At 42.4% G+C, this 144179-nt stretch overlaps 6 protein-coding genes and 2 long non-coding RNA genes across 12 annotated transcripts in view; 3 read left to right on the top strand and 5 right to left on the bottom strand.

Moving 5' to 3' along the window:
* Positions 1-6228: 6228 nt before the first annotated feature.
* Positions 6229-9631, bottom strand: tnfsf13b (TNF superfamily member 13b). 2 transcript variants are annotated; one of them, XM_035604509.2, is made up of 6 exons: positions 9102-9631; positions 8856-8970; positions 8330-8386; positions 7914-8014; positions 7567-7717; positions 6229-7388 (listed from the first exon to the last, which is right to left on the bottom strand). In XM_035604509.2, exons 1-6 carry the CDS (start codon positions 9333-9335, stop codon positions 7276-7278), a joined length of 771 nt encoding a protein of 256 aa, XP_035460402.1. In that variant the 5' UTR covers positions 9336-9631; the 3' UTR covers positions 6229-7275. The 2 variants fall into 2 exon arrangements, with proteins under 2 accessions (XP_035460402.1, XP_035460400.1); XM_035604507.2 differs by having other exon boundaries at positions 7914-8038; positions 9102-9623.
* A 348-nt stretch (positions 9632-9979) lies between these two features.
* On the bottom strand, positions 9980-15178 carry abhd13 (abhydrolase domain containing 13). Its single transcript, XM_035604188.2, has 2 exons — positions 14975-15178; positions 9980-13801 (listed from the first exon to the last, which is right to left on the bottom strand). The coding sequence occupies exon 2, from the start codon at positions 13765-13767 to the stop codon at positions 12712-12714; it is 1056 nt and encodes a 351-aa protein (XP_035460081.2). The 5' UTR covers positions 13768-13801; positions 14975-15178; the 3' UTR covers positions 9980-12711.
* A 14515-nt stretch (positions 15179-29693) lies between these two features.
* On the top strand, positions 29694-88037 carry LOC118282978 (NALCN channel auxiliary factor 1). Of its 2 annotated transcripts, XM_035604587.2 has the most exons (4): positions 29694-30870; positions 85048-85219; positions 85649-85833; positions 87722-87851. In XM_035604587.2, exons 1-3 carry the CDS (start codon positions 30139-30141, stop codon positions 85795-85797), a joined length of 1053 nt encoding a protein of 350 aa, XP_035460480.1. In that variant the 5' UTR covers positions 29694-30138; the 3' UTR covers positions 85798-85833; positions 87722-87851. The 2 variants fall into 2 exon arrangements, with proteins under 2 accessions (XP_035460480.1, XP_035460478.1); XM_035604585.2 differs by lacking the exon at positions 85649-85833 and having other exon boundaries at positions 87722-88037.
* Positions 41068-51199, bottom strand: LOC118282979. The gene is made up of 3 exons (XR_007032149.1): positions 51066-51199; positions 49111-49207; positions 41068-41659 (listed from the first exon to the last, which is right to left on the bottom strand). It is a non-coding gene; the product is annotated as an uncharacterized LOC118282979 (long non-coding RNA).
* Positions 88038-111873: 23836 nt separating the features above from the next.
* LOC118320606 (cholecystokinin receptor) lies at positions 111874-132664 on the bottom strand. The gene is made up of 5 exons (XM_035651576.2): positions 132118-132664; positions 123186-123437; positions 121956-122217; positions 120518-120645; positions 111874-118444 (listed from the first exon to the last, which is right to left on the bottom strand). The coding sequence occupies exons 1-5, from the start codon at positions 132269-132271 to the stop codon at positions 117903-117905; spliced, it is 1338 nt and encodes a 445-aa protein (XP_035507469.1). The 5' UTR covers positions 132272-132664; the 3' UTR covers positions 111874-117902.
* LOC118320609 lies at positions 125971-132662 on the top strand. The gene is made up of 3 exons (XR_004796364.2): positions 125971-126184; positions 130453-130544; positions 132524-132662. It is a non-coding gene; the product is annotated as an uncharacterized LOC118320609 (long non-coding RNA).
* A 3113-nt stretch (positions 132665-135777) lies between the features above and the next one.
* pdzk1 (PDZ domain containing 1) lies at positions 135778-140010 on the top strand. The gene is made up of 8 exons (XM_035651572.2): positions 135778-135934; positions 136902-137111; positions 137230-137443; positions 138120-138452; positions 138559-138755; positions 138836-139057; positions 139138-139461; positions 139638-140010. The coding sequence occupies exons 2-8, from the start codon at positions 136905-136907 to the stop codon at positions 139689-139691; spliced, it is 1551 nt and encodes a 516-aa protein (XP_035507465.1). The 5' UTR covers positions 135778-135934; positions 136902-136904; the 3' UTR covers positions 139692-140010.
* A 327-nt stretch (positions 140011-140337) lies between these two features.
* Positions 140338-144179, bottom strand: part of si:ch73-390b10.2 (Golgi pH regulator) — a 5277-nt gene continuing 1435 nt past the window's right edge. The window contains exons 3-14 of one of the 3 annotated variants that reach the window (XM_035651573.2): positions 144167-144179; positions 143972-144078; positions 143739-143840; positions 143339-143459; positions 143097-143177; positions 142882-142991; positions 142691-142779; positions 142123-142215; positions 141856-141951; positions 141455-141544; positions 140918-140983; positions 140338-140825 (exon numbers count right to left, since the gene is read on the bottom strand). The exon at positions 144167-144179 is cut by the window's right edge and continues 91 nt beyond it. In XM_035651573.2, the coding sequence (XP_035507466.1) occupies positions 140619-140825; positions 140918-140983; positions 141455-141544; positions 141856-141951; positions 142123-142215; positions 142691-142779; positions 142882-142991; positions 143097-143177; positions 143339-143459; positions 143739-143840; positions 143972-144078; positions 144167-144179 (1175 nt within the window). In that variant the 3' untranslated portion in view covers positions 140338-140618. Of the gene's footprint in view, positions 140826-140917; positions 140984-141026; positions 141109-141454; positions 141545-141855; positions 141952-142122; positions 142216-142690; positions 142780-142881; positions 142992-143096; positions 143178-143338; positions 143460-143738; positions 143841-143971; positions 144079-144166 lie in introns of those variants that run through there. The other 2 variants (XM_035651574.2, XM_035651575.2) reach the window with 2 other exon arrangements.

Below are 144179 nucleotides of genomic sequence, written 5' to 3' on the forward strand. Positions count from 1 at the left end.
AGGAAAAGAGACCCCCCTCCTCATCGTGCTCGTCGTCATCGTCCTCTCTTGCTCATAAATCAACCCATAATTATAAGGGAGGCTGGTGACTAAGTCTTGAGACCATGCGGCTCAACAGCTGACCGCAGCACAGGGGAGTGGGCTGCGTCCTGACACAGACCGACAGACTACAGATTTCAGATATCACTTTCTTGCCAGCTACATCCAAAGACCAGTGCAGCAGTCCCAGCCTCCATGACTTCAGAAGACATCACACTGACTTACATTCAATACCAGGAGACCACTACAAAAACTGTAACCACAACAAATCGGCCTAACCTTAACCCTAACCCGGACCTTAACCTACAGCCAACTTTACAGTAACACACACACACACACACACACACTCTATTAAGTGAATGAAATGGCAGGTCCTCCTTGTACATCAGTTTACCATGATTGATTTTTTTCCACATGATGTTCAACAGTCACCACTCTGCATCCTGTCATCCCAAGGGTTTAACACCAACACCCCCCCAACACACACACACACACACACACACACACACACACACAGGAGCATGCAGACTCATAGGCATCTGAATGAGCCCATCTGCGAGCTCCCATGAAACAAAAGAAGAGTTTTATGTTGTTGTGTGTTACTCAGCTACATTCTGTCACATCAGCCAGTGGAATCTGTTCTCCTCTCTGTCTCTTTGCTCTTTTCTCTATGTCCACGACTACGCTCTGTTCTCCGTCTCTAATTCCCTCCCTTACTTCTTTCTTCTGTCTCTACCTCTCCTGCCTTTCGACTCTTCTCTGTCTAAACACTGAGACACAGACAGGTACTGAACACATCTCACAACTACACCGCATTTGGGTGAAAGCTACCCAAGGTCCTCTGAAACTGGGACGATTCCCAACTGACACCCAGTCCCCCAAAAGCTTTTTGGAGGGCTGCATGTTTGTGTGTGTGTGTGTGCAGTGAACAAGCCAACAAACCTGTTTCCCTTTTCTGCGCTGCCAGCCGGCACACATGCAACATCACAGGGCAAACAACAGCATGCAGGAAGGGAAGAAAGGGAAAGAAACAATGGACCGTCTACAAGCAGTGAACAAAGATAATGCAAATTTAAGAGAAAGCGATTCCATTTTTCTTGGAAAATATATAAACCTGAATGGAAGTAGACAGATGCCGACATTTGATGGATATTGAGATATTTGTTCAGGTATAGAAACAAACACAGGTAAAGGATGAAGCATTTAAAAACAGTGTAAGAACAAATTGCCCGCGGTGTGCGATCAGGCCTTCTGCGACCGAAGCTCACAGGTGAACTCACTCAAAGCCAAAGAGAAAACTCGCAGACAAACAGGAGACAAGTGGCACCTTACCTCACTGCAACATCTCCCCGTAGCTCTCGGTGTGACGAAGAAGAGACGTTCTGGTCTCAGCTGCTTTGGAAGAGTTGAAAGACTTCCAGAGAGCACAGGGGAGGAATCAACTCCCAGCTCCCACTACATCGACACCCATAGGCTAGAATCCACCCCTGACATCCCATCAGAGAGAGAGAGGGGGGGGGGGGGGCAATTTGGCTGAATGAAGAGGGAGTATAGTTGAAAGAGAGAGAGAGCAGGAGTCAGGGAGAGAGAGATTCGAGAGTGAGTAAGGGTGTGTGTGTGTGTGCGTGTGCGTGTGTGTGTGTGTTTGTGTGCGGAAAGAAAATTAAAATCTCTAATTACTCCTGCTTATCAGAAGCCCACAAGCAGCTGGTGGGTATGATTGACACCAGGACTCCATGCACGCTCTCTGTTGCACTCGCATTGTGTGTGTGTGTGTGTGTGTGTGTGTGTGTGTGTTGGCGCTGTGCGTCTGTGTCAGGGGGAGGAGAATCCAACCCTCGCACAATTGACTAAAAAGTGAAACCGGAGTGAAAACAGAGGGACAAACAAAGCAGCACCGAGCAGATGTTGCTCCTCCCAACTACATGCCTTCTCACTGCTCTTCACTCATCCCCTTGAGTCCGTCCTCCACCCCACCTCGTCACAAACAGCGGACGATGGCTTATAATGGTCTTTTTTTTCCCCTCTCGTGGCCAAATTTCTATTTCTTTTTCATTTGTATTCATCCATGCTGCAGACGGCCGGAGTCGGAAGCATTAGGTTTTCAGGTTGTCCGTCCATCCCACCCTTGTGATTGTGATTTCTCAGGAACGCCGCAAGGTTTTCTTCAAATTGGCTATGAACGTTCACTTGAACTCAAAGATAAACTCATTGGATCTTGTTAGTCAAAGGTCGAAGTCGCTGTGATTTCGCAAAACACATTTTCACATTTTTTGGGCCTCTTGAATGTGATATCTCAAGACTGTTTATAGAAAACGTCTTCATATTTTGGCACAGACGCTCACTTAGTCTCCAAAATGAAAAACCAAGGTCACTGTGACCCCACATTTTATGACTGTGATTTACAAAGAATGCCAAGAGGAAATTTTATTATATCTGGAAGTAACATTCACTTAGACTCAGGGATGGCCTGATTAAAAGTTTGGTGCTCAAAAGTAACCTGACAAATCCCTTTTGTCACAAACCTTCACTTGGACTCAAGGATGATTAGAATTTTCGTGGTCCAAGGTGACAGGTCAAGATCACTACGACCACACACAACATACCAAGTGATGAGATCTTATATCAACTTCACTTTGATGTCATAATGATCTGCAACAAACCCTTTTCTGACCATTATTCAACACCGTTACACATTGTGAACTTGTTTCACTATTTGATTGGACGCTGAATTGCTGATGCACAAACGTTCACTTGGGCTAGAAGATTACCTCACAAAAATAATCTTAACCCAAGAACTGATGCGCTGATTATGAGAGATTGACAAACGTCTTTTGGGATAAAATGATGACAAAATGCCATTTAATATCCAAAAGGTCAAAAGTCAGCTCCTTTGAATTTCCATGAAATTTCGTGCAGACATTCACGGTCCCCAGTGGATGATTTAGTCTGATGATGCCCTATCTTTTCCTATTTAAATTATTTTTTATGAATTTAATAGCTTTTGGAGGGATTGCCATGAAAATTGGGGCAGACATTCTTGCTCCCCAGAGGATGCATCTGACTGATTTTTGGTGTGCCCTTGACTTCTCACCTTCATCCATCAGCAGGTTACATTATTCACTGATCCAGTGAAATGTCTCTACTTTGTGATTGGAACAACATTTTGTGCAGGTACCCTGATGATATATCCCAATGATAATCTCCTTAGATTTCCTTGTCATACAATGTGTTACAGGAACGCTAGTTACAGAGCATTAAGCTCAAAACACAGCGCTGCTAGTGCACCAGCATCTTGATTCCCCTTCAACGAAAAACTGCATTTATTCAAATATACATAATAAACAAGTAAATAATGTAGAACAAGAATAAACCCAGACGAAAACTGCTGCATCTGTGAGTGTGCCAAGAGAGAGTGGGAGCCTGGAGATGGAGAGAGATGTGTGTGTGTGTGTGTGTGTGTCTGTCTGATGTTTTTCCTCTCTTCATCTGTAATAGGCTGATGTCCTTGAGAGGAGGACCAGAAAAAAAGCCAGATTCATCAGACTCAGCTTTATAATCTGCTCTTACTTTTCTTGCACACGCGCAGATCGCACGAGTGCCTTTTCAATCTTGGTTTGATTGCGGCCAGAGGCAGAACCATATGAATAATAGATCAGCTCGTATTCCAACAGAACCTATGTAGTCCGAGAAGAGAAAAAAACTTGACACGTTCAAACGATGACGCCGTTAAAAACAAATAAAAACCTCTCATTCTGCTCGGTCAGTCACGTTTTTTTCAGATCAAAACCACTCTGCGTCTCCTCAAGCCGAATCGATTAAAAAATCTGCAGCGTGGCGCGCGCAGAGAGTGGTGTTTGGAGTTTAGAGTAACGGATGGCACAATCCTGTTTGTTGATAAATCAAATCCTCACTTGAATGAGAAATCCACGCAGTGCTGCTGCCAGTTCAGCTAGAGGGCTCTGGATCAGCCTGATTACTTTGGGCTGACTGCAGCAGATCAAAGTAATCCCTACATTTTCGGAGTATGTACATGGAACTGTGTAGTACACTGCAGTGTAATAAGATGATGTGAGTATACTGTATTTGTTAGTATCTAGTTCATATGCAGGTGCACGTGTGTGTGTCTATGTGCATGTACAAATGTGCAGCTCGTCTACAAATGCTGCGGCGCATGTCGGAGTGTGTTTGTGGAGATTTGCCGCTTAAACAGAGCATGCCGGCTTTCATAATCAGGATTCAGGGTTCACCTTTAGCCCCTGTCATCAGTCAGACCTGTCCCGACGCTCACAAACCGGGAGGGAGGGAGGAGGGAGGAGACGAAAAGGGCAGCTGAGGACAAGTGATGCAGCCTGAAAAATAAGAGAATGAAGGAGCCAGACTCTGAGACAGTGTGTTTCGCAACCAGGGGAACTCACACCCCGAGGGGGAACTCCGGCAGTTGCAATGAGATATGTGGAAAGATTTTGGAGTGGCTCAACTTATTTGAAATTGCGATTTTTGATATATCTACATATTGACTCAGCTGCAGGTAGGTTTAACACACCCAGCATCTGCCACTTGGGTTAGCACTGAAAATAATAAAAAATCTGGCCAAAACCCCAAACATTGACAGTTCAGTTATGCGAAGATCAATATCATAACGATATCCAATTTTTAATAAACAGCATCTGGTTTTTAAGTTGATCACTTGGATCTCGATGGGCGGCGTCAGTGCAGGGGTCGTTTGAGGTTGTGGTCCTGACAAAAAAGATTGGAAACCACTGATCTGAAGGACTGGAACGGATTATTCCATTACATTTACCGACCACACGAACAATCAACATATATACAGTATATCATTTGAAATTTACTAATATTCCAATGGAAAGTAAGACATAAGGTTATTCCACTTATATCTTGCAGATACAAATCGTTTTTGCAGTGGTGACTGTCTTAAATGGCTTTTTAAAAATAAACTACAACAACAATGAAAATAAAGTTTGCTTTGTGTTTTTTGAAAAACAGACAAGCCTTTACACATTACAGACCTATGTCATATATTGTAAGGATGGCAACCATTTTTTTTGTCAGGAGGTGATTTGTGTTAAGAAAAATACTTTATTAAAATAAATAGTGTGACTGTCTTTGCGTATAGTGTAAATGTCTGTGTTTTGTGTTTAATAATATGATTCTGTGTTTCAGTGTGTGTGAACTACACACAGTGTCAGCATGTGTACACAGCAGGTCCCATTTCCCGATTCTCCGGTCAGATGCTGGTTCTCTTTTGAGAGCCGAGCCCACAATGACATCAGCTTCCGCCAACACACCAGCCGTCTCTATGGCACCACACAAAGACATTTCTGACCCCGGGGGGGGGGGGGGGGGGGGGGGGGGGGGGGTGAGCATCATGCTTGACACATTTATAGGAGGGGTCTGTGCTCCGCTCCCCTCTTCTCTTAAGCCCTCCTCCTCCTCCTCTTCCTCCTTGATTTGTGTTTGTACAGCCGCCTGCTCTGTGTACCAGATCGTCAACGAGCTTCTCTGACTTCCATGCCTGTAGTACCCTGGCTCTGGCCTTCTCCCCTCTCGCTCTTCTCTGCCTGCTCACTCTTCCACTAATAGCTACTGCTATCCATTAAGTCCATTTGAAATCTTTCTTTCCCAGAATTCTACTCCAGACGTTATCCCCCCCCCCTTTCAGTCTCTCTTCTTGTCAAATGGAGCCATGACTCCGAGGGCAAAATGCCTGGTGAAGGAGTGACCACCCACTGGGCTTTGTCTAACTTTTTGCCCCAACAGACAGAAGGCTGTGTGAGTGAGTGTGTGTGTATAAGTGTGTGTGTGTGTGTGTGAGAGAGAGAGAGAGAGAGAGAGAGAGAGAGAGAGAGAGCATGGCAGGTGCTGGGAAATCTCAGTGCAAAAACATATTTTACATCAATCTCTTCAAAATGAGACGAGTTACAATAAACACTGAGTAGAATAGAGTCGCTTTGAGAGGTCAAGTAAACTAAGACAGGCTGATGAAACCAAACAAAATACCGAACAAATGTTTAATTATGACAGAATTTCTACACATTTCGTCACTGATCATTTTCATCTTAATATGAGTTGAAGTCGGCAGTTCGGCTTCATGCCCTGAGCAACAAGCCGGTAGCATTAGCGGAGAATGTGTTGATTTCATGTCCTTTCAATATTTAAGAAAAAAAGTCATGGTATTTGTGTCTTTTATTCATTTTTACTCATCAACAAGTACACAGAAACACGTGGTGGGCGAGTCATCCTCAGATGTGGAATTTTTGCATTCATGTAATCAATCATATCATCACAACCTTTGTCAGATTCATGCAAAATGATGTAAAGTAATCAAATAGACTTTGAATGCTGTTTGCTCTTTTTCTTCTTGTTATGCCTAAAGACAAAACTAAATTATTTTGTGGATAAGTTTTAAAAATGTAATTAGATGTTATGTTTAACTAATGCAGCAGATGTTTACGAAATATGACATGACAAAATGTTCATATGATGTCATCACAATATGATACTACTAAAGAGCAACGAAACATTATATTTAATTATGATCTTTCTACAGTATATGCTCTTTTACTTACTGTTGACTGTTCTTGCTCAGCTTGAATTTTATGAGTTTGTTTGGTGCCTTTTTTCCTCTTAGTGGCCACAACTGGAACAACAACCTGGACTCCAGATGATGTCATTGCTTCACCATATCTCTCACTTTAATGTGGAATTTTCATATAATTTTAGACAATTTAAACTAAAGATCAAATCTTGGTTTTCATATGAAAGCAAAAACAATGAAGCATATGAGAAAAAATATATTGCAATGGTACAGTAATGCTACAGATGGAACAAATAGTGATGTATGCATTTAAAAGTATAAGATTGAGTAAGTAACCGATGCTCTTCAAGTCAGACGATGCCATGTGTTTGTGAATATTAGAGGAAAAATTACTTAATTCAGGCAGTTTTTACAATATTTCGTCCTGATGTGTGGTAGAAAATAACATAATAGCGCTATAATATCAATCGTATGTATGTATAAAGTGGAACCACTATGCCGTCAACTCATCATGACCCTTCATGTGTACTCAGCCTGGGCCGGCAAACCGTCTGTCATTCAGCCAGTGCAGAAGTGGCCACTTCCTGAGTTCTTCTTCTCTCAAACATCCAAAGTCGAGCTTCCCGAGCTGCTGTTGTCTTCTCCTTGACAACAGCATCCGAAGTGAGGTGACACACCTAAGCGAGTTTGACAGCACCCAGGAAGGTGCCGTCTCCTTCCAGCGACACGTTGGCTGTGGAACGGGGGATCAGGAGCTCCAAGTTGTCGCCGACCTCCAGCTTCACAATGCCTGCGGGATGCACATGAGACCTTGAAGAGGCATTTTCTATCAATCACCAATACCCAACCACTGACCCACTAAAAGTGTGCAGCCATTACATAGGCACACACACACACATACACACACTTGAGCTTGACTCAAGAGGAAAGCACGCTGTTTGAGCTCCCACCAGCTGCCAACGGCTCACCTCCTGTGTAGCAGGTGTTGTAGGGGTCGACAGGGTTCATGTTCTGGATGCAGCGGAACAGGATCACATACTGAGGCTCGTCTCCCACCACGTTTCTCTTCCTCCGGATCACCACGTGGCCCATTGCAAAGGTGCTGTCCATGTAGTAGACCTGTGGAAACCAGAGACACTGGGTTCAATCCAGGGGGTGAGGAACCGGCATGGGTGGTAAAGCATCAGATGGAGCACACCCTTCCTTATGCACTATATGGGGACAAACGGCTCCCATGTCAAAATCAGTTGATTGGCTGACAGAGCAGCAGCACCTCCCTGTGGAAAAACTACAGAACGACAACAAGCAGTCTGACCTGACTGTACACGAAGAAGAATCCCTCCTCTCTGACTAATATGCTGTCGCCGTCTGTCTCCAGGGCGGAGCCCCTCCTCAGTCCGGCCTGCCACGGGATACCTGTGTGAGGCTCCGAGTCAAACTCTGATCAGAACAAAAAAGGAAAATCATTTTTTTTCAAAGTAGCACCTAAGGCTAAACATCCAAATCCGGCAGTCGACCTATGTGTGTTTTAGTCGTTGCTTGGGGTCGATTCATATGTGTTAACATCCTTTTTCAGTGTGAAATCACGTTTGACTGAATTGGATTTATTAGGCTGTGGGTGTATCCACTCACAAAGTCCAAACAGGAAACAGTTTTAAATAATAAAGTATAAATGATTACTGAATAAAATTCAAATAAAGCTATCAGGGACCAGGCCAGGCCATACTGTACCTTTCCTGAAGGGTTTCCTGCTGCTGTTTGCCAGCAGCTGTATGCACGGCTGAGAAACTGGAAGAAAAGAAGAAAAAGAAAGGAGAAACTTAGAAATGTTAAAACTTGTCATCTGTTGCCCTGCAGTCTGCATACTGCTTATTCCATGGATGTCTCTCCTTAAGGACAAACCGATAAGGACAAATTATAATACATAATGTGTATAATATATATATTTAATATATAATATATTACTGAAAAAATACGATAATTTGTGTATATTCTTTGTCTTTTATAGTTTTCACCCCTTTTCAATTACAGGAATGTGACAGCACAGGAAAGCCACTAAACTTGAGAGCTGAGATGCTAACTTCCTGACTTGCATTTTGTTATGGAACGGAGTTTAGCTGGCCGTCAGTTTACGTTCTACTACTGACAAACATGTACGGAGGACAGTTACAACCACGTTGAACTCGTCTCTTTCTAATTGAACCAAACAATTCATATCACAAATGTTTCCAGCTAACTGTCGGGTGCTTTGTCTTACCCGGCGTCTCTGCTCCGGTCGCCGTCCTCCTTCTCCGGGCAGGGCTGGAAGCACGTTGAGACTCGGGTTGGGGAATCGGCTCTTGGCTGCTTCTCCTACAACTGATATTCTCAGTCTGTGCACACATACACAACTCAGCTCTTAGCAACACAATAGCTGCAGGTAAAAAAAAGGTACAATATCTTCACAGCCCTGTGCCGATGGTTTTTTTTACTGTTCCGTCCCCGAGGATAGTTTGCCTCTCACCTGGCCTCCATGCTTGGCCTCTTGACCCTCTTCTCTCCTGCGGCTGACCTCGGATCGGAGTCCCTCCACCTCCGCCCTGAGAGCCATCAGTTGGTACATGGACAGAGCTGAGAGCGAGGAGGAGGTGACAGCGGCCAGTGTCAGGAGGAAAACTGGCCAGGACAGCCTCCCCTCACCTGCCCTTTGTCCAGTGCCAGGCTTCACACCTGCCAGAACTGCCATCGCGGGTCCCATGCAGTCTCCCGAGAGCTCACACTGGCAGCATGACGGGTCTCACGCCTGAACTACGAGGGGCTCTACTCTGACAGACTTGGCCCAGAAGTCCGTGGTCAAGGTTTCTCCTGGAGCCTCCTGCTTTACCTTTGTTCCTCTCTATATGCCCCACTGACTCGTTTTATTCTCGGGTTTCACTTTTGTCAGAACTACGCAGAACATATGCAGTGTATTAAAAAAAACAAAAACCAGCTTCCCCTCTATAGTTCCGCTCAGCTAACCACACTCAACTTCCTGCCTGACCAGCCACCACAACAAGTCTCTCTCTTCCCTCCTTTCTCTCCATCTGCCTCCTTCCAAATGATAAAACGCAACGCATCGTCGCCACATTCAGACAAGGGAACGTTGAGGACTGTTGAGCTGAGTGACAAGTGTAGTGGAGAAGGACTCGGAGTGGTGTCAGTCAGACTAGAAAGAGGAGACATTTCATTTGAATTAGACAACTACAAGTGTCAACACACACTGAGAAAAAAGGAAGTGCTGCTAAAAATTACTTCAACTCTGTAAGGCAACATAACAGAAATACAAACAAACCACGATTCTCAGAATATTAAAAAAGTCAGGTGACAAGATGTGACATTTAAAAAAACAAACAGACAACACAATCCCACAAGACGAGCGACTTTAATGTATCAATTTATTGCATGTTACAGTACAGAAAATAGAAAGTGAAAATGTGTGCTTACAAAAGAAGTTGTCAACATTGTTTTGGAAATAGAAAAGAAACAGAAATGGGAGAAAAAAAACTGACTGCTTCATACTAAAGGTAAAGATGAATCATTCAGATGTCTTAACTGTTCAGATCCCACATCAACGTGTCTCCAGTCGTGGCAGATGTACACAAAGTATGTCAACACTGTTCAGGTTCACTACATCGATTTGCCAAAACTTAACACAAACACCTTCCAGCTTGTGTGCAAAATTCCAAATTACGACAACACTTGTAAGAGCAATCATTCACAATCATATGGACATACAAAAAATATGTTCCATAGTGCATTCCTGCAGGAGTCGGCAAATTATTTTCAGAAATAAAAAATGAAAAGACATTCAGTTTACGTTCATTTCTTTTCTATCAACGGGGGGTTGTTGGACAACACGTTTGGCGAGGACAAGAACTCTTACAATCTTATTAATTATTGATTTGCTTTTTCGGACAGTTACCAAAACAATGAATCAAATAAATAAATGAATGACAGAAAGTTGCCACATATCTTCTTGAATGGAGAAATGGCACAAAGGCAAACTAACAGCAGAAGTGTGTAAAGCAAAGTGTGTGAGACGTAATGAGTATATATTGACGTGTTTGTGCTCCAGTTGCACAACGTTGAACTCAAAATATTTAATGGGATTAAAAGAAATCTTTAAACTGAAATCCGATTTTGGATTTGATATAATACAAAAATCGTTGGATACTGGCCAGTGTCGGAAAAGTGTCACACATAAAGGGAAAGAATACCATCCTTAAATTATTTCTCATAAAGCACAGCAGTTAATTTAAGACCACGATTTACATTCATAGTAGCCTAAAGTCCATTTTTTGGTGCCAACACAAGCAAATGTTGGCCCTTTTGGTGTAAAAATCTTTGTTAAGCATTTCTGTTGACAAACAGCATCAGATATGGCTCGAGAGATCTGTGGAGAGTAATCGATTGGCTTCGCCTGCATGTGGAACGCAGGAGCAGAAAACAGTGTTTTAACCGTCGAGCTCTTCGCTCTCGTCCCTGTGGAAGACATGCGAGGAAGGTTCGTCAACTCGTTTAAAGCCCTCCGAGTGAGTAAAGCCGTTTTGCCGTTGCATGGAGCGAGGTGATAATAACTAACGAATAGTTACATTATCTGATTTTTATTTTAAAAAAAGATCACATTTTACTTTTAAGTTCTTCAGACGGGTTCAGGGTTTTTCAAAACTAGCGTATTTCAACATTGGTCACTGAAATCATCCATTGTGTCCATACTCGCTGTTCGGAAGTTCCTTCCGAGTGTGACTAGTTTAAGGGGGCAGACAAAATCCGCAGTCCTCTTCCGGTGCTAAAATTTATTCTTAAGTTTAGCTTAAGTTATTATGAGGCTTCAGGAGTCTAATTTAGACAAACATAACGAGTATCTTTAAAGTTCATCTTATTTTCTTTTAACTTAGTTGGCATTTGCCAGTGTTTCTGGAGTAGTAGATTTTTTTCCTACTCATTAGACGTAACATTGGAAAAAATACCCATTTGGTTTATCTTAAGCTGCTTTCTGCTTTTGCATAGTATCTCTTCAAGGTCATTATCAACAGAATTCTCATCAACCCTTTCAGTGAACTTAAAGATACGTAATATTGTGCTGCGCTAGATTTGAACAAGGCTGAACCCATCATTAAATAACAAACCACATGTGGAGCAAACGCTCCTGATACAAGAGCCAAAACTTCTCAATAAGGGACTCGAGCCCGTTTGAGAGTAAACTCTTATGTTGTGTGCTATTTGTGTTTTAACAGAAGAGAACTTCTTGCAGCATCTTCACCAATCACACTGGAACAGACACAGTCTGAAAGGAAACAAGATGTGAAGAACTTATTTTTAAAGCCAGAAGTATCAAGCATGTCACCTTATCTTACTGACAAGTGACCACTTCATCTCAGTCGACACTTGACTGAAAACAGTTACTCGACATCACAATGTCTTTTCCAAACCTAATGTGCCAGATCAAATCTTTCAAGGGAATATATAAATATTAATCACTACAATGTCAAGCTGCTGCGAGAACTCAATATTAATGTTCCTGGCCCAAAGGGAAGGGGAGGAAACGTCCTTATGGTCTCCAAGTCTTGCTGTTGTTAGCTTACACTTGAGCAAAAAGGTCAAGAAGAACAAATTAACCATTGTATGTTTTTACTGTATATATATATATGTATATATATATATATATACAGTATAGGCCTACATATTATCAGTGTCTCATTTTATATATTATAATTTAATTTAATATCTCATAGTATTTTCATAAAACATGGTCCTTATAGGGTTTCACTGTGTGCAACAGTTATCTGTCATTTTCATTATTTTCAGCACTGTGACTTGTCTTGCAGTGTGGGTATGTGTGCTAGTCTGGAGTCATTCATAAAATGTCATAAATACATGCATTAATCGCTGCAACACAAAAGATCCCCTCGTGGGCTCCATTACCTGCTCTTAAATTACAAATATGTTAAATTTACAGAAAGAAGAAAGTAAAATAACCCAGAAAAGGAGAAGGATAGAAAATGTACATTCTTTCCAAAAATCAATAAAGACCCTCCAATCAATTTCCTACACTTCATCCCGCCCGTAACCTGCAGTCTGCAGTTCCTCCACCTTCAGATAATGGTGACACTAGCCGAGGGCTGGCTGCTCTCCTCGTGGGCGTGGCTCTTCAGCAGGTCTTTCACAAACTGCTCCAGAGCGGCGAAGTAGCCCTGACACTGCCACGTGTCATTGTGTGTCCCCTCTGGAAAGATCGCCAGGCGTTTAGTCCGTGCAGGCGCCAGCTCATACAGTTGTTTCATCATGACCGGCGGGATCAGCTGATCTGACAGACCAGACACGAACAGCGAGGGCATGCGGCACAGCGCCACCTGTCGGTAGGACAGGAACTGATTCCTGTAGCACCACAGGGGCAGGAGGCGCATGGGTAGGAAGGAGAAGAGTGTCGCTGCCATGTGGGGAATGCTGAGGAAGGTGTTTTCCACAATGATGGCTGCTACGCGGTGAGGGTTGACTGATGCCAAGCGCACAGCCACAGCGCCCCCTAATGAGCGGCCAAAGAGTACCACTTTTGTCTTGTCCAGATCTGGACGGGTCATGACGTAGTCCAATGTGGCCTCTGCATCCAGGTAAAGCCCATCCTCACTGGGCTCACCCTCACTCTTTCCATAGCCACGGTAGTCCACCAGCACAACGTTGGCTTTCAGATTGACGAGCATCAGCAGGGCGTTTGGCACCCTGTGACCAATGTTGCCCGCATTGCCATGGAAATAAAGGATGGTAGGCGGAGCAGAGGACGTTGGACTGCTCTGATTGCCTCGGGCAACTCCAGAGGGCGTGTCGCCTCCTGTGTAACGAAGCAGAATGAGGTTGAGCTTAACACCGTCCTTGGTGCGGATGTACACATTCTCATGTGGGATTCCCGTGGGCATGGGAACATAGAGGCGAGAGGAGGAGGGCTGGTCGGGGAAGTAGAGGAGCACGTCCTGAAATTTGTAGAGGATGCCTGCGACAGAGGCCAGGATGAGAGCGAGGAGGAAAAATCCCCCATACAGGTGGAAGGTGAGGATGAGGGCCAAAAGGGAGACCCGACAGGCGCCCCAGGACCAGGACACCAGTGCCAGGGTACAACGCTCCACTGCCCCCCACAGCCTCCAGGGCTTCTCCATGGTTACACACGAGCTGAGTCACAAAAGCACCACACTGTCAATCCAGAGGGACACACAGAGAAAGAATATTTAGATATTAAATACAGAAATATTTAGATGCTATGATTCACCCCCAAATTTTCTTTATGTAAACTAAAATGTCAATGTGTAACTTCATTAATTGAAAGAACAAATCAATACTCAAATTTGAGAATCTGGGAATATAGATATGGCATTTTATGCTGTTCATATTTTCCCTTTGCCACCTGTTAACTTTTATCTACTCATACAATGCTGCATGATTTAATCAAACCTCCATCAAACACTGTAGATAGATACAACAATAAAAGAAATCAATTGAATCGTAATGAAAGCCTCCCATCGAAGCAAAAGTAAGACCCATGACCTGAATGCCAACATAACCAAAAGTAATTTGTTTGTTGACTGATTCAATCACTCAGTTAAATTCAGGTACTGTACAACACATTTACATCCTTTGTTCAAGGTAACACACCACGAAACACCGTTTGACTAACGTGACTGGTAGTTTCAGAGGCAACCATCACTTCTGTCACACTAACAGATAGAAATCATACCCCTGTGCCTACCTACCTACCCCAGATGATCTAAATCAGACGGGTTCAGACAGTTCAGACCAAGTGGACTTCAAGTGTTGATGAAGTCCAAACTTAAGTTAATCAGGTGTTGGAAACAGGTGTTGGAAACAGATGTAGCGAGCACATATCAAGCAGTAGTGTTACTGTTTGACGCAAGGACGAAACACCACTGACTGGAAGACGCTAGGGCAGGTGGTATAAAGAAAGAAAGAAAGAGAAGAAGTGAGGATCCATTTATAAATATTATAAAAGAGATAACTGTCTGGACCCCACCCAGACTGAAGAGCTGGCGGCAGCAGCTGCCCAGCTGAGACAGCTAACATCTGGGGAGCTTTCACGTTAGCTAGCTAACTAGCTAGCTAACTAGCTAGCTAGCTAACGTTACCTAACGTCAACGTCCGTGTCAGAAGAATATCTTCAGGCTGTGAACACCAGCGGGGGCGACACGTTACCGTTCTTAGTAAGATCGACTCGAACGACACGAAACGTTGTCTCGCAGCGAGTTAGCTCAGTTAAAAGATAAAATAAAATGCTAGCTACATATCCTCGCTTATGGTTGTTGCTAGCAGCGCTGCTACTGCTAGCCACCCAGGGCAGCCTCACATACTCACCCTCCTCTCATTTTTAAGGGGCCTCGGCTGTATTTGTGCAATCTTTAGGAAATACAACGAAGACACGCAGACAACATAGTCACTGTCGTTCGGCTTCGTGGCAGTTAACTGGATCACAGAGAGTTCACGGGTGAAAAAACGCCAGGATGAGTGACTGGAGGCAGCAACCGGCAAAGCTAGCTGGCTGGTCCGTGCTGGTGTAGCTCTCAATGTGTTCCGTGTTCTGCTCGATACAAGAACAATGGTTCCGCGGAAAACCTGTGTTTTTAGTTTTTTTTGCAAAAGTAAATTTAAACAGTGCTGCAGACAGAGGCAACCATCACCAATATTCTTATAATATTTTGTAATACATATATAATACAAGACACGGGGTGTTAAAATAATAAAATATTATAAAATATAATATAATAAATGTGCTATTTGACTTTTGTCCACCAGATGCTGCTCTATGGAAGAGGCAGAAGATAATCCATAAAATTGATGGTTTATTTAACAGTTAAAAATCGAACTCATGAAATTGAAGTCTCTGGTATAGTGGATGCTCCGGATTAATAAACTGTTATGTGTTATATTATAAACAGGGAGCTGTAGCTATAAGCTGTCAACATGCATAACAAAGCAAATGTTGTGTTATAGTATTATCAATTAGTAAATATTACTAGTAGTATTACTGTATTCTTAATGCTGATAATTTGCTTAGTGGAGTCACAACAGACACTACAAAATCGAATTGTGGATGTTACAGCTGTAACGACCTCGGCTGCCGACAGGTAGGATGCCGAGACAAATGTCCCTCGATGAAAGAACAGCGAAGAGCAGAAATGTCAGCATGTCAAGCTGCACACAACGTTCACCTCAGTTCCTGTTTACCTGGGAGGATAACTAAGCCAGAGCTCCGACAAGTGCTTGCACAGCGTGAGCTCAGCAAAATAAACAAACGTGAATGGATTTGGATTAGGGTTTGGCTAGATTGATTGATGCGGCTAGATCTGAAACTGACTTCACCTGCAATCCTCTATGGAACGAATCAGAAAATAAAGACATGACACAGAAAATATGAAATATCAAAGGTTTGTCGAATACACGTTTGAATATCGTACTGTATGTTGATTTTTCCCCCCTTCTCTGTCATGTGTGGCCATTGGTTTTGCTGTATTTAAAATCTTGCTCTCAGCGTGACCTTGGAGGAGACAGACAGATTATGTGCAGGCTAGCGCAGCTGTTGGCCGTTCAGCTTTGTCCTTGAGGTTCGTTGATTTGATTCTGGGGCGTCTAAGTCAGCATCAAAACCCTGAGATGGAGCGTGTCATTCTATTCTCCTAGATAAAGCTTCCAAAATTAAGCCAGTATACATCTAAATTATAGTCTGTGTTAGAGCATATGGTTAATGTGTATCAATCATTCCTGAGGGAGAACTCCTGACAGTGCAATAATGAGCCTTACAGCATCTGTCGTTTAGGATAGGTCTGCTACTGTGGAGGAAGTGGTTCTGATCCATAAGATTAACATTGTATAACGTATGATAACCGCACGTATACTGTAGGTATGGAAACAAGTTTTTATCTCAGCAGAAAGATGTGAATAATCTATATACTGTGGTTGGCCTGCCAATAATCTACCAGTTAATTTGCAGACTTGATATTCAGGCGTATTTGACATCGATGAAAACCATTCAGAGCCCCTGCCTTTTCAGAATTACAGCTGATAACCTCCATCAGCCCGGGGGCGATGTAGCACTGTTGTTTGTGTCAGAACAAGAAAATACACAAAATGTTTTGGCATTTGTGCAAATGTTAAGTTCTGTTTATGTTGGTGAGAAAATGTTTTAAGTAAGATTTGTCTTGCAAAACAGCGTCTGAAGAGAAAATGGTTTCTTTGAACTAAACCATTGAAACTAAAGAAGGAAGAAGTGGTACAGAATTTCTTCTACTTGGACACAATGACTAGAAAATTATGTCCATCTTCATGAGCAATATCAGTATCCAGACTGTTTTAAAAAGGAGATGCAGCATTAGGGAGCAGTATATGGCTGGCACGTGCACCTGTGAGCATGCACACATGCATGCACTTACACACACACACACACACACACACACACAAACCTCTGTAGGTTAGGGAGTGGTGCATTCTGATGGATTCCGCTTACAAGACTGACAGCCGGCAAGTTCACTCTCTCTTACCTACCACTCAATTACCTTCGACATGTGAGTCAAAATCTATTGCACACACGCACACACACACACACACACACTCTGTTTCCTCCCTCTGCCTCTCCGTATATCTCACGACTCCATTACTTGATATATAGCACTCTAAACAGCTGGAAGGCCCGAGCTCAATAATACAGAGTCAGAGCTGCAATAGGACGACCAGTGACTTCGATGACCTGGCTGGGAATATCATATCATCAGGCCAAGGGACATGCTTATCATTCACCTCATGCCATGCACCCACTGGCCTCCCAGGGACACCAGAGCAGCAGCATGTGAAGCAACAAGACACCCACGGTTCCCACTGATAAAATGAGAAATTGCACTTTGCTTTCATACAGAACCCAAGCTATTGATACACATTGATTTTTGTCATTGTCAACCTGTGTTATGGCCGGTGCTGTGACATTATCTCTGCATGTGCAAGAGTTACTAAATTTGCATTTTTGCTGGGTTCGTCAGAGACATGGTTGAGCCTGCCTGACATCCTACTGAGTGATTCCTCTTTGATTTGCAAGTCACTGAAACGCCATGCACAAGGTGATAGATGTGGTGTCCATGGCTACAATGTAAATGTGTTGTCACCTTGGAGACGGAGCGTTGCTTTGAGTTAGCGTACAGCCACTGTACATAATGGCAACAGTAGGAGCTTGTCGACAAGGTGTAATGAGGCTGTACATTGTACAGTGATTGCCTTATCAGGAAAGTGAAATGAGAATTGTGGCAGGCAGGAAAGTGTTGTATTAGATTTTTATAGCACCAAATTATGACATAAGTATAATCTCAGGGCACGTTTCATGTAGTGCAAGTCTAAACCGTACTCTTTACATTATCTAAAAAACAAAAAAGCCAGCCCCCCCATGATCAAGTACTTGGTTACAGTGGCAAAGAACATTTCATCATTATTAAATTGTGTTATCCTTGATACTTTGGCAACATTGTTTACCTGACATTCATGTGCAAAGAGCATAGTGAATTGAATTGAAATTAATTGAAGTAATATTGAGGCAGAGAGAAAAGAGATGAAAGACAACAGCACAATACAATTTCCACACATAGATGTATAGTAAAAACAACAATGATAATAATAATAATGCTTATCATCATCATCATTATTGCATTGTAACAGGACCATGGGGGCAGTGTTAGTGGTTTAAAATCAGAGATGGACTCTACAGCTCCAGAGGCAGAAACACCTTCAAAAAAAACATGAGCAAAAAAAATCAAATAAAAAAAACCAAGAGTGGCCTCTACACTTTGTCTGCCAGGAATAAATTGGTTGAAAATTGCGGTACGTCTCAGACAATTAGGAGGCCTCCTGTGGTGAACAGGCAGAAATTTAAAAACAGGCTACATCTCCCTCATTTCCCTTGCAAATAAACCTTCTGTCACACCTATGATGATATCGATCAGTCTAATTAACCTGCAGAGTTTTTGTGCATACTTGAGTCTATGTGTGAAAGTGGAAGAAAGGGTTGAGGATTTTTAATGTTAGGAAAAGAACCATGCAAATCAAAGCCATTCAGTAAAGTAAAAAAGAAAAAAAAAGAAATAAGAAAGCATAATAGCAACACTGAGTGTAATTACACGTTGAAACTCCATAGTTTCTTAGTTGTGTTTGGAATTGAATGAATGCTGGGTTTTGTGCGATGATGGACCATCCTTCACCTGGTGGACTATCTAAACTACTCTCATCATATTCTTAGCATCTTCAGAGCGTGAATGATGTTATCTAAGCCATCATTAATCTCCTGCTCTTTGCTCAACCTCCCCCGATGGTAAAGATAGATGATTAGCACATTTGGCCATTGTGCCAAAAATAAAGATGAAACAATGACATTCAGAGAAGGCTTTCTTTGGCTCTCCCGACACTTGAGCAGCCTCCACAGTGGTAACATCCCTTGCCAGAGCTGCTAAATCAGGCAGTCTTCAAGTGGTTTATTAAAGCAATCCAAGTCCCCCCTCCACACACACGCCCATACAAACTACATACTTACAAGAATGTAATCAGAATACTGTTGGATTACTTTAAAATGAAACACTGAAAATACTGCACCCTAATATTGAAGAGGGACAAAGCCACTTAATTGTTACATGAATATTCTTTTTACGCATTTTGCAAATACATTAGCTAATGAGCTAAGCCATCTCTACTGCTGTGAAAATGGTTGAAACAAAGTAAAAAAAACAAAACCAGTTTCTTAATGCTAATGCTTCTTAAACCAAAACATGTCTTATCTCCGCGAAGGACGTCTTCTATTTGAAGGAGGTGCAACCATGACACAGTGTCAGCAGCCAGCGCTGTTTGAAAAAGTGCAATATCAAGGACATGCTGTAATTACAGTGTGTTCAATTTGGCCTGTGGAGACTTCCGTCGATGCGGAGGAATGGAACCCGGTGTCCTTGAAAAATGCAGCCACGTTGTCTGAGTGAAGTCGAGAGGTATGCAAAGGTGGGGTAAACCGCAGGAATTTGAGTTCACACACGGTCATGTTGCTAGCTGCCGTCCACTTAAAGAGCAAATTCACTCAAATTAGAGCACGCTCAGTCACTTTGTGAAGGTCAGTCAAACGAGTAATAAGTGATTGTTTGAGTTGTTTTGGGGAGATCACTCCTCACTGAGCTGATACCGGAGGACATGTGGACCCTGGTCGCCAATAGAAACAGACAGGGTTGTGGTCCAGATGAAAGGTTACCGTTTTATCCTGTGGGGATGGAAATGCCATCTTTCATTTCTCATTTAACTAGTGTGTTTGTGTGTGTGTGTGTGCGTGTGTTAGTGTGCGTGTGTTTACATGCAGGGGTGGGTTCTTGTTTTACAGGAATGTGAATGAGAAAAAAAAGTCTGTTTAAAAAGAGAGTAATCTTTTCTTAAATTTAGGATTTTGACCTTTGTTAACTGATATGCAAACCTAAACAGATAAATGAGGCTGGTCAGGTGAGTTTTCATAATCCTGATGTTGACTCCCAAGATCACAAAGATCAGATTGGACAGCCAAGTTCTTGGTAATATGCTGCCCCCTATTTGTTTGGCATATAACTTTTTTTTAAAATTATGCATTAGAAAAAAAGGTAAAACAGGCTCTACAAGAATGTATTGCAATGGAATATGATTTCTTGTAAGTACCCAGTGGACAAACTATTGCTTACAAAAATAAATATATGAAAGTAATGCTTCATGTGATGCACGTAGGAGAGGAGGGTTACTTGTTCATCAGAGTGTGTCAGCAGGTCATGCTCTTACACATCCTCCAGCAGTGTGTTACAAATCGAGACCAATAGTTCACGAACACCAAATATTGCTTCCTAAGAACTACAGGTACAACAATAATCCGCCAATTTAAGACTTTGTAGAAAACACACTGGCCTGATTGACCAATGCAACAATTCATACGTCCATCAAGGACACAGAAAGTCACATAAGGTGGCCGTTGACAGGGAGCAATTATAGCACAGCATGCAGTTTTCAAAATGGGACATATTTACCCACACACGCACACTTAGTCCTAGTCAAGATGGCTGCATGGGAACAGGGAACAGAAATAACAATGTGTGTGAGAAAAGGCAGTAGGAATAGAGACAAGGGAACAAGAGTGATTGAGGGGAAGGGCCAACATACAAATCCATGTAGTGATTTACTTATGTGGCATCCAGTATCACTGCCTTTTCATATGACCCTGTAGCAAGGCAGCGTAATGGCCATTGCGCAGGGAGTCGTGTGATTTAAAGACAAGAGGTTCGACCCGTGAATCTGGACAATATATCACTGCCTCCCCTCCTCTTCTCCCCATCTTTATCTCCACACTTGGTTCTTAGTTGTTGTCCGTTACAAGGTATTTCTCTTTCTCTCACACACACACGCACACACACACACACACACACACACACACACACACACACACACACACACACACACACACACACACACACACACACACACACACACACACACACATTCCCCGGCACCTCCCCTCCTCACCCCTGAGGCCCACACAATAAGAGCTTAATGAAAAGGTACTTTACACTGGCGGCTGTGCACTGGGGAGATATCTTTAAATGTCACTGTTAATGGGAGGAATTAGCAGAGAGCATGGTGTTCTGTATCTGTGAACAAGTGCAACCTGATGACAGTGTATGATACAGTACCTGGTTAAATGAGTTACAGTTTATCTGTCCTACCGTGCACTTGGGAGTGTGCATGTTAGCGTGTCAGTTCACCACCCCGCTGTATATACAGCTGCAGCCCATGTGCTTGATTTATTTTCCCCGGGCCTCGGCTCTCCGGACCCCTTCTTGATTACAGTGTATCACTGCGGATAAAGTACAGCCCTGACCCCACCGTGACCCCATAATTTAGCCCCCGCTGCATGATGGGAGCCCACAAAATCACATGATGCTGATCTTCTCGAGCTGATTGATATAGTTTTCGGCATATCGTTTATGATATCTCTTCGTTCAAATCGAGCATCTCAGTGGTGTAATGCACACAGCTCCAGCGAGCCTAGAGGACTACGGCGAGAGGGCTTAATGTTCTTCCATGGATCATTACTGCTGAGGGGACCCGTTTAATAGTTACAGTAACAGTCTACATGCTTGATAGGAAGGTGTTGAATGAAATGGATGAATTCATGAATGAATGGAAGTAGAAAATGAAGGCACGTCACGTCACTGCTTTCTTAGCTGATGAAATCATGATACACCGAGGCAGATTTATGAAGGTACTTTCTCAGGTTTTACACTGAGACACCGACACACCCAGTGCAGAATTTATCACTTTTGACCTTTTGTTTAACTTTGCTCTGTCTGTGGCAGATATTTACAGAGCCTTGCAGAGAAGATCATGGCTGCCAGAGAGAGAGGAATAAGTGTCCTGCAGAGAAAATGGGATGGTTGTTTAGGGAGGAAGGAGGTCATGAGTGTGAATTTCTGTGACTTGCTGCCTCCCTCATATCAATGCAGCTTTTAGGGAGCAGTTAGCAGAGCTGCAAATGGGCAAATAACACAATTTACCGGGACACAATCTTTACAATAAATATGGACCGAGGTTAACCGAATTTACAACGGCGCTTCCAAAAGGCAAATTGCGAACACCTGCTAATGAATGGCACTGCTCTGATTGTCTCGCTCAGGCATGGATTTTAGATTTCCAGCACAGATGTGTTGCTGTGATCAGAAGTAGAGCAAGCCACCACAGGGAGAAAAGGGAGAGAGATCCGCACGTGACTGGTAGACTGCAGAGTGTGTCTGCAAAGTCATCTGAGGTCGGCCAGTCTATGTGATGTGGTAGATGACGCAGAGTAGCAAAGGGTTTAGGCCGAGAATGGCACGGTGCCACACAGGCCCAGGCTCACACACACAGCAACCTTGCATACCAGATTAGATAGCGAACCTTGGATTTATTTGGAAACTAGAAAAAGCCACACAGGGAGTGTTAAGGGGAGAGCAAAGCTACATGCTAACAGGATTTTAGAGTCCACAGGCATACAGCGTCTCTCTGAGCATGGGTGAAACGCTGCTTTGATCTAAATTCAAATGTCAACATGTTAACACGCTCATGGTGGCAGTGCTGAAGTTAACTGCATGATGTTTAACTCAATTAGTGTGTAAGCATGCTAACGTGTGCCACAGCATCAATTTGCCGTTTTTTTTTTCCACCAAATAGTTACAATGATATATCTGTCTGGAATGAAGTTGTGGGCCGACCAACTGACTGACAGCATATATAGACCTTAGACTGTATGTAAAAATGGACGTAGTCAGTGAAAGCGAAGCCAATGTGTTTATGTGCCTATCATGTTGTGGCCGGTCGTAGGGTCACAACATGACAAAGAGATCGCGGCGTGATTGGTATAATATTGGTAAATTGGTATATGGTGGAAATACGAAAGAAGAGAGGTACCTATGTTGACGTTATAAAGATTTAGTGATGATTTGTTTTTTAAACTAATACATTTCTTCATTTTGATAGGTAATGACAACAAACCGTAACCCTAACCAGATTAAATTAAACGCAGCATTAATATAGTATATATATTAATTAGTAATATATATCATATGATTTTAGTATAAAACCATAGAAAATGCCTGGGATGTTGTGTCGATTGTCTTTCATCTTTAGCATTCTAGAAGAAATGTGACAATACGCTCGCGCACCCATGAAACAACCTCATTCTTATGGTGCTGTCGGCCTCAGACGTACCTCCACTGGGTGACGCCACAGTGGGCAGCCACTTGACACAGACAGACGACGCTACTATGGCTTTAAATTTGAACAAAGCTGGTAAAGTACCAAATAGGAAGCAATAAGGCTGCCAAAAATCAGCAACAACACATGTATTCTAAAATAAGTGACTTTAGCTGATGTTTTGTCGCCTGAAGCATTTTCCACAACAGGTCATTTTTGACAGCATGACAAGAGTCAGATGGAAGTGGAAGAGAAGAAACCGGTCTGGACCAGTGTGATTAGCCCAGTGCGCTGTGTGCTAACACAGTGGCAGCGGCTGCTCGGCGATGGACTGTGGCACAGCATACTAACGCTCCATGAAGAGAGGAGGGGAGGGAAGGAGAGATGGGGAAATAGGAGCAGAGGTACACTAGCCTTCCTCCAGCCTTATCCCAGGTGCAGTCTGGGTAATAGTCGCCTGTTGATTCCTGTGAACACTGGATGCAGCTCAGATTCCATGTTTGCCAGGATTTGACTTCACTGTCAGATATTCAAAGGCTGTAGCCTACTACAAGCCCCCCCCCCCCCCCAACACACACACACACAGTTTCCTGTTGGAACTATGGGCTGACATATCCCTTCCATCAGGAGGTATTTTTATCTGACAGCCCAGATTAGTGAGAGGCTAAAGAATTTAGAAACGCCAGGCTCATTTTCCTTGCTCACACACCCAGCCTCCAAAACGCTTTTCATTAATAGATGGTTCATCCAAGGTCTTCCTTATATTGTCTTATTTAATTCAGCACGTTTTGCATTGTATAAATTCAAATAACGAGGAACACTTTAGTTCAAGTTATATCAACTGCTTTGTGTGGGTGCAGAAGAGAAGCCACCTCAAAACGGCTAAATATCTACATTAAAGTTAACTGAATTCAATGTGAAGATGGAGGATTACTGTGGAGATGAGTGGAATGATGAGAAACGGGGAAAGGTACGGGTACTTTGGGTCCAGCTCAGATTGGTGTCGACATCAGGGACGCTTGGTGACAGAGTCTCTTGTGGTTTCAGCTCTCTGCTGCTGGAGTGAGGAGCCTCAGTGTCTGTCCCGGAGGTCCTGTAAATCCTGCCGTCTACTCTCGGGCTGAAGCTGATGTTACAGGGGAACTGCTCCCTCCATCTGGAGGAAGTCGGCTGCAGATCAAGACAGTCAGTTCCTGAATACAAGACTCAGATTTGATCAAACATGTCAACAGAACATTTAATCCCTTTGTTAAATTGCATTTTCTCAAAAACAATTACATGAACAGATTACCATCATAATCATGAAAAGTCATGATTATCTAAATTTTTTATGGTTTAAAAATACAAATTTGTGTGTATTTTCTACTTAAAAAGTCTTATGAAACCCTTATGCTTTTTGAACTAAAGTAAGAAGAGTCAAACCCCCTGTGTGATCTGTTCCCGGAGAGAGTTGTTCCCGATGCAAAAGAGTGTGTAGAGTGTGAGAGCATTAGGCCATCCATGATGTAACATCAGGGCAAGACAGGATGAAGACAAACATGCACACTAACGTGTATTTAATTATATTATGCATTCACCAAATTTGTATGCATCAATCTCTTATGAAATGCTGTGATATCAGAGGAAGATGTTCTCCGCACTGATGTTGTTTAATAATGAATTTTGTACAATGTACAAGTCAAAGATTTAAATCCAACACAAACGAGTATCCTCAGTCATGTATTTGTATTCTGTATGTTTCCTAACCACGGGAAAGGCTTCCCCCCAGAAAGGCACATTTCCTTTGAAGCTGGAGGCTTCAGTGAACGCAGAGACCCAGATTGTACGATGGGAACACAGGCCAGGAATCAGGGATCATGGATATGGGAATAGGCAGTGTCCTTGGGAAAGTGAGCTGTGTTGATAAGCCGACGAGGGATTCCTGGAATGGAAATGGGGTGAGCCAATCGATCAGGAGAGTAAAACCCTGAGGCGGAGCAGAGGTGGTGATGGGCGGGGTGGGAGGTTGAACTGAATGATGGTATCTCAATCATTGCTCTAATCCCCCTCTGTTCCAATGACCAATTGAACACTTTGGAAAATTAACATTTGTTTCAGCAATCGCTGCTCACACTTGCGCATGCAACCTGTAATTCTGAATACGAAATAAAATTTTGTGGTACATCATGAACACTTTAAATCATTTCTGACCATTGTTTTAGATTTTTGAGATTTTTGAAAAAAATGTAGATTTTTTTTTAACATCCAGGCTGCCATTAGATTCCACTCATTTGTCTACGTTTGAAATCAATTCGCTGACTCTTGAGAATATCTTTGGTTGTTCCATCAAACACAGCTTACAGCTCAAATGTATTTACGTCAAAGTTAAAGTATGGCACATGTACAGTTGTAGCTTAGACTATGCAAATGGACAAGTACTGATAATGGACAAAAGAACAATAATTGTAGAGTGATGACTTCATATGTTTTTAATATGAGTCATTGACTTATTCCTTGTGTGTTCCATTTAATGTAATTTTCACACTGTACAGACGTAAAAATCAATTTCTACCATAATGTGCATAGTTTATAAGAGGTAGAACTCACAAAAACAGTGGTCTTCTTCGATACAACAACAAACATGGTATTAAATACATGAATACCTGTTATCACATGACCCAAGTTCCACATTTGTGTTATGTGATGACATATGAGCAGTAGTTACTGCAGTTGACATTGATTTAATTGTGATTTTATCAAACTACTACTCCTGGCTTCAAGAATTGATTAAAAAAGTTTAATGATAATTCTATTTTGTAGCTCACACTCAAATAATTTGACTTACAATTAAAATGTTTTCGTCGGGCCAAACACTACACTTGTTTTGAGTGGAAGTTAACGCCGTCAATTCATAACATCCACTCACAACAGCTCAAGCCTGGGCTGAGGGTGTTGTCTTCTCCGACCAATCGGAGCGGTTGAGGCGGTCTCTATTTCCTCTCTGACGTAAGGCAGATGGAAGCAATGGGAGAGAGATAGAGATAGATAGAGAGAGAGAGTAAGGCAAGAGGAAGACTAAGGAAGGTTAATAAGAGGTTGAGGAAGGGTCAAAAAAGGAGCTGCACAGGGTCAGCTGAGAGGGAGAAGAAGGGAGGAAAGGACGGAGAGAGATGTGGCAGTAAAAATGGCAGACGACATGCAGACAGATCACTGACAAGAGGGGAAAAAGGAAAGAGAGTGAATATTGAAGAGGAGAGAATGTGAATGGAGAGAACGCATCTTAAAGCCAGTAGTAAAGCGAACAGGAGATGAAAGAGATAAAAGTGACAGAATAAGAAGAGGTCCTTCTCCACCCTGACACAGACGTGAAGGATTTGAGTCGGATAATTGTCCCCTGTCGGTCGGTCTTCTCTCACCACACTCTCCTCTGACTGTCACAAGGTACAGTCCTGCAAACACCTCTCTCCCTCCTCTGCCCTCTCTGCCTCCATCAGGGATCAACATCATCAGGGTGCAAAGAGGTCTCGACAGAAGTCAGGAAGTACTTAAAGTACCAATACCGTCATCATTAGTTAGAAGCTTCACATGCTACTATTTATAATTTGAACACAATGAGAATTAGAGAGCATCTGAACACACCGTTTGGTTATTTTTGATTTGTTTATGAAATATTAAAATGTTTTTTTCCTTATTAATATGAAAAACACAAATAACAACAACAACAACAACAATAATATGCTCCAAATATACTTTCAAGTGCCTTCGACAGCAACAATGTTGAAATAGATACACATACAAATATTAGTACAGCAAGACAATACAATACACATGTATGTCCAGTTGTTTCAGAGGACGGAGACACACACACACACACACACACACACACACACACACACACACATGCACGCACGCGTTCTTGTGGATGAGTCATGTCTGCCAGCCCTTACAGTTCCTGTGATGGCTCCAGATTTAAGGTCCAGCCATCTGCATTCATCACACAGACGTTCCTAACTCCCCGCTTGTCTCTGTCTCTCTGTTTCACTCTTGCCCTCACAGCACTTGTATCTCACACACACACACACACACACACACACACACACACACACACACACACAAACACACACACACACAGACACACACACACGCACACACACACACACACACACACACACACACACACACAGAGGAAGGAAAGATGGTGTGAAACTGACAACTCTGTTGAGCCAAACACACTCTCTCCGTGCGTTGCTGATTGGCCACCTCTCAGGTGCTGAACTAAGTCAGGCGTTCAGCTCCAACCAATGAAATTGCAGCTCTGGAAATTGTATTATGACACTCCTGGCCAGGTTCCTATATCCATATGTCTTCTAACAGCAAGAGCAGTGTGAGGCGCGCACATATACGCAGTCAGGGTCAAAGACTAAATGTGAAAACAGAGCAACTCCAGTTAGAGGCAAACTATACAATCCCATGCAGCAAAAGTAGGACGTCTTTCCCTGTGAGGCATGATCACAGCATCCCGCAGTCACATAATATGTAAGAGCAGTGAGTGATGAATGACGAGCGTTCGAGCACCCCCGGCAATGACACAACAGATGTTCGCCACCATCCACAGTTTCAATTCCAGTTAATGGTGCCATCAAAATCCAGACCCTGCGTGGTGAACGGTTGCCATCATGATCAGGGGTGATTCACAGAACAACTAAATCAAAAACACACCGAGCAAACTGAATCTCCTCGCGTTAGCGCCTGCTGTCATTTTTTTGTGATACATCAGCAAATTCTGTTAGTGACAAGACTCATTCCCTCCACTGAAACAAGACGCCCCCATCATTGACTTTGTCCTTGAAAAGCCGTTTTAACAAAGATTCAATTTGCTCGCTTTTTTATTTTTTAGATGAAATAAGTAAACTCAGCCGGAATGTGTTGTGTTATCAACAACAAAATAAGAGGGAATAAACACCTGTAGTGTCACAAAGCAAATCTACTACAAAAATGGTTAAACTGCACCTTCCACACACACACACACACACACACACACACACAGGACAGTGAGCGGTGAGCTGTCCATGGTGCTGAAATCCAGTGCTGAACGTTTTCCAAAAAAGTATTTCACATTTGGATTAAATTTCCTGCAACATTCAAAATGTGGTATTGTTATTTTTTTGGCAGAGGGTCAGCGGCTGCACTACAAAGCTAATTGGATTGGTGTTAGACGAGGGCTTTTCCCTCTCAACGACAAAGTGCAGAATGAGTTGCCTCTCAGCAACCTTAAGCGCAAATTAATCAGGTAATCATCTCCTGTCTTATCCCCAATATACAGCCAATTAACACTAAGCAGCACTTTCTTGTCTCTTTGGTAGCACCCCAAGCCGAGCATGCTGACAATGATTAGTAGCTTTAAGGACGAGAGAAAACACTGTAATTTACTTGCAGCACCCTAAGAGTAACTACCACCTATATGTTTCCTTCCCTGTCACTGTCTGTCTGTCTGACACACACACACACACACACACACACACACACACACACAGGAACATTGCATGCGAGGCCATACTGTAAGTCAGGTGTTTGTTTTAGACCCACTGACCAAACACAACACGACTGATAAGATGGGACCCACTTGCAGGAAACAGCTACATGATATTGTTAGACCCACAAGCACAAACCTTTTGCTCGTGCAGCCGCTTTCCACTTGCGCACACGCTTGAGCCTGAATACATTTCACTGGTGTGTTGCCAAGACCTCAATTTACATCTCTTTGATTTCCCCTGATTCCTGTCGGGTTAAGCAAAAAAAAAAAAAGCACACATTAAAAAAAAAAAAAGCAACGTCATCTGAAGATTGTACACAATGTACAGCCTGCACATTGTGTGTGTGTGAAACGAGTCAGATCATTGGACCTTAATGACAGTATGGAAACACTGAGCGTGATGCATTTAACTGCATTGTTGTTCGCATCTATCCTGCACCAAAAAAAAACAAGATGTCTCCATAAGTGTGCGTTGCCCCATTAAGACAATATTAGGCGACTATCCCTGATGAAGAGGAGCAGATAGCCAAAACACCCTTCACCACCTATATGTGCGCCTGTGCTCTCCCTCCCTTCCTTCCTCTGTGTGTGTGTGTGTGTGTGTGTGAGTGTGTGTGTGTGCGTGCGTGTGTGCATATAGGCAATAAGCTGCTCCGCCACTGCGCAACGATGGAGCTATCGCAACGATGGAGATGACGCAAACAGACCCAGCTCTCCAAAAAAGTGTTTCAAGACGAACATGGCGGCAACTTAACCGCGGTCCAAGATGACAATGGCCAGCGGCAGAAAGGATTCCAGGCTTTCCGCCCAGGTGCGGGACAGAGAAACCAGCCTGCGTGCATCGAAGGGGCTCGTTGCCCTCCTTTAAGTGAATCTGCAAAGCGAGCGGCGGCAGACGCGCAGCACCAGTAGCCTATCGAGAGGCTCGCAACAGCTGGTCTCCCTGCAGCCTCGACGAGAGAAACAAACCCGGGGAGGGACGGTAGGGAGAGGGGGGCATGCGGTCAAAGAGGACGCCGTTTCCCCCCGGAGAGCCATGGAGAACCGGGATGCGGCAGCGCGAAGTTTAATCTGTGCAGGCGCGCTAATTGGATCGGAATAGCACCAAGAGGAGCGCCCTGGACCGGCGGAGGCACGGCACCCCACCGTCACAGAGGAGAACCAGCCGGACCGCCCCCCCCCCCCCCCCCAAGTCAATGAGTATTGTGGCAGAGCAGCCCCCGCGGTGGAGTCGGCCAGGGCAGCACTTTTCTAAAATATGACCAGGGGTGCTTGGATGCGTCGGCAGCATGATGAAGGCTTAAAATACTGGTTTGCGCCCCGAGAGAACGAGAAGCCGTTTGCCGAGTCGGAGCGGGCCCAGAGATGGCGACTGTCGCTGGCCTCTCTGCTCTTCATCACCGTCCTGCTCTCTGATCACTTGTGGTTCTGCGCCGAGGCGAAACTGACGCGAACCCGGGACAAGCGGTCGGACGAGGGGCTTGCAATCACGGACACGGGCGAGTACCCAAACACCCCCCACCGCCACCGCATCCCCACATCTCCCGATCCCCACCGTCTCGCCAGAGAGCAAGATGCTATTTTTGTAGGGAATTCTACCAAATCTCTGTGGCGAATGGACGCCTGTCACCCCGACAGCCTGTCCAAAGACTGCTTTACCTTCACGGACGCGGAGACCGTGTGCCTGGGCCTCTCCGGCGGAGGGGGAGAGGGGACACAGTTGGCGTACGTGAATCTGAGCGATTTGTACCTTTCTTTTTGTAATTCCTACTCTCTTTTGGATTTGTTTCTCGGGTCTACGAGTCCGGTCGATTTGAATTGCACCCTGGATATGGCCATGGGGGTGGACCTGCCGGGATGCAGCGAGTGTGTGCGCGCTTATCAGCGTCTTGACCTGGAGGCGGAGGAGAACTACCGGGAGTTTGAACTGCTGGTTCAGAAATACGAGACGGATGTATACTCGGTCAGGACGTGCATGGAGGAATGCAAGGTAAGACTGACGAGGCCATGGGTCGCGCACGCGCACACGCACGCTGGTGCATTTTTCAGAGGGGTCGGTGCACAGTCGTCATGGAAACCGTTGGGCTTATCTACCAGTATATTGGTATTTATGTATTTTTTTTTTGTTAGTTCACACTGCCATCAGGATACCTGTGCCTCTACTGCACCATTCGGCCTGTCGTGGTTCGCACAAGACGCTGCACCTCATGACAGCAGCGTGGAGGGAACAGGGGACAGGTCCTCCACATAGTCCTCCAGCATGTCATCGTTGCCTCTCTCATTTTCTCCCTGTTTCTCTTTCTCGAGGTTCCCGAGTCTTTTCTAATAGGGACTGTGGAAGGGACATTTAACCTTTGGAGTAAGGTCCTGCAGGCTTGTGCCACAGTGAGATGAGGTGAGAGGGAGAGAGAGAGAGGGCTATTGAGCGGTGCTCATTTCAATACTGACAACAGCATGCAAGCAATTTCTGCACCTAATCCAGGATTTGTATTGTCCCCAGTTTGCTTGTTGCTCCAATAACATGGCAGCCTTGGGGCTTATATCTCCGGCTCTGGAGTACATGTGCTTGTCAATAGCATCGCATACCTTTGTCCACATCATCTACACACAAACACAGACAAACACACACAGACACAGACACACACACACACACACACACACACACACACACACACACACACACACACACACACACACACACAGACACACACGGTCTTGTGATTACTTAAGGCATTGAGGCCCACTCGGCTGTGCAAAAAAACAATGAAAACCTACCTGTGGAAACATTTGGGATACACTAGTTTAATTGCACTTCAATCACTTTCATTTGTTTTGTGCCGGACTGCTTCACAGGCTCCGTGTCCCTATACCTGATTAGCCAAACCAGGGGTGTTCATGAGCTCTCTTTGGCTAAACAGGCTCCAGAGATGTAAAATATGCAGTGTGGGGTTCTTTCATGAACAGGATTGAGAAATGTTGGCAACATCGCTGTTGACAGTAGGGAGTATATGCCTTACAAGGATTGCAGAGATGTGTGATGGGCCTAGCTTGTGCTGTATCCGGTAGTACATCATGCTGCATATACTGGGCCATATCTTAAGCTTGGCCATTCAACTTTTAACATTTGCTCGACCATGTTTTTTTACGTTTGATGTGCCATACCGTGACCAATTTCCTCATCTTTAACATTGAGGTTTTTTAAAAACTGTAATGGTGGGTTGTTATCGAATGCGTCTATGCGCCAGGAGGGCTGCATCATCACCATGACAACACAATAGCACAGGTCATGGGATTAACTTTCAAAAGTGGGAAGCCTTCTTAAAACAGCCCTAATAATGATTCTGAAGCCCAAAGTCATTTTCTACAAGATGGATGTTGTGCAAGGGCAGATGGTCAGGATGCAGGGCTGTGAGTACTGATAATCCATGTGTGTGTGTGTGTGTGTGTGTGTGTGTGTGTGTGTGATGACTGAGAGTTACTGGGAGGATATACTGTGGATGAAACTTCACATTGGAATCAAATGGTGCTCTTATGTTTGTCTATTGTGAGTCATACCTTATTGTTATGCTTGTTTGTGTGTGAGTGTGTACATGCATATATATATACTATTTGCTATATGTATGTGCATTGATCTATCCCCCCATAACATTTTATAGCTGCCTCCTTCTTATGCGATCTAGTCAGTAGTGTGCAATTGCACTCCTACTCTTTGCTAATGTAATAAGACTCAAGCAGGGCTACAGCAGCCTTTTAGCCCCTTTAGTCCAATCTGAATTGCTAATCTTCCTCAGTGTTCGTGTGACCTTTGTGAAAGCACAGCACCCCGGGCCTGCATCACAAACCGCTGCTCCTTGAAGAACCACTCTGTTGGACAATAACAAAAGACAGTGGACAGCTCAAAACTGTACTTATTCACTCTTAGGCCTGTAATTTCTCTAATATCAGGCCTCCACTTTATACAACCGCTTGAGGCTCTTTTCAATTGTTGTTCAAGTGAACTGAAACTGTAACATCATACACGGGGTTGCTGTCACAGGTGTTAGGTGACAGAGGAACAGAAAGGAGGGATGAGAAAAACGGAAGTAATATTAAGAGGTGAATATAAAGGAGGTAATCATGATTTGACAACAAATAAACAGTACACACGTGCACTAAAAGACAACAAGACTACAATTGACCAAGAGCAGATATAAACTTGTGATCGTCAAAACGTTAATTTCACCAGTATGGTGTATGGCACTGGGCCTGCCTTGTTTACTGTCCCAGAATGAAGTTTTACTCAAGTCCATCCTCTATGGCTAAGATAGAATAAGAAAACCACACACACACACACACACACACATATATATATATATATATATATATATATAAATATATATATATGAAGCAGACCAGCAAATGCCAGGTTCAATGTTAAATAAAAGAAAGAAATCATCTCACCTGATGTAATCGAGCAGGGATGTGTTCTTTTCTTACACCTTTCATCTCTGCGTGTACCTGTATGTACCACACAGACACACAGACACACAGACACACACACACACACACACACACACACAAACACAGACAGAGAGAGAGAGAGAGAGAGAGAGAGAGAGAGAGAGAGAGAGAGAGCCCCATGTGCAGTGTTTCCTGCAGGTCCAGACCTGACTGTCCCTTCCGGTGTAATTTAATTTGCACTCCCATAATTCTCTGCTTCTCTGGTGGCTGTGTCTCCAGGGCTCTGTCTCAACATGTTGATGTCCTCTCTCCCTCTATCCGTCACTGTTTCTCGCTTTCTTCCACATCCTCTGCCTCTTTGTCTCTCTCCCATCAGTGTCAGAGCTCTGAGGAACCAACATCACACTCACACACGTGGCCAGTATCTGTCTCTGCATCGCTCTCCACCTCTCGCTCCCCGTCCTCATGGACTGACTTCCCATTGGCGACCTTGTTTTCTCCCTGCCTCTCCCCTTTCTGGAAATATATGGGTGATGAGCTCTATTTTGCAGCTGGAGTGATAGATACTGATCTAGGTTAAGGTCCTTTCCTTCCCTTCAATTACAGGCCTGTCCACACAGATCACACTGTCATCTCCTTCACCCAGCCACTCTCGCAATAGCTCTGCGTATTCAATCAACTCTCCTCTGTCACTCTCTGTTTCTACAAGACTTTTCCATTGAGCCCCCATTCCTTCGAAGGTTTATGTGTTACAGTAGCACTGAACGCAGATATTTTAGATATTTGGTCATCATCCAAAGTATTGGGGACATGGTGGTGGCGCCATGTGAAAAATAAGAGTATCATTAAAGTGACAACAGTCTGTTGTATGTTTTTACCAAATGTCACGGAAATTCATGTAATAGTTGATATTGAAAGTTAATTCTTGATATTTCAAACAACAATCTCAGCACAAGGTCCATTTTGGAGCGTTTGATAGGCGACGATTCCCAATTTTCTATGATAGATTTTCCATTTTATGTTCTGGCATAATATTTGAGGGTTAAAGCATGTTCCTTATCCTTTGAGTAAAATCATGTGACATGAAAAAGCTTCACAACAGGGAAAGCCTGTGGAGATTTGTCATCTAACAGTTGAGGAAATATTCCACTGTGGTATGATGGTACTGCACAGTGAGGGGATCAGTCAATAGGCCACTATGATTGTCCGCGCAAAATCGTCCCAGTATTCATCAGGGTAATTTACCAATCACCCAACTGAGCCCCACTGCTCAATGTAAAATGTGAAAATGTATACAAATATAACAAGTCAGAACCAGAGTTGGTAAGATGTAAGTCTGACAGCACTTTCCAAAAATGGGAAACTTTTACTGTGTTTATATCTGCAGCATATTGTGCATTCACATGCTCCTCGGAATGTCCCATTTCCCAAGTTGTGAAGTCGCGGCTCCAACTTCAGTATGTTTTGAAGTCGGAATGTGGAAAAAACACGGACGCTGTAAACAAAATGCGTTGTATTTATGTTTGTAGAGCATTCAAACAGCACATTGACAACACTTTCCAATATTTGCATGAAAACGAAGAGCAATGAAAAAGCATCAGGTGTGATAGGCATATAAATAATCACGAGTCCCTTTTTGCACGTCCCTGCTTGAAAATGAAAAGAGTTTATCTCTGGAAGGTGTATAATGAATAATCTTTGTATCTATACACCCTTTATCAAAAGTTTATACCATCAACCAAACTCTCTCTTTCTCCTGCCATTACTCTGTCTGTTTGTCGTCAGCAACTTGCATACAAGATTTTTTTGCCGAGGTGCCGTTGGCGTGAACTGTTGACACGTTTTGTTTTAAAACAAATGCATATTGTGCTACACTAAACATGAACTAAAAAGGCTTCAACAAGGCACACAATCTACATATTGTTCTGCTATCAACACATATGCCATGGCCCCACTGCAAGTCCTGCCCTTTTCTCTCTCCTCCTCAAATTCAATTAGGGCTCTGTTGTTTCTCTGTGCAGCTCAAACAGATCCAGGGAAACTCCCCTTCGTATGAGCTGCCAGTGTTTGTTTCTCCCCAGGCAGGAGATAAGGGAATGCGTCTGTTCGAGAAGAACACGGCAGCACTCCCATGGAAACGCCTCCTCGTCGCCCTCTATTCCCCATCTACGCAGCACAATGAGACCGTGCAGCTCCCTCCTTCGCTGCCTTGGGCTTCGGCTCCTATCAACACATCGGCACCAATTTCTTTCTCTCCATATATTCCCTCTGTCTCTTCTGCAGGCCAGTAGACTGAGAAAAGTCCTTATCCTCACACAGTTATCATATGGAGGACTGAGTGATGACCTGTTTCTCGGACGTGTGGGGACTGGTTGGGTCTGCTAAAAAAAGTCAATGACTTCTGCTTGTGCTTGTCCACGTGTGAATGCGACTGTGTTTTGTGCCTGTGTGCAAGAACAAGCTGCATGCGCCTGGTGATTAATTGAACTCTGTAGCCCAGCTCCACTCATAAAGAGATAAAAGATAAACATTCTTTTAATGCCTCCTATTCAATCAGATCTATGACATAAACAAATTATCACTTTTCCAAAAGGACTCCTTTGCTTTCTGTTTTTTCTCTTTCTCGCCGTTATGCTCGCATGAATGATTTGTTGAGTGGGTGATGTGTTATGTTAAATTTTTATTTTTTATTTGTGGCTTGAGAGAGCGGAAATGGTTTGACTCCATATAGAACGTGCTACACAAAGTGGAGACATAAAATTGGTAGACATCAGGCATTTGTTTGTCCAAGATAATGATCATATGAAGTGTGTAACAGATCACACTTATGTAAAGTGGACACCATCCTCATAACTTTTTAGAACAATAACCGTCATGTGTCTGTGGAGCAGATTTTGCACTTGTGTCCCTGGAGCTAGAGAGATATATTTTGTGGCCCTAGCAGTTCCAGGTGGTATTATTGTTTGGTCACTGTCGTAATGATGCTGCAGTAGCAAGACACCCGTAAGGGCACAGGTACTTTTCCTCAGAGCTACTAGGGAAGTAGTCAACACCACTTTGGGGATAACGGAGGAGAAGAAAGAAATATGTACACTGAAGCTCCTGCTTTTTTCTGTCTCCTAGCGTTAACTAGCCGCTGCATTACGGCTGGGAGAATGGTATTCTCATCCTTGCTTTGGTGACACAATGTCTGACGCAGTTCTTTTGTGCCTTAAATCCAGTTGTTAATTTTTCCGCTGAAACCGCGTCCTGGTGGCCAAGAGAATAACAGGGTGAAAGCAAGACTTATAGGGAACAATATAAGTGCATATGGTGTCGCTTATCTAGCGCCATTACACTGTACAGTCAGTTTAAACCTCGTAATGACAAGTTTAAGCCAAAAAGTTGTCTATTTCCGCATTAACGCGCACACCATCACACAAGGGTGCTGCCATGACAGCCCAGCTCCGTTTTAAACATTTCGGTTCTGAAGTTCTCTTTTGTTTTGAAACGCAAATGTTAATTCAACACTCTCTGTGAGCATGACATTGATCTGTAGACTGAATTGTTTATTTGAAAGGGAGAAAAACTGGCTTTTCAGTGGGATGAGTCATTGATAAAGATGGGAATCCATTTAATCAGAACTCCATTGAAGCATCTCTGTGGCACCCATTTATAGAGCATCTCACTATTTTTAGAATAACGTCAGTAAGCTGTTTAATGATGTTGTACTCATCGGACAAGAATTGGAACCGAGGAGCCCTTCACATCTCATGTATATCTCTCTGCTGCAGGTAAAAGCATCTAAATTATGTATGATGCATGGGATAGACCGATAAATAACGATTCATTCAATCCGGTTCAGATAAATGTACATGTAACTTTCTGTACATACTGCTAATGCTGCCATGTGGTTTGGCTTGAGTGCAGCTCTCTTTTTTTCACCTCCCCCGGCTGCATCCACTGGCTCTCAACCTTTTTTCTTTTCTTTTTTTCATGCGAGAAGGGATTTATCTTAGACAAGCCTATTTTATTAAATCTCTAACCACTTCCTGCTTGCATATGGTGGATGAGTGGTTGGTTTCTGTGCTTAGACCGAAGGGTATTTTATTCCCCTGAGCTTGACTTATGAGGCACCACTTCCTTTCAAGTTGTTTACAAATCCTGGGGTTTGTCAAAATCCAACCTATACGTAAACCTATTTAAATCTAACTTAACCACCTGGAGGCTAAAAGACATTTTTTTTTTCTCACTTATAGATGTTCACAAAAATACGGACCATCACAGATTCTAGCAACAGTCCTATGGACTTAGCCACGTGTCCTAGACAGATTGTGCAGCTATATTATATGAGCTGCATCCACCCAGAAAGGCGTGTGTTGATGCAATATCCTTGAAAATAGCCATCACATTAAAAGCAACAGGAAGAAAATTGTGGAAGCAGTTGCTTCTTGTTTCTGGAAATGAAGTTAGCAATAGTTCCTGGTATGAAGTAAAACTCAGAGTGGGAAAGCACCAGAAGACAAACACCAGTCATAGGGTATAAATGTCATGTTCAACCATATGCAAACTGATCCCTCTTCGAGCTGTATTATGAGCTGTACTTCGAGATTAAAAAATCCTGTTGAAACTGCATTTATGAGTCTCTCTTCTGATTAACTCCTACCGCAATAAAAGTAGGATAGGAATTTCAACACGTAAGGCCACAGAGAAGACATAATGCAGCTGCGGCTTATCTGATCCCCGATCAGTACAACCACTGAATGATCTGTGTGGATGAGAGAGCTCTCAACCTAGCTAAGACGCTAATGTTGTGAGAAGGAAGTGCGCAAGTTATTCTTCGTCAGGCTTCAGGTGCATTACGTGGACTATCTGGACTAACTGGACTGATGTAGAGCCGACTCTGATCTTCATGTAGCCCTGGAAAGCCTCTAATCAGATTTGGGATCTGGCAAGTGGCAATGGATTTAAGTGTAACCAAAAGTGTATTAAATCGTAGCTGGATATTATCTGCAATTGAGACACTTGAAATAGGATTTGAGACAAGAGAGGAGCCGATAAGAACAAAAAGAAACTGACAGCAGCAGTGGTGAAGTGTGCTGAGAAAGCTACAGTGCGAGTATCTCTGGCAGAGAGACAGAAACCAGTCACATCTCCCAGACTCTGGTGACATTCTCACATTACTGAGTCATCATCATCATTGGCTGCTCACAACATGTCCTGATTCAGAGAGAGCAGAGCAGAACGAGGAGAGAAGAGAGACACATGCACACCCAATCTCATGTCTAAAAACTCACACTTATACTGCAAATACACGGCATTGAGCAGAGAAATACTATAGCACAACCAACACACACGCACGCACGCACGCACTCGCACACACACACACACGTGCACACACAGAAGAGAGGCTGACAGCGATTAGGTGACAGAAATAAATCGAAGGGGTAGGGAGAATGACAAATGTCTGGTTCGATTAGAGGAAATACTCGGTGGTGTGTGCAGCATGATGGGCTTGTGTTTGACATACTGTATTTTCTCTGGGTTTTGCACCAACAATTCATTTAGGCACCTGCTCCCACCTAATCCTTTCCATTTTAATCATACTAGTGTTTCTGTCAGTGTTTGTGTGTGTGTGTGTGTGTGTGTGTGTGTGTTGAGTAAGTACAAATGTGTGCATGCATGAGTGCATGTGGGCATGGTGGGATGTTGTGTTGTAATTGTCTCCATCGTCATGTGTCCTACGTTTAGAGTGAATAATGAAAGGAGCTTTAAAGGTTTTATGGTAGCTGTAACATATTTTCCCATCAGTGGAGAAAATGGAAACTAATGATAATTTTCATTTTCAATAAATCAGCCAATTATTTCTCTTATTAATGAATTGCCTATTCTATGTCATAAAATAATGAAAAGTGCCCTAATGATTTCCTAAATGAAATGATAAATCAGTTAGTTAATTAGTGGCTAATTAACTTTCTGCCATTGACTAATTAAAAAAACTAAACAAATTGTTTATAGCTTCGGCTGCAACGTTCTGAAATTCATTTGACCAGTGAGGACATTTAGGCATAAAAGGGGGATGGTGCAGCGCTGACAATGGGGGGTCCATTTCGGATTTTAACGTTCTATCGCACTTAGATTGTTCACTTTACAGCACTTAAAGCCCCAGTGTGTAATTTTTGTACTTTTCTGGCGGCATCTGGTGGTAAAGTTGCAAACCTCAACCAACTGAGCATCAGACAGGGGACACTTTATGGTGGTGCACAGCTAATTCCATTTTTTTCCGACCTCCCGAGTCGCAGTGGAACCGACTTTCCCCACTGGGAAAGAAATTATTCAGCAGAGGTGGGGATATATTGATCAAAAAGGGGGAAATCCTGTGCTCGCATCCCCAAGGCAAACCGCACCCTGGTGATACAGACATTTTTGTGTTATTTTGTCATTTGCCAATGCTGGTTTTTGTGCGATGGCCTGTATTTTACCTTAAAAAAGCCTTTTCCAGCTGGGGGTTGGAACAAGATCCAAAATAGCATTTAGACCATATCACACTGAACGCCTCCATTTATACTGATGCAAACGAGTTTGTGTTGTCCTCCTCACAGCTCTCATTATAAAGCCGAAGAGGCTGATTTTTCACATCATTACTCCATTGGCACCTAGCAACCACCTCACCACCGAGGAGCCTTTTCTGGTGTGTGTGATGTGGGCCTGCATGTAAATATGTCAGGCCCACGTTCGGTGGTCCAAACGAGGAACTATTTTTGTGAGTGGGCTGAAGCTAAGCAAGCGGTGTCCTCACCCCCCCCCCCCCCCCCCCCCCCCCCCCCCCCCCCCCCCCCCCCCACACACACCTCATCCAGTCTGACACAGTGATTTGATTGTGGACAGAGCAGTGAGGGGCAGAGAGAGAGAGAGAGACAGATGTTATTGATGGGTTCAGATACAACCTGGAAAAGGAACAAAGCAAGACAGGAGGGGGGGGCTTGACCTGATGATGAAGGTCTTGTGGGCTCTTCCTAATGGTTTTTTTGCTTGGTGTTTGTGTGTACGTGCTTGTGTAGTGGATGGATGGTGGAAGGGTCAGTGGGGGTTTTCATCTGCTGAAGTTTCCCCTCATTGTCTAAAAGTCCTTTATCCAATTGTTTTCAGCTCCACCTGCCACATGTCAACTGCAGCTGTGTCACTCTGACTTCCCCTTTTACTCCATCTTTCCTACTACTCTGATTCATTCTTCTTTTTATTCCCTTTCTTACACGTTCCCCCTATTTGGAAACAAGCTGTGCAACTTGGACGAAGATTTAGGCCTGTCCTGTTTTAGTTTTTTTCCCCCTTTTGTTGCAGTCTTGCCTTACAGTGGCACTGACAGCCCCTGACTGATTCTCTGTAAATTATTCATCTGTCATTGACTTTTCAAAAGCACGGAGGTAGAACTGGAGCACTCCTGTTCCTTGCTCTCACACCCTTGTGACACACCCCCATACCTCACTTTTTTTGTAAACATAAAGACAGACATGTATTCTTGTCAACTCAGGTTACGTCTGCAATACTGTTTGTAATTCACTGCTACAACACGTATAGTGTAGCATTATGGTGGTATCTAGTGCTCAGATGTACACAGATGCTCGCTTGGAAACAGACGTCTTTACCTTTTGATTTCTAAATCTCCCTTTCCATCGGTGTGCATCCTCTTTGCAGTTTGCTGTCACAACAAACATTACAGGCACACAACAGTAAATAAAAAGTACCCATGACCGATGTCTCTTTGCGTGCAAATATTACATCTCAATCTAGACTGATGCTTTTTTAATCTGTCTAATCGTTGTGGATCTAGTAATGTCATGGGATTTGAAAAGCATACATCTGCAGAAATATAATTTTAGCTCGTTATTTAGCTCCTGAAATTTCTTCCAGGGACCATTTTAATCAAAGAGGCCCGTTGACGTGAGCCAGCAGTCGCGTGGTGTGTTTTTGTCTAGTCATAAGCTTTACTGAAGATTTTCATGGCGTCCAGACTGGAATCGTGTGTGTGTGTTTGCCTCAAACTGGAGGGCTTTCATGTGTTTTGGTATAGATTTTGGTTCAACCCATTTCCATTTTGCATCCCTTCCATACCTCTTTTCCTTTTATCAAGGTGGATCCTCGTCGCACAGTCGCCGTCCAGTCTTGTCACCTCCTCTCACTATCTTGCTTCTTGTAGACCGGATCCACCGGTGCAGGCTCTTAGCTGGATAAATCCGTATCCCATCCTTTCTCTTTATGGCAGGATTTACGGCAGGACACCTTCATATCCTCCTTTTAGAACTCTTACGATAGCTTCCACTGTTACAGTGCTGTGGTCTTTGGAGGAAATCCATTAAGGTCTATAAAACAAAAATAACCACAGTTTGAAAGAGTTAAATATAAGACTGCAAAACAAAAAAAACTCAACCCAAACCCCCCAACTTACTGCATGGAACAGACACTAAAAATGGAAAGGTCAGAGAAGAACATTTTGAGAATGGGGACATTTTAATTCTTAACAAGCTTTTTGACACTGATAAACATTTGTGTTTTCACAAGCTGTCAATTCCCCTTTTCATCTTGATATAGTCTAAAGAACATTTTGAGAATGGGGACATTTTAATTCTTAACAAGCTTTTTGACACTGATAAACATTTGTGTTTTCACAAGCTGTCAATTCCTCTTTTCAACTTGATATAGTCTAAAGAACATTTTGTTTGAGGAAAATTGAGGAATTTGTGGCCTTGGGTCTTTGCTTCCACTGCGGTTCCCATTTAGCAAGCTTATTGGGGAGTTGAGTCTTTTCTTGTGTAAAGCCAAAAATATTACTGTTTGAAAACACGTTAAATAACGTATCAACTCCACCTTTGTGTCAATTGTCAAAAATAGACTCAGACAGGCCACAGAAAGGTTCAATTCATGCATTATTGGAGGTGTTTTCAAACAATGTTGTTGTTTTTTTTAATTCTACAACAAAAAAATACTTTAGAGATGAGGACTAAGTGGTTGGTTTGGGAAATGTACGTCTGTTTAACAGTCCCATCTCTGCTGAAGTGCAGCACACAGCTGCTTCCCTGAGCTTTTCTGTTCTTGGATGAGACAGCAATGATCAGGGGTGCTCAGATTTATTTTCATGTGTCACATTTTAACATATGATAGTTCTCATTTTCAGTTGGGTATGTTTCCTCAGTGTCCTCTTGTCCTTGGTGTCAGTTAGTGGTGGTATGCATTGCAGCACTTGAACATAATTCCCACAGAATAATCCTCAGTGTGTGATTTAATTTCCGCAGTGCAGTGTCTTTGAGATGTAATGAAAAGGTGATGTGACATATTTTTTTAACTTTCCGACATCCAGGATTTGTTTAGCTTCAGTAGCTGTGTTAGTGGACTATAAAAGGCATATTACGACACATGTGACTTTATTTGTATGTATGTGTGATTGTGTGAGGGAGTAAATGAAAAGAGTGAGTGAGAGAACGAGGGTGACTTTCACAAACTGACTTATTGATTCCCATTTGAAGGCGGGGATGTGGTTTTGCACGGGAGAGATTGGGAGGCGGAGTCGTCAAGAAAAAAAAGAATAAATGAGGGGGAAAGGAAAGACAAAAAGAGAGAAGAGGCGGTTCAGAGATTGACAGCAGAATAACAGTGATGATGATTCGAAATGTTGTGATGAGGAAGAGTGGAGAAACAGGGAAAGGACTGGTGGTGGAAAGTAAAGTAACTTGACCTCACAACCCCTCTCTACTTTAAGTCAAGGCACACAGATGCTGGTAGCACAACTCTGATTGATGAGGGATGATGATGAGGGTCACATCCTGTACAGAGGACAGCAGGACTGAATCACTTTGGTTCTCTTTTTCTTTCTTACATCTTTCAGTGCATCAACCCGCTGACAACAGAAGATACATTGTCGTGTTCTTGTCTAACTCACACAGTTCGTGACCCCTGTTGTGACAGACCTCTTGAATAGTCCGTCAAAATAACTAAATGCATCCTTTCACCACTTGTGCGTAGCTCTGTCATGCACAACATATCCGTTTCCAGGATTTGTTATTTCTAGTGTTTTATAAATACAATTATAATTTGATATATATAACCCTGTAATATAGTATGTACAATGATCAGCATCTGTGATGAAGATGCTCCCAGCATCGATTCCTCTGCAGTTTCTACCTGCTACATGTTGGCTTCGATACTTCCGCAGAAGCTAAAAGAAATAACCCAAGACAATTTATTTTCAAAGCTATCATTCCCAATCAGTTTTTGTTAAACCTGTGCTAAAATCTATTCAATCTATGCAAAGTTTCAAAATACCATTGAGGGAAAAGGAGTAGAAAATGACTTAAATGTCTGTTAAAATGTTGCAGACTGATGCAAAAGTCTGAATTGGGCCATCCCAATGCTTCTCTCTCTCTCTCTCACACACACGCACGCACGCACGCACGCACGCATGCACACACACCCACGCACGCACGCACACACACACACACACTTTCTTTTGCCTCTTGCTCCTGAAGCTTTATAAACCGTAGCAGAGTGCAGCAGTAGAGGAAGAAGATCGCAGGTGGTGCACATGATGCTTATAAGCCTTTGCTTGTGAATCCACTTATGTTTGTCTTTTGACATGTGTGAATGGGATTTGGGCACCCACGTGGAGCGTGTCTGTGTGTTTGTGTGTTTGTGTGTTTGTGTGTGTGTGTGTGTGTGTGTATGTATCATTGTGTTCCTGTGTTTTCTTGTAGTTCAGTGTAATCATGGCTCTAATCTGTCTGCTAGGAGTCTTTGTGGGTGACATTTAAGTTCTCATTAGCACTGTAACTTAGCACCAGTGTCACTGTGAAGACACGAACGACACATCTACTGCAGCAAAATGTACCCACAATGCATGTGTGCGCATGTGAGAAGGGGTAAAAGCTTCCTTAGTACACAGTACGAATGATTTCTTGCAGCCATTCTCCTAATTTTTTTGTTGATAATTTGCTGTTGATTGTATTCTACATGTTAAAAAAAGCAGATAAAACAGTGCACAAGGGCTACGTTTAACAGCATGCAATATTCAGAAGTTGAGGAATAATAATAAGTAGTGAGTGATTTGCCAGATGTGATGAATCATGTCTTGCTGCACCACATTCATTAAATATCTTCACAGTGCTGTTTATAGACACACTATTTGATGTAGCTCATGCTGAAGTGAGGCAGGAAGGAGAGGTGGAAAGAGAAAATAGTTGGGAAGAAGGAAGAGATAGGTTTCTATAGTAACAGGAAACGGGCTGGAATTGAGTGAAAGATGTGGCGTTGACCATTTTACTGAGTGGGAACCACAGTAAATGAGTTACTGTACAATATGAGGTCTGCCGCTAATGTAAACCAAGATTACAGCCTGTGGTGCTTTCTCCATCTTCTCTTTTTCACATCACCCAGCATCCTATTTCCATCGCCCTCTTTTGACCCACCTCTGGATGCTGTTTGAATAAGCCTGGCCATGAGTGCTCTGCACCAAGTCAGACTGAGTTGTTTGCAGCAAGCATATTAAGTAAAAAGAACCAGAGCGAGTGAGTTAAGTGGGTCAGAGGAGGATATGGGCGTCTGCACTCAGACTGGTTCTGTCTGATTTCACACATCCCAGCTAATCGGCCTCTCACACTTAGCTTTCCCTAGCATGCTAACGCACACAGGCAAGCTAATCGTTTTCTCCAGGGGAAGAGGACGGTGCTTACATGCCAATACAGAGATGAGCATCTCTGTTGCGTGCAGAAATTATATCCTGCCGAGGATATTATGCTTCGAGGCGGTCCGGCGTGGTCTTGCTGCTGTGTAAGATTGTCACACTGGGAGATTGATTCACAGCTGATCTGGACTGGCATGGATGTAGTGTTAGCATGCTAATGTGCAGAGCCAGTTTCCCCGTTGATAGCTGTGTGAAGCAGCTTTGATTTTGCTCTGAATGGTTTTACCTGAATGAATGTGTTTTTTTTCTTGCTTGCAAAAAGAAAGAAAGTGAAAGAAGCAGCAAAATAGTGAAAGCAATAAAAACGGTGCAGAGTGGAGTGATAGCAGATCCATCAGACTCGTCTCTTGTGTCCTCGGTGACGCAGATCTGCAGTTTTTCTGCAGTTGGAACAACAGAGAGCGAGAAAGAGAGGGACAGAGACGGGGGGGGGGGGGGGGGGGGGGGGGGAATAGGCCTAGCCTTCATATCGAGGGTCAGGGGCTGAGACAAACAGTGAAGCTCGGGGAGTGAACATTTGGCACCTGCAGAGGGACTTGGCTGCTACAGTAGTTCATTCTGGAAGAAATGGTGTCTCTGATTTGCATTATGCAGCATCCTGGGTACAATGCCAGCTCTACTGCAAGTACAAAGTTGACAAAAATCATCTTTATATTCAGCATCTGGCCTTGACTTGTTGGGTGTTGACATGGATTTGGCCTTTGGGCTGAGACCATATTATTTTCGTTGCTGACGGTGTGTATTTGTGCTGGTGTGTGTGCACGCGTTTCAAGAGATAGAAACAGGAAGTGAAGTAAAGGACCACTTTGTCAGTGTTATTGTATATATTAAAGGGGCAGTAAGCGATTTTGGAGGGAGCTCGTCTCTCCCTTTGTTGTTGTTGATGATAGTACTGCACTGGCCTGGCCGCGAACCCACAGCCTCGGGTCTATTTGAGACTGATGCGCTAACCACTAGGCCAAAACACCGAAGTCGTAGCGTTATTCTCTAGCATGTTTCTTAAGGTGCACCCACATCACTACAACTAGCTGACCGCGAGGAAATAATCACAGATTTTTACAAAACGTGTATTGATTTAAAATCGCTTACTGCTCCTTCAATATATCATCATATATTAACATTTATCTTCTTTTTGGACTGTGTTACACTACATTGGTCCCTCCATATAGTCACCAAATGGAATGATTTCTTACTATCAGCCAGCTTAGGGATATGAGGTGATAGTATTCTCTTCAGACACCCCTTGTGAACGAGTGTCAATTTTCTGCTCTGTATTTAAATAAACATGTACATCATTTCTGTTCACAGGGACCAAATAATCTTGTTTTTAGCCAGTAGACTATAAAGATTGGTCAGTGTGTGTGTGTGTGTGTGTGTGTGTGTGTGTCGTGTGAGAGGGAGTGCAACAGAGGGAGGGAGTGGGGGAGAAGCTGAGCAAATCAATGCAGCTCTACTATGAAACAAGATTTTACTCAAAAAAAGGAAAAAGAAAAGAAAATCAATATGTGGCAGTCAATGTTAATGTTGTGGTGGTGGCCACAAATAAATCAGTGTATGGGAAACACTGAAAAGTGGAGATATGCTTTTGGTTCATTATGAAACCGTTGAGGGTCAGAGGACATCAGCTGAGTAGGCGGTCCCTCAGATGTCGCTCAGAATGCATTTGCATTAGCGCAGCTAAAAGAATGTGGCCACATGCCTCCCAGACCACCTCCGAATCAGGAGATCACAGTGATTAGATCTCAAATGTGTCTTCGATGCATCTCGGGTGTATTCACGGCCGTACTTAAAGCCGCACACTTGTGATTGGATCACTCAGGAGGGATGTTACTAACAGGTCTGAACAGGGCCTTAGTCATGCAGAGTTGGCTTGATGGCAAACAGTGTTTTATCACGATGCTCACCTGCTAAGTGGAGCACTTGTTACAGCAGCATTTTACCACTTCAACTACAGTTTCACTGGAGCATGCACACACTCACTTTTACTGACAACACAGTTATCCCATACTTGTAATTTTCAGTCAAATTTACAAGTAATTTAACTTTGAAATGTTGACTACACAAAGGAAAACATTAGCTAAAATACACGATATACAGGATTTCTTTAATATAATGTTTTCTGAAATTGGGCGATACCACACATTTTAGCTTTGATCTAATGTCATGTCATAACCAGGGCAAGGATCAGTGATACCCACACTTTTATTCTTAAAAAAAGGCTAATGTCCTGTCATGTACAGTAAAGGAGAAAAACTCCCCTAACGCGTGGCATGATTTATGAGGCAAATGCATTATTAACTTCCTAATATATTTTAATGACCACTTAACATGAATTTGCGAATCAGGGGGACATTTCTTTTTTTCTTTGTTAATTACTTAATCCAGTGCACACAAGACCGTTTTTTATTGGTGATTTTTTTGTAACATGACAACAGCAGTGATGCAAATATTGCCGCACTAAGAAAAGTGTGATAAATCATATGAGCATTTGGTTTGGTAGTATTTAATGGGAATAGATGATTGGCCAGAAAGTGTCATAATGAAGAACCCATGCAGAGAGTGAGAGTGAGGTTGGGGGGGTATGCGTGGGTTCTCTCTGGGTTCTCCAGCTTCCTCCCACAGTCCAAAAACATGCAAATTGGGGTAAGGTTAATTGGAGAATCTAAATTGACCATAGGTGTGAATGTGAGAGTGAATGGTTGTTGTCTCTGTATGTCGGCCCTGTGTGTGTACCCCGCCGCTCGCCCAATGTCAGCTGGGACTTGCTGCTCCGACCCTTAAAGCAGTATAGATAATGGATGACTGCAGATCTGTCACTTCTTATAGAATTAACAGCAACATAGAGTAGCAGAAAAAGGCGGAGATGTCGGCAGACAAAAAGACAAACACTGCGCTAACTTTTGACGCTGCTCCGTGACAGTCACACACCTGTCTAAACATCATCCTGTGAACCTCACACACCGCAAAGTCCTCAGAAATCCGCTGTACTGTAAATCCCCCAACAGTCCTCCTGCTAGTTCATTCTCAGTGTAAAATATAACCTCTCATTTTAACCTCTCAGCCTCTCCGGTCTCACTGCGCTGCTCCACGTTTTTTCAAAGGCTGAGCTGACTGAGCGGTGCAGTCCCAACAGGGATTATCAAAAACAGCAGAAATGTGGTGCACTCCTCACTGATGGTAGAAGTTAACAAATACGTCCCAGCTGAAGGATCCACCATCAATATTTTATAGAATTTAGTGTTTAGTCAGACCCAGTGTAATGCATTAAATCAGCAGCTTCTTCTCTGCTGCAGCTGCAGATTTTGTTGTTGTTGTGTTGTGTCACTTCATTATGGGACTTTTGTTTTTACACTTTAACCATTTTGACTTTAACGGTAATGAAGTGAAATACTTGAGTAAAAAAAATACTTATGTAAGAGCCAAATTACTTGATTTAAAATATACTCAAGACAATCACCCAAATAACCCTGAAAACGTTGTCAAAGTAATTAGAGTAAACTCATGTCGACTATAGGCATGAGACATTTAAAATAAAGATAGACATGGAATTAGTTTTTACAGCTCAGTTAAAAAACTTAAATTAAAGAAAGAAGATGTTTAACATAAAGTGTGCACAGAGTTCGTTAAACGTGTTCTTTCTCTCTGCCTTCTTCAAATTTTAACCAGCCATCTTTAAAGTGATGCAGTCAGAGTGGTGCTATAAATGGACCATGGCAAACTTTTTCTTCATTAATAAAGGTTAATGCATCTGGGATGAAACACTTAATCCTGCAATACAAGGGCATTTGGCTGAACATTCACTGTCAGTACGTTCAAAATATCAGGTTTCTCAAACTCATTGTGGAAATGAAGTAAAACATTTTTTTTTTTTCTTTCTGGGCCTTTATAAAAGCTGTTCTTCCAAGATGAAAAAGATGATATAAGAGCAGCTGTACAGCACTACATATCACACCTGCAGCTTCTGTAAGCTTCCCCTCTTAGCTGTTGGAGGTTTGCCCATGTAAGTGCCTGCTTGTGTTTGTTGCTTTGTCCACTCACAAACAGAGACAGAGAGAGAGAGAGTCAGCGTCAGCTGCACACCTGTTCATGTTCTGTCCCGTGTCAGCGTGGCCTCTCTGAAGCCTGACGTTATCAACCTCTGGTGATGAAAGGTAGATTTCGTCCTCTCCAGGTGTCCCTGGTAGAGAGAGGGAGGGTGGATTGAACATGAGAGGTTCTCCATGGGCCCCTGCTGAATATTTATGGTTGGTTTGTTATAAGCAGTTTCAGGCAAATCTGTATCGAGTTTCAACTTTTGTCGTGGGTTTGAATCAATAGGACCCTGTATTCTTTATAATATCTCCCAGGAATAAGAGCCACTGACCGTCACAATGATAATGAAGAACCTTGTGGCAGAAGGTTGAATAAGGTATTCTTCATTGACGACATAGCATCTATTTGACTCTTTCAATTTTTTTTTTACAATGGCTGCCGAAATAGAGGTTGTGTAGTAGAACATGGGGAACACGTTGATCATGCACTCAGTTTATTAGGAACACCAGGATAAAACTAATGCAAACACAACAGCTCTGCAATAAATCCTCATTCAACAATTCAACTTTTTGGCTGTAGTTTGTGATGCTGACAAACTGTATTTTGTTATACTAAGAGGTGTAAATGTTTCCTCTAATCTCACTGTTATATGATTGGGATGGACAATATATTACACACCCCTCTGTATGAAGGACCAAAATTGGAATTGGTTAGACAGCAGGATAAATTAACAATAAAATGGGAACAAACAATATCATCAGGTAAAACAACAAAAAAAAGACAATGCAAGCACAAGGACATAAACAAAACATGCATAATATATCCAGTTGATTAAAGCTTTCAAATGAACCACTGATTAAAGAAAATGGAGGAAATGAGCATGTCTTGTTTTATGGGTGAATTTTTATGAACAACCATATTCATTGCTAATCACATTGACAAATGCATTGTTTTCCTGTTACTGACTTTTAATGTTAAACAGCAGCAGCAGAAAATGTTTGATTTGTATTAGCAGATATACCATCACATCAGCTCTGATACAGCTGGAAAGAGTGAACGATACAAGGTGAGGCCGTTATCAATGAGATAAAATTTTAAAGAGAAACACTGAATTACATTAGCGATGTTAATGGTCCTTGGGCTGAATCAATCACTTCAAACAGGGCAATGTAGCAGAATGCTGTTTCCTCCTCTTGTCCTCAAATGATTCATCCTCTTCTGCATCTTCATTTAAATTGTTATCCTCAGAAAGTCTCACATGCTTGTGTGTTTCATCTGCAGCACGCTGAAAACAACTCGGCAGGCGGGAGAATAACACAATAGTGGCTCTCTCTGCTACCTTTCCGGACACAGAGTTTGTATTTGTATTCAGTGATACTGCCTTGCTACTGCTGGGAAGGATATTTCTTGAAATGAGAATGCCATAAAGAGGAAAATGATGCTATGTCATTGTGTAGTACCTGAACATAATGTTTGTGAATAAACATAACAGGTTATTTCTGGGTAGAATAGTGGAACACTGCTGTTTATGGTTTTTCCTTTTCATTTCCTATTGAATGAGACTTATATATTTGGCTTCAATGTACTATTGATTACAGATCAATTTTAATACACACGCTGTGTAAAATTCAATTAGGCTGGTCAGTTTCTTTGCGAAGTTGCTTCTTCTTTTTTTAAACACATTTTTAAACCTCAAACCCAACAGTGTATAAAGCATGAGTGGGTAGCTAGCTAACATGGTTACAGTACACTTAGCATAATGTACATTGTGTATAATTGTAAATATAGTACAATAAAGTTAATCGCCACACACCAAGTCATGTCATACTTAACGATTCACTGATCATTTTCCATCTCTTCACCTTTTGTTTCATATTTGGCTTCTATCAGTGAAACTCAACTCGTGTTTCATATTAAAATCCAACCAAATAAAGAGCTACTGTTAAGACTTTTAATGTGAAAACCTCTTCCGGAAGTGCTGGGCTTCACGGACAATAGCTTACCGATATGAAAAGTAGAATACGGAAGTCTCGGTGTGTGTGGTCACGCTGGGTGTCGAGTAGGATTGGCCACCCGTCCCTTAAAACACGACATCGTCTCGTATTTAAAATTAAATGTTGCGGACTTCTTCCGTATTTTCAACCCAAACACAAAGCGCGAAGATCCGTCCTGCCCTCTGATTGGCTAATACGCGCTACCTTCGTCGGTTTGATTGGTTAGGTTTAGACACAGAGCCAATCAGAGGCAGAGTAGGGCGGGTCTTCTTCGCAAAGTTTGTCTATGTTCGGCTACAAACATTCCTCCACGAGCGAAGCGAAAGCGTTTACAGAAATACAAACGTGTGAAGGAAGAATTTAAACACATGGCTGGACAAAGCCAACTGCACGGTCTGTCGTCGAGTGTTTTCCGTGGCGCCTGGCAGACGTTAAACAACATGCCTCCGGAGACAGACAAGTACCATCCGGACCCGGAAGAGCCAAACATGCCGTGTCACAATTCTCTGTGTCCCGAGCATCCACCGAGACTGATACGGTAATAACAGCTTGTTAAGCCCTTTTTGACTAGAGTCCCATTCATGGGACATCATGAATCTACATGATCTTCATGAATCAAGAGTGTTTTTCTGTCAGCCAGCCTGCAGCAGTGGGGCGTGGCTTCAGGGTGCATGTGCCCCCATGTGCAGAAAACAACTGTGACATCAAGTCAATTCTCAGTGTTTGTGCACTGGATGTTTCATGTTCTACACAACATTTGTGAAAGTTGCACACTGGAGCATGATCTGTTTCCAAACTAGCTGTGTGATGTGTTTCATGACCACAATGACTTGCAGACTGAGAATGAGACTTTCAGAAGAGGATTGTGAAAACAGCCACAACAATGTTACGTGTGTGGGGGGGGCGACGACTAATTTTCCAATTATACAGTATGAGACTGTTTCATCTCTATTGTGAGGTAATAGTGACCTTGACCCTTGACCACCAAAATGCAATAAAATCATCTTTAAGTGCGAGTGGATGTTTTGTGCAGAACTTATAGAAATCCTCTCGAGGCGTTCCAGAGATATCGTTCACATTTCGGGACGGAGGGAAGATATAACTTGAAAAATAACCAGAAAAACATAATGCCTCTGGCCATGGCTGTCACCAGTGCAGAGGCATAAAAGTATTAGGAATAAGCCTGTCTCTAAAAATAAGGCTGATTCGAATGAAGGCCTTGCTCTCTCTCTGTGTTCGAGGAAAGAGAACCAGGAGCGTTGTCACCTGATATAAACTCAGTGTCCTGCAAGGTAGCCGAGAGCCGAAGTATTAGCTCTGTCCTGGTCTACACAGAGCTCCACATCACACATCGATGCAGCGAGAGGTTGAGGGAGACGTGGAGGTTTTCTGTGTATAAAAGAGTGAGGAAGAGACTGGTGAGGGCTTGACACTGCTTGAGAATTTAAGGTATATAAAGGAATTAGGCGTAGCTTTTTTTTTTTCTCATTGTAAACATATTTGACAGCAGGAGCTTATCAGCGATTTGTATCAAATTGACTAATTCCAAAGTGGAAACAGTGATTGGTATCAACTGTAAAAATCTGTAAAAGTCTGTCCCTACTCAAATAACTGAAATAATTGAATTACCTAAAAGATATGTGCTTGAAAAATACATTTGATAAAGCTTTTCATTCTAGCTAATTAACTTCACCCTGAAACAAACCAGTGAGACATTTTTATTTATTTTTCACACTTGCTTTTTTACTGCCTTAAATACTTTGCTGTCACAAGAAATTAAATTTTCTGACTACATGTGTTAACCTGCTCGTTCTCGTGTGTGTGTGGCTAATAAGTGCTTTCCTTTGTGTGAGCCGTGGCAGGAGGTAGCCAACTACTGTTCAGGCCGCACATTTCCCTTCACTGTGCACCCCCTGCTGGCTCAGCTGGTCTGGAAACCCACCTTAATATAGAATAGGCACCTGGGAGAACAGCATGCGGGCCTGGCCCCCCCTGGCCTGTTCCAGAGCTTTATTGATGGGCACTGAGCCAGGCTGCCAATATCACAGCAGCACATGAACCTAGTGGCTGTCCTTTAGCGTGTGTTTGTGTGTGGCTCATTTGTGTACCGTATGTGTGCATTCAAATTGTGGCTCTTAAAGCTTTTTTTTTTTTTAAACTTTTTTTTGTTTACTCCAATCTCTTTAAACAAACATTCACACCTATACAATGTGAATTTCAAATTGGATCGCAAAGAGGTGGTCATATGGTAATTGCATGGGTGTGTATGTCACTAAATTTGCTTTGCTGCATCTCCCATTAGTTTTTTTTTTCTTCTCCTGCCTCATTGTTTAAATGTCATGATTTATTACATCTAAATAATGACACAGTGGTGTCAAATCAATGTCTTTGAAAATGAGGCTCGGGAATACGTATGTGCGCCTTGGAGCTGTAGCTCATTTTACAGAACGTTGGCTTCATCTGTGGCATATGAGAACATGAAAGTCTCATGAAAAATGGGGGTAAAGAGGATAATAAGAGGGTAATAAGAACCAGAGAGGAAAGTGCAAAAGGAAGCAGACAGAATAGAATGAGAATGAAGAGGTGGTTAATATTTCATTAGTTAATTAGAAACTGTGCTACGTTCTGAGCGAGTGTGCTGTAGCTCTAGGCTCACGGGTGTCACTGTGGCCGGCACAGTCATCACTTACTGTACCAGCCTATTTCCGATGGCCTCCTCTTCACAACAAATACAGTACCAGGATTAGAGCAGCGCAGAAAAAAAAAGAAAAGCATCCCGACTGTGGCGTTTGGTATCTTTATGGTGCACTCAGTTAAACTTGTACAGTGTGCAATATAATGTAATCGACTATCAAACATTTCCAGAAGCCACGGTAGAGGTTAGTTACAGTCTGATATCAGTAAGAATCAGTTAAATTGGCTATTTTAAAAGCAGCATTCTCCCGCCATGATGGAGCAAAAGTTTGATAATTGTCATGAAAGTCCAGCACAACTTCTTCTGTAACAAAACAATATAATTCCAACAGTAATTATAATTTGAACAACAGGTCAACAATTGCATTAGTCTTGAGTGTACTCAAGTATAAAAAAGTATACTTTGCCGTTGAGAAGGTGATCATAAAAGGCAGGTAAACTTGACAGCTCAGGAGTTTTGCTATCACCGAAACATAATAACACATTAAGTAAAACGGCGCTATTTCTGTTCTCACGCTGGCTTTTATTTCCAAAATCATCTTCACCTAATACTACGTTTCAATCATGAGGATGAGGATATCTGAAAATTCACTCTGGATAAACGAGTAGGCTGGAACATGCAGGTAAAACCTAATATTTTGCTGTCCACAAGATCACATACGTTAGTACAAGATTTAATCAACCATCTTCCGTTAATCTTAAGTCTTCACAGGTGCCATACTCTGATTTCATTGATTTATAGTCCAAAGGTAAGACACGTACTATGCAGGGTGACTTTGATATAACCAAACATGTTTGTGTTCTGTCTAGTTCACTGTTGGCCTGGTTTGAGCAGGTGGGTGGCATGCAATGCAAAGCACAGTCATGCTTTCACACCAGAAATGCAGTGTCCTGCTTTGGCCTGCTAATGATACACCCCTACTGAAGCTGTTGTCCTAAAGTGGTGCATAACACAGCCTCCAACATAAAGCAATGGTATAAGGCAATATATATAGTTCAGCTTTGCCTGTCAAAGCTCCACTTTTTCTGCAAAAACCTCCCCACCAAAAACAGGGCTCAGAGACCTAAGAGGGGAGACGGTGAGGACATGAGGTAAGAATAATCAAGGAAAGAAGGGCAGGACTGAGGAAATCAGTGGGAGGTGATGGCTTCCTCAGAGAGAAACCACAGAAATGCCAGTTACCTTGTGGGGATGACTACTGACAGAGCCAAAACAGTCAACCTGTGTGTTGTCTTAGTGCAAGAGACAGACCGAGAGGACCGAGGACTGTGGACGGATTGTTGTCAAAAAAAAGAAGAACCTTTTTCCGCGTAGCATTTGCCAATTTTTTAAAAAGTCTGATTACTATTTCGGGCATAGTTTGAAGACAGAGGTGGGAAAGTGTCTTCTCTTTTTGACGAGCAAGTTGTGACGTGACAAAGTCACACAGTCCAAAAAAGATACAGATGTGTCAACAGTGAGTCATAGAGAGAGAGAGTGAAGTGTACGGCTTACAGAGGCTGTAAATCCTGATCAGCTCCCATTACTGTTTTGGTCTCTAAATTATAGCGAAATTCATATTATATACGAATAAACAGCCTTGTTTTCAGAGTCTTCTGTGCAGGAACGTATTGCATGAATGACGTTTTCCATAGACAGAGAGAGAGAGAGAGATGCACATGAGCTGTGATTGATGCTTTATTGAGCTTATCAACCCAGAGGGGAACAGAAAACCTCCCTCTCCAACTCTTGTCTTCTCACTCCAAGACCACAGGAAAAAGCAAAGCGAGCCGGGACCAAGGTCTGTGTGTGTGTTATAACACTTTTAAAGATCATATAGTTTATTTTCTGACTTTCTGTCTTCCTTTCTTTCTTCAGTTCTCACATTTCCTGAAAACCAATATTTGACTTCAGAGTCCTTTTACACCTAACATCGCAAACAGCTTGTAAAATGTATTTTGACAAGAATCTTTGTCCCTTTTTTTCTGAGATGTGACTGTCACATCACTGCGGCTCATTTCTTTAATCTTCCCTTTCACTTTGCATTTCATCGCATTGCGGGTTAATATTATCCATCCACAACATGCTGTAACACAAGAAAATAGACAGAAGAAAACATTCTTCCATTTCTAAATAGTCATTTACTATGATAGTATTGTAAGAAATTATTATCAAAGAATGTTTCCATCTTGAATATATGCCAAATAATATTCATTCAAATGAGCTTTTCTAGGTTTTTCTTAGAAAAGCTTCCTGATACGAAACAAAATAAATGTGCATTTAAATGTGATTATTCTCAGTGCAGACTCCATCCAGTAGGTTGGTTAGTTCACTGGACATGTGCTTAATCAAAACTTGCATTTAGTACTTTTATATTTCAGCCTGAAATTTGGTTAAAGGTTTGGGCAAGAAGTGTGGGACAGAGGAAATATAATAGTTTTAAAAATCATATTTAAGTAAGTTCAGGGTAAAAAATAGAACAATTTACATGCAATTTTGTGTTTTTCCAAATAAAAGTGTGTTCAAAAGTCTTTATTTCTTTCATGGTTATACATTGATAAAACAATTTGGTTAAAAATATAATTCTTGAGTTGTGTCTTCCACAATTATTAAGCATTAAATAGATATAAGTAAAATCTGTAGGGAATGGGTCCGAAACAGCCGTTGCAGAAAGGGTTAATATAATTTTGTCTTTTTATTTCGCCAGTTTAAACTGTTGTAAATGTGGCATCAATAATTTTTTGTACAAGGAATAATACAGATTTCTGTTCTTCTTCAAGTTTCCATTTTCAGAATGACTTTGTGTGTGCGGGATTTACATGCAGTTGATCAAATAAATGGGGCAGTCAAATAAAATGCATGGCACGGTTTCTGTGAGAAGTTTGAGGGCATTACGCAACCCAGCCACCGTACTGTTACAGTATCCGAGGCAGCACTTTCATGTGCGTCACACCTTCAACCTTTTTTGAACGGCTGCAGCCATATGAGCTTGAGCCTCGTTTACACTTCATCTGAAGAGCAACATCATACGATCTACCACTCGGATCTGGGCTGGCAAGTTTGCGGTCTCCACCTGCGATGTGTCACAGAGCAGAATTAGTTTCACGTTGGAAAATTAGCAGTCAACAGTAGCTTTCACCCTCACATCAGGGTATTGTTGCTGCTGTTTTTAGCAGCTTTCACTCCTACACTCCTCCTTCTAGCCAGCTATGAGTCAGGGTTACTAATTGTCTTCATGGCATGAAGGAACCCCCCAGGGGTATCAGAAAATAACCCTGAGTGATAACTCACGTTCATACTCTTTTTTTAGATACATCCTTTCCCTCCAGGTATATCATGCCCATCTACAGTATGTGTGTGTATACTGCTGTTGTTGTACAGGACAAATGTCTACTCGTCAAATGTTAGTGTTTCCTAATAGGACTGTGCACACCCCTACAGTATGTGTGTGGATTGTGTAACTGTGATAACCTGTGGCGTCATTTGGCTGAGAAAAGACTCTGGCCCTCTCCGACCCTTATGTTGTAGTGATTACTGACTCCTCACTCCTGGCACACATCACCCCGGCTATAGGCCCGGGCAGCTCCACCCCATAATCACTATTGATTACTGATAATCCAGTTAGGAGAAGAAAAACTGCCTCGGTTTTGGGGATGAGAAGAAGATGGCATTTGCTAGATGAGCTATCATGTTACAGCGCTGCCGAAGTAGGAGGGAAAGAGAGCAGTTTACGGCCCATTTACACAATCCCCCAGTCTCTCTCTGCTCCCTCACATTTGCTGTCCATTTTACATTCGTTTTCCACAACAGTAATAATGGCAATCTCAGGATCAGACCTATCCAGTAACACTCGGCATACATTTGATACAGAGCAGGTTTAATATGATATAAGTAAGTCTTTTTAAAGGCCACAATGAAAATGTCAACTATCTAAAATGGACAAATAGATCATAGAAAACGCAATACTGTCAGATCAGACATTTGCTAGTTCCTTCACAGACTTTGCTGATGTTTTATGTGTTTTTTTTTTGTGCTTTACAACCTTTAAGCCATCGACATAACCATTAACTCAACTGGCAAATAAGTTTGAAAATGTTCCTCCTTGTCATCAATGCTCCTTATGTCATTGCTGTTCTCCAGAAGCCACTACTACTCGTTCTACGGATGTCAAATATTGCATCAATTTGTGTGTTATCACGTAATCCCTCTACTGAATAAACCGCTAACCCCAAATAAGGTGAAATGATTCACAAGTCTATGAAAAAGCTTAAGATGCGTAGACATGTCATACAAAATGTTCCTGAAAGTGACGCACTATTTAGATGCAGTCCCATGTAAAAAACATTGGTTGAATTATTCCAGTACAAAACATTTAAGCTACAGCTTTTATCAGATAATAGATCAAACCAGCAATGTTACAAATTTATGTCTGAAAAGGGTTTTATTCTTTGTGAGAGGGCAACAGAGTCTGCATCGATGAAGGTCATCTAATTTTGCTTGAGCTGCCTTTGATAAAGAAGTATATGATCCATCAACAGTTTGTTACTATTTATTTTCTGAGTGATGTTTAAGAGAATCGGGGGGAGGAAAAAAAACAGAAAATAGATTTTGACAGTGGACAAATGAAAATGAAAAGAGAAACAGAAAAGGAGGCAAAGGAGAGAGGACGGATAGGTTAAGAAAAACAGCTTCAGTTAATCTGCAGTGTGGGAGATTAGGAGATTTGGAGAGACGAACTGTAGGTGTGTGAGGCTGAACTGAGGAAGGCATTAGTACACATTCTGTATGTTTTTGGCTGAAAAGTTTTTTGTATTATATCATACTGCAGGTGAGGAAATGATGCAAATGAAAACTCTTTGAATGAAACACTTAATTCAAGACAGAATTACATCTTGGTTGGAACACATTCTAAACAACAAAGCTCATTATTGTAAAAAAATGTTTTTCCACTGGATGCAACACAGTTAATTGGGTAATACTAATGCAATTACTGCATTCAAACATGATAAATACCTTTAAACCACCTTAAATATGAATTAGGTGTACAAAAACGAACTATTGAAAGAATGCACATTTTACTTCACACAGATTCTTGGAGACAGGTTTCCCGATAATGGTTAAATGCGATGAAGCAGGCATCTACTGCGCTGCGTGGCATAATCCTGGCCATCAACTCCCACGCTCTCTGCATCTCCACAGCATGCAGCATCCACTGTCTGTCAACACTCTAATGGGAGGCAAACCAAATAACACAGAGGGAAGGGGACGAGAATATACAACAATTCCGCAGATATAAAACAGATACGGAGCCATCGTTTAGCAGATTTTGCGTTATGCTGATGATGGATCCTGTTTCAGAGGCGTTGGACAGTGGTGGTGGACTCTTCTCTGTGTCACAATTCGGCGTTATTGCTTCAGTCAAAAGACGTTTCGTCTGTTGTAAAAGGCTGCGGCAGAGTCATCACAGCCGAACCTGTTAAAAACAAAGAATAATCCAAATGTCCTCATGACGTAAACCAACTTGCATGATGATTTAAGAAAAAAGCATTGTGACATACTGACAGCTTATAGCTTTTACCCTTGTCATGGCACAGTTGATTTAATAGAGCTTGCAAAAAAACGGAAGCGTAATTAAGGGACAAAATAATTGTATTTACTGCAAAACACACATGGGCCGTGTAATTTGAGTTAATAATGCTGTTGGATAGTGTAGCTAGTGGTGTGCGGTGGTGCAAGGCTGCCTCATGTCCCTCTTGTTCTCTGAACGCGGCGTGTCCCGTTGGAGTCTGAAGGCAGCGATGGCCGCTAAGTGGGCTCTGGATTGATGTTCTCCTACAGCAAAGCACTGCAGAGGCCTGACGCTTGCTCCCGTCTACCCCCCTGCTAAATCTCCTCTTCACTTACCTGCAATGCACCAGTTATTTCTCACCTCCACCTTAACATCTCCTCCTCCTGTCCTGTAGACTCAGTGCTCTGGAGTCCTCCCGCCTTCCTCCCTCAGCCCTTATATCTCTCTCCATCAGTAAACACTGCAGGGTTTCATTCACAAGTGCTCAGTGTGGGCTGGCTTCAGGGCAAATGAAGGCTGCAATACAGCCAAACAAGCTCATAATGTTTTAATAAAGGAGTCAGTTTGAAGGTGTGCAGCCTGTCACCTGCAGCTCTTCATCTTTAAGAGCTCACTGTAACTGCCCCCTCTTGTTATTTTACTCCATGAAATATTTAAAGCCAATCAGCCATTCCTGTTGTCCAGACATAATAATGAATGATGCAGTCAGCACTAATTACAGTGACAAAATTCCATAGTTTTCTGCAAATGCATGACATTAAATGCAGTAACCTAATGCAGCTCTATGACTGAGCAGCAAACAGTAAGGCAACAATCACTGAAATGAAATAATAAACAGTTTTGCAGGATTACATGAATCCCTCATGCATTGAGGCAATTTCAACCCAACCACTGAGAGGTCATGACAGATTGTAAATAAGTTGAATATCTATTGCTGGGGGAAAAAATGATGACCATAAATAGTATTATAAAAAAGGGTTCATGAAAATCTTTATTAGTATCTTTAACAGGACACACGTCATCATTTTGTATATGATTATAGGTGGGTGAGTGCAGGAAATAACTACCTAAATGTAGCATTCATGTTACATAACAGGTTGTTAAGTCTCCTCTGTGAAATTGGCCCTTAACGTAAAATAGGTGCAACACACTGCTTCGTTAAACTGGTCCTCACCAGCTACTGGACTGTGTCGGGCTCTGCCAAGGGGAACAGAACCCAGATTTACACCATCAACCCCAAGATTTAGTGGCAGAGGGGAGGAAAAAAAGTGTCTGTGTGTGTGTGAGAGAGAGAGAGAGAGAGAGAGAGAGAGAGAGTGTGATGATTGTGCTTGTCGGATGGATGTGTATAAAGCATTTACAGCGTTTGGTGGGGCCACTGTAAATCCCGTCTTCTCCCCCCGTCGCTATGGCAATGACTTCCTGATCCACTCTGGGCTGATTTAATAGCCCTGGGGGACCTCCAAACACACACCATGGATGATCTCTAGGCTCCGCTCACCAGGCCTAGGCTTCCGTAAATTCAATCAGTCACAAGTTAAAGCACCCCTGTGCTCCTCTGTGAATATGTATTTGTCTGTGTGAAGTTTACCTGTGTGTGTGTGTGTGTGTGTGTGTGTGTGTGTGTGTGTGTGTGTGTGTGTGTGTGTGTGTGTGTGTGTGTGTGTGTGTGTGTGTGTGTGTGTGTGTGTGTGTGTGTGTGTGTGTGTGTGTGTGTGTGTGTGTGTGTGTGTGTGTGTGTGTGTTCAACCAAGCAGTCAATCAGTGAATAAATAAATTCTGGAACATGGTAAGCTTTTGGGATTTTGGCCAAAAAAGTAGCCGCCAGCTGCTGCATCCAATATCAATGATATGAGAGTGGTCGAAACAAAAGCAAACAATGAGTCAAAAAAGCGGCAGCCGACCGCGACATCACACATTGATTTTTGCGTAATATAGCATTTTGACCAGCGCCATCTTGGGTTTTTGGACCGTAACGTAGAATTGGGGGCGGGTCTTACTGAGCCCACCTTCACCTGCAACCATGCACCGATTGGATGGTACTAGCTGTCAATCATGCTGTATCCACACTAAAATGCATATCGTGCTTCATCGTCTTTTTTAATAAGACCACAGTTTACAAAATGAACGTCATGCTGTATTGGAGGAGACTTGAAAGTGGCGATAGAGACCATAAATGATGTGTCTCACATCAAGTATGATGCATGTACATTTTGGCCACCGTTAGAATGACCATAGGTTTCCCAGGCTCATCAGTGTTGTTACCATTTCTCTTCTGAATTACATTCATATAAATCTCTAAACAGCTTTTTTCTAATTATGTTGTGGTGGCAGTTTAATCACTGGCGGGATTTCGTTCAGTTGCAGCTTTTTTTCTTTTTGAATTAATGGATGAATGAAGTGCTCCATTGATGAACAGCAGATGAGTCACCAGGAGGTGGTTCTGGTGGATTGCGGTGTACCAAGTACACAACTGTCATATCTGAGACTGGGGTTACGCGTTATCACCACTGGTACTGGTTTACAATAGAACAGAAAGATGACCTAACTCTGTAGAGGACATTTTTGTTTTTGTTGTTGTTTTGTTGAAGTCTTTAAACTTGCCTTCACCACAATCCTTTCAATTGTGAACTTGTGGGGATTTTAAGAGCCGTCCCATTAAAGGTACCCCGTCGCACAAACAATATGCTAACATTCAGTGTTTCAGATCAGAACAGACTGTGTATTTTTTAGGCCTTACAAATGTGTTGGATGCATTTAAATCATCAAAAACTACCCGTAAAGCCAGATATTAAACAATTTGAAACCTGTGTCGTGAACATCCACATTTACATTGGCTGAAGTATTATTACCTTTCTTGCCGGTTTCCTGACGTGAATGTGTGCGACATCAGATGACTCTCCCAGGCACATTGTCAGTGTTTATGGTTCAAATCATCAATTGTAATGTGGTCATTTGTTTTTGGGATTTGGCCAACCTTTTATTTTTTCCCTAATCCTTTCTGTTGATTATTTTTCCCACGTTTACCTTCTGGATATTCAAATGCTCTGTATTCAACTTGGCAGATGTAAACACCATATTCTGATGACGATATGTAGGAGAGTGTATGAAAAACCTGAATGCTAGCTCCGATATGTTGATAAATCAGACTTCTGATCAGAATTAAATTCAAACTTTCTTTTAAAAACTAATTCTCTTGTATTTAAGAGTCTTGGCTGAACAGTCCTGTAAAAAGTATTTCCCTGCGCCATGCCAATATTACATCCTTTTGACTGGATGAGTGAGCTGGAATGAATGACTGAATGAATGAATGACCTTAATTAAAAAATGGGTTTATCATGCACACTTTTTTAAACAATGCTTCATGAGCATAAAAAGTGTGATAAAAAGGATGAAAACATGGTTAAACTGTTCACCTAACAAGTGCTGCTGTTGGAACTAGGTCCGCGGTTGTCATGGAAACCGCCCTTTTAATGCCGGGTGATGTACGACTGCTTCCTGTTTGCTCTCCCATTGGACATTTACAGTTGAATCGCTTGGAAACAGGCCACATATGAAAATGTGGAGCAAATGCAGCAGCGTGGACTAAGCCACGCTGCCACAGATGTGATGTATCTACGCATGTATGACTCTCCCTCCTGTGACTGTGGAGGACATACATGTATGAATTCTGATGAGTTGTAGCCGTGAAGCTCAGCCTCTGACCGTGTTACCATAGAAATAATTTTTTGAGCTTCAGCTGACTCCCTTTCCCTCTATGGATGAAGATTGATGTCTTCCTCAGTGCATACAGCATCTGACCAGCAGCTGTCTGGCCTGTAGTTCTGAAGGATGAGAGTCCGTCTGTCCACACTTTCCACATGCTCCTGGTGCATCAATACTAGTCGCCTTTCAAACGAAATGTAAAAGATCTCTAAGAAATAGCCCAAGGACATTGCAAGGTGGCTAAAAAAAACCTTTTCAGCTCCTCTACAGCCCAACATGCCAGCATCTCGTATGAAAACATGAATGATTTAAAAGGACTAATTCACGCTCTATATTGACATACTGGCAAGCAAACGGCCTCTTGCCAAGAAAAAATGAGATCCATAGGACTGTTGTTTGCCTACTCCGACTCCTCAATCCTTGTCCCAACAAACAGCAGCCGTGGGCTCCTCCAAATAGCTGCCCAGCAGTCTGACAATTAAAATTATTGATACCCAGAACGCAGAAGAGCTGTTTTTTTCAGTTTGTAATGTTTTTAAGGTCAACTTGAGGTTTGGATGGGCCATGAAAACTCTCCAGTAGGACTACTCGTAGGAGGACAAATCCAAATCCCAGTTTGACCTGAAAAATTCTTTCAGGGAGATTTAGCAGACTCTGGAATGGTGGTACACTGTTCTTATGGTCGAGAAACACCTGCCAAAAGATGACCTTCATGGAAGAGTCATCATAGGAAATCCTTTTCTGCATCCTCACCACAAAATTCAGTGGCAGAAGGTTGCAAAGGAACATCCAAACAAGCCTGATTAATTGGAAACAAGTCTTGTGGACTGATGAATTCAAAAATAATGTTTTGGCTGTAATAAGCGAAGGAATGGGAAAAAAAATAAAAAGAACGCCTCTCCAGCTGTTAAGAATGGGGGTGTTTCGATCTCGCTTTGGACTTGCGTTGCAGCCCAGGGGAAAGTTTCACTGGTAGATGGAAGAATGGATTAAATGAAATATCAGCAACTTCAAGTAGCAATCATCACACTGAAAAATAGACTACCCTGAAAAGGCACAAGCGGAAGGTTTTCCCATGGCCCACACACTCCCCACACCTAAACATCTTTGTGGATATCTTTTATAAAAGCAGTGCATTCAAGACAGCCTTTTTGCGATGAAAGAATGTGCAAACCCCCCCCAAAACAATAACTGAGCGACTGTTAGCTGATACAAAAAGCATTTACCAAGCTGTGATAGTTGCCAAAGGGGGTGTTACTCAGTACAGACCATGCAGGGGGCCCAAACATTTGATTCAGGCCCGTTTTCCTCGGTTCTTTGAAACTGAAAAAGATATTGCCTAAAATATTGAATACATTTTTCATCTTTAACTTTTTGACTTTTAGAAATCAGGTAAACTTTATATTGCTAAGACGCAGGGGTGCCCAAACTTTTTTAATGCCACTGTATATATGCACACAGTATAGTACATACATCTTCATAATTTATTCAATCAAAGTTAGTTTCAAGCAAATATGAAACATATGCTGCTTTCTTTTTTTAGTTTGTGTCTTTGTAAATTAAATATGTTTGACTGTAAAAAAAAAAATACAATCACCTGAAGCTCTGGAAGACCATTGGGTTGATTTGGAATGAAATTAATCGCAGCCCAAATTATAATTATGACATTTATAAACTCCATTCGGCATCAAGGTTCAACAGGGACAAACCCGAGGAAGTAATACTAATGTGTCTGAGGGGGACAAGCTTCATTTGGTCTGCACTAGCAACTAGCTTTATTATTTACTCAATAAGAATCCCTGTGTAAAATTATTAAATACTTTTTAAACAAAACAGATAAATTCTGCAAAATGTAAGGGATACTAAAAAGCAGAGATCAGACTACCTAATTTGAAAATAACTTCTGGACCCCATTAAACATAACTGAAGATATTTGTGATCTTTCTCTGTGATGTATTGGTTGTGGTCACCCTCTCGTGCTTTGACATCTGACCTTCTCCCACGAGGCAGCACTCCAATCACAGAAAAACAGGAAGAACATTGCCTCTGACAGCAGGCGTTACGAGTGGCCTCATGGGAAATGTAGTGCTGGCAATCGAAAGTGGGGTATGAGTCACCATCTGTCTCCCTCACTCAGTCATTACACAAGCGCTCCGCATGCGTGTTTTGGTGAATGTGTGTCTGTGTGTGTTTGTTTATCAGTGTAAACCATTATTGTTTATAGTGGTTATTTGTCCCACTGCCTTCTTACAGTCTGAATCCATTACGTCTTTGATGGCATGGAAATTGTGGGCTGACCTTGTGAAATGTACCGGGGCAGTGTTAGATGTCACTCCGTCTGTTGCATGTGCATTTGATCTGTGTGTGTCTGGGAAGTGCTGTCGGTGGTGGTTGCTGGAGACTTACACACAAGAGTGGATTCACCACACACACACACACACACACACACACACACACACACACACACACACACACACACACACACACAGAGAACGAGAGAGACCACCTCAAGGCTGAGACTGTCCTACTGTGTCTCTACTTGGCAGCACGTTTTTGTATTTCAGGCTTCGCTCACAGGGTGTATTGACATTCTTGTCTCATCGCTTGCTCCATTGTACATTCTCTGTGAGCTAAATCCCCCGTCTCCCTCTCTCTACACCTCTCTCTCTCTCTCTCTCCCCCCCCCCCCCCCCCCTCTCCATTTCTCGTTCACTTTACGGAGCATCAGACTTATTATCCTCACTGACTCTCAGCTTTGGAGCACAGCAAGACATACGCATCTATCAAAACAGATGCAAACACACCCAAACAGTGATGCAGACAGTATTTGAAAGACTGATTTAATGACCCTATTTATGTGACCGTTTTACTGATTTGTCAGTTAATGATCATATCAGTCTCTCCTCCAGCAAAATTGCAAGCAAGACTTACACGTCTTATGGACTTCGAAAGACTTTCTGGTTTTTATCGTGGACTTTTGTTATATTTGAGACTTTTTGCTCCATCATTTGCTATTTTATTACTTTATGTTTGGATTGTGGTTTGTATTTGTTCCCCTTCATGTTACTTTCCCCCTGTCTCTTTAATTCAGTTACCTTTTGTTATCCTTTCTGTTTTGTACATCCTAAATTTGGTATTTTAATTTGAAAGGTTCTCCTCTCCAGTGCCATTTATTCCGGTTACTCCACTAGATTCGCCCTGCATGATTCACAGTTTTAAAAAAAAGTCATGCAGCCCCTCAGTTGAACCTCTGACTGAAACGGGCAATATCATCTCAGGCATTCCTAAGAGCCCACTTTCCTTTGATTGGCCAAACATTTAGAAGCCACCCAGAGGGCAGCCACCGCAGCACTTGTGGACTCTGCGTCATCCTCTTCACCGGCGCGGAGGCTCTGAAGGAAAACTGTAAAACTAAATAACAGAGCGTAACTGATTGGAAATTGCAACATCACAAATCTCTCTTAACAGTAACTTAAACAAAACCTTGGATTATGCATTATGAACCCAGAATAGAATCCACAAAATAATAAAAGCATGTCGCACACATTTAAACAGTCCTAGTTTGCCCACAACACACACATATGCACACCTTCAGGAGCTGGAAGCAGTGGAGCTTACTCGCATCATGCTGGCCTGTGATGTTGTTTGGTGTATGTGTGCTGAGGGAGTGATAACCTGCTACTGTAGCTAACAAAAGCAGCAACAACTCCAGTGGCAGCTCACACTAAGAAAATGAATGGGCATATTTCATCCGAGTTAGTGTTTGATGCAACTGCTTGTCTCCTTTGTGAGCTTAAAACACACATGGGTTTATTTACATTGACCATGCTGCATCCTTATCCAGTAAACTCCTGCATTACTTAAACAAGGCTGAAAAGTTTAACCACAGAAGGTCTGCAAAACCAAGATTTTCGGAAAGTGTCAAGTGCTGTATTGCTTCACAAAGGTTGTTTTTTTTAAGTATTTAAATTTTTTAGTTCAGTTTATTTATTCAAGATACTGTTTCAAAGCCAGGAATACAATTCTGATGGGAGAAAATTGAACTATTGAATTAATTAGTCCACAAAAATTGAATCTGCGTTTTGAATATATATTATTTATAAATGTAGAATGTAAGTAATCCCAGGCTGGTACAACTCCCAAATTCCGTGAAAGATACTGAGGACATGACCTTAGTTTTGTCAATGGTAGCTAAGGCCCTGGTGGTATATGTGCCTTCTATTTAAATATTTCATCACCAATTAATTAAAACTCGTCAGGCATACACTGTTTGCATGGCATTTAGAGCACTTATTTGCACTTATGTACAATGTGTAAATATTTATACTGCACTTCATTTTGTGTGTCACCTATTTAAGTCATATCAAGTTCATGTAAGAAGTAAACAAATAAACGTGAAATGTGTGTTTATATTTGCATGGTAATACATTCCCACACGCACACATGCACACACACACACACACACACACACACACACACACACACACACACACACACACACACAGGCCCACTGAACTACATTAAGCGATTCAGGATCGATCAGAACCCCAGAGTGTGGACCTCTTAACGGTTTCATTAATAAGTGATACAGTCCAGGAGAGCAGGGGTGCTCATCTTTACTTAACATATTAAGGCAGGGACCTTTTCCTTCAAGGCTTAGAGGCAAGATGCCACTTATGGGAGGTTAGTGGCTACTGCATTTGCATTCTGATGACATTTAGGTGAGCGGGGAGTCGGGGGACCTTATTTAAATGATGGAGACTCAAACACATGGTTATAAGCTGGTAGACCGGCTGGTAGACAACACATGCAGTTTTTCCGTGGTGAAAATTACAGTTATTCAGAGGATGAGAAGTGGTGTAATTGTGGAGTTAAGAGATAAGAAAAGTGATGCCTGCTGGTTTCATGCTGTTCAGCCTGGCTGCAGGTCAGAGCTTCCAGGCAGGCAGCGTGGGGGGGTGCAGGCACTTACAGATGACACAAAGTTGGACCAGCGGGTTCGCAGGCAATGCACATCCTGGCATTTCCATTTTGTTATGTAACAGCTTGTACACTGGAACATTTAAGGCCACGCTGCACCTCAGGCAGTAGATGCATGTGTTTCCAAACACCCCAAATGTCTCTGATGTCCCAATGAGCAAATGAAAAGCATCAGAGGGACGTTGCTCATCCTGCAGGCTCTTTGTATACAGAATTTCCTAAAGAAACCATTTAATTTACACAACATTTAGACTCACTAGGTCGCTAGTCTATCCCCAGGGTTGACATGTAGGGATTCTATTTCAAACAACCATTCACTAGCACATTCATGCCTTCACATTCAGTGACACCAAATAACCTATAGATGCTGAATGTTTTTGGACCTCGTGCTTACCATGCAGGGACAGAGAGAACATGCAAATTCCACATTTGGCCATCAGGTTCCAACCCAGAACACTTTTACTGTGAGGCGACAGTGCTAACTGTGTCACAGGTGGGGCAGTGGTTGGATTCCTTCCTTCCTTTGGATCATTTTCATAAATTCCAAATGTGCTTGTTAGTTCACAAACAACGCTCTCTGATGTCACTGATGACATCAACAAAGCATTGTGTCGCAATACAATGATTACCATGGTAAAATTGAGTGCAGTTTACAGTTAAAATTAATTGCTGTGTTTAGGTCTTGAAAACCACTTCTAAATCCATAAGTCAATGCTGCACTTCCTCGAGTCGTCAGCAACACACCTGACAAGTTTGTAGTCAATCTGATGAGCGGTCGTTGAAAATCGAAGGACAGATAGAAAGAAAGAGAGACAAACAAATATTCCGCCATTCTAGTTAGATGCAGTAGACAAAGGCTGTCCTCAGTCCTCAACCACTGGCCTCATCATGGAGTCATCACGAAGATAGAAAACAGCTCCAAGCAGTGCAGGAGTCATTGTGTCCCCCCTAATGACAACACAAATCCTCACGTCCTCTCCTGGTGTGGATATGGGTTTTTTGTGTGTGTGAGTGTATTCAGTCCGTTTGTGTTCATGCATGTGCACCCTTTTGTGCATAGTATGTGGGGGAGGAAGAGGAGGTGTCAAGCACGCAGTGGTATCCAGGAAAAAAAATGGTTCTGTTCTTGTAGATGTGTGTGGGAGGACACTGTGGAATGGGGTCATCCGGGACTGTGGACACTCAGGGAATTAAGGAATTATTTACTGTGTTTTCGATTTAAATGCAAATGTTGGGAATGTGAGCACCTAGAAGTGTGCATGGACAACAGGCGAGCAGAGTAGGGAGGGCTACGGAGTGTATACAGTACAGGGATGTTTAAAGGCCCGAGTATATTATCCATGATTGGCTGTTGTCAGTAAGCTCGCCAAGGGCAAGACCTGGTGGGATCATTACATCTTCTGGGGAATGACCTGAAGAAGCTCAGACACATACTCTTTGTGCCAAGAACAACATGTGCAGCTTTGTCACATGCATGCTGTTGGTTACTGTTCATTCATGATGTCATGGTAACTCTGTCAGCTGCAGGTCCAACCCTGCAGCCATCCCGGTGGTGGAATGCAACATATGTTGGTTTTTTGTAAATGTCTGCCCTGCTTTCATGAATTCTCAGCAGTAACTCGCACAGACTAATTTAAATAATGGAATAGAACAGACTCACTGAGAATTGTGACTATGCAGAAATGTGTTCCAAATTTTCAATTTCATAAAACACAGTGTTGAAACTCAGCAAACCATGTCCCCATACTCAAATACCTCGGTGCCACACAGAATCTATCATACTCGTGCCCACCTTCATTTGTATAATAGAGCAGAGCAGCAGATTATGGGAGTGAATGAGCAAAGGAAATACAGGAGAACATCAAGGAGAGGAGTAATTATAAAAAGGTTAGAAAAAATTTGATTCGATTTTGGTGGTCAAAGATCAAGGTCCCTGCGACCTGTACATATTTGTATATGTTACATATTTTTGGTTGAAGTATTTTCGTTATTGTCTTTGAAAACAATTAAGATATAGAATATCACCAGATAAAGCAACTCTAATTCTCACTGGATTCAGTTTTTTTTAGTAACTTGGCACCAACGCCTTTCCTTTAAAAGATTTATATGAAAGGGCCTTGAGCTCTAACGTCCAGCTGAGCAGACCCGGAACTGCAGGCAAGATATATAGTCGATCAATTATTGAAGTGAGATATGGGTTATCTATTATTTCTGTGCACAGAGAAGGGCATTGTACTTTAATCACAGCAGACATTTGGTGAGCATGTTCGTCATTAAGCAGGGCCTCTACCGAGTGGGTGACGGAGATTAGCGCTGAAGAGGACACATATACATGATGAGGCTGAAGTGTAGTATTAGCCTTTGTTACGTGGAGCGTGTTTGGAAGTGGAGCAGAGTGCACCAAGAGTTCCTGTGTTCTCTCCTCCTCACAATGGAGGCAACTGAGTGGAAAATCGCTGGATTATGACAAGCCTGACCTAGGGACACGCACACACACACACACACACACACACACACACACACACACACGATCCACCCACCCCATTTATGTAAAACTCTGCTACACCTGTGCTGCTGCGCTAAATGCACAACATAGTGATCATCGGTTTTTCAGGTATTGCTGTGTTACTATAACGGGAAACTGCTGCCGCCCCTGAACTGCTCTCCTCCTTCTGCTCGCCGCTCATCCTCTCATATATCATGTCCCCTAAGCAGTGGTGAGCTGGGCCCCGAGGGTTGCTCTCTTCTACCCAATGACGCTATATTAGATGGTCCATTTTGTCATCATCATTTGCCCAGTGGAATTACAGTCATGCTCCCGTTAGGACAAATATTGGATGTGCAGGTGGAAGCCTCGAAAGAAAACACGCTAGTGCACCTGCCTCTGCCACCCTCACCTAGTATCTCTGTGTTTCTACCGTGAGCCGTTAACACGAGCATACCATGTATTCTGTTATATGTTATAGTGTAGATCAATGATAAGAGGTGACAGGCGAGGTGGTTTGAGTGTGCCCTTGAGTTGTAATAAGCCAGCAGGGAAAGGAACACAACTGTGTTCCTACACAGCCTGATGTAATGGGATATATAGCTTTGATTAATGGACCTGTCATCTCTTGGGTTGAACATATGGTCCACATTTTACAAGTATCATCTATTGAATTTGAGCGCATATGCACTTCAAATCCTACCCCAAGCATCTGTGAGAGGATTTTGTAAATGTTGTTGTATTAAAAATTGCCTGCTTTAATTCCCTTGAATCAGTTAATCAGCACTTATTATCTTGTTTTATGTTGACTAATCTTTAAAGTTTTGTCTTTGGAAAATGAGGTCATGTCATGCTAAATGCTTGTTACGTCTTTGCCTGTTGATTCTTGCACCTCATCGTTACTGTTCTGCAGAGGCAGAACCACTGACAAGGGACCAACAGGTGAACTGGTCCCAGATAACAGTCAGCTGTAAGCACCCATCCTTACAATTCAGCTCTTGTTCTTTTGTTGTACAACAGCTGATTGAGAAAAGACAAAACGTTCCTAACTCTTTAAAATGCAAAGTATCTCCCCATCTGCACACACCTCTTTGGCACGATCACTGTAGAAGTTGCTGCCGTTTCGAAGCTATTATTGGACCATTGCTGTCTGGGGGAGGGTTTGGCAAAACAGTCAATTCATTTCTGTGATTCTAAAAGGTTAGCTTTTAATGACTGTGAGCAGAACTGTTAACCAAGGCAGACACATTGATGGAGTGCATGGATACACAGTATACTTGCGGGTGCATATCTTCTAGGACCTTGAATGCTTAACTCAATTGTGATAATATTCTCCGAGCTATCGTTGTAGTTCAGTGTAAACTTGATGCATCTCCCCGCAGTAGGCCTACCAGCAGTGTGGGGGCTGCGCTCCTCTGCCGTGCTCTGCTCGCACCAACTCTTTGTCTCTCCATGACACAGGCCTGTAGCTTGTTCTGCAAGCAGCAATCAGATTAATAGGTAAACAAGCGCGTAATTGGCCTCAATGAAATATTCAAATGATTTGGCTGTTTGCTAAAAGGATGCTCAGCCTGGCATTAACCACCCATGATGATATGATATGTCACAACAAGCACCATCAATCGCTGTCTCTGCCTCCCTCTCTCTCACCTCATTTGCCCTAAGCCAATGAGTTCACTCCAAGGCCAAGGGTAAATAATATGCATGTACCTACAGTTATGGTACATTTGAGAATAATGTACTGCAACATAATAAACCAATTCATGACTGAATTCTGACCATATTCTTTGCAAAATGTAGGTTAATCTCTGTGGATTTACTGAAAGTATGTACCAAATGTCTGTGACCACATTGAAAGCCTCTAATATATTCACATAAACTTGGAAATATTCTGAAAATTTAATGATTTAGAGATATTTACATACAATTACATACAACATAACATGTTATTAAATGTAAAATGAACAATAAATATTTACTAATCAAATTTAAGCATGTACAGGTCAGATTTCCGCATGCTTTCACACAAATTTTCTTTCTACTCAACAGATGCTTGTATGTATGCTTGTGTAAGTAACTCAACCTGCACCCCATGTTCACCTGTTATAAATAAAGCTGTGCGTCACGTTGCCAGCAGATGATTGCTAACCAAGAAGCAAAATAATAGGAGTTAAATTGTTATTCTAAGCAAAGAGGGACTTTCTCAGTGTCACATCATGACCAGACTAAAGGTGTCCAAGGGGCCAGTACATAGAACTCTAAAACGCTTTGCAGAAACTGAATCAGTTTATTCCAAGGCACGATCAGGCAGACCAAAAAAGTGACCACACCATCAGAAGATCAATACATCAAGCTTAGTTGCCTGAGATACAGAAAAGCAACTTCATCACAAATACAGAAATTTTTTAAATAAAGAAAGCAAGACTCCAATCAGCAAAAGTGTCGTCATCAGCAAAAAATCCCATTGGCTTTGCATCACTGCTATCTCTCCCGCTGCTGTCCATGACAACCCCCGAGAATATACCAAGCATATACTACCAAAATTGATTTACAGTTTTTTTTGAAGATTCAACTCTTCGCTTAAGATGGTTAAGCTGATGTTATCGCTTGTAATGAAAAAATAGTATTGGATTTCAAACAAATGTAAAATATAAGTATCTTGACTAGTGGTCTCAGACTGTTGGACCCCACTGTATATCTATGCAGCATATGTGCCAATGCATGTGTCAATCCCTTCATTTTGCTGTGTGTGTGTGTGCGTGTGCGTGTGCGTGTGCGCGTGCGTGCACGCACGCCCCGATGTATGCTGGTGTGCCTCTGTGATCTTGCTTCCTGTCTTAGCCCAGCATTGCAGAGCACAAGCTGCATACTAACCCAATCATTAAGACATAAATGAGAACATCAGAATCCATCTGCAGTCTCGCACAGCAGTCCTGAGAGAGAGGCAGAGGGAGGGAGAGAGGCGGAGGGAGGGCTGACCAATTTATCTTCGGTCTCTCCTTCCTCCTCTTCTGATGTTTGCATCTCCCCATTTCTCATTTGCTCTCCCACTTCCCTCTCTTTCTTCCTCCGACAGATAGAAGCACAGGGGTGGAATGTGGCCCGGTTGAATGTACCAGACTCAGACTTCCTGTAGTTTTTAGTCTAATTGGGAGCAGCAAAGCGACTGCATCTCGGGTTTGGCCCAGACGATGTGACCCCATCAGAGTCTGCCGTTGCTTTTCCAGTTTCTTTTTTCCCCCTTGCATTTCAAACACTCGCCGATGCTGGCCCACTTTCCCGTCAATGTGTGTGATAAAGAAAAAACATCAGAGACAACATGAAATGATGGAAGCTGGTTTAAAAAAAAAGAAGGAAAAGTTGGTTTAAATTGTCCAATCTTGACTTGTTCTCCCAAATTAAATATCCTCTCTACACACACTCATGATATTTGTTTACTCAAAACCTTTTCAGATCATGATGGAATCTTCAAAATAGCTAATTCACAACCTGCTCCAATCATTTTATCACCGTTACACATTGTGATCATCCAGAAGCAATGCCAGCTCTTAGCTTTACACATTTAAGAATGACAACACAAAACCAATTCTAACTGGTTTGATGTGCCAGGACTGTTTCTGCCTTCACCTCGGTTTTGACATGACATATTCTAAACAGAGTCTGTTTCAGTCTCCGCCATCAAACACAACCACTGTAATGCATATTCTGTGCACCAAAGTTCCCTATGATCTCATACGAGGGCTGGAGTTGATAGCTATCAAATTTTATTTTTGCAATCACTACCTCCTTTAATTATAAGGTGCTTTTAAGGTTACATTATTAACCCACCTCAACGGAAACCTCCATTATATTTCATTCAAATGTCTCTCCTGAAAACTATTGCAGATGAAAACGTTAGATCTGATAAATCATGTGTTGATGTGTTAATGGGTTTCCATGACACAACCCACATCGCACATGTGTTCAGTGAATTTACAGGACACCCCTTGGGTTTGTCTGCCGGCGTGTGCAACAGCGATAACATATAGGTTTTACTGAGACTTTTCATTGATTCCATTGTCTCAGTGAGGAGCCGTCACCAGCGAAGCCCTTTTCATGTGCATGTGTAAATCTGCATGTGCTCCATCCCACCGTCAGGACATCTTCAATGACGAAATGTCTTCATTATCAAATGCATGGATACATCACATTAATGGGTAAGATGTCACTTGACTGACACACATTTCAACTGACAGCGAATCAAGTGAGATGCTGTTGACAGCCGTGTTAGATTAAAGGGGCCGTAAGCGATTTTTGGTGAAAGCTAGTGTCTCTCTTTGTTGTTGTTGTTTTTGTTGAAGATTTTTCTGTAACCGAGTTTCCGAACCGGGGGTAAGGTTTACAAACTGCACACGGCGCACCAGAAATAATTTAGTGTCAGAGTTAATGAGGTTCAGAGTCAAACCTCTTGTCAGTGGATTTTCTCCCAGCACTGTGCGTGCGTGCGTGCGTGCAGCTTGGGTTTACACCTGACTGTTGCTGGACCAGCCCGGACAAGATCTCCATTATCAATACCTCCCCAGTTCTGGTGACTGCTCATCTGATAATTAATCAGTGGGCAGTGCTGATTTTCTTCTGTGTGCCAAGAGACTGTACATACATGTATCTGCATGTGTGTGTGTGTCTGGATGTACTTGTTTGGGGGGGAAATATCTATGTTCCAGCCATCTTGTTGATGGTGCCTCATTTTTGTCCACGTCAAACCACATCTCGGCCTCAGTGCATAACATCTTTCATCTCAATGTATAATACAGTGGTGTGTGTAAAAAAAAGAAAAAAGAAGAGCATTTTGGTTTAGCAAAGAATTGTGGTTAAGGTGTGGAGTCATCTTCTCTAGATTAAACCATCTTTCTCTCACCTTCACCAAGTGCGTCACTGCTTAAATATAACGATTAAAACATTTTACAATCCTCTATTCACTATGATGCACACTGTACTACAAGATCTGTGATTTATAAATATATTGTGAATAGCCTGCTGATACACGTTGTATCAATATATTGACTTTTATTCCTTATGTCAATCGAAAACCTTTGCAAATTAGCTGGACTTTCAATTAGCCTTTTCCTTTACCTGCCCCTCTAACTTCTAATCTTCTTTCCATAGATCGTACCTTTGCATCAGTTTCTAATTTGAAAATGAATAAATAATGTTTTCTCTCTGTTGCTTTGGAAAAAAGCATTCATTCCCCTCCCCCAACCAAATGAAGAGATACATTTCAGTGGCACCCTTTGAAGATCCCACTCACGCCTGTGCCAGATTAACATGGATTTCCTTTCTGTAAAGACGTGAAAAGCAAAACATCCGAGAGCAGTTATTAAAGGAGCAATTTTATCTATGTGCTCGTACATGTATTTGTGTCTTTAGATATGTCAACATAAAAATGCACTATATCTATTTGATTGATGAAAAGTAAAACAAAAAGCTATTAAACTGAAAACAAAAAAGAGGCCAATTTAGGACATGGGCTAAATCTTTGCTGCCCACCGTTAGGAGGCTCCACCAGGTCTGACATCACTGGTCTGGCTGGGTCAGTGAACCCATGGGGAAAAAAAAAAAACTTTGATAACAAGCTACTGTAAACTCTAAGTTATTAATTCTGGAAAGACCTTCTGACACCACCCGTCCCTTCTTGTCTAACTCTAACTCTCATTCCCTCTCATTCTCTGTGTGTGTGTGTGTGTGTGTGTGTGTGTGTGTGTGTGTGTGTGTGTGTGTGTGTGTGTGTGTGTGTGTGTGTGTGTGTGTGTGTGTGTGTGTGTGTGTGTGTGTCTTTGTGCATGCATGCTCTGGCTTTACCTGTGACATAGACAGAAAGAGAGCAAGCTGGAGTTATAGCACAGGCAAGCTAGAAAGAGAGCGTGTGTGTGTATGTGTGTGTGTGTGTGTGTGTGTGTGTGTGTGTGTGTGTGTGTGTCTGAAGGTGAGTGTGTGTATCAGTTATGTTTCCGCTGGCAACCCTGCGCCAGCCCCCACTCTCAGGCCATTTTTCATCCAACCGTTGCAGTACACACTGCAGTGGGGAGCCGAGGAAGCGGGTGCCGTGGGGGGTGAGGTGGGATCGGGGGTTGTCATGGACAGCAGCGGGAGAGATAGCAGTGATGCAAAGCCAATGGGATTTTTTGCTGATGTACTGCGCGGTTATGGGGAATAGTTGTCCGTTGCTGGGATTACTTACATTATTTAACAGGTTTTTGCGTGGCTGGGGGTGGGGAAACGGGAGCTCGCAAAGACAGAGAGGGTTTGATACCTGAGCTGCAGGTCAACACACACACACACACACACACACACACACACACACACACACACACATGCATACAAGCACAGCCTGGTGGAGCAAACAGAAGTTTTGGCTGAAGAGGGTGTTGATTCGTCACTCTCACAGTGGCCTCGTCTTGCTGATAATTATCTTTGCCACATTAATTATCAATGTAAGTGTCAGCATGACAGTGCGGAAGAATTACATCCAGATAACCTTGATTAATCAACACAATGGGGTTAAGGGGCAATTGTTTTGTGCGTATGGATGTGCTCATATGCAGAAAATGTCCTATCCCTTCTTCATCCATCTCCATCCTCGCGTCTGGAATTCCTCAATTGCCCTACCTCTGTGTCTCTCTGCTTCTCTGTATTCTCATTGAGAACTCTTTTTTTTAAAAAATCTTCTCAGTCTGAAAGCAAAGCTGTCTGCCGAGAGTACAGTGGGTAGAATCAGCGTGTAGTACAGTTGTGAGCTTCTGGATCGTTCGGTCCCGAGCAGCCGTGTTTCCATGTATTCATATTTTAGCGATGCTAGAAGCGTGGCTTTTGACTGTTTTATTTTTACAAACAGTAAAAAGGAACTTTATTAGAAGAGTCAATGTTTATGAATGTGATGAAAGCTTGGTGATTGTTTCATCGCTCGGCCTTGGACAGGACGACCTGAGACTGTCAGTCTGGCAGGCTCGTGGGGCAGCGCGGAGCAGAGCACCGCCTGGCACGCTCTCGGAGCAGTGAACATCACCAGCATGGATGTAATCCTTTTTTTTTTTTTCATTATTAATTCACACACTGCCATGACCGTATCATTCATTCATACATTTTTCATGCAACCCTGCTCTGCAGCTATTTTGCGATTCAGCGCTCATCACACTGTATTTCTTTTTCCCTTTCAACTGAGAGTCGCACGACACCGAACTGGGCCTGGCGAACGTCTCGACATAACCAGTCTGGTGAACTTTGTGCCGTCTGCGCTCAGAAGTCGAGCTGTGTTGCACACGTTCCGCTCTCTCTCTTTCTCTCTATGTTCTTGGATGTTTGTTATTTTGACGGAGGTCATTACAATGTAAAAACACTCTACAGTAAGTCCTTGGCGTGCGGTAAATGCATTAGCATGGCTTTGGTTTGCCAAATCAGCAGCTTATATTTAATGATATGAGGCAGTGTTTTGTCATCCAATGAGCACTGTGTGTGTGTTTGTGTGAGTGTGCGTTTGTGTATGTGACTGTGTGTACTCGTACCAGCGCTTTGGGTACATGAAAAGCGCTTTATAAATCAAATATATTATTATATCTTTGTGAGGACCACCGAGTGTAGACATTAAAGCTACAGTGTGTAATATTTAAAAGAAGGTATGCACAGAAAGTGAATATATTGTCCATAATTATGTGTTCATAAATGTATAATCACAAAGAACAATGAACCAATGTTTTTTGGTCAACTTTGAATGAGTTAAATATAGTAACATTTGGGGGACCCGACCTCCATGCAAGTCGCCATGTTTGCTACAACGCGTTGTGCTGCGTTCCAGTTCCACTGCGAGGTATAATGGAACGCAGCATTAAATACAGTTGCAGAAAACGGTCCAAAATACGTCGCATTCGCGTTGGATTTCCAGCGCTGCGGGAAACCGCAAATGGAATTAGCGGTGCGCCACCATTAGGTGTCCCCTGTCGGGTGCTCAGTTGGTTGCAGTTTTAGAATTAGGTTAGGGTAAGGGTTGGTGTTAGCCATTTATTTGTAATGGGTTAGGGTAAGGGGCACTCATAATGTCAATGAGTGTCCTCATTACGATAGAAGTACAAGATTGCCTGTGAGCGTGTGCGCGTGTGTGTTTGTCATTCATCCACCACAAGCAGCAGGTGGGTCATTATTGAGATATTGCCTTGTGTGTTTACACAGTCATTCAGATGTAACATTAATGTAATTGAATAGGTGCCTCTCAGGGAGTTGCATGAGTGCTTTCTGCTTCACTTCAGTTTCAATCAATGTATTGTGCTGCGGCTTCAGTCGGCCGGCTGCCTCGCTCGTCCCTTTTTGTTTTATTATTACGTTCTCATTGGCTCCTCTAACCATCTTGGCTAAACCTGCCTGTTTATTTCATGTCTGTGCTGTTGCTTAGATCATTAGTTACGTTACATTTTCTCTGTGTAACCGCTGCTGACAGGATTTGCATGCTTGCCAGCTGCTGCCCGCAGGCTAGTGAATATATTCACATGCATCAATTCACTGTACAGCGCGCACACACAAAATGCACATGCATACGTACATCATAGCCAATTAAATGTTATCTGCTCACGTTGGCGTGATAGTTCCCCGTCACTTTCCTCGCAGAGACCAATAGTTTGTTTTTTTTCCTTTGTGTTTGACTTCATGCTTGATTACATTCATTGACTTACCGACATGTTTGGCCGTGCACACTCGCTGGTTTGCATATGTGAATATGTATGTCTTTTTTTTCAGATTATATTTAGTGTAACCTTTGCTTTGCTTTAACCTCTTGTAGTGGAACAACCATGGGCATCACTGCTGCTGCTGCTGCTGCTGCTGCTTCCAGGGATTAAGGGGAAGTTTACATACTGGCTCCTACTAAAGAACAACCTCTATTTGACCCCATGTCAGGCTGCCTTCGTGTCACCGCTTGAATGGACTGCTCATTTCATCCAACACTGTGGAGAGCATGCAGAATGATAATCAGGGCTTCTGTGGACAGTGTATAGTTAATTACATTTTTTTCCCTTCAGTGGACAGTATGGAGTTCATAGGGCCCGTGCAGTTAATTCATTTCAATGTTAGAAAAGAGCATTTTAAAATGACTGTGTGGAGTGGAAATCTGGAGGATGCGGAGTTTCAAACTAATGTAAAAGTCAGAAACCCAAAAGGAAATCGGTGTGTTTTTCAGTGAAAAGTGAATCTTAATGAGAGTTCACTCAGTTGTCATTGTTGCCTTGTGTCATTTTAATCCCATTGACCCAGTCTGACACAACTTGAGAGTATTTTAATACCGGGCTATTGTGCCGCGCACTCGTCCTGGTCTTCTGTTTAAGCCGAGGATCGTTCAAACAAACAGAGCAGAAAAGAGGATAAAGGAAACGAGGGGAGCAGCAGCGGAGCAGTGAATGGCTGTGAGCTAATTGATGAGGTGGCTCGTGAGATTCTGTGTGTGTTCATGTGTCCGAGTCTCTCCGTGCTCTCCTGCTGTTTTTGTGCTGCATATTGAAGAGGAATGAGTTGCAGTAATCGGGTGGGTCCCTGTCAGCAGTTTAGCCACAAACACAATTCCAGATAAAGCATTACAGATGAGGCACTGACAAGGAAGGGCCATCCGGGGCTACTGAAAACCAATACTACGGGGCAGAGTAAGGCCTTTCATCAATTACTGCCCTAATAGCCTAATTGTAATGAACTAATCCAATCTGTGAGACAGCTCAGTCTCAACTCTGTGAATCACTGGAGGGCAAGAAAACCAGTGGAGAGCAGGGATGGGGAGGGTACTTAAACAAAGTACTGAGTAATTTTATTTGGGACTTTAAACAAGGTAATCACTGTTGTATGTATCCGATGAATCTTTTAAATTGGCTACAGGAGCTTCATCTCGCTTTGTCTGAAGCGGTTTGATCTTTTCACGATGAACAATGAAATTCCACTAAAGATTTTTTAACCTGACAACAAGCCACCAACGTTGTGTGTGACACCTGAAAGAGGACATATTGATTTTCAGGTTAGTTAGAAGCTTCAGTTTCCCAATATTTTTTCTTTAGGACCTTTCTGCTGATACATCTTTTCATACACTACGTGGTCTATGGATACTCGTGACATTTGCGTCTGTTCATCTCCGCTATCTTCTTAGCGTTGACTCTGGTTACATTCATTTTACCTCTAATGACGACAATATTTTACGACTCTTCATTCAAATGTATTACATTTACATTCATTCATTATTTTATCTTAATCAAAGAAAAATATATATAGACACAGGAAGCAATTTGGGATTTGGCCATATGGGCAGGAGAAATCAGGAGTTTACCAACCCTAAGATTAACAGCCATAGTGCATGAAAACCAAACAGAAAGTGAAGAATTTATGAAAAACAATGTGAATTTGCAGTGGAAGTTATACTTTAAAATGTCTTTCTGAAACAGAAATGAATGAGTTTTTTTGCACGGTTCCCTTTTTGGTGCTTATATTACCTCTAAACCTCATTGTTCATGTTTTGACCTTTGTCGAGATACATTTTCTTTAGAATTTGGATTTATGTACATTAATCCCATCACCGCATTGATCTGGGTTCCTAGCTGGTGGAACGTTTTTAAAAGTCAGTCTTAAGTAAATAAATTCTTTGAATGCTTTGCACATAAAAACCTTCCCTTGCTTCCTGGCAGGGTTTTAATCTCAAACATCTGCATGAACAGTTGACTGCCACTGGCACAGCGTATATTTCTAAAGATGAACAACGCGTTTCCACCTTCTCCCAAAAATATGAAGCCAAAAAGTATCCCATGCAGATACGCGTGCTGCCATCTTGTGCTGGTGACGTGTTTTGATTTTTTTAATTTGGCCCATGAACCATCCGCGAACATGGAGGTGGCGGGGAATGTGACCGACACCGCAGCCAGCCACCAGGCGACGCGGTCAAAATATTTTGACTGTTTTTCAGCTATAGTGTCACAGTGTTGGACAAGACTGCAAAGTAGAAAAGTGATTGTAATGAATTAGTGAATGAAAACCCTTTAACCTGCCCGCACTTGCCCCGTCTGGCAAATTGACCTCACACTGACTTGATTCTTGTGTCATGTCCCTGATGAATAGATAACTAAAATAGACTAATAAAGAATTATTGATCAGCCACACGTGTTATACATGGCTCCAAAAGTGATAATTGAAATATTTTTCATATATATAATATATAATTTTTCATATATGCGTGTGCATAATGAGCCTGTGTAACTACGAGGCCTTGGTGCCTTCTATGTCACAGCCTCAATGTGAGAGGAGTTACAGTTAATCAGCAAAAACAAAGGAGAGATGGAATTGAAAAAGACATTGCAAAAGGAGGACGGAGATTTGAGAGCCTGTTGAAAGACCACACCAGATTAGGGGAAAAGTTATATAAATGGGAGAAAGAGCGCTTCCCACTATCTCCATCACGACCCTCCCCCTCCCTGTCTCTCCCACTGCCATGCTGCCTTGTTCTCCCTCTCTCCGATTTGACAGCAGGGTGATGAATTGCCAGTCGTGGGTCTACAGTAGACTGACGGCTGAGGGAGGAGAGATCTGAGCGGCAGCAGCAGTGGGCTTCACTAACTGCTGCTGAGTGCAAAAGGACAGGAGTGTGTGGCAAAGGGCCAAGAAGAACTGTGTGTTTTCTTTTTACACCACATCTGTTGCACTTCAGACAGATGTTGTGTGCTGACCGCCAGGCTCACAGGATGCACTTGGCCTTTTTTTTTTTTTTGTTCTAGTTTCATGGTGTCACCTACTCCTGAAGTTCTTTGTCTTCGTAAACAAGCATTACTGGATACTGACTTTGTTGTAAGAGATGGTGGGTGAAATTGTTGCCACTCGTACCAGACCTTTTCTCTTTAGTCTCAAGCCCAAGCTGAGTTGTGGCAGTACAGGTGGCGTCAAAAGATAATCTCTCCAGTTGTGATGTTATTGATTAGTTCGCTTTTTATTCAATTTCCTTTTTTCGTTAGAGCCTGGCTGGACAGACCTTGACTTTTTTTTCTGCTGAGCAGGGGAAACACCGGAAGAATGCAGAGACAGACACCACTCGACAGTAATTGGCAATAACGTTGTTGGCATGGTGATTTGTTGCTGAATGAGAGAAAGGGGCAGCATCACGCCCAGTGTGTCTTCATCGCCCCTCGCTGACGGCTTCAGGGTGAGCAGTGGATCTAAACAGCGAGAACAGCGGGGCATGAAATGGGAACAGTGTTGCACAAGCAAAATATGGAAAATACAGAGGTGAAATCTCACACACACCTGGACAATCGTGTTCAAACACACACACAAACACAAATGTACACACGAGCTGCACAAGATGTGACAGAGGGTCACGTGACCACATTATTCTGTGACATTTACATAGTAATAACAGATTAGAGAGAAGGGCAGTGTGTGTGTGTGTGTGTGTGTTTGTGTGTGTGTGGGTGTGTGTGTGTGTGTGTGTGTGCGTGTGTGTGTGTGTGTGTGTGTGTGTGTGTCATCAGGAAGCAACTTTATCTTCTGCGGGAAATCTAATTATTAGCACACATCAATTTACTGTACAGTATCTATGAATGTGTGCATAATCTCAGAATCAGCACATGCTCAGTAATGCATATAGTATATGCCTGGATATTTGAGGACCCTACTAAAATTCTAAATCCTTTGGGAAAATCATCAAAGGCAGACAATAGTTAATTTTTTTGAAACAGATATTGCATTCTCTATTGCAGATAGAGTCAAGGAAAAAAATATTTTATTAATTATTTCTTTGGCATTCAATAGAACCTCAACATCATCATATCAGAGATAGAAACATGTCCTTTCTATCTCTCTTGTTCTCTTTCTGGCACCTACAGACACACACACACACAAACACACACACACACACACAAGGCTGGAGGCCACGACCACACACAAACGTGTCGTCACCTCCACACATCGACACGTTAAACTCGTCGACAGATCCTAAATTGTTCGTGGGTTCAAAACAGTTTGTACGAGTGTAAAACAGCCACGAAAAAAGAAAGTGCGTGTTCGAGAAGCATAATCCAGCCACAACGTGTAACACATGCACACACACACACACACACACACACACACGGGGGGAGGAGTGATACGATCGGTGTTTTGCTGCACTGTTCCTGAGCACGACGACCAGCTCTCAGCAGGTGCTACAGTAGGTTTCCCCACAGTCGCTGCAACGTTTCACAGGAAACACCGGCTAATTGCTGCAGGTGATACCACACAATGAGACCAACCACCTTGTCACGTCGGAGGGGGAAAACAAGGCGCTAAGTAAATAATCTGTCCCCACTCGTGCGCTTGCACAGTTGAGAAAATGAGTGAGAAAAGATTAACAAATGACAAACATCAACGTCACGTAACGGAGGGCCCTGTTTTGATCGTTTACCGGTGTCCGTGTTATTAAATGCTCGCGACCTGATGTTATTTCAAAATACAAGCAAGTTTTACGGCTGTGAAAGCAAAGAAACAACACTAATTACTGGAACTATCGATTTTGTGTTTAAAGAGCTGTCGATTTGGTAGAAATAGATTATCTAATTGTGTTCAGATCTTGGTGATGGGTGATGCTCTGACAGAACAGCATTCACTGTAATTGCGTATTATTCTTCATTCTTAATACGAGAATTTCCTATGCAGATTTTAAATTGCGTGCCCACACACAGGTCATTTGATTCATGCATGTGCTACACATGATGTGGGGCAGGTTGTATCAGATGAGTGAGTTCATGGCTTTATTTTTACCATGCAACACCAACTTTCTTCTTGGTTAGAAGAAGATGAGTTGTCTTTGTTTGAGTGCGCTATAAATAGACACAAAGCTTTTTTAATATTCTATCGCCTTTCTCGCACAAAAACACAATCTTCTTTTTGCTGTTCTTTTCCTATTAGACCCGTTGTCAATAAAATGAAAAGTCCCATGTATTTCTCAAACGCATACATTTGAAATGAACTAAAAAATACATCCCTGGCAACCATCAGCACCATGCACTCACTCTTCTTGGATCATATTCGAAGCCTTCAGAAAATATAAGTGCTATACATGTATTTTTATTTTTTTCTGAAAGGAGTCTAAAGTTGTTGGTTTGTATTAGGATTGGTGTATACTGTACATTGTGATTTCAAAGTTTGCAAACCAAGTTGCAGGTTCTCACGGTGCTTAACTGTGGTGATGTTGATTGACTTGTCATGCCTGCCTTCATTTGAGGATCACTGCATTTAAAAAAAAAAGTATACTTCTGAAAACAATAGAAATGCAGGCATGGTAATCAGTAATACTGATCTGAAGATGACATTTGGTGGACGAGCGCGCCGCAACAAACACATTGATTAAAGAGCATACAACAGGATCACCACGATATCTGCTCAGCCCCGTGTGGATCAATACTGTAGCATGTAGAGGTCATGGATGATACGCACATACTGTACATGGAAGAGTGTGCACATCTGTGTGTGTATCATCCAAAGCAACCGTCTGTAACTCATCAATATTCTCTCTCTCTCTCTCTCTTCCTCCCTCTCCTGCCCTCACCTCCCTGTCTCTTCGTAGATGGTTTATAAGCCCTGGCTGTGTTCTCAGTACTTCCAGACCACCCAGATGCACTGCAGCAAGCGAATCCCCTGTGGTCAGTACTGCCTGGAGGTGCAGCAGCGGTGCCCCTTCGTCCTGCCCGACAACGATGATCTCATCCATGGAGGCAGCCCCAGTTTTATATGCACAGGTACAAGAGGAAACATCTGACAGTTTTTGCAAATGTGTTTTAATCTTATTTTCCTGCTTGACATCTGCACAGGTCAAGCAGCTACAGTGTAACTTAAACACAGGAGTTGGGCTTTGTTGATCATTTAAGGGATAAAAGAGCATTACCTCCCCTAAATCCTGGAATCCAGAGCTAAGAATAACAAGATTCGCTCACCTCTACCTCCCCAGGGCCGACCCCGTGTACCGCCCTCGGCCTGAGTAACTTACTCTACGCCTAATGAGCATGTAGGGAGTACAGTGTCTCGCTCAATTATACTTTAGTGGGGACTGCTGATGGACACATAGAGGACATTTGTCACTTTACAGTTACAGGATGTTCTGTACAATTAGCAGTCTAACAGGGTGATACACCATGACAACTAGGCTAATTGTTGCCAATTACTCACAGCACCAGGAATCAGCCGCACACTGGAGGAACATGGTGACAGGAAGTCTGTTCGCTGTGACTGTACTGAACAGTGTTCAGTGGATTCACTGATACACAGTGTTAGTGCTTCGGCGACTTCTGGCCCAGGACACACACTGAATCCTGGATGAATGTTTGATCTTTTTTTGTCTCCACATACATGAGAGGTGAGTCCCACACAAAATGACTGCGTGAGCTGAATATGGTTGGAAACCCAAAGGTACACAATAGCATGTTGATGCTGCCCTCTGGTGGTCAAGTAGATCAGCAGGTCGCAGTCATGTTCAAAATGAGACGAGCAATTTACAGCATTTACTTGTGCTTACTTACTTTTGTCACTAAATTGGAGATACAGGGCTGTTGATTTTCCATATTTATTTATTTAGTTGTTTTTAAACTATTATTTTTTTCCATTTTAAACGAGTCCATCCAACAAAGTGTTCGTCAGTCTGTCGATAAATTAGGATTCCCTCAGCCTTTTAATTTAAAAAAAACAAACTAAAACATCTGGCCACATAAGCAGGACTTATGACGCATTTTGTGAAATACACACAGCTATTGAGTGAGAGGACGCCAACTATTTCATTTATTTAGATACTGTACATATGCGTGAGTGTACTTTTTTGTTTACCATGGAAACACATCTAAATGCAGATTTATTTTGTCAGAAACTCCCAATAATTACATGGTTCCTCTTGTCACAGCTTTTGACAGTCAAACTGTGCCGAGTGGGCACAGACGTCCTCACAGTTCACTCCCTCACAGAGCAGTGCACACTTTGCTTATGATGTCAGTGGAAAGTGTGAGTCTGCTGTTTGAAATTTCAGTCGTTGTGTCGTCGCAGTGAATGTAAAGTACAATGCCTTTTTTTTTAAAACGAAACACCAAATACTGTGTATTTTTATATTAGATTTATTATTCTGTCCATCAAAAGCACTTCTGTAGTGTATATTTAGGCCTCCTTGTAAAGGACAATGTTAATTGCAGTGATTCAGCTGGGACGCTCGGCAGAATAAAATCGAGATGTTAGGTGGTACAGGATGTTATATATCAGTAGCATTAAATTAAGACATTCATCACTACAGTGGCCGAGAGAGCTCTATGTACTGCAGCGTATAAAAACACATGCAAATGGGAAAAACACAAAAAAAAACAGCTTCAACACTTTGGAAATGGCCTTCATAATTTTCCAACGTCTCCTAACCTGCTTGTGTTGCAGTCCAAAACCTGGAAACACTCGGTCTACACAGAAAACAACAGGAGAAAACCATACTCATTAATATTTGTGGGGCTGAAACCGATAATTTCTTCTTTGCTTAACATTTGCTTTAACAATTTGATTGATTATGAAAATATGTGTTGATTAAATCTCTGGCAGGGGAGATTTACTGAACTAATTGTTTCAGCTCTGGCTGCAAAAGAATAAAACACATGCAATCTAGGAGGGCGCTCTGAGAACTCATATCTCACCATGTATAAGAGAGTGAAATGTTAGCGAACAACATTTGTTTAAGTTTTACAGCCATTGTAATGTTAGTCTTTTTCTTATAACTGTGATATTCATCATTTTAAGTGCAAAAAACAAACTCACTCTTTTGTGTTGATGAATTGTTCTTGCAGTGTTTGTTTGTGGTTAGTGTTTGAGTTGTCACATTTCTGAACTTTTTTCTTTATTTTCTTGCATTTTTTTCCATCTGCTGTACACCGACTTCTCATGGTCGACTGAGAAGAGGTCGAAGTCATAGTAATAATAATAGTGATAACAATAACAATGTCAAAATAATTCTTTCTACACAGCTCTACCAAGAAGGAATTATCTGCTTTGAGAATAATCAGGTTCATAGGAAATAATTCTCACCGTAGTTGTTGGTTGTTGTGTTTTATATCTTTTGGTTCTCAATATTTTTGCGGGGGCAGCTGGACAAGCGACATTACTCTATTTTATGACAGGAAGCGAGTACAAGATATGGAAGAAAAAAACTTCAGCATGCCACATCTTAAAGACAACGTGTGAGCTAATTGCTTATATGTCTATCACCAAAAAAACCAAAACAGGGCTGCTGGAGGACTATCCATCAGGTGTGGACCCAGATGCAGAGTGCTGTGATGTGCGGTGGGACTTAAAAGTGGACAACCGATCCCGGGGGACCCTGAAAAGAACTCACCCGCCATGCCAGCATCGCACCTCCCTCAGCTCCTCGGCAGCCTGCAGACTGTGTAACAGCCGGCTCAAACTCTGCCTGCTGGTCCTTGTTCTCCTACACACTGTTGCCAGCCTCACTGCATCCCACAATGCAACAGGACTGGGCCTCCCTGCCATCACACCTCTGGAGGAGAGCCCTGCCAATGAGGAGTGACAGAGCTGCCAGGGGGAGGGGGGGGGGGGGGGGGTGAGGTTGTCGGGGTTGGGGATTTCCTCACCATGGCAACCGATGGATGTGGAAAAATACAGCCACAGGAGCTGTGTGCTGCCTGTGGAAATTCTGCAACACTTTCTGGCAAATGGAAAATGTGGGACGCTTTGAGACGTAAGACACACAAATCAATCAAAACAAATAAATGAGTTAACAAACAGACAAATTGAGGGACACCACCAGTCCCTTTGCTAGGAAAAAGGGGACAATGCCACAGCCTTTGCTGAGTGGGAAGGTCGGCTTCCTCACGGCTGAGTTTCTCTCACTACGCTTTTTTACACTGTGTTCCAATTATTGGTTTCTGTTGCACTGGCTGACTATGGAATAACACAATCATATTCTCTTTCTAATGTCCATCCTTTGTGTTTGTTTCTGAGTCTCTCATACAGGAAGAAAATGTGTTCTCTTGAAAAAGTCTGATAATGTGTAAAAAAAACGAAGAAGAAAAGAAGTTATTAGCTGCACGTATGTGTGAGGATTTGTGAGCGTGAGCGTGTGTGTGCTCGTATGACTGTCTTTACACGTGTGGGCTTGCATGATTGTGTATGAGAGGATGGGCGTGTGTTGCTGACAACTCCCCTTAAAGTCTAACAGACTGAGGCAGCGATGAAGTCTTTATGGAGCCCCCGCCCCACCACTGCCTCGCCAGGTGTCACTTAGCTCTGCCATGCTGGTTTGTTGGCCACAATCCCATCGAAGCTAAACTGGCTTTTGAATGTGTTTCTGGTTTCCACGATAAGCCCCTGTGCTCGACACAGGTTCATGGTTTTCCCTCCTTTTGTTTTTGTGAGATAAAATTCACCCATTAACTCCGTTATTAAACCGTTTTTCTGCAATCCGCGTCAGTAGAAAGCTCACACCTGGCTTCACTGGGGGAAAACGTCAGGAAACAGAAGGGATGCGTTCCTCCTACGTCATCAGCGCTCAGAATGTCAAGGAACGCTCTTCCTGGGAATGATCACAGGAAGTCTGACATGAGAAGAAACACGAGCAGAAAATAAAATGAAACCCCAGGTGAGCCAAACCTGTTTTAGAAAAAGACTGTTAATAAGAAATGGAGGATTATTAGGGACATTTTGGTGCACTCACATATAGTTTTAATGTGCAAGAAAGTATCATAGATAAATAATAAATGCATCTTACTTATAATCTGATCTTCTGACCCCTCAACCTTTCTTGCCCCAGACCCCAGACTGCTGAGTTTATCACAGCCAATAGAATTAGTGGCCAAAACTGTGATCCTTAAATCTTCCGGTTCACACTAAACCAGGGCTTGGCCATTTGATCAAAAATGATTTTACATTGATAGTCAAAAATTCATAGTAATTCTTGAAAATGCTTATATGCTTATAATCAAAAATTCGAACTGCTAGCTGGATTCTACGGCCAAGTATTAGGGCCATATTAAGAAGAAAAAAACCTAGTAAATATGAGATGATAATGTGGTGCTGATGTGCCAAAAGATTAGGTATTTTATTACCTTGTTTCTGTAATACTGTTAATTTAAATCTGCATTGAAGTGGCCCTAATACTTGAAGTCTAGTTTTATGGATTATAGTGAATTCTGAGCTCTGCTGCGTTTTGAATGAAGACGAACAAATGACGAGACAGATGCATGTGGCTAGATTCCAAAGCACGGAGATCTGAAGTTCATTTCTTAGACAGTTACTTCCCACTTCACTCACGGTAATAAAAAACAGCACAGATGGGAGGATTTTGTCTCACAGAACAAAAATGTGAAACTCTCTTGAGGCTTGTCTTAACCAAAGATGTTATTTCAGGCATTTTGGGCCAAAAACCCATTCAGATTCTTGTCACTTTTTCCAGCTACATGGGTCAGCAGAGTTATGTGACATTGGAATTTTAGCACCGGCTCAATTTATTCATCACAGCTGCTCCAGACATAGAATCTTTTGTTGTTTTACATTTTAAAGGTATTATCCAGTCACAATATCTGCAACATAAAAAAACATGGCTAAGGAAAGTTTACTCTGCCTTGAGAGCTTTAATTATTTTCCTGCTGGGGATTAATAATCTAATCTGACGGAATAAAGGACAATATCCCATCACCACTACTTGAAAACAAAAACTCTCTTTTTTGAACTGCTGATTTACTGTTTGCCCCTGAACCAAACGTACATCAGTGTTTATATCGACCTCAGGCTTTTTTATTGTTAGGAAACATGCGGACTGGATGTTACCTTTAAATCATCTTTACGACTGGTAAACTGCAATTCCCATGCAGCTGTGATGAACATAAAAAGTCAGCGTGTCACTTAGACAGGTAGCATCCTAAAAAAGGAAAGGCCCCTAATCCAACACTAGGTATATGACATTGTAATCCCACTCCTTGGCCGTACAAAAAGGTTCAGAATGACATTCAACATCTCACCAACACGGAGACGATTTGTTCTTGTTTGTTTGTGTCGAGATCCAAAATGTGTAACCTGTTCTCATTTGACTGCATGTGGAGGCTTTTCTGCAAGGTCACGACCGCCTCTTTCTGTTGATCGTCCTCAGCCCCGCTCCCTGTGCAAAGCACCACACCTGATCCCCAATCCGCTCCTGTAGCATGCCCACTGTCTCGTCCTTCTCTCCTCCAAAACATCCAAGGAATTTCTCATTAAGAAAAAAGGGCTTATTAAGATAAAACAGTACATCGCCATCAACACGGTCAGACACACACACTCCAACTCTCAAGAATTGTGAGCAGACAGAGGCTTCAAGAAAACATATGCCCATATTCTGTTTTATTAACTCAGATGCATTCCAGTGGCAGTTACCGGAGAGCACGGACAGAGAGGAATACCGAGAGAGGAGCATGTCGTTGTTTGAGCATTATGGGAAAAAAAAACTGATAATCAGTCAATAAGTCAGCTGATCTTAATGTTTAGCTTTTAAATGTTGACCAGCTTGTTGAACGGGGAAAAAAGGAAAAGGGAAAAAAGAAAAGAAAAGGTGTGACCATAAGGGCTGACTTCCCCTCTGATGAACAGGTGTCTGACGTTGCCGAGTCTGTTGACTAAACTAAATGAGATGTCCAATCCAATATCTGATGTCAAGAAAATTTTGTTATACGGTTTACTGAGCATTTGACATTCATCTTCGTTCACGACATTTCTGTGTAACCAGTATGTCGGCTTCCTCCTGACTCTCAGACCCGGCCCCGCTCCACAACCCCTGCTTGCACGAGAATAAAACACAACTGCTCATTGTCATTCAGCACAGCGCCCCCATGCCCATCTCCGACGACCGCATTCAGTGACAGACCAATGCTGCTATATCGTTGGCCACCAGTAGATGGAGATATTTTTATTCTTTTTATATTGCTACCGCTGCTGAAGACCTACCACACAATGACTGTCAGACACAAAGGGAAGCTGAGCTCTGGAAGAAAAAAGTGGATGGACCTGTGAGTAAAAGTGTACTGTACTGCATGTGTGTGTGTGTGTGTGTGTGTGTGTGTGTGCGTGTGCGTCTGCGTCTGCGTACCTGCAGAGACGTGTGTCCATGCCTGTGGCTAATTGCCATGTGTTCTCTGGAAAGCTCATTAACGTTGCCATGACCTTGGTGCCTGCAGAACAGGTGTGGCAAACCTCCACTGTCCTTAGACCCCCAGGGATCTGCTACGCGAGTCGTCCCATTATTCACTTGCAGCCCTGAAGGTCGCACGGACTGTGGTATGAAACCATTGTACTGTACAATGTGTAATAACTTGTGTCACCGCCCCCCCCCCCCCCCCCCGGGACACAAAACAGACTAGAGTGAAAAATTTGTGTCTTCCCTAAATTGTCTAATGGAGTATTTAAACTAACCCTTGTCTGTACTGAGGTGAAGGATATCAGAGCCAGTGCAAAGAAGGCCCGTGTGAAGGAAGTAGACAATATAAATGTAAAACTGGTGCCAAAGCATACCTTGGGTTGAGGAAAATAGACCTATATCACGTCCGATATGACACGCTGCTTTTGGATGGGCATTAGGAAGGAAAACAGGGTTCAGTCAGCGTCCTGGAAAACGTGCCATGCAGCCCCTCGCCACGAGCCCATGTAAGGGATCTCTACAAGACACACGCGCGATTCCATTCTGCCTGTCGTGTCAGTGGTCCTGCCGTGATGTAACAGCCATCACCAGCCTACTGTTGGACGTGTCTTCATACAGTAGACCCGCGTTCAAAGTCATGCAGAGGCCGTGTCCGCTTTACATGCAGCAATGCGTCCTCGCTGCGCTCGCATGGGTGTGTGAATGCTGTGCATACGTGTTGTCCTTCGTTCCCCCCTTCAGACATGTTTGCATCGAGAATGGACTTCTTAGTTGTTTTTTTATTTGGCGCGCAAGATTTCTTCCAAACTATAGTAGAACGAGATTTGACTAGAGTTAATCTCTGATTTGACTTTTGTTAGTAATGCAGGGAACGCACGCAGCCGTTACTCTGCAGTGATAACTTTTATTTATTTATTTAATTTTTTTTACTGAGAGGAAATTGCGTATAGGCTCCTATCTAGTAGATTCAGTCTCGGTCCCCGATGATGGTCTGTAGCGGTCATAGGGTTTGGCCTGTCTCTCCGTAACACACCAACCTTAAAAAAAACGTTTTGTGTTTTACCCCCGCACATGTAGACTTATCTATGCCTCTTGCCCCGACCCCCTGTGCTCCCACCACCAAATAGTATGTACACAAATATTTCCCTATTTCACTCCTCCTCAGCCTCTCTGTTTTCACAATAGCTCCGTTCTCTATCCTGTGGATCTATGCAGAAGCCCATTCCTTTTTTGGTTGTAAATACGTTCCCTAGTACGCTGAAAAATGTATGTCCCTTCGTCCAGGTTTTTCTTGTGTATTTTGAGTTGATGTCATGCTGTTACTTTCTTCTTCTTCTCTAATTCTTTTTTCTTTCTTTTTTTTTTTTTTGTATTTTGAGTGTCTGAAATCATTGATGTTAAAAGAGAATGTGGTGAGAATTAACCAGTAGACTTGTCCTCAGCTTCGCGACCTTATTGTGGAAGGTTGTGGTTCTGTGTGTGCGAAAGATTTATGATTATAGAAATGAAAAAGGTTCACAGGCATATAGAAGTATCATTGCGATTATGATTATTATGATTACTATTATACTACCAGTATATTGTAATATTATAGATGCTTTAGTTCAAGTAACTTCTTTAATTTTTTTACAAACAAACTTTGATGAAATGATTTATAAAACAGTCTCACGAGTCATGATCTTTTCGAAAAGTATGAAAACTACAGCTACAATGATTAAAATTGTGTTCTGATGAAAATAAATACAGACATATAATCTGTTCTCCTGGTGTGTTCTTACATGATGTGACATCATTCGATGGTTGGGTTGCCAAAACAGTCTCAGGGGAAAATTAATATTTTTTAGATAGACCTGACTGATACTCAAACGTTCAACCCACTTTCATAAACTGATGATTACATTTGCTCTTTTTAGAAGTGGCTCAACTAGTGTGCAAGAGAACAGGGCAAGCCTCAAAACAGTGAAAGAACAGTCTGAGGAGCCGTGTCCACTCTCCACACCATGATGATGACAGAAAGTGCAATCACATCATCGTCTGAGCTGCTGTCAGCACCTCTGACGACTCCTGATGAAGGGCTCCGCTGATGTATAACAACGATGTCACACTCAGTCTCAAAGTCTCAAGGCTCCAGGTTGAGGTAAACCTGGCTACAACATGGATTCTTTTCTTCCACAGACTTCAGAAAACACCCTCAACTGCAACTGATCAGGTGATGCACATGCTCTTCATGTTAAAGAAAAGTACAGCTTAACTTTTTGATGAGTAAATCAACTCACTGATGACCATTATATATTCTATAAAAGCAATTGACTGTCATACAACAACAGATATGAAGTCACTTTACAAAGCCATCTGTAACAATTATTTCATAATTTTGAAAACCTTTTTCCCACTGTCTAGATACTGTAAGTTGTGAGCGACAACATGTTGTTCCACTTACAACCAAGAGATGGCAGCATTACCAAATTAGAGTGAGTGAGTATATGACTTTATTTCTCCGGTGGGGGTTTTTGGGGGCTAAAATTCAACATATGTTCACATCAGCACAGGGATTCATTTACACAATAACCACTGGCTGTTTGTCATTATGAAATATATACCACGCTACCCTATATACATTCAATCTGAGCTGATAGACCGGATAATGTATTTTCCTAAATGTGCTGACCAAGTTGGGTCTATTGCCCACACACTTTTAATATTTAATATCACGGCATATGCATTTATTCAGCCGTTTATCGAGGATCAATGACCTTATGGAGTGACTCAGTGACTCTCCTAGGTTTGAGAAGTGAAGCAGCCATGACAGTCCCTCCGCCATGTCTCCCCGAATGGATTAAGCTACTGTGGGTCAGTGAGATGCTCTGCCTATAAGCTTCTCTATGTCAGGCTCCAAAACCCAGAGCTATTGTAATGTTGGCTCTGTGACAGTGGCTCTTCCGACTCGGATTAAATCCTCATTTCATTGCAGCAACTCATTTGACTAATCCTTAGCTATAACCTGGCAATAGTCGGCATCCAATATTCCACCTGTCATTCAGATCCCATACTGTGCGCGCAGGCGTGTGTGTGTGTGTGTGTGTGTGTGTGTGTGTGTGTGTGTGTGGGTGCGTGGGTGCGTGGGTGCGTGCGTGCGCGTGCGTGCGTGTGTGTGTGAGGTAGGTTAGGAGGTCTGTGACGACAATTTTGAAATCCAGTGGTTTTGGGGTAGCCTATAGAACTGTATGTCAGGAGATCTTGAATGAAGTGGATCCACACTGTGCTGCCTCATACACACCAACAGAGGTCAACAGTTCGCAGGCACGCAGACAAAGATAATAGAATTGTAGTATTTATTAAAATGTGGCTCTGAGAGACAAACACGTTCCACAGAATGACCTTGCATAGCCTACACGTGTTTGGTTTTTGTGTGCAGTCCCATGCAATCCTTGAATCAAAAGGCTGAAACTTAGCTGTGTGACAACAAGCCAAACCACTGAACCAAGCTGGTTCATCTGGACCATGTTTTTTCTCTTTTTTCTCTTTCCACCAGCCTGCCTGCTGCTGATTGTCTGCTTGCTAATCCTCGGTGAATGGGGCACTTGCCGACTCTGCTAGGAGCTTTGCAGGTGTAACAGAAACTGCAGGAATCACAGAAATTAATAAAAATCGGACACGGCTTCAAATTGCTCTGTCGCCACCCCCCAGTTTTAATTAAGAATCCGTTACCTCTGATGAAGGTGACGCTTCTGATATGTTTCCATGTGAGGAGAGTTGGAAACTGTCTGTCTTTAAAGTTAAAGCTTCTGAAGTCCTTATTTAAGGGTCCCTAGTAACAGCGTTAAAGCCAAGTCTTTGGCACATCCTCCTGTTTTTTTTTTTTTTCTTCTTCCTGTTTGCAGCAGAGTGTGTGTACTGTGTGTGTTTGGGTTTTATAACAAGAGGGAGGGGTGGAAAACAACATTTGGACTACAGGGATTTAGGGAGATGATCTGCCTCAGTGAAAATTCAAAACATCACACACACACACACACGTCAGACAGACCAATATCATTAACATCATTGCTGACACAGGGACAAAAAGATTGAAGCTATTTGTTGTGCCGCGCCGGTTGTTTACCATCCGCGAGTGTCAGTGTGGTCACTTTTAAGGGATGATGATGGACGAGGCATAATTAAACAGAGGCTTGATGAGCAAAGTTGATTAGATGAGAGGAGTTGGGCACTGTGTTGTAAATGTTGCAGCGGCAGTGACAGACAGAGAAGCCTACGCACTCCTTGTTTATTATCGTCACTCAGTCACTGATGCGGCACATATGATCGGTATAGATCTTGAAACCACCACTGGCAGCTAAATGTGACAAGTTAAACAAGTTTACTTTAAGGAGCCACTGTACCTCTCAGAATAGTTGTATGATTATGTGTTAGAAAATGGACATAGTCTGGGTCCGGAATATGAAGCCAATGAGGAAGTGCCTGTAAACTGTATTCTCTGGAATGACCAGCAGAGGGCGACTCCACTGGTTGCAAAAAGAAGTCAGTTTCTATAGAAGTCTATGAGAAAAATGACTCTACTTCTCACTTGATTTATAACATCATAAAGATTTAATAATAATAATAATGATAATAATAATACATTTTATTTATATAGCGCTTTTCATAATTCTCAAAGACACATGAAAAACAACACACTAAAAACAAAAATTGCATAGTGATAATCATACAATAAAATAACACATTAAAAGAGGTGAGTTTTGATTAAGGATGTGAACAGTTTCTTTCTGGGGAAGAAATATGTAAAAAAACAAAAAAACAAATCCAGTCGATTCATACTGAGAGGGACAAAATTGTGAAAATGTTCCTTTCTGACTGACAGAGGGCAAATTACAGCACATGAATCACGGCGCATGTGGTTGTCTGGCAGAGGCTTCATGCAACCTTCTCTGTCGGCTGAACATAATCTGCGTATATTCCTCACACCTCACATGTGCCTGCTGCATTCACACCCCCCACTCAACCCAAATCTTTTGGCATATAGGGGAAGAAATAATAGTAAGACTCCAACTGAAAGCTTTTAATTTGATCTAATTTGACTTTTATGCACATAAACATCTTATTCATGCATAGGATTATTGACATGAAATCACACAGGTTTACGTGTCTTCTCTGGAAAAAAGACAATTTTGCCTCATAGTACAAAACAGACAACACATAACAAAAAACAATAAATACAGTATATATGGTGAAGTCATATCAGCCGTTTGACCGGGGAAAGTTTTTATCGGTGAAAACAATGGTTTTACAAATTGATGTGACCTCAGAACGCAGTTCAGACTATTAAATTAATTACAGTAACTGCGTGCTTGTTTGGAATACCTAATGTCGACGTCGTCCAATAGAATAACACCAGCTTCATGAATATACACTGTTCATCAGAGCAACCTGATTTTACAATAATAATAATGTATCTCCTTGTAATCAATGTAGTTACAAAACTAAAGGAATTTTAGTAATGTTCGAGCTAGATGAATGTAGTGAGGACATGTAATTCTACATCCCTAACAATTCCACTAACAGAGTTATGGTGCCCATTCAGATGTTGACAAAACATGTCACACACACACACACACACACACACACACACGCACACATGCACGCACACACACGCTTCAAAGGGCTGGTCTGAAGCTCTAATGTGCAATAAGAGCTTCTTATAGACATGCCTTGAAGATGGTTCACACAAACACTGACACACTGAGTACATACAGAATATTTTTGCATTTTTGGGTCATTTCAGATCAGAAATTGTACCCTCTTTTTTTCTTCTTCTTTTTTTTTTTTTTTACCAGAGAATAGACTATGAGTAAAATACCACAGCTTCCACATTATATTCTTACACCCTGCTCCATTAGCAAAAAAGACATATCAAAGGTATAGTGGAAGGATGTGTAATTTAAAGAGCCGGAGAAGGGAGCACAACATGTTTCCATGCAGGGGCATTAGAACAGTGTAGGTGAAGAAGGCATGCCAGGGGTCCCCTAGCTGAGAAGGAGCCCCACAAGAAGGGCTAATTACATTAGTCCACGACAAGGCTCATTTTGTGAGAACCCCCTGAACTTCTATGATTGGCTATGTACAGGTGACTGCAAAGACACCATGGTCGGAACCCTCCTGACAAGGCCCCGGCTCGATGTTGGGACCCCCATGTCCCCAAAGTGCCTTGAAACGCCCCTGTTTCCACGAAGCGAGATTAGGTGGCTAAAGAAGGGATGGAATGGTGGACATTACACAACTCCACGAACAAATCAGCTTTTTGGTATGATTGTGCATGACAATATGCTTTCCAACTGAATACAGTTCAGAAACTACTCTTTATTTGCGACATTAACCCCAAATGTCGTACTTCAATTTTAGCAGCAGAGAGTTGAGTTTTGATGAGAACGTGCATGTCATGGAGAGTGGAGCCACATACTATTAAGTTCTTCTTTCCGATAAGGCTGTGTGCCTCCTGACAGTTAAAATCTTCAACGCTTGGATGAAAAAAAAACGAAGCTTTGTCCAATTACTGAGATGCTGAAGAGCTCTGTATTTCTGTCTGTCACTTTTGGGCGACAAACAGCGAGACGACTGAATCCAATTTCATCCACTCTTGACTTTTGTCTTACAACAGTGCTTTTTAACAGGACGTTTTAAGACGGACGTCGAGCTGCAGTAAACGTTGTTATTGCTGCTGTTGTGCTGTAGCTGAATGGACGCGCATGCTGCATCATTCTCATCGCAGAGGTCACGGGCCACGCAGATGGGACGCTGATATAAGAGTTAGTGTGTAATGGGGTAAAATATTGTCATCTGTCTAGCTCTCTGCTTTGGGATGGCTACTTTTAAGACTCACTAATCCTGGACACACACACACACACACACACACACACACGCACACACACACACACACACACACGCACACACACACACACACGCACACACACACACACACACGCATGCACAAATGTACGAAGGTCACTATAGAACATCAGTGGTTAGACCTAAATGGAGTTGAACCCTGACTGATAGCATCTGTTTCTAATGCCATCTGCCGCAGACATCGGCCACTGGCTGTGTCTCCAATAAGTGAACAAGGGACTTGCATAACATTGTTCCGGCAGTGCAGAAAAAAACATGAAGGTTGTTTTTGTCGCATTGAGATACAAATATCACCCTACATAAAGGTGTTTTGTGTAGATGTTTGCACAGGTCATGGCACGAAATAAACTGAAAACAGGATTTGTGATGTAAAACGTCAGAAATGTCGAGAAAAAAGATGAAATGTCGAGAATGAACAAGATTTTATTTTTGAATTTTGCATATCTGCGTGGTGTAGAGAACATACAACAGACATGTGAGTGCATTCTGCATCTTTTTTTCCCTTCTTCAAATGTTTCCTCACTCTAGGACAGAAGATGTCGCACCTTGAACAAAGTGTTAAGCCCGATGAGGCAAATTGTGATTTGTGAAAATACGAATAGATTTTGATTTGATCGATGGATTGATATGGAGAGCAAAGTCCAAATTGTCGAGATTAAACTTGACATTTCTAGATTAAAGTCGCAGAATATGTCAAAGCACTATCTTTAGTGCATATGACAAAATGCCTCCAGATGAATTGGTGACATTTTGTTCTGCAGATCCAGTTTTAGTAACAAGGAAATGGTCTTTTAGCACATAAACACAGTGTGTTGTGATCGGTGTTACTGGAGGTCTTTTAAGACATTGTTGCCGAAAAAAAATGTCTGTTCAAAAGGGGAAAACCACCCAAGCTGGGAAAGACAGAACACTGGCAGCTATCACAGCCGGAAGGACCAGAGAGGTCAACTTCATTCTCGACAGTTTGACTTTATTCTCAAAATATGTATTCTTATGTCTGGCCCTACAAATCACCAAAGTCATGGCTTGAAAAGATCCAGAGTGCATACGATTAGATATTTGCAACCAGCACTGCCGTCCGAGCGGACAGAGCCTCATCAGGAGTTGATGCAAAACGGTTCTAATTGACAAGCCTCCGCTTGTCCCACAGCAGCTGTTCCCAGCCAGTTTCCTTCATCTGCAACAGCGACGTAGTGATTCACTCCGTATTCCGAGGGGCTGTGACGGACGTATCTTGCGCTTATCTAGCGACGTAGACGGTGACTGTCTTTCCCTCACAGGGCATTTCACGCAAATTCAGATGACAAATCTGAAGGGAGGCTGAAAAGTGGATTTGTTTGAATGTAGGGGTCAGTGTGTGTGTGACTCACCGATAGCAGGGAGATCGACGGCGTGCCTGGGGTTCATCAGACAGGTCTCATACTGTGGAGGCTTTACGCCGTGTCTGGCCCAAAAAAACAAAACACCTAAGGGACAGCTGCCTCCGAAGTAATCAGTCTCAGTGGCCTCGGGGGGGAAAAGCATCTGACTATGAATCACATACTGTAAATAACACACCACAGCAAGGGTATGAGTAGCTGTCATAATAGGAAATGAAACACTCCGTCATGAATCTAATGGTTGTTCTGTCGTGAATGTTAGCGATGGGGATGTTTCTCTCTCACCTGTCATGGGACAAACCCTCCCCCAACAAAACCATTCGCTTCGACAAATCTATGCTTTCTTTCAGACGTAAAGACTTTGCATTGTAAATAAGAGGATATTTATCTATTGGCGGGTTGGCTGACTGATCTGAAAGTTTAAAACTTCTCTTTAAATGAAAGGTGGGCACAAAAGACAAGGTCACACGACAGGGAATATGATATTTATCCTATAGGCTGGACATAATCCATAATGATTATGGTGCTCAAAAATGTAATATTATGTTATTGATGAAGAGAGGTCTAAATAAGGGCTGGGGCTTTTTGGTACTGTTAACATTTTCTGTCTTGTATAAGCTCAATGCAACATCTGCTTGCAAAGACCCCCCACAACTCAGCTGAAAATAACCGTGAGTGACAGAATAATGCAAGGACGAACAAATGAAATGACATCACACGGAGGGTTCAATGCCATAAACCTAGTTATTCTGCTTCGCTTGCGTCCCTGAAGTCAAGAGGGATGGCTGTGACGCATTAGAGTTTTCTTAATGCAAAGGAAATCTAATATGGATAAAGCAGAGCATCTCTTGAATTGGGCTGGATACACAAAGCTCTTGTGTTTTTTTTGTTGTTTTTTTTGCTTTTCATCTCATACATCACCCTGGCAGGCAGCAATCATTATGTTTTCTGATATTGTTATTGTACTGGCATTACCTAATGGCAATTACAGTGGCAATCGGTAGAGTGATATTATCCGATTCCACCAGGTCTGGTATCTTCAATGTTAGTTTGCCATTATCCTTTATATATGTGGAAATCCCCCCCCCCCCCCCCAAACAAAAAAGAACAGGTTGTAATTCCAGACTTTTAAAAAGCCCTCTCCATGTTGAGGCACTGGTTACTTAAGAATAGCTCCATGATTTCGCTCACTACTTTTTTTTTTTATTGCTTGATTGTTTAAACTTTTTTGAGTCTGTGATATTCAATAGTTCATATTTGGAATATACTGGCGGTTTAAGGTCCTGTTCACCTGCAGTGCGTCCCAACCCCCACAGGTGGTTTCACGTCAGGGGTTAGAGCTCTCCTGAAGATTGTGCCGTCGTTGGTCGACATCTCCCTGACCTTCTTGTCAGTTGTGTTGTCACCTGTTTCATTCTCATTAGTTCACTGGTTTTGTTGATCTTACATTAATACAGCTCAGCTCGGCCCAACATCAGCGTGAGCAGAGGTCTACTCTGATCCGCCAGAGTAACTGAAGTGTGTTAATCAGCTTTACGTAACTGATCCCAAACATGTTTCAAACCTATGCAGGGTACCGCATATAGCATCGGACACTTGACATGTGACCGATGACATACACATGTACAACACGTTTTTTTTCGCACTTTGCAAAGCTGCCGTCAGAATTCGGTTGTAATTGTTTGAGCAGAGTCTGGGAGAATCTACAGCCGCTTGCTCCGACTCAGACTGAGCTTCCATGTAGGTGTGTAAAAACACGACGTGGTGTAGCGCGGCCAGTCGCGGGCATCTCCCCGCGTGACGGCCAAGTTTGGCAGTGCGGTGACAGCAATGGGAACACGCGATGATGGAGAAATGACTAAAGTGGATCCCATCTGAAGATGACACCTTTAGGCAGATGTTAAGTCTCTCCCAGAAGTCTGATTTTCTCACATATTGACACTGAGAAGAGGCATTTCTTCTTCTGGATGGGAGAATTAATAGAGAAGAGCTCTCATCAAAGAATATTTGCGATTTCCACACCCAATTATAGCGATCTTTTAAAACTGGATCAGCATTGAGAGTTCATACATCCAAATTCCAAGAGCATTAAACACAGCCATGTCTGGAATCAGTGCTTAATTAACAATGGCAGCATTACTCCACAACAATCTATTGGATCACTGAATCTAGCGTAACACACAGGAGCCTACGCGCAGGGCGAAGGGTAGGGTTCACATTAGATATTTAACAAGCCTCTAGTTGCTTCAGCTGCGGCCTGCCCTGCTGAATTGGCTGATGTGTTTGTAGCAGAGGATTTTGGAGGCTTTCAGGCTGAAATACCAGAATGGCAGAGCGGGGATTAATTTGGTGTTTTCATCAGCGCAGCAGTGCAGATGGCCTCGCAGGAACAGACTCAGTGTGCCAGAGAGCATCCATCTAGGTTTTAATTCTGATTATTATACCCCAATAAGTGAAAGATTATGGTAAAAATGCATCTGCATCAGACAGCGGCTGTTTTCAGATATGGACTGAAGTCCGGACATTTTCCTCAACTTTTCCAGTTGTCCGCAAGTGTTGCTCTGGACGTTTTTTCTGAACTTTTCCTGCAGACCCCTCCGAAACATATCCGAGCAAGCCCCTGTGACGATACAGCAGGAAAATCTCCAGAACATTCACGGATGAAGCTTTCATTACTGAAAACAAAAACTCTGTTCTTGTTGGCGTGAACGGGTCGGACGCGGACGGCCTCCTGCCACGTCCGTCATGTGGCAAAAACATTTCGGACATTTTCCGGCGTGATATCTGAAAACATCTGGTGTCTTTGGTCTTTTAAACAATATACGTTGACTGAGGAGTTGGTCCTCGGCGTTGAATAAGGGACTTATACCTTTGTTGCTCTGTATATGGTACAGGTAGCTTGATACACAAATATTGTTGACTTGTTTAAAACCACATGATATTAATAACATTGTTGAATTCTCATCTCATCTCACAAACTCTGACAGCTCTGATTAATTCCCCAGAGGAAGTCAAAGTGAGAGACACATTTTGGTCGCGACGTGATCCTTTAGCCTAGACAGCTCATCCTTAGATCAGGAAACGGATGATTGCTCGGTGATGTAAAAATATGAACGGATGTTATAAAATACTTCTAAGCAGCTTGGAGGGTAAAAATAGCAGCGACTGTTTTTGCTTTGACCCCTGCTGTGCTCAACGTGTACAGTAGTTCTCTCGGACCCAGACCTTCCAAATATCCGTGCTGGCAACGCAGTCTGGCTCTCTCCTCGCTGTTTACAACATTCAAAACCGTAGAGCTTTGCCCGTAGACTCAAAACACCCAGTTCATTACACCAATGCTAAGTTTTAGGTTTTTTATTTGATGCACAAACCACTTGCATTACGGGCTCCCTGCTGCTGAAGTGAAGAACGCTTCAAAAACACTTTTACATTAATTTAATCTAAATGAAAATTAACCTCCTTAAATACTGTGGCTTAATACATTTATTTATTCATTTATTTGTCTTGAAAGAGACACCAAAATACTATCTGCATGGCACATTTACTGTGCATCTGTTTGAACTATCACAACTGCTTTTGTTTACCAGTCAATTAAATCTAATCAAAACTCATGGGGAATCCAAGAACTTGGCCTGGCGTCATCTGCAAGATATAGCTTATCATTTTTCTTTTAATTTTAAGAATCTCTCTTTCTCTTTCTGGCCCAATAAGATTATTAACTCTTGCTCAATCATTTTTTGTGCGTATTTCAAATAGATGCACATCCTTTTTTTTTTTCTTCCTCTCGGCACTCGTTGTCTTTCTGCCAGTTCGTTGACATCTTCTTCGTATATTGCATATGTATGAGCACATACTGTATGCACACGCGAAGTGCATAATTATAGACCTTTTGATGTGCGTGTGTGATTGTGAGCGTATTGCAGAGGGCACAGTGGGTAAAGCCCCCTGGACATGTTCCTCGCTGTATTGAGCCACCAGTTAAGCCCCGCCAGATCAGTGCATCAACAGGGGATTCCAGTCGGTTAAGCTGCTGTGGGCGGACGCCTTCCCGTCAAGGCTGAGCATTGTCTGTGTCACGCACCCTTCCACGCAGAAGAGGAAACTGTATCACCTCTCCAGTCCTTATCAAATGCAGCGGTGTTACCACCACTGTTTTCCACCAGAGAGGCTGATGAGAGGTCCCAAGGCCAGGCTATATTCTTATCAGCTGCGTGGAAGACAGACGTCCTTAAGTCTCCATGACAGGCGTCTGCATCTCCCGGGACACCTCCAGTTACCGTTGTCCTTGAACATTGAACAACTGTGAAAACATCCATCCACCATTTACCTAAATTTAATTTTTACATGCATAATTTCTCGAGATTAAGGCTTTTTCCCCCAGACACAGTGACACATAACATCATATCATATCAAACATCATATTTAAACACTTTTACCTTTATAATAACCTCTAAACCAGCTGTATTTACAGCTGATGTGGGCACAACTTCAATTAATAATGACCCAAAATGAAAGAAATAAAATACATTGCATGTTTCTTGTTTACTAGCTGTTTTTTTCCCCCTTTTTTAATTTCCTACATGCCGGCGAGCAGGAGCCTCCAGAGTAATTATTTTTTTCGCGCTGCATCTCTGACGTGCCTTCCCTCTGATGCTCAGATTAAATTGAGTGTGCAGCCTCTACGTTGGATCAGTTTTTAGCCTGATCTGTGTATGACACCAGGCCAGATGAGTGGCTGCATGCATCCAGATATGTCATCATCCATTATGAAACCTGGCCCGCTGTCTGTGGTTGTGTTAAGGTAACAAGAATAAATGCCTAAAATGGGATGTGCATTACAGGAACCTCAGGCTCTCTGCTTTACTTCCAGCAAAAAACCCAAAACCCTGTCCCAAATAACAACCACCTGTCCACCTCATCGCACTTTTTAAAATCATTATTGCATCTAATCGTCTTATCTGATGACCAGTACCATTCAACACCTTTTTCCTCAAAGAGAGCCAAATATATTTGTTGCAGTTTGACACAAATAACCAGGTAAGTTGGCCAAATTAATTTTTTACTTACAGACGGCGCAAGCTTTCAAGAAAAACAATGGCACAAAGTGTATGAAAGCGTGAACCAGAAGCAGACAAACAATATCAGGAAGAGGAAGTGAGGTCAAATGGGTTAGAAATGAGAAGAATAAGAATCTGACTGAAGGGTGGTAGGCGGATGAAAAAAACAAGGACCTTTGCCTTAACGGGTTTACTGCTTCACCATCGTCCCTGCCACTGCTTTCTGCAGGGTTCTGTGTCATGCGAGCGCTGATTCCACCCCAAGCAATCAGCGCTGATAGATTTGATTACCTGAGTCGTCGACCCCGCAGTGTGACTATGAAAGCCACCGTCGGTCGTCCGCACCACTTATCGCGGGGGGGCGGGGGCAGCAGATATGAGGAGCTGCAAGGTTAATTGAAGGTTGATGAGATCTTTCATGGCTGAGGCGGAAAGCACATATTAATGTTTAATAAAACACGACACATTGGCTCAGTCATCCCGGCGGCCGACATTCACGGCCGCTCTTCGACGTATGGCGACAGTGATGGTCCACGACGCATTATGAGCCAGAGTATTTGGACTGACACATTGTGTTTTGGTTATGTTTCTGTCACCAGGTACTGTACAGGACAAATTTCCGTGTGTATCACCTGAGTCTACGGAGACTGTGCATGTTCTGCTCAGAGCTAAATTAACTCCTGATTTCCCTTTGGTAGGAACTGTCTCCCTCTTTGATTAGCATGTTAGAATTCAGCTCTGCTGTCGCAATTTACCAACATCCCACCGGCAGACAGGAAGGATGTTAAACACTTGCATCACCGTTCCACTTTGTATTCATTCCTCCCTCCTCTTTTTCCTTCCCTCCCTCCACAAGCACTCATTAGGGAATGTGGTGCAGGTGACATCACTAATGATCTTTACCTGTTTTGATGAGATGAATTTCTTCCTGAGATGACAATCTTAGATGGGATGTCAGTGTGTGTTTGTATGTTAACGCGCCATTTTGGATGTTTGGGCATTTCTGCCGCTCTGGACACTAACTTATTGAGTGTCCATTCAACAGGCTGATGTTTGCTTCTCATGATCAAATAATCCGGATGAAGGGTCAACTTCATTGTTTAAACTTCAGCATGTGGACTGGACGAGCCAGGAATAGAAGCGCTTATTGGACGACGCACTCCAACTGCTCAGCCACAGACATGCACGATGAAGTAACTGAATGTGACTGCACTTTGGTTTTATCAAGTGATGTTAAACCACCTTATTCACTCTCTTTTGTTTTACTGTTAACTTCGTGTGTCTTTTTGAAATGTGAAAAAAATTAGACAGTGACTTGAATGCGTGGAAACCTCGGTATCGCCTGACCGACGGCTCGGCTCCATGACGACCATCCATGGACCTAGTGACCTCGAAGTGGCTTAAAACTATTGATTGTCCCGGTAATCAGCCTCTCTGTCACATCGTGTCTCTGATAATGACAGAGGTGACTCTGATGCACCTGTTCCTTGTGCCCATGGAGACACCCTGTTAGCATGATAAAATGACCTAAAGGTCACCTGTCTGTTCGACTTGAAGGTTGTCGTACAGCCCGCCTGTCCTTCAGCCTTCTTAAAACCAATTTACCCAATGAGACCACAGCCTCTGCTAAAATAAGGCAATTTAAGCATTTGCCTTGGAATTTAGAGAGGGAGTCGTATTGTGGTCTCTTTGGCCGACGTCATCATTTCATCTGGAAACCTGGCATTCATACATTCAAACACACGGACTCGCCCACCACTCAGCACCATTTTGCTGAGTTGTGCCAACTTCCCTACAAAGATAGACTACATATCACAATTTGTTTGCTTGACCCTCGCTGTCCTGGTCACAGCAGCTCGACAGAGAGATGCGACAGTGTCCTTTCTGACAGCAGGGAACGGTCCCAAGCAACGCTAATCACTGAGAGAGCCGGCAAGTGTGTGGCAGCACCGAGGCAGCAAAAAAATCAATCCAACCATATTGATCATCTAATCCAACACTCAGTTTACGTGAGGGGTGACGAAACACCTGTCCTCTCGCTCTCTTAGGTCCGAGCTGGATTAGTTTAGCCCTTATCCCGGCTCTCTTCCCTTTGAGTCACTATTATACTGCTACCTGATCTTATCTACACACTTCATGGCCGACTAAAGTAATGTGACTACTGCTAATGGCATGCACTTTCCTGTGGCCACAGCACAATGCTGCCACTGCTCTCACACACCGGGAGAGACTCACTTCCCACAAACAAACTGGCTAAATTAGACAGTTGCATTTAAGCTGTTGAGCATAGCCAACGAAATGGGTGAACTGATAACTAGCCAATATTAATTATAGTGTATAAGTGTAGGTTCTGTTTGTGTCAACAGACCGAGAGGGAATCTATATCAGGGAATGAAGATAGAGCTCAGGGAGGCACAGATGAGCAGAGAGAACACAGGAAGTCTGGATGGGTCCCAGATTGGCCTAATATTCAAAGATTTACATCTTGCATTGTACCACAAATTTCAAATACAAAATGCTGTGTAAAATGCATAAATTGTAATATTCTCCATGATTCTCTCCTTGTACTCTTCTCAACTCCCGAGGCCACATTGTCCCCACAACAAATCATTCACTGACTGTCCTATGGACCATGAAGATCTGCACTCGACTTCTTAGTTTTGTTTTTTAACTTATACCTCTAGTCCCCTCTTAGCTCTCAAGGCGTTTTGTAATACCCCCCATAATGAATTCTGTGTTTCGGGGCTCCTCTATCTTTATGATGCTGTCAACATCACCATCCTCTCCATTTAGGGGAATGTTAAAAATGTGTTTTTTTTTAAATCATAAAATTAGTATTGTAAAAATGTAGCACAACTCAGAGATCAATCCGACGTTTCCAAGATATAGCAGCTCTTCGCCTTGTTTCTGTTCTGCGTGCCTTGTCATTGAGGATGTTTTATCTGCCTTTCAAAGATAAACCTTAACTGTAATTTAGAGCCCATATCCGCGCAGTAGTGATCTAGGAGTGGAGCCTAGTATTGGTGTCAAGGTCCCGCAGCGCCCAACCAATCATGACTCAGTCTTAGCGGTCAATCATGATGTCTCACCCTGTTTTCATAGGTTCAAATAACTAATTAAAACTCAACTCATCAGAAATATCAACACTTCAACACTTCAAGAAAATCCTAAAATGGCAAAAAACATCCTGAGAAAATTCCATTTGACGTCACTGGAGTACAACCATGTTCTAGCAGGAAATGCACTGCCTCCTTGATGGATTGTAAAGTGGTAGGATTGGAAAATAAGAGACCTCCGTCTTCTCTGAAGCAGGCTTTTAGCTATTTGGCAGTAATTCATATTTGGAGCTCCATCCTGTCTGTGGAACTGCCTCGCTATGCATTAAAACTCACTCATGTCTCTTTTTCCATGGCCCTCGTCGCTCTGTCCATTTTTTCCACCCTGTCTTTCAACGTGGGACTAGTACGAGCAGATGGAAGAGTCGCTCTCCGATCACCCCATATGCCCCCCTTGTTTTGTTCTTTTCCCAGCTCTACTGTCCCCTTGTTGTGGATTTTACATTGTCATATCGTTCCCTCAATCTGTCCTTTTCCCCAGCCCTTCTTTTCTGAGTGTGCTGAATGTGTGAGCCCATTTGTCAAACATCCGAGTACAGTGAAGGTTAAAACCATGTAAAAAAAACCTCCCTCAAAATTAAGCCAATGGGCCTCATGCAAGAACCAAGCGAGCAGATTCATTTTTAGTACATATGAGCGATTTGAGAGAATTTGTGGCCTTCAATAATTTTCTTTTAATTTTCTCTTAGGTTTGAGCACCATCTTTACATACATATACTTTATATATATATATATATACCTTATGTGCTGTCACTTTGACATAATAGATGTTCTTGTACTGTATGTGTCCAAGCTGCCAAATAATGTTACACGCATCTCACCACAGTGACACAAACTGTGTCATTTCCATTTTTTTTTATCCCAGAGTTAGTTGCTAAGCTACTGAAATCAACTAAGGAAATGTTCCATTCAAAAACAAGTCTATTGAGAGAAAGCAGTTGCTTTGTGTTTCTTTCTTCTTATTCGTTTTTCGGGAAGTGGGGTGCTTGTTGTGCTTACTTCTGACTGCAGATACAAGTCATTATGCTGCCGACTTTCTGCATGCCTGCCTGTTACTGTCTCCGTCAGCACGACCACCTGCCTAAATTTTCAGTTTATCAGACTCCAAGACACTCAGAACACAGTTCTGTTGCTAACCAATGCCAGTACTACAGCAGAAGCATGGATCTCATGCGGCTGCTACTTCATGGTAAACAAAGACATTGCTTGTTGATTGTCACTGATGGCATTTAAAGTACATTGTCGTTCTGTTCATATATTACTGTGGATTCATTCAATTCCTTCTCATAAGCATATGTCATTACCCGATGAAAATCATCCGGTCCCTAATGAGATTGTGCAGACGCCATTAGTGATTCATCCTGGCACCTCAGTCCACGGAGCAGACGTTCCTGGGAGGAAATAGCCCCAACAATTAGCCAGAACATTCTCAAAGGATCTCAAGTGGTCGTTGAGCTAAAATGTCACCTCACAGCAGGTATAAGAGGGCTGGAAGCATTTTCCTCCACTGCTTAGAAGTTTTATCGATTTTGTACACAATGGTGCTGACGTTTTTCTCAGAACACAACCTCTTAACCTCATTCTCTGATGTTCTTTCACAGAACTGTGTTTAGGGGGAAAGTCTTTTATTCATTACGGGTGAAAGCTCTTCAATGGAGAACTACTTGTTCCTGACCTTTAACAGACAAAGTTCATACTGTCACAATGTCAAATGTATAAATCCTCAGGAGCAGCAATTCTTCTAATGGCTATAGCCTTCATGCTAATTTTGCCGAGGCACTGGTGAAAACCACAACGAAACCCAATGGGAGATGTTTACGGTGGCATGAGAGGAAAAGTCAGGAGATCACCGCGGCGATTAAGATTGATTTTGCGGGAACCATAAATATCTGTACAGCTTTTCATGGCAGTCCATTTAAAGAGTGTGGAGCCATTTCAGCCAGGACCAAAGTTGTGGCATGACTGCAGGACAAAATTGCGATACAAATCTGAGCTGTACAGCCTTTACAACAGGCTTTTACTGTATGTAGGCAACAGTTAACTATTCATTTTAGCGCATTGCAGCGTGCCAATCATTTCGGATCTTCTTTCGGATTTTGGATCACTCCTGTAATACTGTATTTGTCTTACTGAAACTCAATCCATGTGTGCATAGTCAGATTTGTGAATATTTACAGGAATCTACAAATCAAGATACAATATTTGGCTTCCTTAAGGTTTGAGGTTTGAGGCCTGACCTCTAGAAAACCAGTACATTACAGATGCAAATTGTGGGTCTCTCCATTACAATCCCCTCCCCACCCTCGTGAAAGGTGACAATCAGCGGAGATAGTTTATGCATGAAACAATGCAACTTGCACTCGATCACTGCTCTGCTATGACATGTCATTTGGGCGTATTGTTGATACAACAGGTCATTCATGAGACGTCCAGTATCCGATGGTGTGACAAAGCTACACAGCTGCGATAAATGAATCTCTCTCCGAAATAATCTGAAGGCACAATGACCTCAAAATAGTGTGTTTGAAGGTAATGTGTTTGGCTGAATGATGAAACAGGGAAGGGCTAGTCCAGTGTTACACGGGTCTTCGAATGACATTGATGTTTTTTTGTTGTTGTTTTTTTTGTGCAACAATACCTGAATGCATGTGCTAGTAAGACTGTACCTGTTTTCCCATTAAATTAATTTCTACGCATATTGTTTAAGGATCGCATTAGAAAAGGAAGTAACTGGTTGGCTATTGTTGGTAATTGCTCACTGGATTTTTGTCTTGAAAGGGATATTTTTAGGCTGATAAACTCAATGATAGAATGAAAATCATTCTATCGGACTTGACATTATTTTTAAAAAAAAAGTCATTATTCAAAGTTTGAGAAATCCCTCTGACACCACATTGATTCTGGGGTTGAGTGCTTGTCCATTCATGAAAAGCCAGGCAGCGCTAATCCTCATTCGAGCCACAGTATCGATATGAAGTACTCACCTGATCAATAGTCATTCATTACACAGAACCTATACCGTCTTAATTATATTCTGTTCGCATTAGTTATCCCTGCGTACACACTGTTATCTATAACTATTACTGCGCTGTCAACAGATGTCAGTCGATAAGTGGAAGGGAATTGTGTCTTGAAGATCGAACTGACAATCAGCATGTCTGTTCATACATGAAGACTTTCATCACTGCGGACAATGGAATGTTTTGTATGTTTTATTATCCATTGAGGCTTAGTGATTATTTCAAAGGACAAGATATAGATATATTTACATTTGTATGCGCTGCTGGTGTTTTGAGGTGAGTATACAGGAGCCATGTGAAGTGTCTATAAAGCCACGTTCAGTTTACTTTTGATTCCATTAGGAAAGGATTCCATTTAGCAGAACGTCCATGTCAGCAAAAGATTTGGATCTGTGGAAACGCCTGTGCACTTTACTTTATCGAATTTCCGCATTGACTTGTACTCAACCCTCAATACCTTACATAGACAAAGAAACTCTTGGACATAGTTTTGTAATTTTATGGTTTCTTATTCTTTCAGTCAGTATCAAGTGTTAAAGATCAGCAGAAAGGTAAATGTGCTTAGAGGAGCTGAGGCCAACTTAGATGATGGCTGGATTTGTTGCCCCCTTTGCTCTCAGTGACATGGTATTAATATATATATATATATATATATATATATATATATATATATATATATATATATATATATATATATATATATATATATAGTTTTCCCATCAATTTTTAATTCATTTTTATAACTAGCATCGTATAAAAGCTCAATGAGGAGATACAGCAGGTAAAATTTGACATAGAGACTTTATTAGAATTATACAACATTACACACAAAAACAAAAGCAAACCACTACCAGCTGAATGATCACCAAGTTGTACATACACATTTAAAACCGTGTGTGTGTATGTGTGTGTGTATGTGTGTGAGAGAGAGAAAGAGAGATAATTTAATAAGACACATTAGCCAGCAGCCACCAACCTCAAACACATACAACAAATGCCACAAAATCTGCCTATACTCTATATTCTTTACTATACTTCATGATCCTGGCCCTTTCTCCTCCACACACACACACGCACATGCACACGCACGCACGCACGCACGCACACACACACACACACACACACACACACACACACACACACACACACACACACACACACACACAATCACGTACATTTCCCATATATAGAATATACAAATGCAGCGACAGATAGCACATCTCTCCTGTCTGCCAAGTCAGTAAACAGTGACTGTGAAAACAATCATAATAGCAATGAATCTGCGCCGTCATTAGGGAGGTAGACCTGTTGAACCTCACTCCATCTCCAGCATAAGCCAGAACGGAAAGCTGCACATTCTGCACATTCCCAAACACGAGTAAACACCTAAGGCCTTTCATCGTCGTAGCAGCACAAATTCAATCGTCAAGACACACGGAAAGCAGCCAGGAAAATCACATTGAATATTTTTCCACAGATTACCCCCCCCCTCAAAGTTCTAACTGTTTTCAGAAAGTGCAGAAGCTGTAGTAAGCCCCATTTCATTTCTATTTACCCACAGACATTTGACAATGTCAAGCCAACCCCGGATACGTCAGAATAGATTGCTTGCCGATGCCCATATTCTTTTCCATGGATGGAGGAACAGCGCTGCCAAATGCTTTCATCTCCAGCTTTGCCTCAAACAAAAGTGACTCATGTATACATACAGTGAACGTATGAAGAACACATACTGTACACACGCACATACACTCACTGTACACTCAAAGCACACTTAAGGCAATGGTGGCCTGTCAACTGTGACCATTTGAGTAATACATTTGCCCTTGTATGCTTCTGTAACTCTTCATTGGATCATCCCTGTTCATCGACTATGAGCCTACGGCCTGGACAAGCTGCTTGAAAACATGGCACACTGCTATATGTCACTGAGAAGCAGGATTGTCTCTTTCTTTTGTCACTAGCAAAAATATTACAACAGAATACTTAATTTTCTATCACCTGATTTCAGTACAATTCAGATTAATGTGTACTCAGTATATTAACAATGATACAGATGAGCAGGTACGTGCGCACAGGTATGGAGCAGATACAATTTCCAGTCGCCTCTTGCTCAAGAAGGCTTTTGTGTCTCCACATACTTCCGCTGATCTTCACAAGAGGGCTGCACTAATCCCAGGTCCACCCCAGAGAGACGGTGAACAACAGCACTAATACGACAATACCCAGATGTTTAACTTTCAAACAACACGGCCTTTAATCCTCATCATTAAACTCCACAATATGACTTCTACAGTCCACATGGATCATATTGATATGACGGCTGGCGTGACTGATCCACACTCATTATATTACAACCCTGAAGACTTTATTAAAACATAACTCGTGCTGCGCATGTGCCGGACAACTGCCAGTGCTGTTCATCTCGACGACTCAACAGCGAAAAAGGTGTAAAAAAAAGGCTCATTGTATTCTGTTTTTTCCATGTTCTTTCAAGGGACAATGAAACCTTTGTTGTGCGAGAAATGAGCTTCTCCTTTTATAAGCAAATGTGTACAAGTCATTAAAGGGGCAAGGCTGGCAACTATCCCGAGGCTCCAGACCTCCAGGGATCCCGAAAGCCTCAATTTCACTGTGTATCTTTGGTCGTGTGATTAATTGCAAATTTGTCGACATTTGTTGTGAATTTACAACACAGTACAAAAGTGCAATCAACAAAGAAAGCTCCTACATTATCAGCCAGTGTGTCTTGTAGTGAGGCCCCGTGTTGCTCGCACAACCCCGTCTCCTAAAAATTGTTCCTATGCAACACATTTGCGTGTGAAACTTAGTGCTGTGGATCATGTCTTCTATTAACATTATGAGAAAATGTCGTTACATCTGGTACGTTGCAAAAATGGTCTCTGACAACGTTTTTAATCTGATTTCCACCAAAATATCCAATTTGGCCAAACAATATCAGCTCGTAGAGAGTCGGACTATGGCAGTATTGAACTAGTACATGGTGACATCAAGACACAGGTAGCACTTGGTTAAGGTTAGGGAATATTATGGAAAAATATGGAAAATATCCACATTTACTTGACAAAACCATATGCTTATTGACATTTCACCGAAAGCACATTTGTGTGCTTTCATTACCTAACCACAGACATGGAGTTTGGATGAGAGTCCTGATCTTTCACCCTCTGCCCTATCTCACATTGCCAGGACAGGCAAGCAAGGATATTTATTTGTCAGAGTTTGCTTTTGAATTATCATACTAGAGCTCAAAAGATTTGCGACGAATGCACCAGGAAGTGCTGCCCAGTAAAGCAAATTTGCTCCTCAAACATCAGCTTGGCTCATATTAAACAGTTATGACCCCACTCCAACTGCCAACCCCTTCTTTTGTCTTCCTTTGCAACACTTGGGGACGGCGTCCTTATCGTTCAGCGGCAGCTCTCCCCCTGAGCACAGCCACGCTTTTTGTCACCGACACTTGTGTACTGTAACAAACGGTTACACTTTTTATTCAGAGGCATGGGCTCTGCTCACGAGGGGGCTCCTCAGTACGAGCAACGGTAAGAGAAACCAATTAAGCCCCCCAAGAGCCCTACAAACATTTCACTGAGATATGGGCAGACGTAATTCTAAAACAAAGAGATGTCATTGCAAATCGTCATACTGAGAAGTTAGAACAGGGGGAGGTGAAGGTGGAAGCGGAGAAATTACTCAGCGGAGCCAGTGACAACTTTGTGTAGTCTTTGCGGAGAGGACAGGGTAGAATAACCACGGTAAAATAATTTTAAAAGGATAAATGACGTCTTGTGTGTTGCCAGTCGTGTGGTTTGAACTCGCAACGACCGCAAGACTTACTCTAAAAGTCATGTAGTCTGAACTCGGCTTCATTAAATACGATGAAAAACTCTACCATCTACTGAGAATTTAGTCAGTATTACTTTTGTGAAAAAGGAAAATAACTAATCACGGGCATCTGTCTGTTATTGGTTGTGAGTAAGTGCAATATCACCACTTTAAACTGCAGTACTCGTGTTGTGTTCCGAGCGATTGGATGAGGTGAGGTGCGGAGCAAATCATCCCATCAAACAGCCTCTCACAGTCATCCATAAGGAAAAAAAAAAAAAGTCACAACTGTACTTATAAACAACAACAAGAACATTTTCATTATACAGTAGTATTTCTCAATCCGTGAAACACTCTCACTTACTGCAGGAGAACTTCATCCACAGGAAGAAATGTCTGCTTTTCCACAATTTTAAAATCGGGACTGAGAGATTAGGCAGGCCTTTTCAATTTCAAAAACAATCGAGCACGATCTCACTTTGGTTTTATTCTATTTGCATATTTACAAATGCCATGCATTTAAAAAAGGTCTGATCCCGCCGCATTAATCAGCACCGAGGCCATACGGCCCCGAGACAACACCAGCAGCAGGACGAGTGTGTTGTTTCTCGTGTTTCACAGACGATTGGGCTTTATTCTCCTCGGTCGCACCATTGTATTGGAGATATGGGAGCAGGAGAAGCGGATACTTAATCTAAAGTATGGGATTTTAGTCATGTCATCAAGACTGTCACTTGCTAGATTTTCGACAGCCCAGACTGAGGACTTCGCCGATGAAATTGCCCTGCAGTAATGCATCAGCATGATTTATACACAAAGGAAAAATCCTGTACACAATGAACCACCAAAGCTGCCCAAGAGTGCAGGTCATACATCTATAGCTGAGAGACTGACAGCATTGTGCTTTGGTGCACTCAGAGAAATATGCTCATTCTCTCAGCCCCGGCAGGGTTGAGGTCCTAACACAATTACTGCGAGGTGAGTGGGGAGAGCCGGAGTCAGGCGTGTTAGCCAAACAGAGACCTCTGAAATCTGTGGCTGCCTTTCTCTCACCTGCAGGTGAGTTCAACACCAAAGAGCAAGACGTTGAATTTATTCATCATGCTGCAGGTAGTTGGGCCTCGTTTTACTCCTTTAAAACGTACCATAAGGCAGCAGTGAACTTCCTGTTCTCAAAAATCTTTGATGTTGTCTTACAGTACACTTAACAAATATAACATTTAACACATGTATATGTTTCAGTACAACAGAATGAACATGTAAATGTGACTTCTTGTTTTAGATCATGTATTGTGTAATTATGAGTCAAATGAGTTGCTTGGTCCAGTATATTATAATAATAAGTACGTTATGTCTTCACCAAGCACTAAATACAAACACAAAAAAAATCATAATAGTCTTTCAGTCTTTGAAATGCCACCGATTAAAAGCCAACTACATTAGAATAAACAGGGTTAATTGTAAACATTATTTGGTAACATGCTTCCTGAAAAAAGAGCTGAAATTGTTTCTTAACATAATATAGGTTTGCTTGAATTTAGTGTCACGAAAAAAAATGGGTTCATTGATTTAACTAAGACAATAGAGGCAATAGCTGGAGCTGTTGGAGCTGTGGTGGGGTTTCTGTGTACTGGTCAGCTTTAAGCTCCAGTCTACCAATACCATAAACAACCCTGTGGCAAAAATATACTGAATAATTATCTGCAATAAATTACATCAGATTAATCAACTCATCATTTTTCCCTGAGGAAATTGAATCTGGTCCTTGTAACTCCATCAAACATCAATCTATTTTCTGTCCTTGCTGCCCTAGTCAGGGGAGTTAATGGAGTCTTTCTCATGGTGTCAGGAATATAATAATGTAGGGGCCATTAAATAATATATCATAATCACACATGTTCTCCATGATGTGATGAGTAGTTATCAACTGCCTTTATGAGACCCTAATCTGAGAAAAAATTGCAGTTCACAGTAGCTGCAAGGACACGATACAAAAAAAAACATTGCAGCACAAAGCCGTCTCCAAAAACTTAGATAATGTGACTAACATTACAGTATACGACCCCAACACAAGGCATCAACACAGCCTATGTACTGTAAACAGTTTATACCTGTGAAGTTTGTTTTCTGTGAACCATGCAGCAGTGTAGGACAGACAAACCTTCTAATACATCACAGGGAATTCCCAGCTGCGGAGAAGGATTTTTGATTTTGTTTTAACTCCACTTCCAAGCCCCTCTGGTAACATCTTGCCTGTATTCACGGTGCCCTGTAACGAATGAGGCAAATCAACAGCAGACAAATATACTGTAACATAGTATTTAGTGGCAGGCACTTAGTCTACAAGGCAACCGCATTACCATCATTAACACAGATAAACATTAACATCTGACAGCAAACCATAAAAAATGTTTTTATAGCTACATAATGACTACTGAGTTGTCAAGACTGCGTCCTTCATATATCGTACAGCTCACCACTATTCACCACTATTTATGTCCTCTTCACTAGCGCGCCGCACGACACACACACACACACACACACACACACGCACGCACACACACACACACACACACACACACACACACACACACACACACACACACACACACACACACACACACACACACACACACACACACACACACACACACACACACACACACACACACACACACACACAATCTAAGCAAATATTTTGCCTTGGTCCTCCGTGACAAGAGACAGCAATCTGTTTCTGTGCTTTTTTAAAATATAGCTATGGAGGTCTTTACACTGTAAGACGGCTTTAAATAAACCCTTCATGATTTCACCCATATGAGAAACGTGTGTACTGCTACATTATATGGCCTGTTTTTCTTTTCACTCCACATTAAAGTCAATATGAGCAGAGTTGGCCTAAAGAAAATAGGATGCTGTGTTGGCGTAGTAACTGTCGCTCCTGGATTGTGTCTGCATCCAACTGCCTCAGCAGGTTCCCATGGTGCTGACTGTAGTGTAACTGAACTTGGACATGGACGCCCCAGTTGCCATAACATCCTCCTCATTGTCCCGTAGCCCGCGACGGCGGCGACGGTGGCAAGGTGCAGCGCAGCATGAAAATGTGGCAAGCAGAGCTTTGCGGAAGCGCGTGTTCATAAAGCAGTAAATAATTGGGTTGACGCAGGCAGAGGTGTAGCACAATAAGTGGATGAAAGCGATCGGGGCCCCTGAGAGGGCATGTGTGGCAGACAAGTTGTCAAAAGCCCGCCATGTGTTGGCACAGTAGAGCGGCATCCAGCAGAGAAAGAAAAGGACAACAATGACCACCAGCATGCGGATGACTCGCTTCTTGGCCTCCAGTTTGGCCTCAGACGTGTTGCTGCGTAGCCGCTCTGCCTTGACTGCCCTGCCTGACGCAGCCATGGTTGACATCTCCATGGAGTGTGGCCGCTGGACGACGTTAACGTAGCAGCCGTCTCCATCATCACTCCCACAGGACACAGTGGAGGTCAGGCCATTCTTAACATCTGTGTGGGAGAGCAGAGTGAAAGAGGATGGACTGTATTATATCTTATAGTTTATATATTCTAGTCTTATCGACCACCCAAAGCACTTCACAGTACAGAGCCGGCTTTTGCTCTAATGTGCCATGATAACTTTCCAGGCAATGCTAACATGGAAAATAAACTCCACATCCAGATGAACCTACACCAGGTTCTCCGACGGCCTCCGTCTCCTTTCTCTGGGCTCATTCTGTCGTGTAATGTCAGACAGGACTTTATTGATTCGATTTGATTGGCCAGCGCCAATTTGCTTGCATTTGATCTGATTGAATGGGGCCTGCGCTGCCGCTTGAAAAGTTTGGCATGGTAAGACGTCTCCCCGTTCAAAGTGAATGATAGGAGCTAAATCCAAGACAGAGGCTGAAAAGTGGAGCTGCAGGAAGGGACAGTATGAGAAAACTGGTGTGTTTTCTGAACATTTGAGCATGTTAACCTTCTCAAGTAATAACCCAAATTAAAATCATGAATATCAGCTTAATATGTCTCCTTTGATCGACCCTTCATTGTCCCAGAGTTCACAAACCCTCAGATCCTGAGATACACAGTGAAACTTCTATTTAAAAGAAACCTTCACTTTATTAGTCCACTTTTGTGGAGACTTTTAAAGCTCACTATAAAATGAATGCTAATAAAAGAAGAGGCTGGAGAGGCAGAACGATTTGAATTGCTGAAAGCAGGCAGTTTTGAAGTAGAGGGGATTTAGAGCTCAGTGTTTGAGTATGCAGATAGAGTGAGTGCTCAATGTTTACACAAACTGCCTTGTGGTACATGGACCTACTGTGCATGAGGATGGTGCTGTGTGTGGAACGTGACCATGCAAAGACTTTCATGCCTACCTGACTAATTGGCTCCAGTTTTTTTGTCCTTATCTTAAAGAATCCACTTCTAGTGTACTTGCAGCACAGCTCTGGGATCATGATGTATGCACCTATTTGTGAAGTTCATTTTGAGTGAATCATACTGGGGTGATGGAAAGCGCAGCTGCTCAGCTTAATGGGCAGAAAATTGACAAGCAGTTCTCACTGACCCACAGTAATTATACATCTGAGGATATTGCAGTTCATTGATAAAATGTTGTAATCCCGCTCTCCTTCCACAAAGGACAATGTACACAAAACTTTAATCAGAGCGAATTAAAGCAAACACATAATAACTGGAAGTGTATTTTCTAGCCATTCCGGTATTTAATAAAACATGTTATCTTTATCTTCCTTTCCTTCTTAACTACCTGTTTTATTTTTATTTTTACCCCATGCCTTTGTCTTTTAAGCTCTTTTTTTAAATAGACAACCTATTTCTCTCTCTTAGACCGAACAGATGGTGATGTCCAGGCCAGCAGCTGCCGGCCAATTCCATCCTCTAATGGATCACCAGCAAACACAGTCCCTGCTGCTGTCATCCCAGGGCACACACCCTCATATGGCCACAAAAGGTTATGTTTGATCTAACCTGGACACATTACAGTGATGTGGGGCTAATGAAAATCCTCATTCAAATGAAATTCCTCATCATTCACTTAAATCATGCACCAAAAAATCTAACAAAATGCTCATGCTAACATTAGAGTGTGGTTTCTAGTTGACTGGGTGGTGTGATGACATTTGTTTGTTGTTATTAATTTGACTCTACAATCAAATGACATCATATGGGGTTGATCAGAGAGTTGATCAGAGAGATTTTTGGCAGTATATTTTCCGTATTTCTACATTATCAAAATAACAAGTTCTTATTTTTCAGTATTGAACTGGTGAGAAACTGCAAATGTGTTTATAAAGTAAACTTCTACACAGTGAGTCTTTCTTCCATCAAGAAAATTTTACCTAAGTAGACGTGGCAATAACAAATATATGATGTATATTTCTGAAAAATTGATATGGACAAAACAGAGTTTTGCTATCTGATTTTGTGCTATCCTGTTGTTTTTTTTGCATTCATTGTTGTTTTTACTCCTCACTATATTTGTCTGTTTTCCTGAGGTCTTGTTAGCCAAATTTCCCCCCAGAGATTGTTTTTTTCTCATGTTGTGTATGGCCTCACCAGTGGAGTCTTTTTTGTGGCCCATCTCAAACTGGATACCCCGATAAAGTTCCCTGGAGATCAGTCCATACGCCACAATCATCACCACTCCCGGGATCGCGAACAGCACCAGCAGAAGCAGAATGTACCTAAAAGAGAAATGAATACTGTATACCATACTGTAATCAAGCCTATAGTCGGACACAGACATAGGATCAAAGACAAAGGCAGTACAATACACACATACACATGCCAAATCATAATTTTGAAGTGTGCAAAAATACACAAGGATATACACTGGGGTTAAATGAAATTACCATAAAGCTTGTTTCATTCTAAGTACAAAAACAAAAACACACTGAAACATCCGTCTGCTCTATTCATCTGCCATTTCCATGCAAAAACCCAACGGAAAAAAAGTAAAGGCCTCAGGTCCAAAGATGGAAGTAAATGAGATGGTTCAGTGTAGCGTACCGAACACACACACACACACACACCTCAGAAGCAGATGCAGTTCATCTAAGGTTTATTTGACATAAGACAGCACATTGTCCACACAGAGAGCTCTGGGACATTTAACAAGATGGATGATATGACTGCAGGTTTCATGATAAGTTGCATTTTATGTGCTGCTGTCAGCTGCGTTACAATGGAAACTTAACTGAAGAAGGTGGAGCGACGAGACTAAAAACAGCTACAGTTTATTGTTTATGAAGTTTGTCGTACTTTAGTAGCTAAAACTGGCAACATATTGATAAATTACAACATTAAGTAATAATATCAGGTAAATCAACTAATATGTTGATTAATATTACAATCTGAGAGGAGTATCTCTGCATTATGAATAGTTTTACTTTTCAGACTTGAAATATCTTTACTTCTATTTGAAAAACATTTTGACTGCAGGACTTTTATTTTGTAATGGGATACTTATACAGCAAAGTACTTCTACTTTCAATTTGTGTGAAAGATCTGACTACTTCTTCTACCACTGTTGCATTCAAATGTTAGAATGTTTCACATGATCTTAATAGTTTGAGATAATCATTCATTTCCACAGTAATCATAAAGGCTGGTTCAGTGCATAAGAGAGTGTTAAGAGAGATGGTAATCCATCAATCTTTAACTCACTGAATTTTGGTTAGTTTACAATAAAGTTTTGTGGCTACACCCTTATTCGGCCTGTAGCTTATGGCAGCTGATGTTAGTTAAGGTATGCAAACCTTAGATAGATGCTGTGTAACTGATATTGCAGTAAGGCAGTTTCTGTTCAAGCAAAAGTTATACAGTCTTGCCTAAATGGTATTAAAAAAATTATACCATTTATCCTTCATGATAGCCAACTGAGCACATTAATTGTTCTCATTGTTTCCGATGAACACATCCTGAACGCAGAAGTGAAACTGTGTGAAACAAAAACAGAAAATAATCAAACACCATTTTAAATCCAAACACTCACCAGGTCTGCTCTTCCATTGGAAGGGGCCACTTGTTGCGACACTGGTGCGCGGTGGTGTTGTCGGGGCGCTGAAACGATTCCAGGTGACTGATGATCGGATAGGGAATCATGATGACAAAGGCCACCACCCATGTGGCAGCAATCACCCGATAGGCATGGGAACGGGTCTGCCAAACTCGTGACTTCAGGGGGTTGCAGATTGCGCTGTAGCGCTCAATCGCTATGGCAACCAGGCTAAATGTTGAGATGCTCACTGATATACCTGAAGTAAACCAAAAACAGATTGTTAAGCGAGTAGGTAAACAAACATGCCTCTGTCTGTTCTCAGATGTCTTTTATTCTGATGAATGAAAAGTTATTTCCACTCTGTGCTCAAAGTTTGGACCAATCATAAAAAGTGACAAAAACATGTTTGTTGATGTGTGATTAATATCGGCAATCATAACTGGGAAAAAAATGGGGGGAGAAGTGCTTACAAATGAATATGATGCGAGGCGGGTGGTGGGGATAGTTATCTGAGTCTTGTGGTAGAGGAAATCATGTTTGCCCAGACCATTGATGCAATCTGTCATTTCCCTCCTGACAGGGTGCGACGGGAAATTACTCTTTACCTCTCTTACCATGTCCTCAGCAAGAACACAAACTGTGTATGTGCTCGTGTGTTTGTGTATGTGTGTGAGTCAGGACCCAGTGGTGGACTATGTTGTCTGTACCTATCAGGGGCAAGCTTAAGAACAGACCACACTGAAGCCAAGACCAATCAGCCCACAGACTCTTTTCTTTCACTGCATCCTACTGATGACTCTCCATCATTCACATGTCCTGTACTTTACTTCATCCATCTCTTCTGTTCACTCCTCAGTTGGCTTTTCTTTCAGCGGCTGGCTGAAACTGAACTGGTTAACTGAATGGCCTTTATATTTTGGATGCACTCTACATTGATGTTGAAGGGTTTCATGCCTGAGTCTCTCGATCTCTGTAGACAAGACAGTCAGCTTCTCTGTTCCACGGAATCGGATTATGGTATTCAACAAATCAATGTGAAGCATTTGATGAATTCCATATAACAGTTAACAGGGCTATCATTGACATCATTTGTATTTATGACATGCCCTGCATTCATCCACTGCCATTTTCTTATCTCCTTTTGTTGCCTTTCTATCACTTTTCAACTTGGTTCTTCACCTCCTCTAACTCCCCCCTTTCCATCAGCACGCCTCCCTCTCTCACCCATGAGGTAGGACACTATCTTGCACATGGCCGCTCCAAAGATGAAGTCCTTTAGGATGCTAGGGATGAGGGTGAAGGGCATGCAGAAGACCGCCAGCATCAGGTCACTGAGGGCGAGCGACAGCAGGAACGTGTTGGTCACGGTGCGCATGCGCTTGTTGACTGTCAACACCACAATGATCAGCAGATTGCCGAATACACTCAGGAAGAAGATGAGCGAGTAGAGCAGGATCCGCAGCGTGTGGTCATCATCTGGTGCAGAAAAAGACAGCAGGAGAGGGGGTGTTAGAGTGTGAACGTCTTTGTCCGAACAACCTGGAGCAAACGATGCAGTGAATGTATATCTCCCATTGCTGTGTCTTTGTGTGCGTGTGCATGTGTGGTTAGTTTACTGCACAAGCTGAATGTATTAACTGATAAGTATTCTTAAAAAGCAAACGCACTTTTTCTTCTGTCTGACTGCACTGCTTCGTGTGATTCTGCAGTAACAGAACAGAACAACGTGACACCAGAGAGGGAACATTGAGGCTTTAAAACTTAAGTACCCATTTTTTCAGTTGACATTTAGGATTTCCTGCTTGAAAATATTACAAAATCATTTGCACAGAATTACTTTTGAACCACAATTTACATTATTACCTTGCGAACAGTTGACTGATTTTAATAGACAGGACAGATGCTGAACTCCTAGAGCCTAACAACGCTTTACATTTCCACAAATTCACTATTCCCTGTGTCAGATGAACAGTTGCACATACTGAAAGAAATAATAACTCTATAGAAGCCAGGAGAACATGCTGTCAACATACCCACATTAATAGATGCCCATTCACCAAAGCACTGTGTACTGATACCATGTTAGAGAATCTTTACAAGATGGAAAAAAAACCCACACTTGCTTAAAACAGAAACTATGATAATTTTTTAAAGTTTCTAAATGCTACTGGGAATTAATTCAATATTAGATGATAAACAAGACATAATATCTTAAGCAAAGATTTTCAAAAATAATCTTTCTTTAGGGTTCGGGTTAGTTTTTTTCTTCTTTCTTTGTTTGCACATTTAGTCATGTATTTAGTCATGTAGGGACTTGTTCTGTTATGAAGTGGCTGGATCTGAATAACTTATCATGTATACCTGTTATAACAGCTAAAATCAGTAGCTTATAGCTTTTAGCTCTATAAAAGCAGACCATCATATCCAGTTACAATTGAATAGCTGAAAGTTTTCAGTCCTGCATCACCGATTCTTCCTGATGTGTATCAAAGAAAAAGTACAAACATTGATGTTTTCCACCCTCGAAGCAGAGCCCCCTGCCTCCGGTGCAGAATACTGTAAAGTACAGTAGCCTGCAACTCAAAGCCGGTCTGAGCCTTCAGCCATTTAGCGGCTTCACTGGATCATATCTTATTAAGTCCATGTTATCTGCTTCCTCTGTTATCTTCACCTAACCCCCTGCTTACACACAACACTTTTTACTGCGTTACCTACTGTGCCTGAATCCTGGGGATTACAGGCACACGTGTGCTTCATCCGTGGAAAACCAATCAATCAATCACACACACAAGCTCAAACTTCATTGACACAGCTGTAGAGGAAGGACCAACCAAACAAACATTGCTATAATATTTACAAAATCTACTATTCCTTTTTCTATATTTTCACTCATGGCAGTGCCATTTCTCTTGGGCTATTTTCACAACATATTTTCCTCTTCCAGGCATCTTATCCGAACCGTTACCCTTTTCCGTCTTGGGCAGTTTGCCTTTTTTTTGGCACGATTCCTCTGTCAATTTCCTTTCCATTCACTCTGGACAAGAAAAAATGGGAACGAAACTGTAAAATCAGATACACAGTGATTACTCCGTGACTCATTTGTGATGACAACTTTGCAACAAAAAAAAAAGTATTTTGCAAGCAAGTAAAAGTAGTTGTTGTTTTTACCACAGGCCATCTGAATCTTTTGTTAAGAAACAGTTGGTAATCATACCATCATCGATTAATGTTTTCAAGTTGATCAATATCTTCAAGGCTGTTCTTAAAGGACCACTGACTAACAACATCTGAAGTGCAAACCACAACAGCAATTCACACAACACAACAAACAATACACCACAACCCCACAGCATTGGTGGGAGTGAAACGGAAAGGGCAGGTACCTCTTCCTGATTGGTTGCACTGTCTGTCATTTACAATGCTTAACGTTCGCAGTTTCTCCATCGCCGGGCAGGGGGTTACAGTGTAAAGAGACACATGTAAAGATAGGAGCTACAATATGTATTGCCCCCACTATGTACCCTCACCGGCCCGGGACGTCTGGCATGCTAACAAGCTAGCAACCTAGCGGTTGTTCCCGACCGCGGTGAAGTTAGTTTTAAGTTGGATATAAAACTAACTTCACCGCGGTGACGTTAGTAGATGTGCACATCTGCCGACTATTGGACCCACACTGTAACTTTATGTATGGAGATCTATGAATGAAATTTTTTTTTTACCAGCTCCTACTTTGGATCGCTTTGGCTCGACAGCAGCAGAACTCGTCACAACACCGGCCCGGTACGTCACCGCGGTGAAGTTCGTTTTTGCAGGTCCCTGCTTTTTGTAAGTGAGTATTACATCTAATAGAACTGTTTAAATGAGGACGGGTGAGCATCGGTTTCTGCATAAACGATCTTTGTAGTGCGACGTAATGTCGTCAGACCTTCGAACAGACTCAACGTAAAGCACAACGGCGTGTATCTCAGCAGCGCATTGGTCAAGCGGGGTGATTGACACGTGTATAGAACCGTCAGAGCCAGTAGAATCGACGGACAGCCTTGAAATCCCATTCGCTATCTGCGAATGGGATTTGGCCATTTGGTAAGCGACTTCCGCCTGTATAGTCGAAGTAGGACGAACAAGGCGGATTAATATCTTGGTATGACGAACGGTCTTTGTGCTAAGTTAACGGAATCGGATTTATGGATCAAAACACAACTTTTCCTGCAAATACTTCGACGGTAAGACATGATTCATGTATTGTCGCTGTGTTGATACGAACATTGGTCGGCGGCTGATAAGCTGAATGTTTGTCTGAGAGTCAGAGGGAGGACAGTGTTGGAATCTGCATAGGCTGGGCGTTAGCATGATATGTAGCTTGTGTTGGTAGCATGTTGGTAGCAGCAGCTATCAAGTCTGACATCGGTAATATATTATCATATACAGTTGTCGTGTTTATGCCATATGCTGACTTAGTTGCTTGGTGTTTTAATTGTGTTTCGTGTATGTGAAGAGGGTTGACACTGGCATGTAGCCGAGCATTTCCCCGTTCTGTGCGGATGCCGTGTGGCTTCATAGCTTCATGTTTAGCATGTAGCATATGTGATTCCAAATATCATTTTCATGTCACTTTTTGATATGAACATTTTGCTCTTCTTCTGCTGCTTATTCGATGACAGTTGGTCGGAGAGTTATAACGAACACACTATTGGAATCAGTGATCTCGGAGCTTTCAATTGATATGTACCTTGTGTTGTTACCTTGGAATGTCACGACTGTGACATGTGGACATTTCGGACATTTACAATTTTCATGTTCATGCTGATTTAGTTGCTTGTTGTTTCAATTGTGTTTCATAAATGTGTAAATGGTTGATATTGAGGTGTAAGCCGAGTTTCTAACCGTTGTGTGAATATGCTATATGGCTATATTGCTTAATGCTGAGAAAAATGATGAGTGATTTGGTCCAATTTTGTCGGAACCAAGGCCCGATTAGGTCCCAATGGAGACGGTTGAGTGGTTAAAAATTTGCTGAAAGAGGAACATCAAGTCCAAGATTTGGGATTTACCCAAACCATATGGACAGTTGGCTTGTTGCTTAACTGATTAATGCAATTCCCTCCGCTCAGCCACTCTGCTTGTTTCTGTATCACTTTCAGGCTTAATGTTGGATTCAGGTTCAGCTCGGTCTGCAAAAGCCAGTAAGTATAAGTCTGTCCCCTCCGTCTCTCTCTCTCTCTCTCTCTTTCTCAGACACTCATACCAATCGCTCCTCACATCTAATGACATGTGGCTTCTCCATCTGGCTCACATACTCCTATGCAAATGAAAAGCAGCAGCCTCTAATATGGCGGGTAATGTTCTGCGGGCGGAACATTGGCGTTTCTTCACGGGAACAGGCTTGCAAAATGGCAGCCACAGAAAGTGTTTAATTTTGCTGCTTGTACACGAGGGTGCACATACATCAGCATGAGTGTAATGAAAATGTGCAGACTGATGATTGGTAAGAGAGGAGAACCAATGCTCTCTCCTTTATTACTGCCTCAGCCTCTCTCTCTCTCTTGACAAATTAAATATGTTACAATGGCGTCTGCCCAATCAAAGCCAATGAGTCTTCCTTGTGTGCACACTGGCTGCGAGGGAAACTCTGATAACTCGTCGGCACATTTACTTTTTCCTTCAGGCCAGAATTTTCAATAGCAGCTAATGCTCATGTGTATGGGGCCGAACCATTTGTGTTAATTACCTTACATACCAATGCTTAACCTGGCCAACACGTGGGACAGATAAAAGAAATGATAACATTTTCCCCAATGTAAATAGAGCACTCTGCAGTCTTCTGTTCCACGGCCTCGTTTGATGGATTCATTTGATACATAAAACTACAACAATAAGACAGTTAAAATCCAGAAATGTAATGGTATCATACACACAGACAGGTCTGCAGTTTCTCTGCAACCCTTAATACTGAACTGTTTGTGACTGTGAGGCATTGTTACAGAGAGGGATGTTTCTTAAACCTGCCATAAATGAGGTTTTTGTCAACTTCTGAACAATCCTGATATTGACTGATATTATCGTCACCTTTTAACTATGATATGCTAAAGGGGACAAGCTTTTTAAGTTGTCCCCTTTCCTCTAGTCACTAGTGTGTTATATACTGTAGTATTTTTTGTGTATGTAAAAGGTCTGAAGTTAAAAAGCTGAAAGTTCGCAAAAAAAGGGAGCTCCTCTCCCCGACAGAAAATCTGCTCCTGAAACACCTCGCCAGTAGGTTGGCCGTTACGTCTGTGAATCACCCTTTTCTTCCGAAAGCGCATAAAGCATGTCTAATGGCTCGTCTGCCCCCCGCCCCCCCCCCCCCAAAAAAAACCCACATATCTGAACCACACTGCAATGACACCCGAGGCTCAGTGCAATTTTAAAAAGCAGAATAGTTGTGCTGCAGTGAAATAGCCCTGTTCTACAGATGCATTGTGAAACACTGCTAATTCAACTTTATACATCATTTTACGTTACTACAGAAATCAACGCTGACCATTTGGTGAGGTTTATTTGCTCTCAGCTCCACCAGTGAAGTGCTATTTTCAGTTCAAAGAGCCGAGCGACAGAAGGGAAGCCTGCAGCACTGGAGGTGTGGGGAGCTCGTTTCATGAGCGTGTGTGCAGTGCTCATCGGCCATGTCTGACCACTGGCTCTGGATCACAGTCTGCTCTCTGTTTACAGACCAGAGGAAGCTCTGGTCTGTAAACAGAGGAGCAGGTTGGGGGGGAACAAAATACTTTGATGCAAATTCCAGAGGTTTTTCTTCTTGCAAGACAGTAGACTGCTGCCAAGTGTACCCCATTTATGGGGGTTATCTTGAAATCCATATCAAAAACTATTATCTGTGCGTCTGCATGTGGTTAAATCACATACATACAGTCGACTGTATGTATGTGATATAACTTTTACACAGTTTAGTTAAACTTTTAAGCAAACTCCAAAACTTGTCCACCTCTTGTGTAACACATCATCGCCGTTATGTTGCCAGTAAACTGTCGCATGTGAACAGGTTCCTTCACAATATTTAAAGTGATTCAACTGAAAAGTTTACTGGAGTGGCAGAGGCTATTATTAGATACGCAGCAGAAATAGGGAATGAATTATTAATGGGGTTCGTATTCCCTCTATGAATATTTAAGGTCTCATCTGTTTCTTTCGCTCAGTATATCAGACATCATATTGACTATAAATTACATTTCCCCGCTCTGTTTAATTCACAGGCAGTGAATGTCACGTTCTATCTGAGCTGGCCCCTCGTGCCGCTGCACCTATCAGAGAAAAGACGGCTCTGTTCCTATAAGACCGAGGTATTGGTAAATGTCACAGCCAGTGGCTAATCCAGCATGGTACAGTAAATGTCATCGAAACCTCGCCACTAAGCCAAGTGCACGCTAGAAACAGTTGATGGAGGCACCGAAGGAAAACACTCGCTGTTGACTGACAGATTACAACAGGCCACCCGCAGTGGCTCTGCGGTCACGGAATACGGAACACCATGTTGCTTTGCTTGGCGCACGGGCGCAGGTGTATTAAACACCTCAACTCTCGACAGGCAGTCCGAGTGACTGAGAGTGTGAGCGATGGTGGTGAAATACACACAAACAGGAGAGGTGGAGCACTGAGAGAAGTGGTGGGAGAGAAGGGGGATATGAAAAGCAGGTGAGGGGTGGTTCTTTTTTTTCTCTAAATGCCATTTGTCATGAATAAACTGCTTTGCGTTCAGGGAATGAAAATGGTGCTTTGTCTCACGCAGTGTCTGAAACCCCCTCTGTTGTTTCATCACCTCCAAAGTAATGATCTCCCACTGGTGCATGATGAATTGCACAGCCACCATCCCAGATAACTTCTAAACCATCATTTCACCTGGGTTTTGTGCAGTGAACAAGGTGTGGTCAAACCATGTGGCGTGAAGTAGCAAGAGTCTGCAGGGGCGGGGGTTTTGTTGCTCCAAATCAGGGACACCATCTGCGGTGCATTGAACGGGAAAGCATTTTGTTGTTTTCTGCTTGAGCGATATGATTTTCCTCACTTGCATTTGCTTCTGTTTTGTATGTACAGTAGGTGTAACGGGCTAATGCCAGTATCCATGGTGAAAATCTCACCCAGCAGTGAGTGACATATTCAAATTCTGAAATATTTCACAGAGGTATCAATAACACGTTTGGTGCATTTTGCGCCACTAAGAGGGAGCTCAAATAAATTCAGAGCTTGCTTACAAATGTGGAACATGCGCAAGACGTAATGAAATAAGACGCCATGGACATTAAACATGCTGTTTACAGCTTGATGAAGACTTAATTTGCAACAATATTTCATAAAACCGATATGTTTTGGAAATTCTCAACGCGCTATTCGACTGATTAGAAAAAACATGTGACGTGACAGAGTCATATTATCTGATGTCCCTGGTGTTGTGAAAAGTTAATGGGGATCTGACTGTGACACAACTCAATCTCCTCCGTAGACGGCGAGCGGCGGCGTGATGGACAGAAGGGGTAGAAGGGAAGAACGAGCAAACGTGGTGGAGAAGAAGGGATCGATTTCTGGAGTGACGCAGTGAGTAATGATGGTGACAGCAGCAACGAAGGGTCACACACACGCACACACACACACACACACACACACACACACACACACATTTTTCTCGCGATGTTGATCTCAGGCGGGTGTGAGGTCCTGTTTAAAGATACAGTGGGGATGCAAAATAGAGAGATGTGAGGCAGTGAAAAGCCAGACTGGAAAGAAGTGATAATCTTTGAGTATGTGAGAAATATAACTTAATAGTGCGGCATTAAAATGGATCAAGCTCCCACCTTAACTCTGCTGCTGTAATTCTCACCAGACATCTGTCCGCGTCAGCTGCGTCCTTGCTGGGTTTTATAATTTACCTCAGTATGACGAGTCATTATCATGCCTGACTGCTGAAAAATTTCAAATCACCGCCACACGACGAAGACGTCGGATAAACGTGGGGATAAGAAAAACGTTGAATGACATTGTCGAGAACAGGGTTTTCCAACACTGTAATAAATCACTGGAACACTTTAAAGTGCAATATTCATTTAATTTCAATTGTGTGCAATTCCAAATAGTATCTAAATCTATATCTATATTTAGGCTTGTATTCTTTTCTATATAGATCTCTATTTTCGGCTATCCACTTTTGCTTTAACACTCAAATTTCCCCGTTGTGGGAGGAATAAAGGAATATCTTATCTTATCTTATCAACCTGTCAGCCCCCACCGGAACAATGAAGGTGCTCATTCTCTCTCTCTCTGTGGTGTCTTTTGTGCACGTGGCCCCCACACACACACATGCATGCACCTCATCAACTAACAATTGTTCGGATTAAAATAGAACGTGTTGATTGATAATGTAGCAGGTGCAAAAAAAGGACTGAGAGGAAATTGCAAGAGCGATGACGCGATTGAGGGATCTTTCTTGTTCACAAGCGTTTGTGTGTGCGTGTGCGTGTGTGTGTGTGTGCGTGTGTGCGTGTGCGTGTGTGTGTGTGTGTGTGTGTGTGTGCGTGTGTGCGTGTGCGTGTGTGTGTGTGTGTGTGTGTGTGTGTGTGTGTGTGTGTGTGTGTGTCTGTGTGTTGTGTCTCCCTCTCTGTAGAGAGAGAGGCTGGAACATCAGCATACCATAACCCTGTCACAGTGAATTACTAAAAAACCCATTCTGCAGAAGCTGTAAGGATATGTCAAGTTTTTTTTTCTTTTTATCAGTTATGTCATGGCCCTCATTCGCTTTTAGCCATGTAGTTTTCAATAATAGATACAATGCAAATGTTATACAGTAAAGAAGAGAAGTACCACAAAGTCCTCTCTTTAGTATTTGAGGAAAGTGAAAACCATAGATAACCTCCTTTGACTTTAAAGATCATCTCATCAGTCTAAACACCCTAACGTTAAGCTGAATTAGACTTTTAAAGGGAAACTCCAATTGACTTTTATTGCAGTTTTTCCTTCCTTTTCATCTCCAGCAGTTCGGTCGACCCATGACACTTTCCCTTGGCAAATGATTCACAATAAAACGCAGCAAAAATACAGGAAACAAAACGAGGTTGCGCCATAATTCATCTTTAGGTTCAAAAGTAAATATTGCGTTATCAGCGTAGTCGCTCACCTCTCTGCCTCACACGCCGAGGTATGTGCAGTGTGACGGCGTTGTCGCAGGTGATGTTCGATGCCCCAAAGCTCCCGTTGCCGTGGAGCAAGTCGGTCTGCGCTCCGACGCACTCTGGGGAAGTAGAGCTCTCATTTTGCGCACGAAGATCCATATTTTTATTTTTTTTTGATTTATAGTTACAAACGGTTCCAATCGCAGCCTCTGTCAATTTTCGTCTGAGCCTCTAAGCTGGTTTAAAAACAACAACAAACGGACTCTACATCTGGATCACATCTCACTTGGCCACCTGGCCTGCAGAATGAGGCAAGTTGGTGCGTCTCTAGGTCCGAAACGACAAAAAGGGGAAAAGAAAACAAAGACAACAGTTTACTTTGTTCGATTCTTTCCCCCGCCTCTGTTGTAGATGCGTCTCACTTGGCACCACGCGCGTAAATCAAGGATCGGTGCGCACCAGGACAGAGGAGGAGCGCAGCGCACTGGCTGCGCCTTTGCCAAGTGATGCGCATGGAGCGAGCGAGTGACGGCAGCGCCGAGTGGAGGACTAATGTCATATAGGGCGGGGGTGGGTGGGTGTGTGTGTGTGTGTGTGTGTGTGAAGGGTGGACAGCAAAAAAAAAATAAAAAAATGGGGGGACAGAACTGACTGTGGTCTACACTGATACCTCTTGTCTTGTGTGATCAGGCTGCCACACTATTGTTCACCAGTCACCAGTCACCAGTCTCAGAAAACCCGGTTTATTCAAAGCAATTCACCAATGAATGAGTTAACACTTTAACGAGTAATATGTAAATACCTTGGTTTTCTGATAATTCCTACACAACTGCCATACCTCATCATATCATGAGCCCAGAATTATTCTAAATTGTGACATATTTTTTAGATTAACATAATTTCTGTTATTCAATCAACTCGAAAATTCCAGAGCATTTTATATGGATGAGACAGAGCGGGAAAAGAAATCATGCACTGTGAGCGGGCATTGAGATCGCCTCCATTCACTCTCCTACTTGTCCACATTGTATCGGTTTGTAAGGTTTGGCAGATAAAAAAACGACACAAATCCAAAATAATGGTCCGTAAACGAATTGAGATGCGGGGACGCTGCCACTTGGTTGGAGCTCCTGTTGGGGGTTCAGGTGCACACTACCGCCCCCGTCTGGCGTGAGAGTGCACCTGCCTCTGACAGTGAAGTTGTTGACGCTTGTCTCCTTTTCATTCGACTGTTGCCTGTGTAATGTGTTTTGTGTTTGTTTTTAAATGTGACCTGCGACCTGATCTGTGGAGTACGGAATCTCGCTCCCATGTATAATGCTGTAACGCGTCTAACGGAAGTGACAAATAAATACAATCTGAATCTGAATGTTACAGTCTTGTCTCATTCCTTTGCAAATGCAGATACATCATCATTTCCCCACGAAGCCCTCATCCAAAAAAAAAAAACGTATTATATCCACTGATATTAAAATGCCCCACGTTGTTTTGTGTCTTTAACAGTCGCATTTCGGAGGTGTTTAATGTCTCTGCCTTCTGAGGCATGTTATTGCTGTGGAGAGACGGGGCCGGGTGTTTGGCCCCTGTTTGCTCAAATGACTCGTAGCAAATGGCTCCCATTATTTCAAGCAACCGCCACCTCTAATCTTTCTCCTGGTCTAATTAGCTGACTCTGGCAGGTCCTGTCCTGAGCCTCTTACCCCATATGAACAAGCCATGTGAGGACCCCAATCGAGATGGAGAGAGAGACTAGTGCTCCCCGTGGAGAGTCGTAATCACAAACTGGCATGACTTGTTGATTACTGATGCTTCACTGCTGATGAGGGCAGGTTGGAGATGAACACTCCTGGTGGGGCATTTTACATGCTCATGCCTGCAGTGTCCTTTGGTGCCAGGGTATATATATAGCATGTACAGCAGGAAATGGAAGATTCCGTGCAGGCAAAGCATGTATATATATATATATATATATATATATGTACATGCTTTGCTGGTGGCTGTGGGAAACGTCAATGAGAGTATGTTCCAGTTCAAATAAACAACAGGAGGCGCAGGAGGATTCATCAGTCCAGGCAGGCGGCGTCACGGAAATACTTTTCTTCTGGCAAACACAAGGCGGAGAGGACAGAGGGTAATGGATAGTGAATCCATCGGTGCTAAGCCGAGCTGAAGGAGATTCCTGTCTCCTTCCACTCGCTCCATCTATCCTCTGGTTGTGGCTCCTGGTCCCCTGTCATCAGTTGTTCAAACATAGCTCTGGGCTGAAGTGAGTGTGTGTAGCTGCAGGGGTAGAAGGTGTTTGTGTGCGTTTCAATGGGGGAGTCCAGAGCACCAAAACATCGGCAGTCATACAGAACGAGCCTGGTCTGACTGAGAGGTACATACACCTGTTTTTTTGATTGTCTGTGTCCACACGCAGGGAGACCGGTGCCCCCGAGCCTGCACGGAATCTTCCATTTCCTGCTGTTGTTCACTATTTCTAGCAGACCGAGGCCCCTTGTGGATTTTTCCTACCCGAATGCTTTGTAAAGAAAAACAAAGTGTCGGAGAGTAAAGAAGTATATTTACTGTTCCGGACTTTTTTTTAAGTATGTATAGGAAAGTGTTTACAAAAGAAGTCTTGACAATCACAGGGACACGTACTGTACACGGCCAAAACGAAACATACCAAGCAAGAAAACTGACAAAAACAGAAGGGACAAAAACAAACAGAGGAGAACACCATATTCTTTCCACAGAGGGATGTGTGTCTATGTAGGATGGATGTTGAATGATGCTGGTGGATACACGGCTTTAGAACGAGTAAAATATATTTGATAGTGTGGTATATTTACACCTGTGCATGCAGTTTAACCAGAATAATGTAAATTGACGTCAGAGAAAAGTGTTGCTACAGTAGCATCTACGGTATTCATGATGCTGCGGTGCGTCTGTTGCTTTAGCTCATCAGCACAGTGATGAATTAACCCTTTACCATTTGCTGACTTGTGCCTCTTGGCTTTGGTCGTGTTGTTGTCACCTTTGTCCCATGCCGAGGACAGCGCTATCATGATAGGTCTTTTATAACCAAAGGACTCTCCAATAGTTACAGAGCACAGGAACAATAAAAGTGGAAGAACTGAACTACACCCATCTTACCCTGAACCTTGTGAATTTTGCACTTCCCCAGTCTAGTCGACCACTCAAAGTGTTTTACACCATGCATTTCAACGCACACATCGACTCAGTGATGGTACAAGCATCAGGGCACTCTGACATGCGGACGGGACCTTCTGGTTTGTGGGCGGCCCGCTCTACTGCCTGAGCCTCAGCTACCATAAAATGTATCTTGCAACAATTCGTAGCCAGTGAAACCCTAACCTATGATAATGCTATTGTGTAGTATCTAAGTAGATGAACGCACTGACTATCTCTGTGAATTTGTTGCTTTATCGTGAAACATATTTTCATGCACAACAGTGCGCAAAAGGATGTAAATTAGTATGTACGCACACGGCGCATTTCCCACAATGTAGTGCCGAGTGCAGTGTCTTCCTTACATTGCCGATTGCCGCCTACGTCATCTACGTTTGACCCCTTACTGCTTCATGGTTACACCTTTCTTTCTGACGACAGATTTCACTGCAGCATCGCCTCCTGAGACATTCCTTTACGAAAAGCTCTGTTAAATAACTCATCCTTTAGATTCACCTTTGGCCCGTCAAAGTCCCCGGAGAGAGGGAGAGAGGGAGGAGGACAGGTTGAAGCTATACAGGAGGTAACAACTAAGCAGTGACAGGTGAGCGGCTCCTTTGGACTGAGTCACCGAGCAGAGACAAACTGGTGAGTTTGATTTCAAGCACTCAACAATACCACGTAGTTCTACATGAGCTTTATGTTTTAATATCGTAGAATTATTTAACATGTAGAGCAAAAAAAGCATTAAAAGACCAATTTCAAATTACAGTGGTTCCTGAACTAGGGGCCCTGACAGGCACAAGAGATTGCAAGATAAATCTGAAGGGTTGTGAAATGATGAACTGGAGAGGAAACGGGTGGAAGAAAAAAAAATGTAAACAGGTTTTAATCGTTGCCATTTTTATAATCAACTTTCTTCTTATATAAACTTTTATGAGGCTGATCTAGTTAATTTGAGGTACCATTATGTTCTATCAAGTGTCTTGTGATTCTCATACGGAATCAATTAAGTCTATTACCTCTGATGTGCCCCCTTGCAAATTGTGTTTGCAGAAGTACAGAACTTTATTTTTGATCATAGTGCATATTAGAAAGTTTTTGGGATTGGGATGATGCTAGCTAGCGTTCAAAAGGAGGGATATTCCTAACTGTAGAATTCAAAGTCCAAGCTGCCTTTTAAAAGCGAGTCATCGCCACAGTCAGCTGTGCCTGCTATTAACCATTAACAGCCACTGCAGTGCCGACATGGAAGATTAACTTTTCATCCGAAGCTATCAGCAATTCTATGGCGTCTGCAGGTCCAGGGCTGTTCAATGAATGTGTAACAGTGGTGGAGAGACAGAGGACAGATCTTGAAAGTTTTAAATAAATCCAATAACTGCAGCTGCTCCTTTACTGAAGCACAGCACTTATTTAGGTCTCTTGTTCATCTGTGTAAACAGGCTCAAAGCACCAAGACCCCAATATCATACATGTTGGACAATTGTCTGTATTCATCTAAAAATGTATCTAACAAATATGACAACATTTGACTAGAGAGGTCTCAGGATTTATCATATTTTAACTTCTGATTGTTGTCTGTCTGTGTGAACAAAACTCTCATCCTCCTCAGGCCATGGCTGGTTACAAGCCGAAGGTGATTTCTCTAACCAAGAGGCCGGGTCAGACGTTTGGCTTCTTTCTGAGGGTGGAACATGGCGAGGAGGGTCACCTGGTTCGCTGCCTCGAAATGGGAGGTCCAGCAGAACTAGCTGGCATTAAAGACGGAGACCGCATCATCCGGGTCAATGGGACATTTACTGATGAACTGTCCCATTCGGTGGTGAGTGTAGAATGTGGATTAACTGCAGTGCATCAATCAAATCGATAACGACTCCGACCAGTGGAGTAAATCCTGTGACAAGCATCTTGCCTCAGACACTTGTGTTGTTTCCCTGCAGGTGGTGGACCTGGTGAGAAACAGCGGAGCATCCGTTACGTTCCACATCCTGGACGAAGCATCCTACAAGCAAGCAAAAGCACAGGGAGTTAACCTGTCCAAGCCTCAGAGTGCACCAGTCGCCAACGGTGTGACCAAACAGGCTCCAAAACCCAAACTCTGCTACCTGGTCAAGTCCAGCTCAGAATATGGGTTTTCACTTCGTTCAGTCAAAGGTGAGCTCGGGAGGCAGGCTTTGAAGAATCATGATGTTGATAAAACTACAAAACACAAACTAAGTAACACAAATACACCTACCTATAATGAAAGAGTAGAATTTGCAGGACTTGCTAACAGGGCTCCTTTTATAAAGGTTTATAAGTTAGAAATAATTGCTTAAATGATGGTAAGTAGAACATTTACTTCTGTTTTACTGATGAGCTAAATATTAACACAATCACCTTTTGGGTTTCAAGAGAGTGAAAAAGCTCTTCTGTTGGTTTATCCTCCTCCAGAACAAGTTTGTCCGATTGTATTATTTAATTACAACAGGACAGGCACTTCAATAGATGTTTGATCATTTGTCCTCAGGAAATACCCTGCAGATGATCAGTTTATCGAAGGAAGCCATGTCACAGAAGCTGATATTAGAATTTTTATTTGACACAATATTATTGCGTCAAACTTCAAACTTATCGTCTACAGTCCCAACCAAAGCTGACTGTAGTGGCATCACTTGAGGACACATATGCTGATTTTCACAAGATGTTCTTAGTCATGGCTTATAACTTGATCTGGTCAAATCTGAAAAGTGTAAAGCTTTTGTAAGGGTGCATAGTCATAAAGTGGCATTACTATTATTTAATTTATTAAACTGAATAACTTATACAATAACTTCTGTAACCTCTTTAGGTCAGCAGGGTTTGTTCATGACAGAGGTGATCCCAGGAAGCGTGGCTGACAGAGCCGGGGTCAAAGTCAACGACCGTCTGATGGAAGTCAACGGAGAGAACATAGAAGACTCCACGCACGACCAAGTTGTGGACAAGATCAGGCTGGCGGGCAGCAGCTTCATGTTCCTGTTGGTTGATGAAGAAACAGACAGGTACTATCAGAACAAGCATATGAAGATAGAAGCAAGGCTAGCGACAGCAAATCACCTCCCTCACAAGCCATGCTTAATCAAAATGACCAAAGGACCGGATGGATATGGCTTCCTGCTCAAGGAGGAGCCCAAGCGGAGAGGCAAGGCCAATATTAATAAGTTCTTTTAAACACAATTGCGATTTTAATGAGTATTTATCTGCAATTTGCAAAGAGGAGGCTTGTTTTGACAATGTGCTCTTTGCAGGACACTTCATCCGGGAGATAGACAGAGGCAGCCCAGCAGAAAGGGCAGGCCTGAAGGACATGGACAGACTGGTGGCTGTGGACAGCCAGGAGGTGGACAGCTGCAGCCATGAGCAGGTGGTGGACAGGATCCGGCAGAGTGGCAACAACTGCTGCCTCCTGGTGGTGGACAAAGACGCGGATCGAATGTTTGAGCAGGTGCGTAAGGATCCGACTGTCAAACTTGAACATGTCCTACAAACAATCATCATAATGTTATGATGTGTTCTCTCTCACAGGGGAAAGTGTCTCCAATGCTTTTCTGGGACGATATGAAGGATTCCAATTCACCACCCAGTTACACAGAGGCCATCAATTTACCTGCTCCTGTCCAACCGTCCACGCCTGTTCAGAAGAGGGAAGAGGAGCTCAAACCCAAACTCTGTAAGATGGAGAAGACCCCAGTAGGGTATGGCTTTCATCTTAATGGCATCCAAGGCGTGTATGGACACTACGTCAAGGTGAGACTTAACTGAATATTCGCTATTTGATAATTCACATTTCAATTCAACAGTGTAAGACACCACACGCTGTATTTCAGGTGGTGAAGGGTGGAGCAGCCGACAGGGCAGGCCTGGAGGATGAGGACATTGTGATAGAGGTGAACGGGGTGAACGTGGAACAGAGCAGCCACGAGGAGGCGGTGGAGATTATCCGCAACAGTGGCAGCTCTCTGGAGATGCTGGTGGCCAACAGGAGCGTCTATGAGCAGGTCAAGGCTAAAGACGCGACCATCACTCGCCCGCTGCCCGGGGAAACATTCAATGTTCAAGTTCACACGGCAGACACTCCGGAGAGCAGCGACGAGGGGAAACATCGTGAGGAGGCCAGACCTGAAACCCCAACTGAACAAGCACGAGAGAGGGTGAAGGATGCCTTTTAAACTGAAGCCTGACAGACCTAAATGCGTTTGCTGAATGTTTACTAATGGCTTCAGGATATTTTGCCAAAACTCATTTAAATTTCCAGATAAAAGCCGACTTATGAAAATGCTCAAAGGTTGAAATAATTCTGATTTTACTGTCTCTCTCTCTCTGTTAGATCTCATCAGTGTCGTCAACTTCATCTGAAGACGGTGTCGATGAGAGACTCTGAGAAGTCACCTTGAGGACATGTTCCCTGATTGGGCCTTTTTGAAGTTGATCCTGTGTTTTTTGTTTTTAAATCAGCTCTGTGAGCTTCAATTCTTCAAAATAATATCACACGAGACACCAAGAAAAAAACACAACTAGGAAAATAAAGACTTGAAATTCACTGTCACCGATGTACTGCAACTTTGAATCGTAGAAGAATAGCTGCATCAGATGTATGAAATGGATAAGAACCTGTTTGTGAAAACTGTCTATCTACAATGTTGCCTGTGAATCTTCCTTGTTCTCTATGGAAAAATAAACTGCTGCCTTTATTTTAATCATCTAAATCGAAGATTTTTGTGTTCCCATTTATAAAAAGAAAGTAAATGAGTGACAATTTATACGAAAACTAAAAAAAACACGTACCATCTGAATTAAGCCTGTTTTACTTGTTGTTTTTGTTCCAAATGATTTTTTCTAAATTACATATTCTTGAAAACAACAACTTCATGTGTGGAATCTTTTATCTCATCCATTTACACCTCAGTGTGAGTGAAGCAGGAATGTGCTGTGAATGGTTCAGCTCCAGTGTGACAGACTTCATCAAAAAGAACGTTTTGATCAAAAGAATGAAAATTTAAGAGCACAGAGGACAAAGCTTTTACATATAAAATTAACAGGTAAAATTTAATTTCTGGTAGAATCGTTGTTCTGAAAATACAGATTTTAATTTTTTTTTTTTCAATTCAAGAGAGTGCACTTGGCTCCAGTAGTTCACCAACATTTGTATCCAACAATGAACTGTTCCTGATTCAGGAACACGCAGTCCACATAATTATGTCCTGTATACAAACAAAAAAAAAAATCTGGATATCCCCAAATTCCAGATTAGAAGTCCCCCTCTGGGCCGAGAGTCACATTAGAGAAAGAGAAGAAGATCGGTAGGGGATCAGAGGGCCATGTGTTTCTCTGGTGCCTGCTTGTGGGCGAGATAAAGGAAGAGGATGCTTGAAAGGGCGCTGACCAGGAAGATGACGTCAAACCAGCGGTGGTAAAAGTTGAACTGCAGCTCTCCCAGAACCTCAGTCACGATGGAGCGATACTCCAGCGGCATGCTCATGCGCATCAGCAGTACAGATGATACAAAATACATCCCCTACAAGAGTAAGACAGAGAAAACATTATTCTGATTTATCTGAGGTTAGTGGGCTCGGTGCTTCAACACGACTATGACCCAAACACACTCACCATTATCTGAGCGAGGACAAGCACTATGACATTAGAAGACTTGCTGCTTGATATTGCGTAGAAGAACTATGGTGAAAACATAAAAATGTTAGAATATCAGATTTATTACCTCCGCCAAGGAGCTAATGTTTTCACAGCAGTCCATTTGTAGGTCGGTTGGTGTGTCTGTCAGAAGGATTACGCAACAACTACTGAACAGATATCCACGAAACATGGTGGAAGGATGGGACATGGGCAGGAAGGAAAGAATCAATTAATTAAATTAAATCTGCACAAAGGGGCGGATTCGAGAAATGTTCTTTACCATTGCAAGAATGGGTGTTTTTCGACATTTTCAGCTTTTACCCAGGGAAAAATGCATGAATCCTGATGAAAATCAAGCATATTTATGGGACTGACACCTATGAGTGTGTGTGCAACTTTACGGGGACTGTTGGGTCTTGGCGGAGGTATGTGCTCTACTGAGTGCTATTCTACTGTATCTATATTTGAGATCCGTAGCCATAGTAACATGTATCAAATGATCAAATGATTTACCTTGGTGAGGGTGATGAGTAAGCCACGTATGGATGTTACGATTATTATTCCCACCAGAATGAAAGAGATGTGTTGAGACCAAAACTTTACCTGTGACAGTGAGAAAGAGGACAGAAGCAACGGAGAGGGAAGTTACAGTATGGAACAATGGTGACAGCATTGATTTTACATTCATAATTTATTCATTAAATGTAATGCTATGCTCTAAGTGTGGGCTGTGAGAATTAAATCAAACAATTTGTCTGTGTGGGAAATGATTAAAAGCCATCATTCAAAGTTCACTGCGGAGAAAGCAGGCAGAGAGACGATAATGGGCCGGCAATTATCTTTACAGGAGGTGATGCGCTGTATCAAACGTGACTCTGCAGGTGTGTGTGTGTGTGTGTGTGTGTGTGTCTTACATCAAACTGGATACCCAAGTAGTTCACTGTAATTTCAATGCCCCTCGTCACTGGATCTGTCTTCCCAACTCGGTCGAACACAATGTTTATGGTGGCCTATAATAGAAAAGGTAGGGATTTTCAAAATAAATCAAAGCCTTTGACGACACAAAAACACAACAGAAAGTGATTTTGTAACTTTCTCAAGGGTCTTGGCCCCAAAAGTATTTACTGCATTTATGAGTGTGAGAGAAAGACAACAATACTAACGAGTGTGAATGTTCTCACCATGAAGATTTTCCAAACGCAATAGATGGAAAAGAAATAGCCAAGGAAGTTGAAGTATTTCCCCTGGAAGGTCTTCGAGTACTCAATTCGCTCCTGAATATAAGAAAGGTGGTGGTTTGTTATTAGCAAATCATTTGTCATACTTTAAATGACCTCACTGCAAATGAGGTGCTTGAAATGGGCGTAGTGTGCACAGATAAATGTCTGCGTCTGTAATGGCCCTTAGAACACCTGTCACTCCTGGTTTATGTTTAAACAGCAATTTCAGGCACTGATTTGAGGGACAACCACTGATATAAATGATATATATAGAGTCTCAGTCACTCCAATTAACACATATAGAGACATTTTTATGAAAGAAGCTATGATTAACTCACTGTCACTGATCAGACACAAATATTTTGGAGACCAGACATACAGGGAAATAAGTGCACTCACGCCAGTTACTTATTTCTATCTAACAGGCTCCGAGGGATGTTTATGGTTTCCAACCTTCACATAAAGGGATTTTATGAAATGCGGAACATAGTGTGTGCACGCTGCATGAGTGTGTGTGCACACGTGTTACCTTGGTAGCTTGCAGGTCCACAGTCTCCAGAAAGAGTTGTCGACTCAGCTCTTCCAGAGCATCGACTTCCTGTTGGATCAGAGAAAGGTCTGTAGGGGGAGGTAGTCAAGGCTTACAAAGTTACTTGAGTAACACAAAAAAAACAATCTTGACCTTTTTGCCATCAAACTGAATATGAATTTAAAGGATACTTTCGCTGCCTGTTTGGGTGGAGGTAACACTCTTGATCATGCCCCAAAATCCTGTCTGCTTGTTCTGGTCTTCCCCGCGCTGGTACATCTGCCTCCTTGTCATTGCAATTCTACACACATAAACACACAGTACAAACACTTAGCACGTTGTGGTGGCATAATGGTTAGTTTGAGTCAATTCCTTCAGAAAAAAATTATAATAATTCTTTGCTCACCGTTTCTTCTTGCTAATGATCATGTCCATAGTTTGGAGCAGCCGTCTCTCCAGGGCAAGGATGTCACTGTCTGTTACATTTCTGTGAAGATAATACAATGAAATTGTCTTGAACCTTTAGAGAGCTAGAAAGTTGAGGTGAAATTAGTTTCACCTCAACAGCAATAACTGAGAATAATAATTAGTGATGAATAAACAGACTCAGATTAACAGGCTGTGTTGAGGGTGAACGGCTAAGTTTACCTAAGGAAATAAGACATGTACGTGTAAGGACAGTTAACAGCACCAAAGCCAGACAGCAGAGCCATGAGTGTAACCCCGATCACACCGACACGACTGATGAGCTGCTCAATGGACAGGATGCCTGAACAAAAGACGACAACAGAAAGAAAAAAGGCATTACCACAGTTCCAGTTTAATTCTCAACACTCTTTGCAGATTAAGGATTTACATTATGAGAAGTTAGCGGTGCTTAAAATCGTTCAACTGCAAATGAGTTGCCAATTAAAGCATAAAAAGGTAATCAGTTACAAGGAGGAACTTGAGTTATGTAATCAGCAGTTTTTCCATTTAACTGAAGACAAAAGTAACAAGTAAGGACTGGAGTACTGTAAGTTTCAGGAGGAGAAGAATACACATTTACCGTGTTTTGGACTGAGGATAGGAAATGGGTCTCCAAGTTTCCAGAAGAAGTACATGAAGGTGAACCACACCATACAGGCAAATAGAAGCTTCTGTCTCTGCACTACACACACACACACACACACACACACACACACACAGCAAACGTGTCAAATAAAACGTTTCCAACAGCATCAGACCTTTTTATCGATTAAACTATTTTTATTTTCTATGGTTAAAACTGAATGTACTTACACAGCCGTATGTTGCTGACAACAAAGTAGCCGATGTAGAAAGGCACCACGAAGATTAGAACCAGCAGTATCACATACAGATTCAGTTTCCAGTGGAAATACCTGGAACTGTGGCAAGGACACGAGGTATTAAATTCTTCTTTAGAGATAATGGTCAATAAAACACAGTTGTATCCATTAAAAAACATGTGCTTACTTGCTACTTAAGG

Source organism: Scophthalmus maximus, chromosome 14, assembly GCF_022379125.1.
Source record: "Scophthalmus maximus strain ysfricsl-2021 chromosome 14, ASM2237912v1, whole genome shotgun sequence".
Lineage (NCBI taxonomy): Eukaryota > Metazoa > Chordata > Actinopteri > Pleuronectiformes > Scophthalmidae > Scophthalmus > Scophthalmus maximus.

Coding starts and splice junctions, on each gene's coding strand:
- tnfsf13b (XM_035604507.2), bottom strand. CDS start 9,335: ATGGGACCCGCGATGGCAGTTCTGGCAGGTGTGAAGCCTGGCACTGGA. Junction 8,039..8,329: donor CAGGAAACCCTTCAGGAAAG/GTACAGTATGGC, acceptor TGTTCTGATCAG/AGTTTGACTCGGAGCCTCAC. Junction 7,718..7,913: donor TCTTCTTCGTGTACAGTCAG/GTCAGACTGCTT, acceptor TGGTTTCCACAG/GTCTACTACATGGACAGCAC.
- abhd13 (XM_035604188.2), bottom strand. CDS start 13,767: ATGGAGAAGCCCTGGAGGCTGTGGGGGGCAGTGGAGCGTTGTACCCTG.
- LOC118282978 (XM_035604585.2), top strand. CDS start 30,139: ATGACCAGGGGTGCTTGGATGCGTCGGCAGCATGATGAAGGCTTAAAA. Junction 30,871..85,047: donor CGTGCATGGAGGAATGCAAG/GTAAGACTGACG, acceptor GTCTCTTCGTAG/ATGGTTTATAAGCCCTGGCT. Junction 85,220..87,721: donor CCCCAGTTTTATATGCACAG/GTACAAGAGGAA, acceptor AAACCAAAACAG/GGCTGCTGGAGGACTATCCA.
- LOC118320606 (XM_035651576.2), bottom strand. CDS start 132,271: ATGGATCTTCGTGCGCAAAATGAGAGCTCTACTTCCCCAGAGTGCGTC. Junction 122,218..123,185: donor GATAGTGTCCTACCTCATGG/GTGAGAGAGGGA, acceptor GGTTTACTTCAG/GTATATCAGTGAGCATCTCA. Junction 120,646..121,955: donor CCAATGGAAGAGCAGACCTG/GTGAGTGTTTGG, acceptor TTTCTCTTTTAG/GTACATTCTGCTTCTGCTGG.
- pdzk1 (XM_035651572.2), top strand. CDS start 136,905: ATGGCTGGTTACAAGCCGAAGGTGATTTCTCTAACCAAGAGGCCGGGT. Junction 137,112..137,229: donor ATGAACTGTCCCATTCGGTG/GTGAGTGTAGAA, acceptor GTTTCCCTGCAG/GTGGTGGACCTGGTGAGAAA. Junction 139,058..139,137: donor TGTATGGACACTACGTCAAG/GTGAGACTTAAC, acceptor GCTGTATTTCAG/GTGGTGAAGGGTGGAGCAGC.